A 144,179-nucleotide genomic window follows, 5' to 3' on the forward strand; every position below is an offset into this window, starting at 1 on the left:
CCCCGCACCTCCACCATTTTGGTGGAGGTGCGGGGAAGGCATGTCCGTGCAGCGCTCCCCTCCGAGGTCCCGCAGTGCAAGTCCAAACCCAAGCCCCCGAGGATCCAACGAAGACCAGACCGAGATCCAATCGAGTCGCCGCAAGAAAGCCTACCCCCGGAATTGGACCCTTGCCACCCAAGACAAAGCAGTCAAGGAGGACGACGATGGACAACCAGTCGTCGCGGACACGGCCGCCGCAGCCGTCGTATAACTTCCCGTCGCACACCGGGCTCCGACGCCTTTCCACGGGGAGGTCCACGAGGACATTGAAGAGCGGCTGTAATACTATGAACGTGTAGCCCGCCTCAACGGATGAACGACTGAGCAATGCCTCCACAATCTCTACTTCTCGCTTGAGGAACTGCGAGGCACTTGTTTGAAAACCACGAGGCGTCCTTCACTACGTGGGAGTCCTGCGCCGCCGAGTTGTAGCGAACCACCACCGTCGGCAGCGAGCGGAGGACCTTCTCCAAACAAGGGTGCAGGGCCCCAACAAAAGCGTGACCAGCTTCGTAGAGGATGTCATGCGCCTATGTGCCCGAGCCGATCCGGAGGCAGCCGAGGAGAAGACGCTTCGTGCCCTCATGCGTGGCGTGAAGGCTGAATTTTTCGGGGGCCTTGTCCGCAATCCCCCAACAACCGTCGACGGTTTTGTGGCTGAAGCCACTAACATCGAGCGCACGCTGTCGGCCCGAGCAAGCCATTACCATTGACTCGCCGGCGTGCCTGATCCTCCAACCGTCGCACCTTCCCGGCTGGACCCGAACACCTCCGGTGTCGACGGCCTTCGGGAAATCGTCCGCGGCATCGTCCGGGAAAAACTCTGTCAGGTGCTCCCCGCTGCGGATCGCCCATCCTCACTGTCGCTCGCCAAGGTTGTTCGAGAGAAGGTTCACCGAGCCTTCCAATCTGAAGTCCCGATCAACACGACGACGCCAGAGGAACGAACGTTGAGCTACACCGCCATTACCCGACGACCGCCGCAAGCTAAAAGCCAAGCCACGGCCCCACCCCGGCGAGACACTCCGATGCCGTTGCATCCTCGACGTCCGGAAGGAGAAATCGAGTACTTCCGCCCGGAACGACTCTCGCCCAGGAAAGCCGACGTGTGGAGGACGGCTCGTTGTGCCACCACTGCGGGGAAGCCGACCATATTTATCGCCGTCACCCTTATCGGCAAATAGGGCTGCGTGGTTTTCATCCGAACGACCCACGTCCACGCTACGGTGAACGACCGCGGGGAATCGAAGAATACCTCCGACGGCTTCAGTCTCCCCCGCCTGCTCCTCACCGCGTGTTCCGGTAGCCATCGCCACAACGTCCAGCTTCGCCGATGCACCGACCCCGACATGAAAGCCTGTCGACCCTCGCTCCCCGCCAGGGAAACTAGGCGCGGCAACCTCTGGTGGCGGAGTTGCCGAGGACGACCGACGCACTCAAACGCCACTAGAGACTGAACCGACGCTCTTGCAAAGGTAAAGAATAACCTAAACATCGTTATCGACGGCCACGACGCGCCGGCTCTTGTCGACACCAGGGCAGACTACTCCGTCCTGAGTGGGGGGCTCTCCCAACGCCTTCGGAAAGTGACGACGCCGTGAGATGGCCCACAGATACGGACCGCCGGCGGACATCTTATCACGCCAGTCGGAAGATGCACTGCTCGCTTCGAGATTCACGGCAAGACGTGTCAGGTAAAGTTTGTCGTTCTACAACAGTGTGCGAGAGACGTTATACTCGGAATGGGCTTCTTGTGTGAATACGGCGCCGTCATCGACCTGGAAGCCAACGAGTTGAGGCGGCGGAAACCTGTCGTAATGCTTGAGGATTACGAAACTACGGCAGCCACGTCAGCTACAGTGCGTGTACTCTCCGGCCACGTGAACTTGCCACCACGCTCGAGTGTACTTGTGCCTGTCGCGACCGACAAAGGCATCAACGGAGAAGCTTTGCTGGAAGGTAGCGTTCAACTGCTCCTAGGAAGAGGGATCGGCGTCGCAAGAGGCATCGTGGAGCTCCAAAACGGACGCACTGTCGCACTGTCGCACTCGTAACGAACTTCCGACAGGAGGCTCAGCACCTTACGAAAGGCACCGCCGTGGGTCACGCCGAACAACTCCCGGACTCAGCTGCAATCGCCGAAATTGACCTTTTCCACATACCGACGGCACCAGGAGGTGGCTGCACGAACTAAAAATCAAGGACTACCAATCCATAATGGGAGCAACGCTACCAGTTTCTTCGCTCTATGAGCTGCGGCGCGTGCCCAACACGACTTTAAACAGGGGCATCTGTGGCGTCCTCCTAAACGTCGTGTTTTTCTGTCCGTCCACTTTCTTTTATTGTGTAACACATATATATATATGCTGCAATTACGTGTTCTACTCGCTGATCCACAGCCTCCCTCCAAATTTCCTCGATATTTCATGCCGACTTCCACCGCTTGGCATTGGGCGCTCGCGCGTGCGCAGAACGCTTCACGGAAAAGTCCATATGAGAAGTCCTCTCTTCGTGGCCACACCAGCCAACGCCGCCTTCGCAGTTCGACATCGATCCAACGCTGCCTACCCCACAACGGCGACCACTCAGTGATCTTCTCGCCGAATTCAGTGAGTGCTTTTCCACGCCGTCAAAGGTACCCCAAAGGACGGTTGCGAAGCATCGAAATGTTACCGATGACGACGCGCTTCCTGTTCATCCGTCGCCGTACCGTGTCTCGGTAAAAGAGAGAGATATCATCCAGAAGCAAGTTGAAGAAATGCTCGACGACGGACATCGTCCAGCCCTCAAGCAGTCCCTGGGCTTCACCGGTAGTCCTGGTAAAAAAAAAAAAAAAAAAGACGGGACTCTTCGGTTCTGCGTGGAGAATCGTCTACTGAACGCCGTAACAAAAAAGGACGACTACCCGCTGCCACGTATCGACGACAGCCTGGACCGCCTGCGCTACGCCTGATATTTTTCGTCGATGAACCTAAAGAGTGGGTACTGGCAGATCGAGGTTGACGAACGACCTTCGTTACACCGGACGGACTGTACGAATTTAAAGTGATGCCGTTCGGACAGTACACAGCACCGGCGACATTCCAGCGCGTGGTGGATACCGTTATTTCAGGCTTGAAATGGCAAAACTGTCTCGTCTACCTCGACGACGTTGTGGTATTCGCAAGCGACTTCGTCGAGCACCTGAGACGTCTGCGAGTCGTGCTACAGGCTATCCAGAATGCTGGACTGACACTCAAGCCGTCAAAATGTCAGTTCGCTTACGGCGAGCTCAAATTCCTGGGCCATGTCGTGAGTGCTCAGGGTGTAAGCCCTGACCCTGCAAAGACATCCGCTGTCGCCGCATTTTCGAAGCCATCAGACAAGAAAGCCGTACGAAAATTTCTTGGGCTTTGCGCTTACTACAGACGTTTCATTCGCGATTTTTCAAAGATTTCTACACCGCTCACCAATCTGACGAAGGAAAACGGGAACTTCCAGTGGGGGGAGGAGCAAGAACAAGCGTTCAACGAACTGAAGGAGAGACTCCAGTCGCTCCCTATCCTCGGACACTTCGATTTATCAGTGGAAACAGACGTTCACAGGGACACCAGCAACACCAAACTGGGCGTCGGATCTCGTCCAAAGACAAGACGGAGCAGAGAGGGGGATCTCTTACGCAAGCCGGGCACTGACCAAGGTAGAGCAAAATTACTCAAGGACCAACAAGGAATGTCTTGGTGTTGTTTGGGCGTTAACCAAGTTTCGCCCGTACCTGCACGGGATACCATTCCTCGTTGTCACGGACCACCACGCTCTCTGTTGGGTCGCCGACGTCAAGGACCCGTCAGGACGCCTGGCTCGCTGGAGTCTTCGACTGCAATAATTCAACGTAACCATTGAGAGCAAGTCTGGCCGCAAGCGTAATGACACCGACTGTTCATCTAGGGCCCCAGTCGAATCTCCTCCCGACAGCGCCGACGACGACGATGACGCCCGTTTTCTCGGAGCAGTTACAGATACCGACATGGAAGCACTTCAACGAGACGACCCGGAAGTTCGCGCCGTGATCGACCACCTCGAAGTTCATGGAAGTTCCGTTCCGCGAGTCTTGGCCCGAGACTTTCCAGGCTTCGTTCTGCGGCGAGGCGTGCTCTTCAAGAATAACTTCGGAAACAGCAATCCTGCCTGGCTGTTGGTTGTTCCTGCCAGACTACATGAACAAATCTTTCAAACAGGCCCCGACGACCCCATGACTGGACACCATCGCTACAGCCGGACGCTCGCCCTGATTCGTGACAACTACTACTGCCGAGACTCCCGAAAACCGTCCATCTGTACACACGGTCGTGCCATGAGTGTCAACGACGTAAGATGCCTCCGACGAAGCCAGCAGCACTCTTGCAGCCGATATATGTCCCGACTACGCCCTTCCAGCAGGTCAGAATGAATTTATTTGGGCCGTTCCCAACATCAACGCATGGAAACCAGTGGATTATCGTCGTGACCAATTATCTTACACGATACGCCGAGGCGAAAGCCCTTCCATCGGGAACAGCGGTGGAAGTCGCCAAGTTTTTTTGTCGAGTTCATTCTCCTTCGACATGGCGCACCTGAAGTGCTGATCACAGATCGAGTGTCATCTTTCCTGGCACAGCTGACTCAAGAGGTTCTTCGGTTCAGTCGCACCAGCCATCTACGAACCACCGCTTATCATTCGCAGACCAACGGGCTAACGGAGCGGCGCAACGAGACGATCGCCGACATGATCTCCATGTACGTCGACGTAGAGCACAAGACCTGGGACGAGGTGCTACCGTACGTTACGTTTGCGTACATCACAGCGGTTCAAGAAACGACGGGAATGACGCCGTTCCAACTGGTTCACGGCCGGGCGGTTACCACGATGCTTGACGCCATGCTGCCTCACGTGCCAACCGACGATGGCAACGACGACGCTAAACTTATCTATGAACGCTTGGAGGAAGCTCGTCAACTAACGGGAATCAAGATTTAAGAGCAACAGAGAGCCGACGCACGCCGGTATAACCTTCGTCGCCGGGACGTCCACTTTCAACCCGAGACCGGAAATGGGTGTGGACACGGATACGGCGCCGAGGTCTCAGCGAGAAGCTTCTCAAGCGCTACTTTGGGCCCTACAAGTTTCTTCGCCGTCTCGGGGACTTAAACTACGAGGTGCTTCCCGACGGAACTAGACCATCAAGACGGCGCCAACTGCGATCCGAAGTAGTCCACGTCGTGCACCTATAGCCGTATTACGAACGGTTGAACTTTGGATTCTCGTCAAACTGTGAACTGTGATTCGCGAGTCTGCTGTCCTTTCGTTGTGAATTTGTGTTTTCGGTTTGTGCTGAATCGGGACGATGCGCTTTTAAAGGGGGGGGGGGGGGGGGGGGGGAGGATAATGCCGCGCGCAGGGACTAGAAAGCAACGCTCGGTCACGAACTAATAGAAAGTTCTCGTTTATTCTTGCTGCGGACGTAACTTCTATAATGTATTACTGCTTTCTTCTTCTAGAAAGTACGTATTTATTCTCGTACCGAGCTCGAGCCTTCTTTGCCGAATCTTCAAGATAATGACTCACACTAAATAAGGGGCCGCCGCGACCTTGTCAAGTTAGTTTCATCTCAGCGTTCGATCTTGCTGTTTCGACGCCTTCGACGTCCGCGAGGCTCTGCTGTTATCTTCTGTTTCCTTTTTATTTTTAAGCAGAAGTTTGCCCCATTAAACGTTTAGTTTCCTCAGTTATTCTTTGTTTCATTGCCTCTTCATTCGTGACAATATGCTGCACTAGCTTGTATTCCTAGAAAGGACAAAAGAAAAAGCTCCTCGGAGTGAGCGAGGGTCCAGTTCACCTAAGGCAATCTAACTCAAGAATCCGACAATGTCAGGGAATACAACCAACGACGCAAAAAGGCGAGAAGCGGAATCGCAGTAACCTACGAAAAAAGGGAGGCAGCACCATACAGTATCTCCAATCGCGCATTTCTTCACACGACAATCCTTTTACAGGAGTTTCGCACACTTCTCAGTCTTTCAGGATATGTCACATATGAGGCACATAAGGATCACAATCAGAGCCACCTTGTGTCCACTGAGTCAAACGCGATCCACTTTACTTCGGACAACAAGGCCGGTCCATGTGTTTTACTTGAACTCCTTCCCACCGCCCCACGCAAGCGCAACATCTAATCCCCCCACCTATTCAATGTCTATAGCCGGCCCCAAGATCACTATGCACAGTCCGACACGCTGTTTGAAACTGCACAGTGTAGGGTTGCACCACATTCATTACAAGCGATTTTAACGCTCCGCTTCACGCTACCCTCGCGACACACCCAAGGGCCGCAAGATTTACATTCCGAACCAACAAAAAAAAAAAATACAACTCTACTTACTGATCCATCGACACCCAGACGTCTTGGCACCGGCGTTGCACGCGACACGTGTCCAGACATCACCCCAAACCATGGCACAGACACCTACACCTGGCACAACCTTGAGGAACAGCTTAGCAGTGACTATTCCATTCTTGCCAGATATATCAACATTAAATACTTTACGGGGGAGGCACGCCCAATACATATCCCAAAGTGGCCTGCCTTCCGCGCATCTTCCTCTTCTACGTCACCCGACACTCTGACTGAAAAGAGTCAAAGTACAGGCTAGCTGGTGGAAGTCAACCATTTCGTCCTTTACCCTGAGACTGGGTTTTTTTTTTGAAGAGCAGAAGAAACAGAAAAAATTGAGACCTGTCTGTTTTTTCTGTTTCTTCTGCTCTTCAAAAAAAAACCCCAGTCTCAGGGTAAAGGACGAAATGGTTGACTCTGACTGCTTTGATGCAGACACTGAGAACACGGCTAGACCAGGAAAATGTGTGTGTGTGCGTAAAACGTCTAATGACAAAAAAGTGGTCGCACTTGCGCGTGACTTCTTACAAAAAAAAATAAAATCGGTGGCCAAGTTAAAAAAAAAAAAAAAAAAGATTCGTGGGTCGAGAGGGTTAGCACTCACCAGCTCAGAGCGCGTTGAGTGAAAGCTCGCGCTGCAGAACACAGAGATAACTAATTCAATCTCCACCCCTTCCCATTTCGATCTGGATGAACGTCGTACCAGCGTGCGGTCATGTATTGCTACTGCTTGATGCACGTTCAAGACCCCATGTCAGCAGTTCTACTGCACTGACTAAATATGTCATATGCAACTGAGACACCAGACGCACATTCAGGCTGACTAACTTCCGACTCTGTAAATATACACACCACATGAATTATTTTCAGAGCGACACACACGCACATCTACCACCATTCCGGATGCGCCAGAAGCAGACTACCACCTTTTCCAGGTATAGGAGGTGCACCGCAGCCCAACCAAACGGTGGCGACGTGAACGCTACAACCGAAAGCTCACAATTAACTCACTGCGGAGGCTGCCAACCCCACGGGTCAAAACTAACATGCGCTCTGCGACAGGATCAATGGCATGCAAGGTACCGCACGAACGTATTCCCTAACCCGTCATCTAATACAGGGATCTACAACCCACGGCCCGCGCCGAATCCGGCCCGCCAAGGCCTCCCGACCGGCCAGCGGCAGGCCTCGTGCTTGCAATGAGGTCCGGCCCGCTGTCCCCGGCTTTTCTACCCGCACAAAAACAAGCGCGCGTAGAGGAACGGCGTCGCAACACGCACCATCCTCGTACTGTAAAATACCACAAAAAAGGGAGTCAAAACTGCCTATCATAGACTATTTTCCCGTCACGTTATTCACTGGACATTGTCCTCACCAACATCACTATTCCTAGTCCCCTTTTTCATGCCAGTGCAACTTCGTATGTTAAAACTCTCGTGCTTTCCTATTTGCCTTGTTCTTAGTGTCCTGTATCGTATATATTGCATATTGGTAGAATCAGTTCTCTTACGTTACATATTCTTCTGCCCTAATGCAACACGCCAAAGTCTCTAGGCGCTTTGATTTATGCCTAGTGAGTTTTGCTGGGTCCCGATACCGTGTAATGGAATAGTTATACAGCACAGCCCTTAGGCGCCCGTTCCCGCAAATCGCGGCGCTGGGGTCGGCGTAACCGCTATCTGGGGGAAAGGGCGCCCTTGTTCCTTAATGGAACAATGCGCGCGTTGTGTTATGGGACGTCACAGACCCATAAACCAATTCAGTTCTATGGTCAACTTAGCGGAGAACCTGAAGTATTGTGTAGGTCTGCGCGTGTTGCAATATGGGACGTCGCAGACCTTCACTAATTCAACATCCCTGCTAAATTTAGCGGAATAGCTGAATTGGTGTGTAGGTAAGTCTGTGACGTCCCAAAATGCAACACTGCACGAGTTGCATTCTGGGACGTCCCAGGCCAGAGCTTCGTGAAATACGCCTTCGCGCCTTATGCCGCCCCTAATGCCACTAAATAAGCTACGCTTCAGAATAGCGACACTTGGCCATATTTTGGCTTAAAATCATGGCTGCCAGTTATCTGAAGCTTTACCTGAAATCACAAGGAAACGTTTTTCCGCCCTCCACAAATGTTTAAACAAGTCGCGACAGCCCAAAGCAATATTACATGATTTTCCTAACACCGAATCTAATGCTGAGGAAGTCGCACTTTTTAATCATGACGATCGGCAGTTGCGTCTGCTCTGCACACGATCCAAAATGGCGGCGCCCACAACATTGTCGGGGAACGAAGTGCCGATACTCTAAGCGCTGCTCATTTAGTGGCTCTAGCCGCCCCCAAACAGCGCCCCCACCGTACACTAATACTTCTCCTCTCTTTCCTACCCTCAAACAGAAAAAAAAAAATTAAGACAAATCTAAATATGAATACACTAGACAAATTCCTCTGTCAAACTCTTTACCACGGTATATTGGAAGGCTAAAAAAGGCATAAAACGATTTTTCTACTTTCGCTAAAAACTACTAAGAACCACTCCCGAACATTAATAACTCAATAAACTTGCTTTAGTTTCTCTTTCAGAGCAATGGCAGTCGGCAAACAAATTTATAATATATGAGCGAATACTTTACTAGGGGGAAAACATGATGAAAAATAACCTCAGATAAACAGGGACGAAGAACGGGTAAAGAATAAGAATACGACAAAATAACGGCTGACTCACAACTGAAGTTTATTGAAAGAAAAGTGAACCAAAGAAACTTGTCACCCGTTCTTCGTCTTTGTTTATCTGAGGCTGTTTTTCATCATGTTTAACTGTTATCAACTGGCCCAAATCACCACCCTACTTTACTAGGGGGAATACATCCTACTCCCCGATGATACAACGGCCTCGGCGCGGACAGGTTTGGCGCAGTTTGAATGGCTGGATGAGTAGCAACTTTGGGTTTTTCCGCATTGAATTGGGGCTAGTGGGAGGCAGAATGTATCCCCCCTAGTAAAGTATTTGATATGAACATCGTTCATTTCCTCAACTCGGAGCCAAAACAAGCGGCCACGTCGCCTGTTGCCTATCCGCCAATGTTCATCATAGCCGCAAGCTGCGGTCGGCAAAGTAGCAAATGTGTGCTGAGCTCCAGGCGCTAGCGAGTTTTAGAATAGGGCCCCCAACGTTTGGGTTCACCTAAGAAATTGGGAAACCCAAGCGCAACAAGGTTGGCGCCGAAGGCTTATAGAATAGGGGTTTCGCAACGGAGAGCATCGCGCTTGTGTTTCCCGCTTGCAGCGCGCATGCCGCAAACGAGCGTAATATTTAAAAAATAAAAATACTAAAAAAACAATGTAAAATATACGCGCTAAGCAGGTACTTTTTTCTAGAAAAATTAGTTAAGGTGAAACTGAATAAATCCGACTAAAACAAAATACAATCTATACTCAGTATAAATGTTGTTGGCTGTATTCAGCCAAAACAGTCCACTCCGTAGAACACTAATTTGGCGTTCGTTCTCGGATTGTTTTTGGCGTTTGTGTGGCGCATTGACCGTCTGCTGCCGAATATTTAAGCGTTGAACTATGCCGAAACTGAGACAAGCGCAAACGAGCGTACTCTGCAGCTCTATTTAGATCTGAGCTGGAGCGACTTTGAAGCCTTGCAAGACTAGTTTTAGAGTTACAAGTTTCCTGCTCCGAACGAAATTAATAGACCTATACGCCTCGCAAGTGGGCTCATTTTCGTCTTCTGCGCATGAGAAAGGAAGTAGCGGTGACGTCAGAACGCCGAGCCCTGATTGGCCGATCGCGACCCCCTATCTGAGCGTCGTCTGCTCGCAACATCGTCTGCGTCTGTCTTAGCTTTCCTGCGACTTTCGGAAGTGCAGGTCTTTACGAGCGAGCTCGACTTTCAGAGAAGGCAGACGAAATAACTCGAAAGGTACGTTGTTTGTGCCTAATAACTAGCAGACGCGCATCAAGGAGGAAAGTCAAAGGACTCACTGGCGAGGTGTCCCGAGGCGCCGAGGTTTGTTTGCTTAGAACCGAGAGTGAGCGTGTTAGTGTCCGCAAGTTCCCTCCCAAATACTTTTTCCCTCCATTCGTGTGCGGGAGCGTCGGCGGGTTGGCGCAGTTAACGTCATCTGCTTTACGTCTGCTAGTCAAAGCGATGGCTGCTTTACTTTTCCTGCGTCTGTCGGAGATTCACCGCTTTTTCACCGGCGAGAGTCACCGTAGCCTCGGGAAGCAAGGAGATAACAAGAGGAAGAAGTTTACCTATTAATCTAAAATTGAGGTCAGCGATCAAAGTATAATACGGGAAGGGTTCACAAGGGTCACGCGGGCATATTCCATTCAGCACGCCAGCCGGTCGTGGGCAGACGGTCGCCGAGTCGCGGAGTGCCTGCTAGGCCTAACTGCCCAGCTCGTTTGGTCGCGTTCGATGGAATCGTGGCCGTTGGAGCTTTTCCCGGGTGTTTGTGGATCCAGCGTTCTTGTTCGTCGTGGTCTGCTTCAAGTACTTCTTAATTTTTTCTTGCTGCTTGAAGTCGGGACGCGTCAGAAGCGTAGGTAGAAAAATAAACGTCCGTGGGTCGTCGCGACCGCGACGCTGTCGGCCATGCTGATTTGATCGTAAGAAGTGCGAAAGACAGCTTCGGAGCTGCCGTAGGATTTCGTCGTAACCTGCGCAAAACTTACGAAAATTTCGTTTCGTGAATACGAATTTGTTCTTAAGTTTTGTCTTACGCACATTTTTGGCGTAAGATCGTTTCGTGCATCTGGTCTCTGCGCTTCCGAAAGTCGCAGGAAAGGGACAGAAGCAGACGACGTTGCGAGCAGACGACGTTGCAGAGGAGCAGACGACGCTCAGATAGGGGGTCGCGATCAGTCAATCAGGGCTCGGCGTTCTGACGTCACCACTACCCCCTGCGCAAGAAGCAGACGAACTTGCCCTCCGCATTGCTATATTACACAAGCATCAAGAAGAATGCAGGGATTGGTGTTCCACTCGCCGCACGTGCTGCCCTCAGCAGTAGTAAACTTTCTAAAGCAAAAATCTAAAACAAATTGTACCTTGCACGCGCGTTCGTCAACGCTTTATTTTGGTTATTTACTTCAAATCATTTGTACGGGGAAGGCGTGCGCGTGTGGCTCGCAGCGTTCGATCCTGCTGTCTCGCCGACTTCGACGCCCGCGACGTTCTGTTATTATCTTCTTCCTTTTTGTTTTGGGCACAGGTTCGCCGCATTAAACGTTTAGTTTCCTCAGTTATTCTTTGTTTCATTAACTCCTCATTCGTGGCAATATTGCTGCGTCAAGTGGCATCTAGAGAGCCTAGGTGGTCAAAGAAAAGGGGAGCCTTGCCAGCTAAAGTAGCGTCAAATGGGAAAACTTCCAACTTCCAGAAAAACTTCCAGAAAAGGAAGACACCAGCTTTAATAACAGGCCGAAATAGAAAGTGCAGGAGTGCAGTGGATGATAAAAATATGCAATAAAGATAGGAATGCGGCAAAAACGTTTTGGGATCACATTGAAGCGCAGGGCAGAAATAGAGAGGGTTTCTAACACATCCTGACCACACAGGAGGGAAGAAGAGTAGACGGGGAAGAGGCACTGGAATATAATAGGCGGACAATTGAAGAGGCTTTCTCCTAGCTTGAGCATACGAAGACAGTGGATCGTACTGACATCAGCAGTGTAGAGGAGGAGCAGAATTGTGTACCAATGGAGACGACCACAAGAGAATGGGTTAAAACAGAAAGTAAGGTTCCAGCAGATACAGCGACAGGCCCAGACGACATACCCATGGAACTCATTAAGGCACTAGAAAAAGAAGCAAATTAAAGTTATGGCATATAATTAATCAAGTAATTATTAGATTAGAGGTATCCAATAGGGTTGGGAACTAAGTAATGTGTGGCTAATATATAAAGGCCGAGGAAACAAAGACAACATTAAAGCATATCGCCCAATAACGGTAACTTCAGTTACATACAGATTAGCTATGCAGATAGTAAAGCGGAGAACGGAGGAATGGACAATAGATATGCAAATACTGGGTGAGGTGCAGAACGGATTTCGAAGAGATAGAAGATTCGACGATAACCTATTCGTCGCCACACTCCCTCGCCGGGGAGAAGAGGCAGGGAGGAGGGGGGGGGGGGGAAGTTTTGTAGTTTTTTTGCCCGATCCCTTAAAGGTTGATAAGCCTGGTGACATCTCACACTACCTGATGATAGTTAGGGTGAGAAAATTAGCTTAGTAGGGCGGAAGGAACCATACGTTTCTCTTTTTAGACATAAGCTAGGTGGCGCAAGCTACCGCCCGTTAGCATTCATGGCTTTAAACCAACCCTTTGGCAATCACATGGCGAGCCAGAATAAGCCATAGAAACGCCAGAAAAGTAATATTCCATTAACGCTTTTGAGTAAAATCCTGATAGGCTGAAATTCGTCCCCTAGGATTTCCAAGCTTGTGCCGACGTAAGCGTTTCTCTGACGTGCTACTTGGGCTTCAGCCAGCAAGCTTCACACCAACACTCGAATCGAAGGGGGGGGGTTGACATCTAGTGCTCCTCATTTGATATTAAGTAGAAGCCCGTATAGTTTCCACAAAACGCTGGTGTCATTTGTGGAGAGCTTGATAAACTCGTTATTACCTTAGCCCAATACAGAGCGAAGACTGCACAGGAATGGCAGGGAACGATACCACTTCATTGCTCTTGGAGTCAAAGTTTCGACAGATTAGGTTTGTTTTGTGCCGCAGATACATTTAACCACAAGCTTGTTGGTTTAGGTAAGATAAAATATAAGGGGTGGCTCGTGCGGATGCGACGCTGTGAAACGAGCTGGAAAATGCGGGGCCTTAAAATAGAAAACTCGAACTTCAACAAAATGTGCCTCAACAGTTCAGTCGTACCGCCTTAAGTTTAGAGGCATAGTTTTCCTCCTGTAAAAAAAGAGAGAGCACCAAACTTATCCCAGATAGTGTCGGGCACGTTCGCAGATGACCAACTTAGCGAGGCTTGTAACCTGTGGCGCCATCTTTCGATTGGCGCAGCAAACAGATAGCGTTGTGCGTCTTGTGGTTGCTGCGCATCTCGTCAGGTTATTTTACAGCGTCATATTCACATGAGACACCCTATATATGGAGTGCTGGTGTTGATGTGCTAGGTTAAAATATTAGACGGAAAACATTTTGTAGAAGTCAAAAACGACTAATTGACAAGACAAAATCGATGCGGCGAGCGACGCAGAACTTTTATTGTCTCGTTGAAAAACAAGGGGGTAGACCACAATTCATCTAGCATTGAGGTCAACACACTGTCCTTTCAATCAAAGCCAATCAGAGCTCGGTGTTTTTCTGACGTGACCGCAACTATTGGACAGACTACTTGCTGTCCACATAACGAATCAAAGTGCTAGATTCTATTTAAACGACTATCGTCCACCTAAAACTGTTTCGAAACTGGCTACCCGATGAGTAAAACATCAGGTTAAAAGTATGTTTTAACCTTTTTGATGGCGAAACAATAATTGAGAAGAAGCGATACAAATGGCTTTGCAGTCTCCATCTCCGAGAGTAGATTACCAGCTTAAAATTGAAACTCTACCACACTAACTCATAATGTTTATGTGCACTGTAAGAGACTGGACCGGTTTCCATCCTCACTACTTTTTGTATTATATTCGCCATGTTCATTCTAAAACTTTTTTCTCTATTCCTTTCCTTGGTATGATGGCCCAAGGGGTGCAGTAAGATCAAGTGTAAGTAATTCGATAAATTGAAGATCAGTGCCAGGGCGGGTTTGCCATTGTGAATGGTAGTTAGCCAATTTATTTCTGATTATACGTGTGATTCATCTACCAATACGTCATTGTATAGGATGCATGCTCCATAATTTATAAATTGCTCCTTCTAACGAAATTGTCAAGATTGTATACATTTTTATCTATCTTAGGTTATATGCTTGGTGTCGTGACGTTCCCTTCGATAATAATCCGTCCCTCAATTGGTGTCTTGATTGGTGACATTTTACCAATGTATTCAACAAGAACATCGAGATCAATGGGACCTGTAAAGAATAATAGAAATATTCAGGATACAATAAGTGACTCTTTTACTGGGCAATTTCACAAAATGACTCAATGTAAAAGAAAGAAATAAAGAAATTCCGTTTGGCGGTTTCTTTGTATCTTTCAGGCTCTAACGAAATGTTGTTTAACTTATATTCTAGACTCTAGAAATATGTGCGCATCTACGTAACTTCCTCAAACACACTTTAATAAAAGTTCATTTGCATCTGCAGAAAAACATAAGTGATTCGCAAGAATGCAAAAAAAAAAAAAAGGAAGACACGATATATTTAACCCAAGACTTGGGCAGAAGAAGGAAACAAACTTTAACAATGTCAGTAAAAAAAATACAGGGAAGGAAAACGCCTTTAGAGATGTTTTGTCAGACTGAATCATAAAAAGAACGCTGTCGACATAAGGGAAGCCCAAAATGTTAATGTCCTGCAAGCGAAAACTATAAAGTGAACACCCGTTTCCTCTTAAAATGTACATTAAAGTTCACTAAAAATAAGATAAAATGCAAATGTCTCACCGGCTTCTCCATAGTTTTCAGCTTTGGCAAATCCATCACCACCCTTGGCTACGAAAGTATTGGTAACGATTGTATAGTTTTTGTCGTCAGCTACGTTCTGATAAACGGGTACAAGGCACTTGGTGCATAGTACTTTCAGGGATGTGACACGGTTACATGGCGACAGTGATAGGTTATACTTGACACGGGCGCCTGGAAGAATGAAAGATTTTATTTTAATCGTCATAAGTCGCGATCTGCAACTGAACTTATAAAGAGTAGACGAGAACTTTAATATATTGTAGCAATTTTTGCATTTCCGTATTGCGTGCATTGCTTTTAAAATGTGGCTTCTTACCAGAAATCTGAAGAAATTCTCCTTTCTTGTTTTCGTAGCTGAAGTTGGCTACGGAATGTTCGAACATAAGTCTTAATGCAAATCCACTGAGCGGCACTGTGACAATCGCTTGACCGAATGGTGCACTTGCAAGTATGTCCCCCATAGTTATATCTGGAAGGAAAACATATATTATTTTTTTTCATGACTCGCAACTCAGCCCATACTTTATAACTAGTGCCATTGAACACGCAAAATGCAGACAATCAAAAATATACAACGGCACAAATTATATAATTTTCGGCTGAATGCTGATATGACTATACCTTCACCGTGTGTAAAATTGAAAACAAAAGAAGAAACTTGTGAAGAATTTACAAGTATAAGCTAATTATAATCTTCACATATGGAAAGGGACACAGAGGTCACACTCACTTTAAATAAATTTTTAAAAAAGTAGTATTTCATGCTCTAACATTTTTTTTTTTAAACTAGGTTACAGCGGGGTGGTTCATTTCCTCTGTAAACTTATCAATGAAAAACCCTTCCTTTATCGTAGGTTACAAATAAAACCATACAATTTCTACTAACCAGCATGAATTGAACCAATGCTCGGGAAAAAGCGTTTTAGACCGTTGAGGTGTCTTAAACAATAAAAACAACACAAATATTAAGATGAACGGTTTTCTGCTTGCACTCGTTCCTTATTTTGTCCGAATTAATGCCACAAAAACCCCATAAGAATGACTTCTTAACTTCTGCTGTGAAACGTTAACCTGCATACTGAGCCATATTTATTTTTTAATTTATTTTCTGCTTTTGAATAAAGTGAATGTTTTATTTTAATATTTTCACTTTAACAAAACATTGCACCACGCTTTAGACATTTCTTCGTTGTAGCTTATAGGGAAGAAGAGCAACAAATCGTTTCTTGGTTCTTATTTATTTATTTAATTAATTAATTATTTATTGAACGCAGGTCAGTTTCATTTGACTCTCGTGGAAGTTGGATAAAAGTAATATGACGAGTTTTGTATTTTGGCATTCGTGACTTCAAGAAGTACTGCCCTTATTTTGCCGAGTTAGAGGCTTAAACCACGGACGAGGCTCCCAAAATTTAGTGGATGTTGATTAATTGACATGGACGCACCATATGCAGTTTAATGTTTGGTTTTACGGTGAAGACTCAGTGGCAGACGGAATTTTTTTATGATTAGCCCTCATCTGAAACATCGTTAGAGTGCTGTTTCTGTTGTGATCTGAAGGCACCTAACCTTGTCTTTTTCTTTGTGATTAGACACATGTAAGGGTGGTTAATTTCAATTTGAACATATATATTTAAGAAAGTGATGCTAGGTAGAGAAGTGAGGTCTATACAGGTGAGTTATACGGCCAGGGATTGGAGGACGGAAGCTTCTGGGGGCGACATGACCCCAACACAGGTGAATCCAGAAGTGTGGAGGAACAGGCCCCCAACGATCACCAAAACTAAGAAACGCTATTGGACGAAAAAGAGAGATTATCTTTTCAGCCGCGCGGAGCAAAACCATATTAGGCCAAGTTAGGCCCACTGTCAAGCTTGCTCCAAGCTAGCTCTTGATCTGGCGAGCTACCTGGACTACAATCAACCCATCCATTACACGAATCAGTATAGCCAGCCGGCAACGGCCAGGCGGCGCAAGCAGGGTGAGAGCGCACGGTTATACTCTGTCTCGCTGTTACCTGGCAAAGGGTGAACGATAAGCCCCACATTGCGTGCCGAAGGCTTCGAAATGCGGGGCGTATATGAGCGCAACGCACATATTGGAACATGACGCAGGGAAAAGACTGATACTTCTTCGGGGTTGAGGCGCGCTCCGTTGATACGCGGTCACGTTCCGATTGGCCCGCCAGGGCCGTAGCTTCCGCTGTACTGGCACGTTACGCGATCACGGCTTCCTGGGTTACCCAGTATTTCTTGCTTCAGACACTAGGCTAAGCGGCGCCACCAGAGTAAAAGCTCACGTTTGAACAATGCAGCCGCCACTCCCAGGGGTACCCAATATTTCTTGCTTCAGTCGCTAGATGGCGCCAAACAAAACAGCATTGCAGGTGGCCTATACGTCGCCGACTAAACTCTTAAAGGGTAACTCAGCTCAAAAATCGAACCATAGGAAAGGACTGATATCCACGCAGTGCAAAAAAAGTATCACGATCACAAAAAAAAAGAAGAAAAAAAAGAAAGGCCAATGGTCATGCCACCTTTCCTGATAAAACCGTTGTAAAAATACAATCACCAGCGTTTCAGAGAGCCGCAGTGAGTTATCTGTTCTGGAAACACCACTGAAAAATGCGTTGCATCGTGACTTGTCGGTCGCACAGCTATTTCATTTCGGTGCTTTTCGCATGGTCTTTCCGCAAACGACTAATGCTTCCTTTCGAATGTTCTGCTTTTTTGTTAAGTGTTTCTCAAAAATGCGACAAGACAGTTGCGTCATGGTGCGGCATCTAGCAGTTTCATTTTGGATAGGCATTGCGTGTACCAGTCGACATCATTTGTAAACGATGTCAGCTTGCCTGAGCACAGCGCTACACAAAACGTTCATGGCCAAAATCGGCGCAAACATTTTTACACCGGACCTTGAAATCGAAACCACGACCACTCCATGCGCTGGAGAAAACAGCCGCAATCATCTCAATTTCAGTGCGCCTATGAAATTCGCGACAGCGGGCGAAGGGCGATCTGATAGATAGAGGAGCGAAAGGTACTTCTTGTGTATAGAGTTTACCATTTAGTGGCAGGGGTGAGTTGCGTCTTTTATGAAGTTCCGGACCGTCAAACATAAACCAACGCATTGTAGAGGCACGCTCCACCTCAGACAAACAAAACAAAACAAAACAAAATAACAGATAGTGTCTCGCAGTCGTTGCCACTTGCAACTTTGGGGGGGGGGGGGGGGGGGGGGGGGGAGGAAAGGGGATAGGGAGACACGACTGAGTTCGAGCACCCAGCAACTCCTGCGTTCCGAATGACGTCAGAATACACGGGCTGGGCATGAATACGTTTTCCAATTCTAACGAGTCAAACCTTTAGTTCGGATCGAGATCAAAAGACGAGGCTGCAGAACCGCGCTGACGCGGCCAAGACACTGAGGTTCAAGGACTGAGCGGCCAGGCCATAGTCTTTTGTATACTGACAAAGCCTGGCAGGTCGTCAAGAGAAACGCCGCCGACATGGAAAAGGTGGAACGGCAGACAGTGGATGAGGGCAGAGCTACGTGACTGGCGCCCCTCTGCGGCGAGTCGCCGAAACACACTTCCCCCGAGTGAACAAGTGTGTTTCGAGTCCTCGCGGCTGCAAAAGCTGTGCGCTGACTCCCAGGTTCCCCGAGAAATGGCTCTTTGATTCTTTGTGCTACCAGATCTTTAGGCTCCAAATCTGTGACTGGGCACTCCATGGCTCTGGCGTCGAACTGCCAGGATTTCTGAGTATAGAGGTGGCTATGGTAACAAATATGGCAGACCATGTATTTTGAGCGCCCGGCTTCCAGCGCGCGCCCTCCCGAAGCCTTGTTCAACGTAAGAAGCTCGCGTTGAAGGCGGGACAAACGAAGCTCCTCCCCGCCCTTCTCACCTTGTCAGTGATTATTTGACGCTCCGGCAGCCTATAGGAGTCGCTGACCTCTATAAATATGGCTGCCGAGAACATGTCCGGCATGGCCATATGCTAGCTCAACGCACAAAGCTCGAGATTAGGCTGGCAAGGACGGGATACAAGATGGTTTGCCTCGATTTCTACGCGCTACGTTTCAGACCTGTGGCGGTTTATTGGCGTAAGTGAGCTTCGATATTCTCAGCGTTCTTCGCGGAAGCAGTAGAATGACTTCCAACTGTGCTTCTCCCCGCGCTGATGAACATTGATATAGAAGAATCTGGTTAATGCGGTTCTGTAGGCTCTTAACCCCGACCTAGGCAACATGCAGGCACGTTAGTAATGACAGAGCCGCCGGCGCAACAAGATTTGGCCCTACACAACATGATAATCAAAACGAGGCGCATTTCATTCTGAGGTCATTTTGAGGTCGCGGTTCCCCCTGCGGCGTGCCGTTGTTACCGTTTTAGTTGCTTTAGAGAAAACCAACAAAGCTTGCCATCGCGCCAGCTACAAGAAACAAAAAACAAAACAAAAAAACATGCGATCGTGGAATTCACGAAGGACGAGATGAAATCCCCAAAGAAGACGGAGCTTCTAGTCTCAGCTTAAAAGGCCTCTGACACGCCAAACATTTTTTTTTTCATGCTAGGCGTTGAAATGGCATATCAGGACATAACAAAAAAATTGTTTCACTATAGAGTTGCGTAGTTTTCTTATAAAAAATAGAAATACGAGGCAGGGTTCCAAGTTCCCGCCAGAGCACTGTAACGTAACAGTGTACCGCAAGGTGTCGGGGGAGTCAGAAAAAAGGCGTCGCCGGAATTCACGTGAGTTGTATCCTTTTTCGTGCTCCCCGCGAGCGCGTGTAATATTTTTTTAAATATTTTTGTTATTCTCCGCATTTCCACGAGCGATCCAAGCAGACAAGGTTTTTTTATTTGCTTTTCATCGCTTAATGTTGCTGTAAAGGTAGAAAAAGAGGAGTTAGTGAATTGACGTGATCAAATACAATGCCTAGAAGGTACTGTGTGAGGGACTGTCCAACACCACCTAGACAGAAGGCCTCCGCATGGTTTCCTCTTCCTCTATGAAACGTCATCACAGTCGGATCGCGCTCGGTCGGCTATTGGACCCGAGCCCGACCTTCGACGCGCTGATTGGCCACGAGCCGCAGCCGAACACTGACGCAGCACTCGTGCCCAATGTCTCGCCTCGGTCAATCTGACTATGATGACGCGTGTCGAGGCCTTCTGTCTAGGTGGTGTTGGACTGTCCCGGTATTTCAGCAACTGAAGAAGCGATCACACTGCATGCATTTCCGAGAGACATGCAAGAGATGGACCGGTGGCTGACTGTGTTCCCCGCAGGACAGCTATTAGTATCCGTCGGTAGGCGATGGATATGCTCGATGCACTTTAGTGATGAAGATTGCAACCCTAGGCGAAGTTTACTAAAACTCATAGATCTCGATGTGAGACCTCTACTGCAGGTCTGTAAGTTTCCTGCCCAACTCCCTGCAGCAGCGGCACTCAAGAGGCTTGAATTCAGGCATCACGACGCATCGGCTGCATGTGCACCTAGTAAGCAAGTTCTGCTCACCGTTCTAGACAAAACACGTACTTTATGCTTGGCGTTTACTTGGACTTGGTACACTCACCAGTTCGTAATCTTTAGACGGCAGGCATCTTCAGCCTGGAGAGTATTCGATGATTCAACGAGCTCGGTGTCTGAACCTTCAGCACTGCGATCGGGCGTGTCGTATGCTAGCAATCCTAACTTCTGCGAGCGTTCTAATTTTTTTTTTTTTTAAACTTGATAGCTTGTTTTGTGTTCAGTATAGCTCTGTATCATCGGACTGACGGCAGGCACTCGTACTCTGGCTTGTACTCGCAACGCTTTCATCATTGACCTCCATAATTTCGATCCACTGACTCTTCGACCTCAACTTTTACAGCACGCAAGCTAACCAACAGTGCAGCGATAAAGAGCTATACTCTGTTTCACCATAAGATGTACCGCAGGAAAGGCTACAAGCGCGAGCTCCTTGCTCTGGGGCACATCTCGGCGGCACAAGCTCTCGTGACTTAAGAGCGGCTGCCAACGCTATGAGCTCGCGCTTCTAGCCTTCGCTGCGGTACAACATAAGGTGAAACGAAGTATAGTGGAACTGAAACTTCGTTTTCTACGATCGCTCGTACGAAGAGCACAATAAACAATTTTTTTAAAAAGTCTTAGGCACGGTCGCGGAGAGCACGACGAGTGAAACTCACGTGACTTCCGGCGAACCCACTTTTAGTGACGTATGTCGATGCATCCCTTCTGACCGCCCCGACACCTTGCGGTACACTGTTACGTCACAGTGGACTGGCGAGAACTTTAAATTGGGCCTCGTATAAAAAAAGTTTTTTGGGAGTCGTAGAGTTTCTTAAAGGGTGAACGCTTTAAAGCGATGCACTCATTCTGACGCTTTAAGACCAGAGGTCGACATTTTAGGTCGCCCTCACTCACCCTCACCCTCACACCCTTACAAAAATGAACAATGAGTTTCAATTGAGCTTCTAATGTGTTTTTATAGAGTCAAATGAAACTCATAAGAAACTCATCATTAAATGAGTTTTATCATTACCCACTCCATATCTATTCTTTTGAATTTACTCATTACAAATTCAAGTGAGGTTTATCGTTACCCAATCAATATCAATTCTTTCGAGTTTACTCATTACAAATTCAAGTGAGGTTTATCGTTACCCAATCAATAGCAATTCTTTTGAGTTTACTCATTACACATTGAAATGAGTGTTATCAAAAAAAAATCAATAAATCTACTCCCTACTGCATTGCACCCGAAACAAATAGCGCGTCGGTGCTAGTTCTGATATACAGATTTATTTCCTGTGCTTAAAATAATAACTGTATTCACTCTCTTTTACTCCTAAAGGCTTATTCACACGATGTATCTCTTCAACGCGCCACAGTTTAGCGAAACCAAGATTTCGCGAAATCGGCCTGTTCACACGTGGAGTTTGACGCGCGAAACCTGTGGCGTATTGACTCACGAGAATTCCGCCAAACCTTGTCATCTGCACCGGGAATACCAAGCGTTTCGCATCAAAATGATATGAAGTACGCACAGTGTGAAGGGACAGCCTGTTTTATTAATGCCACTCAATGAATTTCGTCAGATTCGGCTCACTGGGTTTACGAGTCCTGCCAAACCCGGGAAAAACCGCGAGATGATCTCGAAGCATTTTAGGCATTTTTACACCGCTAATAAAAAACGTTATCCCCAGTCATCATGTTTATATACGGTGCTTGCACCCGCCGCGACTGTTGACGAATCTGCACCGCGCCCCCAATCCGTACTGTAGGCGCCGTCCACACACCTGTTGACGAATCTGCACCGCGCCCCCAATCCGTACTGTAGGCGCCGTCCACACACCTGCAACCCAGTAGGACCAAGACTCGTCGCCCGTACGCACCGCTTCTTCGCTTGTCGCATAGGGGGGCTCGTCGCTCGCCATGTTTGTTTGTTTTCTTTCGGCAAAGCTCGGATACGGGATCGGCCAAAAATCAGACTCCTCCAAAAGCTCGCTCCTCCTCGAAGGTCAGACGTCATAGCGAAGTCGAGCGGCCATTGGCAGCGTCCGCGTTTCTCCTTCGGGTGATTGACGGGCGTCGGTGAGGTTTCAGCGAAAAATTGCTGCAGAAGTGAGAAACACGCGCCACTTTTTTCGGAGGCGCGCCACTTTTTCGGTCGAGTTCAGACGGGGAATCTGTTTCCCGAAACCTAGTTTTGCGCCACAAGATTCGCCAACACGATGCATCATGTGAACAGACCTATTTACAGCGCCCCTCTACCGCGATTTGGTCAGTTTCGGTTTCAGTATTGTAACTTTTACTGGTTTCGGTTTCATATTTTAAGGATCGCGTCTTCGACGCCCCATCGGTAGCGACACCAGTTCTTTGTTTTTCTCTTTTTCCGCCATGGTTTCGCCAGTTTTGCGAGGTTTTGCTACCGTTGGGTGTGTCGCGGGATGGAAATGGCCTTTAGACATGGAAATGTGCTAATTTAATCAAGTTTATCTATCTGTGAAGTTTCTCTTGTGATGATTATGTTCAAGAAGAGCGCGGAAGACCGACGACGCGACAGAACGAGCAACTCAACGCAGTTGGTAAGCATACTTCTTTGTTTGCATTGTACGCGTTGAACGAGAAGTGAACATTATGGAGTTTTAGAGTAATCTCGTGGCTGCTGTGCATGCGGAGACCCAAAACAAGCTTCGGACTCGAGCTTTGGGGCCCGTTATTTCTCGATAATGGCGTGGGTACCGCAAAAGGCGGCGCCCACGACATCTCCGTTGATCGCGTCTTCGACGCCGTCGCCCGCTTGGGAACTGCGTGAGTCGCACTCGGCGCCCGCGGTCTGTATGGTCGAATCGTTTAAAAAACGCCACGGATCGCTGGATTCACAGCTCAGAGCTATCGAGGCGCGTGTACTTGCGATCGTGGCATACATCTAAGCATGCCTCGGTAGTGGATCGTCTGGGCTTCGTAAGTAGAACCAGAGTCCTTCAATGCTCTGGTACAACAGAGCAGCTTGGCAGTGACAAAAACAAAACATGTGGCATTAAGTATAAAACAACTATAAAAATGTTACTCTGGACAAAAAGCTTGTTTAATTTTCAAGATTAAACGTTCTAAATTCCAAATAAAAGCTGTCGCGACATCTTGGTGGCGTTTTAAGCGCGAGATGCTTGCGTTTTGGGGGGTCCCCGGCAGAGAAACGCTATTCTAAAACTCTTCGGCGCAATCCTCGCTATTTTACCGTCCGTAACGCGCGGTAAAGTAGCGCCCGATATTCTAAAACTCCCTATTTTCTCGGCACACGTTTTCTCGTTAAGCTAGAATTTTTTTTTCTTTTTTAACTAGTTGGGTTTGCTTTATTTGTCCTAATGTTTGGTTCTATGTGTAGCGTAATGAAAAGTTGCCACTCGTTCTGTGTATGGTCCAAGAAATTGTAGCTTATGTCAACAGAGCATGTATTGAATTCCTAATGCTACTTTCACTCCGTTGCTTTAGAAAATGTCTTATTGGTTTAGCATTGTACTGATGTCATTCAACTATAAATTGATTACATTGATAATACTTCATTACATTTCAGAAGTTAGACTTCCTTGGAATTCGCTTCATGCAGAGCCAATATTCCTTTTCAGTCAAAATGGTTGAAGAGGATATCCATCTTTTGTTTTGAAGTTATGGAAGTGGACTGGATTGTACTGTTAGGACAAACTTCGGTCCCCTAGTTTTCTAGAATTGAACTGGGTTTACATTTGTCGGTTAGATTGATAAAGGAATTGTTCCTTTTGCCTTTTTTTTCTTTTTTCTCTTTCATTTTGCAATTGTGATGTGATAAAGCCGAGGGCCGCAGTTATTCCCAAATGAAGCAGCAGCGGTGTGTTCCCAGCTTGCGTCACTTCGATTCATTTCAAGGCATGCCACGAAATGGATGCCTTTATTCATACACCGTTGGAACTGGGACTGACTTCAAAATGCAGTTTGACACAGTGTTTAAGTGGTATGGGACGTGTGTTGAATGACCTATGCGGTTGTCACAGGTTCGTGGTTGGTCAACCTGAAACGCTCCAAGTCCCACTTCCTTCTTCTTGTCTTCCTCTTCCCATTGGTTTGAAGTTCGGCCGGCATTATACTCTGTTTCATACTTAGCGTGCAACGCTGTCAAAGCTACTGGCGCGGGTGCGTGGCTTTATCTACGGTTTTGCTTGCGCTTGAAGGCGTGCAAATGATCAACGAGATCAGGCCCCACGCTCGCGCCAGTAGCTTTGACAGCGTTGCACCCTAAGTATGAAAGGGAGTATAGTCTCATCCGAGCTCATGCCTTTGGCGCTCAGGTAAACATGTGCGAGAATCGCAATTGACCCTCCCCCAAACCACCCTTAAACAGAATAAAATGACAAAAAATACAAAAAATTTGTGACAGCGGTGTTCGGAGAAACTGCAGACGTTTATTACCCTGCCTGAAACTTTGCAAACATTTCAGTGTGGTTGCAGGTGTGAGGGTGAGGTGGATCCAATATGAAAACTGGACCCTGAAGCGACGCCTTTAGGATGCCGAAAATAATTATGGTAAGTTAGAAATTATCCCACTAGTATACTTCCTAAATATTTGGGCCGGGTGTCGATTAAAAAATTTTAACCCAGTTAATTTGTCACAAATTTTCAGGCATAATATCTTGAAAAGAATGAAACTGCAGATGTTCCAAATTGGCTGAGGTGAAGCAGCCTTGCAGTGCACCAAGGTTTACACTGAACATACTTTTCTGTATTGTCCACGAGGTGTAGCTCGTGCATTGAAGTTTTATGAGTTAGTTTCTTCAATGTTTGAACTTTCACTGTGCCAGCTGGGTAGTGTGTAATTTTTTTTTTTTTTTTTTTTTATAGTGCAAGCAATATCTTAATCCTGGCGGCAAGAAGATTCGGCTAGCAGTTGACATGGTTGGACAACGGTGTGCATGCTTGCTTTCTCTGAAGCGGCCAATGAAGCGAAATAACAGCATGTGCGGATTGTCCATGCATTTAATTTTTTGTTTGTTGTTTGTTTCAGACTACATGTGCTCCCAGTACAAGGGGGTGGCCCTCCAGGCTCTGACGACCAGCATGTCGTCTCTGCTCTGCTGTCGAGGGAAATTTAAAGGGTAAATATTGCAGCTGCAGTTTTTTCTATTCTTTCCCTGCTACACTTCCTGCAAATTTCTGTGCATACTTGGTCTTTTTGTTTTCATGGTACTGTAAACTTTTGTTATAGTCCGTTGCAACTATAGAATAGCACAAGCCCCTCCCACAATTCCCTTTGCTCGCCATGATTGGCGGTGTCCTCTTGGCTTTCCTCCTCTCTAGTGTGTGCTTATTAAAAAGAGTGAAGGGCTTTGTGGGAGGGGCTGTGCTATTCTAGAGTGGCAAAAGAGTATAGCATGACCTCAGTTAATTTAATCATTTTGAAGAGGCCTTATCGGGCACCCATGCATTTTTATGGGAAGGACTCGGTGTCATATTTTGAACCGAGAAAATGACCCTACAAATGGGAAAGCACGGGCCTTCTGCTACAAAATTAACCGAACCAAACTTTGTTTTCAAGATCAGACCGGAAAAAGTCGACTCCTGTCTTATAAACGGCGAGTAACAGAAATCCTGTGCTAGTCTCGCCACGTTAGGAAGCTAATGCTATGACCCCCATCTTGATTTCTTTAATGCTTGTTATGGCTGTTTTCACATCTGGTATTTTCACTGTTCTTTGGCCAAAAGTGAGTGGCAGGTCACCATAGGTTTCCAGAAGAAAGCGGTCGCATATGCAGAAATTTCTAGCAAGTTCGTAGCGCAGTGGCGCTTCGTCGCAACCGAGGAAAAACTATGGTATTGTTGGTGCAAAACATTAAGCCTCACGACTAGCAGCAACTTAATCGTGGATATACTGCACCGTACGGCGTTTATTTGAGCTCTACTCCACACAAAATATTAGAGGGGCACTTAGGTATCCCTTTGTGGATTGAAAGCGAAAGCATTGCCATTCCTAACGACACTTCCTTCTTTTTCCCCTCTATTGTTAGGAATGGCAATGCTTTTGCATTCAATCCACGTAGGGATACCTAAGTGCCCCTCTAATATTTGTTTTACATTACATCATGCGGCGTCACACATCATGGTACGTCATGTCGTCACGTGGAGTGTGATGTCATCGAACCGAGGACATATTTTTATGACCATCTTTCGGGCACATCAACGCCGATGCCGTCAAACATGTTGAAAAAACAGCCTCGGATAAACAGGGACGAAGAGCGGGTAAAGACATGTCGTCTTTTGCTGTAATGGGACAAGCTTCTTTTTGAGGGGAGAGTAATGTCGTATTCCGAAGCGGCTGAGATAGCAGAGCAGCTGGCATGCCCGGCTCTCACACAGCAGCACTGGGTTCAAATCTCAGCCGTGGAAGCACATTTTATTCTTTCTTTTATTCCTCTGTTAACGTTTGGTACAACTCGGATTTTCCGCTCCGTGGACATATAATGCTTTCGCATTAAAAAGGCACATCCAGTCAGGAATGTGCCTTTTAGTGTGGTAGAGTCGCACAGCTGCTCACCACTTTGAAAATCACTACTGAAGTATGAGAGGGCGCTAGTGATCACCAAATCAGGTTCACGCCATTCATAGGTGAAGGATCCTTTTGGGTGCACTGAAGATTTGTGTGGCATTTTCTTTCGTTGATTCATTGGCGCATCTCGCCGTTGATCGCAGTCCTGCACCTCGTTAGCTCTAACGGGCAGGATGGACAGCTCGGCAGACTCGTCGGCTGAATCCTCCGTGTGTAGTTTAGCATTGTCCTTAGGCTGCTTCAAGTAGGGATGCATGTGAACAGTGCGCAAAACACATGCCTCTTGCCCACGCTTCTCTATTCATTGCTGGTCGCGGCGAAATAGCCAAGTGATGTGCGGCCGTGTTTGCCCTAAAAAGTTTGTGAGACACTTTTAATAATGTCGTAATATTCCGTTTTAAGTCACACAAAAGTTACGACAATCTTGTTTTGTTAATAAGGATTTCTTCTCGGGTTTTGTCATACCCAAGTTTTTATCGTAAGTTTGCTTTTTGAATTCGGCCTCTGATGTCTCGATCCTCCCAATAATTCAAACTTAGTGTGGCGGATCCAGACCTCCGTTTTTGGTGTGGGCGTAAAATTTTTAAGGATACTATTCTCCCATTCTTTCTTGTGCAAGGGGGGTCCACTCATATCAAATTGCCCTCCGAGAAGGGGGGAGCGAGGGGGGTCAACTTTGTATGGGGATGGGGGGCGGGCCCCCCCCCCCCCCCCCCCCCTTTGGATCCGCCACTGTTGTGAAAGCTGCAGTTGACGCTCACCCATTCGGAGCATGGCTTTATGATCCACATAGAACCCTATTACCCTTTCCTTCGTGTCCGTTGTGATTAAAAATACTTCTTCAAGATAGTATACAAACACAAAAAAGTAAATAAAAATACACAGGGACAACAATTGTGGGCATAAAACACCGGCGCTTGTCCAGGATCATGGTTCAATTGGCTTGAATTGCCATATTAATTCTGCGAGATGCTTATAAGTCTTAGCTTCTCTATGTTCGAATTTGGTAAACTTCATAAGCGGCAACATCTGCTGGCAAGTTTGGTAGACCTTTTCAAAAGCCGAAATAAAAAAGAGTGCAATGCGGCGGCAAAACAGTGAGCGATTGATTCTCGCAGACTCGGGGGCAAAATATACTTTTGCATTATGGTGCCCCTGACAGTGTTATTAGTGCCACTCATTAAACTATCAAGGTAGTGTGTAAATTAAGTGCCTGGGTGAGCAAAAATGTAGGAATTTTGAATGTGACTTTCTGCATTTAAGGCTGGTTCACACATACAGTGCAGCGCTAACTCAGTCCTGTTAAGGCAACGAGTCACTGCTACTTCCATGGCCTGTAGCGTGTGTTCTGAGGGTCCTCCTTTCATAAAGGACTGATGTCCCTGTTTGTAATACTGATTCAGCGCTGAGGTAGTGCTGCGCTGTGATCAGGATACCTTGCTCGGACATTGAAGTTTAGATAAGCAGATCAACGTGTAACTGTGCATCTTTTTTCTTTATGGGTTACCAGTACAAGGTCTCCCATGGACATGAAGGCAGTACAAGGTCTCCCATGGACACGAAGGCAGTACAAGGTCTCCCATGGACACGAAGGCAGTACAAGGTCTCCCGTGGACACGAAGGCAGTACAAGGTCCCCCATGAACACGAAGGCAGTGTACCGTATACTCGAATTTTGCATTTTTAATAAACCAGTTATTACTCCTTCCCACGGTTTTATGCAGGCATTTTCCGAACCTTGCATGCGTATATAGGCATACATATAAGTAAAACACTTGCACTCACTTTCCCCTTCCCTCAAAACAACGGTTAGATCCGGACCACATGTTATGCAACCTATTGCCGTCTTCTCCCTTAGAGCCGTCTATCTAGAAACCCATGCTAGGAGTATAATTTCTAATACATTTCATTTGAAAGTCTAGATACACTGCTTTGAGTCTCTGTTGAAAATCAAATGTTATTTTCTACAGCGTTGCAATTCAGGTTTTGATGGGCCATCTCATTTGGTATATTCCGACTCGTCGGAATATACCTAATGAGATGGCACGTCAAAACCTCAAGTACAACGTGGTAGAAAAAAACATTTGATTTTCAACAGAGACTCAAAGCAGTGTATCTAGACTTTCAAATGAGATCTATTAGAAATTCTTATGAGGTGGCACGGCAAAACCGTAATTGAAACGCGGTGGCCAATAGTTTTCGTAAACTCCTTAGGGACTCGTTACAAAAAATCAATTGTTTTTCAACACAGACTCGAAACGGTGTCAATAGACTTTCAAATTATATTCATATGAAATACATTGGAAACTTTATGCGGTAGCTTTGTCGAAACATCAATTGGAACGCGGTGGCCAATAGTTTTCGTAAACTCCTTACGGACTCGTTACAAAACTCGTTTGCATTTCTATTGAGACTCGAAAAGACGTAATGAGTAGACTCCATAAACTGTCAAATGAAATTCATTAAAATTTTTTGTAAGGGCAGCCACACTCACCTAAGACCCTCACTCACCCTCACCCTCACAGCTACACTCACCTTCATCCCCTCACTCACCCTCACCCTCACAGTCACACTCACCATCAGCCCTTCACTCACCCTCAATGAACCTCACGGCCCTCGTGCACTCACCGCCCTCACGGCCCTCACGCCCCTCACCGCCCTCACGGCCCTCACGCTATTCACCGCCCTCACGCCACTCACCGCCCTCACGGCCCTTAGCACCTCACCGCCCTCACGGCCCTCACCGCCCTCACCGCCCTCACGGCCCTCACCGCCCTTAAGGCCCTCACGGCCCTCACGCACTCATAGCCCTCACGCCACTCATGGCCCTCACGGCCCTCACCGCCTTCACGGCCCTCATGCCACTCACCGCCTTCACGCCACTCACCGCCCTCACGCCACTCACCGCCCTCACGCCACTCACCGCCCTCACGTGCCTCACCGCCTTTGCGGCCCTCACATCCCTCACGCCCCTCACGCACTGATGGCCCTCACGCCACTCAGGCCAGCTTCAGATGGGGCAATTTCGCCCAGAAACTTTACGTCGCAACACCAGCAACACGGGCCGCCCGCGATCACATGCAGCAACCAATTGCTGCAATTTGCCATCGCCATCATAAAATTTTATTTTTCTTGCACTATTTAGACAAAATTACGCGTTATAAACGTGTTTTTATGCATTTAAATCTCGTTAAGAATACTAATGCACCTTTCTGAAACAGTTTATTTCCAGAAAAACGATCGATTTCAAACCTGAACCAAGTCTTTCGGTGTCATCATCACCGGCACGAGGTATCACTTGAAAATTTTGCGTCCCTGATTGGATGCAGCCGCTTCAAACGCATTCGAATTGCTCCGAGTTGCTTGCTTATTTCGAGCCGGACCCGATCTTAGCAATTCGTGTCGATCTAGGGAAAGCTAGAGAACAACCCGCCATTAACACCAAAATTGCTGAGAAAGATGCTCGATCTGAAAGGGGCCTCACGCACTCACCACCCTCACGCACTCATGGCCCTCACACCACCACATGCACTCACCGCCCTCACGGCCCTCACACCTCTCGTGCCACTCACTGCCCTCACGCAATCATGGCCCTCACACCCCTCACGCACTCACCGCCCTCACACCACTCACGTCACCCATGGCCCTCACGCCACTCACCGCCCTCACGCCCCTCACACTTTTATGGCCCTCATAGCCCTCACCGCCCTCACCGCCCTCATGGCCCTCATGGCCCTCACGGCCCTCACGGCCCTCACCGCCCTCACGGCCCTCACCGCCCTCACAGCCCTCACGGCCCTCACCACCCTCACAGCCCTCACGGCCCTCACTCACCCTCACACTCATGAATTTTCCTGATTCAGAAACTCACTCACCCTCACCTCACCTGTGAAGATGAGGGTGAGTGAGGGTGAGTGAGGGCCCTCATGAGTGAGGTTTGCCGAGGTATGTTTAAGACACGGTCTTGGTGGCGCTGGCGTGCTTAAGGCGGCGTTTCGAGGATCCACTCTTGATGACGGTTGGGGGAGAAAGGTACGGGGCTTTACTTTCAGGTTGATGATTACGAGTTTATTGGCGCAGCAGCAACGAGGGCCATAATGCGCCAAATTTAACGTATTTCGAGCATAATATAACAAAAGTTTACTTTGAGGCTACATATTTACAAATGGTATAAATATCCTGTTTGTTTTAAATAGTCCAAGACACGGCTAAAAGGAACTAAAGGTTTATCACAAAGCAAAAACGAAGGATGAAATGGGAGATGATCCCTAAACAGTTCGAGAAAACATGATTGACGGAGTGGTTGATGGGACGAACATTGCCACAAAATGTGCAACACGGTCAGAAGCTCTCCACAATGTTCACATAATGCAACATCTTCACCACGAAGCAGATACTGATGTGTCACGCGGGTGTGACCTATTCTTAGACGGCACAGAAGAAACTCCACACGACGTTCCCTGTTATATGAGCTCTCCCAAACATCCAGAAGGGGCTTGATAATGTGAAGTTTATTGTTGCTCTCTGTATCCCATTCCAGCTGCCATTTGAGAAAAATAAATTTCCTCAGAAGTGGTTTCAAATCTTGGTAGGGTAAGCAATTGAATGTTATAGACGAGCCTCGGGCAGACACGGCCAATTTATCCGCCTCTTCATTGCCCAAAATCCCAACGTGGCTTGGCACCCAGCAGAACTTAATGTCCTGACCGCGTCGCAGGGCGCTATTGATCTTATAATGTAGATGTTGTGCAAGGCGGTTCTTTGTGGGCATCAGGGAGGACACAGCCAATAAGGCACTTTGTGAGTCGACAAAAATTACAGCTTTCATTATATTATTGTCGAGTATATGTTCGACCGCTAGTAAAATAGCATAAAGCTCTGCGGTGAAAATGCTTGCCCTACAGTCAACTTGTGTGGCTTTGCTGTAGGAGGCGGAATACAGAGCACACCCTACAAAAGACGACGATTTGGACCCATCTGTATAAAACTCCAGGTAGTCTGCATATTTTTGTTGCAAGGAGAGGAACTCCTGCCGGAGAATTTGTGGTGAAATGACCCTCTTACTGTATTTTGCGAGTGACCAGTCACAGAAAATCGGCAGAGCATCCCAAGGGGCAACCCTACGAGTGTTTTTAAGCAAGGGAATCTCATGAAGGGGGATATTAAGGGATTGACAAGTACTTTGCAAACGGAGGCTTAGTGGTCTAACAATGCTCGGCTTGTTTTCGAAAAGCTGTGAGCTTCTGCAAGTATGAAGGGCACTGTAGGAGGGATGTTTTGGATTTGAAAATACTTTGTAAGCATAAGAGACGCTGAGGTACTGCCTCCGCTTCTCGAGGGACATTTGATGCGTATCAACATACAAACTCTTCACAGGAGATGTGCGAAATGCACCTGTAGAAAGTCGTAGTCCAAGGTGGTGTATTGGGTCAAGCATCTTAAGAGCAGATGGCCGCGCTGACCCATATACTACTGCACCATAGTCGAGGCGGGATCGAACTAAGGAGTTATACAGTTGCAGGAGACAGCGCCTATCAGAACCCCACGACATATGCGACAGCACCTTTAGGATACTTGATGACATCAAGCATTTCCGTTTTAAAGTTTTCAGATGGGGCACAAAGCTAAGTTTCTTGTCAAAAATCACACCCAAAAATTTGTGTTCTTGCTGGACTGATATTTCAATGCTGTTAAGATGCAAGGAAGGATCAAGAGACAATCCCCGGCGTAATGAAAAAGGAACGCAGACTGTTTTTTCAGGAGAAAATTTGAAGCCATTTTCGTCTGCCCACTTACACATTCTATTGATTGTAAGTTGCAACTGTCGTTCACAACTGGAGAGGTTACAGGAAGACACAGAGATTTGCACATCATCCACATATAGAGAGTAATTTACTGATGATGGCATAACCTTAGCTAGACTGTTAATCTTTACAGCAAAGAGGGTAACGCTCAGCACTCCTCCTTGAGGAACACAATTTTCTTGAGAGAAAACATCTGACAGTGTGGAGCCCAATCGGACTTGAAAAGTTCTTTCACTGAGAAAACTCTGTATGCACTGAAGCATGCGGCCCCGCACACCACAGTCGTACAAGTCACGAAGTATTCCGTACCTCCATGTGGTATCATATGCTTTGTGCAAATCAAAAAACACTGAGACACAATGCTGCCGGTGTACAAATGCCTCATGTATAGCCGTCTCTAGACGAACCAAATGATCTGTGGTCGCTCGTCCCTCCCGAAAGCCGCACTGGTTTACATCAAAAAAATTCTCAGTCTCTAAGAAATGGACAAGACGACGATTCACAAGCCGCTCATAAGTCTTCCCTAAGCAACTTGTGAGTGCAATGGGGCGATAGCTTGTAGGAGTGGAAGGGTCTTTCCCTGGTTTCAAAAAAGGGATTATGTGGGCATGTTTCCAGCAACGAGGAAAGGCAGCAGCTTGCCATAGATGATTAAAAAAAGTTAACAGACCGTTCATAGATTCAGGGGACAGTTTCCTTAACATTTCATAGTGGAGTCTGTCTGGCCCTGGTGCAGACTGCTTTTTTGCACCAAGAGCAACCTTGAGTTCGCACATTGTGAATGGTCTATTGTAAAAATATGAACCACCCTCTGACATCGAGATGAGCTGCTTTTCAACAGTCGACTGAAACTTCTTAAATTTTTCGCTAAAATTTGAGGAGCTACTAATAAGCTGAAAATGCTCCCCAAGAACATTTGCATGATCTTGCAGCGATACAGAGGGGGAAGAAAACAGAGGAGTTCGGAAAGATTGGTAATCTCCTCGAACTTTCCGCAGGCGATCCCACACTTCTTTAGCTGGAACAAAGCTATTTAGAGAAGATATATATTTTTTCCATGATGTCCTCTTCGCCTGTTTCCGTGTCCAACGTGCCTTGACCCTATACTTTTTAAATTCAATCAGGTTAAAAGCAGTGGGATAACGGCGAAATATACCCCATGCCTGGTTCTGTTTCCTGCGAGTGACAGTGCAGTCCTCATTCCACCAGGGTTTGCATCTCCGGGGTAGGACACCGGATGTTTGAGGAATAGAAGATGCAGCAGCATTAATTAGACATTCAGTGACAAACATTGTCGCTTCCTCGGGGGACATACTGCGAAAGAGCGATGGATCCAGTACGGCATTTAAACCAAAAGGAGCCCAGTCAGCCTTCTCTAATTTCCACTTCGGAAGGCGGGTCGCAAGCGACGGAAGAGGTATTGAGCTTTCTAAAATTATGGGGAAATGATCGCTGCCAAATGGATTATCTAAAACCTTCCATGAAAAGCACGGAAGTAAAGCTGGTGATGATATGGAAAGGTCTATTGATGTAAAGGTGTTATGAGCAGCACTAAAAAACGTTGGCTCCTTATTATTCAGAAGACAGAGCCCGGAGGATAATAAAAGTCGTTCAATAACTCCACCACGGGAATCCTGACGAACACTGCCCCACAAAGGGTGGTGGGCGTTAAAATCACCTAAAATTAAAAAAGGCTTAGGCAGCTGATCTATGAGTCCTGGTAGCTCGTGGAGCTGCAATGGAACGTTGGGTGGCAGGTAGAGAGAGAAGAGGGTGATGAGTCGGTCAAGGAGAACGCGAACTGCTACTGCCTCGAGTGGTGTTTGTAGAGGAACCTGAGCACACACAACCCCGCTCTGCACTACTACTGCGACACCACCAGAAGGGTTAGAAGAAGGGCGGTCCTTCCTAAAAACCTGGTGACGGCGTAAGACCTGTGTGTGTTTGTCATTCAGATAGGTTTCCTGTAAACAGAGTGCCACAGGGTGAAGCTCATCAAGAAAAAAATTAACGTCGTCAATATTACGAAGAAGGCCGCGGCAGTTCCATTGCATGATACCCAATTGTTTACTCATAGCAGTGCTAAAATTAAAATAAACTTTAACTTATAAACTGCAAGAATGGGTAAAAATCGGTTACTAAGGTTTAAAATCAATTTTTATGCGAGGAGCATTTTTCTTTTTCGCGCAATCATTCTGCTTCCCACTAGAGGTAGTGGGAGCAGCGAGGGAGGACTCCGATCCCGAGAGGATAGCCTCGTCGTCGGATCTGAGCCCACACTCTTCCATGGGCTCTTCCGGTGGTGTCGTCAGCTGACCCTTAGGGGCCAACTGCTTCGACGTTTCACCGGGCTTCCTCGGGGCAGTGGTTCGGGGTGGTTGGCCCCGGCCCCGGGGGAACACAGAGGCAGGGGGGGCCATCCCCTGCTCGGGGGTGGATGCTGACGGGCCAGCACCCTCCCTGGGTTTGGAACGTGGTGCCGTTGGCACCGTGCCCATGGGTTTAGATGGGGACTCTGCCGGGACCCGCAGATCGTCTGGAGACGTCTGGGTTCCCAGCGATGCCATTACTGGCCGTGCAGGTCCCCTACGCACGACCTCGGCATATCCGCCTTTCGCCAAGAAAGAAAACCGTTTTTTTGCTTCATGGTAGGGAATATTTTCCTTTGCCTTCAGAGCAAGGACTTCTTTCTCTTGCTTCCACAATGGACAGGAGCGGGAGTATGCCGGGTGCGGACCGTCACAGTTGGCGCATTTTGGACTGTTCTCACAAGTGTCAGCAACATGCTCTCTGCTGGAGCACTTGGCGCAAGTGTCGGCTCCCCTACAGCTCCGTGACCCATGGCCGAACCGTTGGCACTTAAAGCACCTCTGAGGGTTCGGCACATAGGGCCGTACACGGCACCGTAGGTAGCCAGCCTTCAGAGTTTCTGGTAGTGTAGTCGAATCAAAGTTCAGAATGACGTGTTTGGTTTTCCGTTCAACGCCGTCTCGGCGGATGGTGATGCGGCGTGCAGCTACCACCCCTTGGCCAGAGAGGCCCTCAACGATCTCTGCCTCAGACGTTTCAAGTAAGTCATCCTCAGAGATGACTCCCTGTACGGTGTTCAGCTTGCGATGAGGTGTTACACTGACTTTGTAACCTGCGACGGAGTTCAAAGCTAGGAGAGCTTCACTTTGTTGTTTTGTATTAGTTTCGACAAGAAGGTCACCTGATGCCATCTTTTTGGCATTAAAATTTATTCCAATAATACCTTCAAGCACCTTTGATACGAGAAAGGGGGATAATTTTGCAAGTGGCTTTTCGTCCTCTGAGTGAAGTACTAGAAACTTTGGGAATTTTATAAATTCAATACGCTGTGCAGGATGGTCTTTTACTTCGGTGCGGACCCTTTTCAGGGCCCGATCAGTGTTTTTTTGTTTGGAACCCATAAAGATGGGAAGGGAAGTTCAGTGCCCGGGTGCACCGCCCACCACGGAGCCCAACAAGGGGGTAGGTAATGTGCCATAGCAAGAAAGGCTTGGCTGACACAATTACACTACCAGTGCTGCCCGGGCACTATACCCTAGTGTGGTTGCAGGGACAGGACCTGTTTCCACTCAAGGTTGGCCCTTGCCGCCTAAGAAGGAGAAGAAGGAAGGAAGAGAGTGTAGAAGAAAAGAGAAAGAGGTGGGAGGAAAAGTGAAAGAAGGAAAAAGAGGGTAGAGGAGGCGACTGACTGAATCATCCTGGTCGGGCCAAGCCAGGACACCCGTCTACGAGAAGCAGAGGTCGAAGCGGTGTATTGCCTCGCCCGGGGGGCCCCGAAGGGTCCAAACATACCCCGGGCTCAGCTCAACCACCAGGGTCCCCTTTTCCCCGGACACGGGTTAAGCCACGCACAGCCAGGCGTGGGTGGGTAAACCCACATGGCTCGGGGTTCGCGGTGGCGCCACTCACCAAGCACCTACCAAGGCAGGTGCCCCCTGCGTGCGGGTATGGTGGCCCGCGTGGCTGGGGTCCGTGGTGGCGCTACTCACCAAGCACCTAACACCGAAGGTGTAGGCGCCCCCTGCGGGGTTTACTTTCAGGTCTTATTGGTCGATGCCGCTCAGACGGAGGCTTGAACGAGCTGGTGATTTATGCTGTCATTATTTTCAGGGTGTTGCAACTTTTTAAAGCGTCGAATTCTTTTTATTGGAACCCCCTCTGATATTGAAGTCACGTGATATTGAAGTCACGTGACTAACGTCAGATTATGCATACACAAAGCGGAGAAATGAACGTCACGCGACCTACAAAGGTATTGGCTTCCCCACCAGATGCACCGGAAAAATTGGCTAAAACATAACCTAGGCCCTGCATTTATGAAAAAAACAAAAAAAAAACAGCTCAAAAATGGACGAGGAACGAGTAGATGCACACTGACCGAATTGTTTTTTTTTAAATTCGCGCCATGTTACCTAAAATTTGCGTCATGTTACGTAAAATTTAAATTAACATTCTGGTTAAGCATATCGGAAAACTTGACGTGACCTATAAACCAATTTCCCCCAAATATAGTAAACACTTGAGATCACTTCACCTAAGCACAAATCCAGTTTCAACGGTAAATTTACAGGGAAAAATTGACTTCACGTGACCTATAAAAAAATTATGTTTCTCTGCTGAATTGAGTGGCGAGAACATATACGTAACGTTACACACCAATTTTCTTTTCCCATCCATCTCCCCTTGTCTCTCTACCTACCTCCAATTCCTACCTGATCCTTCCTTCCACTCACTCACTCACCTACATCTTATTCCCTCCCTTTTTCTCTTTCCTCTTCCCTCTCTAGCTTTATCTAATATCCTACATCTCCCTCCTTAATCCTCCGTCTCCCCTCTCTCTCCATACAACTAGTTCCCTAACTCCCTTTCCATTCCCCTGACCTCCTTTCCACCCACCATAGCATCATTCCTCTCCCTCTCTCGTCTTCCACCAACTACCAATTCCAAACCTGCCGTTCCTTTCCCCTTTTTAATTCCACCTATTTGCCATTCCCCACTTCTCCATCCCCCTCTTTCTTCACCTACCTCCAATTCCCTAATGTTCCCTTTCTCCCTTTCTGTCTCCACCTACCTGCAATTCCATACCTCCCCAGTGGAGAGAGATGGGTTGAGGAGAAGGAAGGAACAGGTAAAAACACTGAAGGTAGGTGGAGAGGGTGCGAGCGGGAAGGAAAGGGATTGGGTGCGAACAAGAGGTAGGCAACTACCCCCTGATATTTACCTCTCCTTGTGCCTCCCTTTTTACCTTCATCCAATCTCCTTCCTCTCTCTCCTTATCCCCTCCCAATCCACCTACCTGCAATTCTCTACCCCTGTCCTTCCCTATCTCCACTCCACGGACCCGAATTCCCTACCTCTCCCCCTAACAGTTCCTTTAGTGGATAAGGAAGGGAAAGGAGGACGAGGGAGAACGATAGAGTCCCCTCTTCTACCTCTCCCCCCTTTCTGCCTACCTCATATTTCATCCCTCTCCCTCGCTCCTCCTTCTTTTTCTCTCCACTCCATCTCTAATTTCCTACTTCTCCCTTTTCTTCTTTCCCTCGCCACCTAGCTGCCGTGTACTACCTCGCTCTTCTTGTCCTTTCCTCTTCTACTACTTCCGATTCCCTCAATCTCCCATTCCCTCTCAATCCACCTTCTTTACTCTCCCTCCCTCTCCCTCCTTCCTCTCCGCCTACCTCAAACTCCATACCTTTTTTCCATCTCCCCACAACTTCTGACCCTCCCTCCCACCTCCATCTTTCCTCTCCCCAGCTCAATATTCTTACCTCTTCTCCTCCTGCACTCTCCTCTGTCCATCTCCGCTTTACTCGTTTTCCATTTCTCCCTCTCTTCTTGTCCCTCTTCACCTGCCCCGAATTTCCTAACACTCCCTCTCTCCCATCCCTCTGCCCCTACTTCCAGTTTCCCTCCTCTCTTCCCTTCTCTTCCATGTCCGCCTACATCCCATTTCCTACATCTCCCTCCCTCCTCCTCCCTCTCCACCCAACACAAATCTTCCTGCTTCCTCCTCCTTCTTTCTCTCTTTCTCTAATTGCAATTTCATACCTCTTCATCCTTCTGTCTTTTCTCCACCTACATCACATTCCCTACTCCTCCCTCGATCCTCCCCCTCTCCCTCTAATTCCAATTCCCTACCTCAACCTCCCTCTTCCTCGCTCTCCCCCTATTTCCAATTTCCTACCTCTCCCTTCTTCCCCCTCTGTCTCCACATATCTCCAAATTCCTACCTCTTCCTCCCTCGTTCTCCTCTACTCACTCTCCCGCTTCGCAAAAGCTTCCCCTCCCTCCATCCCCCTTTCCTTCCAACCACCTCCAGTTCCCTATCTCTCCCTGCTTCCTTCTACCTCTCTCCTTCCTTTCTACCTACATACAATTTCCTCTACTCCCTCCCTTTCCACCTAGCTCCACTTTCCTACCTCTCCCTTCCTCTCTCGCTCTCTCTCGACTAACTCCAATTTTCTACCTTTCCTCCTTTCCGCTTCATCTCTACAAACTTCTCACTCACTCCTCCTCCATCTCCCCTCCCTCTCTCCCTACTACAATTCCATACCTCCCCATCCCGTCCCCCTCTCTTCTCCACCAATATCCAATTCCGCACCCCTCTCAACCTCTCTACCTACCTCAAATTCCCAACCACCCCCTCCCACCCCCATCTCCCCCTCCGCCTACATCCAACTGCCTTCCTTTTCCTTCCCACTCCCTCCGCATCTACCTCCACCTTTGTTCTTCTCCTTTCATCCTCCTCCTCCCTATCCCCTACCTCTCCATTTTCTCATTCCCTAACACTCCAAGCCAACACCTCCTAGATAACAAAGCCGTAGTGCGGAATGAGATGGCGTCATCAGCGAACGCCAAAGGAAGGCAAAGATTGGACACTACGATTCCGTCAACTTTCGGCTGAAACTTGACTTGAAACTGAGCTCTGACGCAGCACTTGTGTCCAAACAGTGTCGAGCATTGACCTTTACTGGTGACGCAAAAGTGTCAGCACTACGGCTTTGTCATTTATGCGGTGTTGTTCAAGCATCCCCCTCCCTTTCCGACTTGGGGATGCCGTGTTTTCGGAGTTTATTTTTCGTCAAGTTCTGAGGGTGCATTCCGGACTTAATTTTTTTACAAAAATTCTTAGTTTATCAAAGGCTATTTTTGTTAGATTTCAAGTTCCCCGAAAATTCTTCGAAATTTAGTGTTTCCTAGTTTTCAAAAAAAAAAAAATAGTATCCGGGTGTAAACGTGTGCTTGATTCAAAAGAATGATCTTGTATCAATTGATTTTTATTCAGCTTAATTCAGCGTTGGCCCCAGTGCCACTGGCAGTGCAAATTTCTCCCCCGACAACAGTTGCAAGCAAGCGTTGATTCGAAAAACGTCGATAGCTTAAAATAAACAAACTCCTGGAGGTAGTCGCTGGGAAGCTGGTGTTGCATCCCCCCTATACATCAACCTACCCTGCGGAAGCGCGGCGTGGAGGGGTAAAGCAATTTCAACTGCCCATCCTCTCTTCCACCTTTTATGAAATCTATATGGTTCCTAACTTTCACTGGTAGAAAACACAACCCTTCCTTTCTCTAAGAATTAGAAATAGTACCGCCCAAACTGGAATCCTGTACAATGTTCTTCTCGTGACCCGCAAGTTAAACTGCCTGCTGTAGTGAATGAACGTTAACGAGATAAGCGGGAAAAAAATGATCCGAGATTTGAAAGAAAACTGGGGTGGCATTTTGTCAGAAACCTCGACAATATGCGTTGACCAGACTTAATTATAAAACACCGTCATTTTTATTTTTGTGTTGGTAAATTAAAATTTGGGGTTGATTAGATAAACTCGAAATGACGAAAATTCTTCCGCGGGTGTGCTTTCTGAAGTTTTCAGATTTATCCGAAAGTAAGGAACCCTAATTATTGGACTTTATAAAATTCAAAATTGCAAAAAAAAGATTTTTGCTTTTTTTTTGTTTTTACGGGTTGGCCTTTTTTTTTTTTTTTTTTTGCAAAGACGCGGAATTTTGGAATTTCAAGAGCGCCCATTGTTTATCTCTAAAAGCGAGACGTAGTGCTTTCTGCAGCTGGTTTCTACGCGAACAATGAGAGACTCAAGTGTTGTGTCACCGCTGTTGCCGTGCAGCCGCTCGAGCATACAAGAGAGTAGTTTTAACCTTTTAGTTTTTCATGTTGCACGGGGTTTTAATTTTTTTTTTTCAGTAAGTACGTTGATGCAGCCACAGCAACAACGCTACTCGCACTGTGCCAACAATAAAATTTTGTTTTTAATTCAGCGTGGTTGAGCTCGCTTTTCTGTTAAAGGTTTGGTTTCGCATGAATATTTATTATCCTGGCTTTCCTTCTTCAATATACTTGTCCAACTAAGCACGCCCTATGTTCCACGAGAGAAATGTTACGTCAGACGATCGCACCCGCTTCATGGCAACCAAGTACCAGTGCTGCCCTCGCTCTCAAGCGGGCTGTTTGGTTTCACTCTAAGCCCCGGAAAGAAAGCTGTGAAATTTTATACATATATAGTAACACACAATACACTGCAAAAAAATACCTTGGAATTAAGTGATGGTGACTTAATTAAAAACGGCCGTTACCGAAAACAAATTAAGTGGAGTGAAGTTTTTAGTCGTATAACTGGTAAAATGCTAACCCCTTTTTTGGTGTTCCGCATGAGTTAGGGGATGAGGAACTAGTAAAGCGACACGCTGTTTCTAAAGCATCACCTCCATGTGCATAATGTAAATGTTTCTAGCATTTCAGTTATTTATGTATTTATTGACTATCTTAACCCTACCACGGGGCTGTTACCGGAGTGGAAGATATATTAATAATTTTAAAAATTTACAATGAAAGCACATTCGCGTATTCACACCACGCAAAGGAAGGAAAAATAAAGCGGTACAGTCGGCTCATGTTTAAAAACCATGCCGGCATGCAGTGAATGAACACAGTAGTGTTTAATCCGAAAGAAAAAAAAGAAAACTCAAACCAAAAGCTCAGAAACAAGCAGTTCCCAACGTTTCGTGGTCGACCTGACTCCTTTTTCAGGGGTGACTAAAAATGGAATGGGACAGCGAGAGCTTCGACCATGTCTTCCTCTTCTATCGAGTTGAAGTTTTGTTAACGTGACGCAAGCCATGAAGGTAACTAGATGGTAAGGCCCCGAGAGACCTGTCTTTTTGACACTTGTCTTTTTACTATCATCTGACCTTCGTGAACACGCCTTACTGGCATGACCTTTCTCTTCGCTTCAATGACCTCTCTTGAAACCCACGGTCATTTTTTTAATTTCTTTTAAACATTTGAGAACAAATTAGGTGTCGAATACAAAGTTGCATAAAATCTGAAAAGTAGTCCCACAAGGCTTGAGTTCAATCTCATGCCCGATAAAGCATCATTCACAATTATCATTAGCTCATCCACGCTCTCCCGTGGTTCTCCCTTGATACCCTTAATTATCAGGCTATTCCTTCGTGAACGACTTTCTAGATCGTCCATAGATTATTCATATATACATTTCGTTCGCTGAACAAACTTTCCAACCTAGCAAATCTGTCTGGTTTCATCAATAAGCTCCAATCTCTTTTTCTTTTTTTTTTCAAATGCCAGAACCCTGCTTTGCACAATTAAGTTGCTAGCTTCAAAGAAGGTCTGTTTCTCTTGAATTTTTGTGATTTTTGTTACGGCACCAAGTTTCGACTATTATCGCCAGCAGCTCTTCTGCAAGTGGTCCAGGGTTTTCCGCGACATCTCCGGATAGTTTCAGAAACACGTTTGTAACTGACAGACAATAATGTGCACACTGCAAGACTACGCGTGGACACGGCAACACTAAGAAACAAACACTCACTAGGAAAACCGTATTTACGGTCACCGATTTACGTGATCTTTGGAAGCAAGTTAGGCACTGTCACGGCGTGGTTGCCGCGTCCACTCAGCTGGGTAGCCTCTGATGAAGTTCCTACATGCAGCTGCCGGGCGGTTTCTTGGTTGTCATATGACGTCCTCGTGCTCCATGCAGATGCACAGTAGAGCTTGTCCACGTGCAACGGCAGTGACGCGGCACCTTGATCGACCGGCAAATGACCGCCAATTCTTTGTAGTCGGTCAGTTGTCGTAGTCGTCGTCGCATCTGAGATGACGTAGAGGGAACCGCGTAATGCCTCGTTTACACCTGTGAACCGGCGGCTGGATCCGCGAGAATTTTGACGCCCGGTGACGAGAGCAGGCAGAATTTCCGGCGAAAAAAAAGATCCCTCTGATGGCTCGTTCACACTTGCGAAATATGCACTCGCCTCCGACTAGATTCGATCGCCGAAGAAAGATCGGGCCGTTCACATTTGTTGCCGCCTGCGGAGTACGCGGCGCGAGCGTCTCGCAATTTCCCAAACAGACGAGAGCTGACGAGAGCTCCCAAACCTCCTCCTTGCCCGCGCGCGTCTCGTCGCCATCACCGTCAGCTCGTCAGCGGGGATCTGAGGTCAGCGAGCGCCACTTTTCCCGTGCGTTCTGATTGGCTAGCGGCGAGAAAAAAAAACTTTTTCCGGCGTTCGAAATTGCTCCCAGAGCGATCTTGGTCTCCGCCGGAAATTCTGCCTGCTTTCGTCGCCGGGCGTCAGAATTCTCGCGGATCCGGCCGCCAGTTTTGCAAGTGTGAACGAGGCATAAAACCAATTTTGAACGCCGGAAAAAATTTTTCTCTCGCCGCAAGCCAATCAGAACACATGAGGGAAGTGGCGCTTGCTTACGTCAGATCCCCGCTGACGAGATGGCGACGATGGCGACGAAACGCGCGCGGGCAAGGAGGAGGAGGTTTGGGACCTCTCGTCAGCTCCCCCTCGTCTGTTCGGAAAACTGCGAGACGCTCCCGCCGCGCACTCCGCAGCCGGCAACAGATGTGAACGGCCCGATCTTTTTGCGGCGATCGAATTCAGTCGTCGGCGAATGCGTATTTCGCAAGTGTGAACGAGCCATAAGACCTGCGTGATAGTTGGAAGCATTCTAAGCATAGTCACGGTGTGGTTGCCGTGTCCACAGAACTGGGTAGCCTCAGATGTTGCTCTAATATGCAGCTGCCGGGTGGTATCTTGGTTGACATGTGACACCTCCGTGCTCTCAGCAGATGCGCAGTGGAACGTTTCCACGTGCAGCGGCACTGACATGGCACCTTTGTTGACCGGCAAATGATAGCCAATCCTCCGTAGTCGGCCAGTGGCCGTCGTCGCGAATGAGAGTATGTGGAAGCAGCCAAGTAAGACCGGCGTGGATGTTGGAAGCATGGTATACCTCGTTCCAGCTTAGGTCCGAGCGCGGCCGATGTTATGAGCCGAAGGGCCAATCAAACACCGAAAGAGGTACAACGTCATGCCGTGCTCTCCATAGTTGATAGCACCAGCAGATATTTGCTCTCTGTGCGTGCTCCTCCGCCGGCTAGTCCTATCAAGCGCAGAGATCACGCCATGACGCTGCGCTTTTTGCGCTGTTTGATTGGCCCTTCGGCTGATAGCATCGGCCGCGCTCGCACCTAAGGTGAAACGAAGTATAGGCATATTCACGGCGGGATTGCGGTGTCCATTGATTAGATATCAGATAGTAGACAATACTCTACGGAAGTGTTCAAGATGTTTCTCATCTTGATGCCCTGAGGCGTGGCCCAGAGCCCGTATTACTGAGGCGTGTTAAATGCAAAAATGCGCTAAACATTAAAAAAAAATTGTTACCAGAAAACGTGAACCCCTTTTAGAGGTTACTATATTCGAAGGTTGCTAACAAAGTAGTGCCCCACATCGTTTTCTCTCAAGGATACAGATAAGAATAAGCAAATTTACAAATTGCAGCACTGGTGTTTTCTACTCACATGTGTATATTATTACGGCCGTTCAACGAACGACGCGGTTGTAATAGATCGTGAACATACCATGTCTGACTTGCGTCACAAGCAATTCAGTTTCAAGCGGCGGAAATAAAAAAAAAAAACTGTGGGAAAACATCTTAACCGTTTGTGTGTAGTGCAGAAAGCTCATACAATCGAGAAGAGCACAGTTGGATACTCAGTTAAAATATGTAAAACTTCAAAAGCTGTAGAGATGGAGTTGCGTGGTCGGTCATACTCGAAGCATCCTGCCACCGCCGCCAAACCAGACACGTGACGGCGCACCGGTGCATTTATTCGTGCAAATTGACACACCACAATCCGGTAATTGGCCCTAGAGCTTCAGCATAGGAATTCGTGCATTGCCAATGAGCCACGTTATCGGCTTGTGTGGCATACGAGGAATCGATGAAAACTTTTTTTTCTCTCCAGCTTGACAATGCCCGACCCTCGCAACAGCATCAAACTCAGGTGTCAATTGCCGACTTTAATACGACCAGGGGCTCCGGAACCGGGAGGGGGGGGGGGGGGGGGGGGGCAGTGGGGGCAATTACCCCCACAGGTTCTAAACCGGGGGGGGGGGGAGGGAGGGGGGCGTGCCTTCCACTCAAATCTGTTCCTCCCCTTCCCTCCCACCACCCGTGATATATATAGATATATATATATAGAGAGAGAGAGAGAGAGCTGAACTACACGATGTGACATGAGCCCCGACGTCGCCCCCACGCATCAGATATACTTCCGGAACCTCTGCATTCGGCTGTCCTCCACCATTCACCTTATAAGCCTGATTTGGAACCTTGATATTTTCTTCTCTTCGGGCCACTAAAGTATGGACTGCGTGTTACGTCATGGTTAGTGGATAACGATGAGCGCACCGAACGCAGCGTGGCTGAGAACGCGCTCATTTCATTGGCCGTCGTGCAGGAACTCGACATCTGCAACCAATCAGTGTCTGTGTGCGCTGCGCTGCGCCGCGTTTGCTACACTTCGACGTCGGAAGATACCAAAGCGTTTAGCGTCACTGCGTGCTAGCGTCCCGCCTCTTGCGAGACGCTCAAAGAGGCTCTGGCGGAGATGCTGACGCGTTTCGGCGTTCGTCGGAGGGAGAACTGTGAGGTGCAAAAGCTCGTGACTACAACACAAATGGACCTTTTCCGAGAAGCGTTCTGCGCACGCGCGAGCGCCCGATGCCAAGCGGCGGAAGTCGGAACGAAAAATCGAGGAAATTCAAAAGGAGGCTGTATATCAGCGAGTAGAACACGTAACCGCAGCATATATATATAATTGTGTTACACAAAAAAAGAACGTCGACGGAAAGGAAAACACGACGTTAGGGTGGACGCCACGGATGCAGTCGCGTTGGGCAGGCGCCGCTGCTCAGAGAGCGAAGAAACTGCTAGCGTAGCTCCCATTATCGATAGGTAGCGCAGGTAGGTTACTTCCTCGATTTTTAGTTCGTGCAGCCACCGCCTGGTGCCGTCGGTATGTGGAAAAGGTCCATTGAGCCAACGACTTCGTCGCCATGTGTCCCAGCTATCCCTACGACTGTACATTGTGGATTAACACAGGACTGCTCAACTAGTAGGATAAGGTGTATGGCGAGAAAGTGGAACGTCAGTTTCGGTTTCGTAAATTTATTTTGGACAAAATAGTAAGCTTTATCGCTATGTATAAAAATATTGTGTCCATTGCTAGGTCTATGCAGGGACGATGAACACTGTTTAAAAGAAATATTAAAATCACTTTTTGACCCCTCTTCAAGAACTGAAGGGTGTTACTATATAATTTTGAATTATTTATCAATTTGAGTAGCCTCCTGTTTGGTGGTAACAGCGCAAAAAAAAGGCGTAGGACCGGGAGGAAGAAACACACAGACAGCGCCTGGTTTGTATGTTTCTTAGTCCTGGTCCTACGTATTTTTGGCACTGCTCCCACCAAACAGTATGTACCATTACTTAGCCCAACTACATGCCTTGTTGAGTAGCCTCCACATCCCAATAAATAATTAATAAAATCGCGACGGTTTATAGGTGAATGTATTCTAATTGGTGAGCAGCACTCAACGTTATCATCTAATTCGCACGCTCATACTGGTGTGATAAACTGTCCATTCGTAGTGTGTAGAGATTTATCTTTATAAAATCCGACTTTTTTTATCAATTGAGTAATTATCATCACTGCTAATGTATGGTACTGAGGCTCCAACTTACCGCCTTGGGGAAGTGGAGCTCTGATGGAGCCCCCGTTGAGTAAAGCGGCGTTTACGTTGGACCAATACTCTGAAGAAGACGTGTTCATATCCGCGTAGAAGGCGAAGTACGCGTCGGCTATGAGGTTTCCAAGGTTGCACTCCCGGAGACGGCATACTTCATTAGCTTGTTCCAGCACCACCTTGGAGTAACCGACGGGTTTCTTCATCACCTCACTGACGTTCTTTTTGTAAGGTTCAATGACATCAACCATTTTCTTATCTGCAACAAAAATTGATATGTATTGTATGTATAAACACCGTAATTATAGACCCCTTTAAAAACTTCGTCAGGCAACATTAGCGGTCGCCATTTTGCCGGCATGGAGCTTTTGATGGAAACAACGTCCAAGCCAAACGCCGAGGCCGCACTTGTTTACAATACAGGCGGAGCCAAGTTACCCCTGAACTCTGGCGTAATCCTCCTGTCCCATAGATGCTCGGAGTAAGTACCAAAACAATTGCGGACTCGGATAATTGACGCAGCAGCTACCAGAAGGTACGCACTGTTGAAAATGGTATCATTGACTCACACTAGTAGAGAGCCTGAAGCACACATCAATATGTCTTTGAATCAAGATAAGGTAATCGCTTATACAGACAGATTACTTTTTTATTTGTTTGTTTGTGGATACTGTCGTCCGACGAAGGAAATGCAAACCAAGGTATGAAAAGTAGAATTCAAAGTTTGTCGCAAGATAATTATCTCGCACGAATTACGCCGGAAAACAACCCACTCTAAGTGATGCGTAGGTTACAGTATATTGTTAGGCATTTAAAGTTCTAGGGTCCTCTGCTTCCGCGACACAAACATCACTGGCCGCTTTCTGAGAAATTGTGGCGAACCGCCTTTTTTCAGCTCCAGTAGCACTAGTTAATCATGGTGTCCGGTATTTTGAGTATTTAGTACCTCTGTTACGTTTTCATTGGTGACGGCGTGATGCCTTCCACTCGCCTAGATACGAAGTGCTTTTAACCAATTTCTTTTTAATAGGCTGCGTCGTCTTTCTTTTGTCACCAGGTAAGCAAGGGTAGCACGCAGTGCTTGGACTAGCATCGTACATGTACATTTCCCTTACCGACCACTTAAACTCCTCCACCTGGCCAGGTACATAACATCACATCGTCCGGGTTTAGCCTCGGAAAATCTTTTGGACGTATCTGGCGAAAGTAAGAATTGAAAACGACCGTGTTGGTGAATTGATACGTGTACATGTAAGGATAAAACATGTCGTCAGCGCTGTCGTCTGTTTATTCTTTTCTATGTCGTTGTCTTGTCGAGCTGTTTTAAACTGAGATAGAGGACGAGGACGGAAACAGCTTTAACTTAGCAGGAACTTTTGTTTCCGTCGCCGTCCTCTGTGTTTTATCCGTTTATGTATTCGTAGATGACGAAAGACATCTTCGATCTGGAGAATACAGGCTGCTCCCAAGTATATTTAAACTCAAACGCTTGATTAACAATATTGGTTGTGATTATGAACGCGGGTATACTTCTTAATGTTTGCAGTATAGATCGATTGATATCGTATAGATCTGAAGTTTTAAGGAGCCCGTCATCGAAATCAGATGGTCACAGTTCGTTATTGATATTTTATGAAGTACTCGGATCTTGCTTCTTTCCTGTTTTCTGATAAAATCGTTTTTTTTTTTTTATGATTACGTTTTGGTGCGGATTTTGTATCTGGAGTTGCATAAGCTGCAGTAGGTAGCAGTAACTTTTTCAGGCATCTATAACATCTTGATTCAAGTGTTCTTCACTCCGAATTCCCTCTCAGTCTAAATGCATGTCTTTCTTTTCCCAATATTGTATGCACCTGACTTCTCTCCTTTCGAATACTTTTGGTGCTGATCGGCTGTCTACGTTCGAAGTTCCGTGACTTGCGCCTTCCCAAGAGTTACGTTGACTTCCCTGAACCGCCATTGCTGTACGTGTTCGTCTCGCGGGCCGCAAAGAACATCAATCGCTTAAGATTACCTGCATAGATAGCAGCGTTGAGTTCAATTCTCGATCCTCTATAAGTTCTCGTGCCTCCAGAGCGGAACCGGGAGTGCTGAGACTAGCCGTAGCTGCTACCGGCAGTGCTGGCAGAAGTCCAAAATTGAAGCCTCCGGCCAGCTTTTTCAAAGCTGCGACGTAGTTTGATGTCGACTTCTCCGCCAGCTGTTTTCTTCGCTGTAATTTTGTACTGCTCAAGACTTCCCCTCCAATAGTCGCAGATCGAAGTGTTTCTTCGGTGTCGTCACGAGTTCGTCGAATGTCCTCTCTTGAAGCTCTCAGTGCCGCCAACGCTCCTACGACATCACTAGTCTTTGCTCCGCAAAGTGTCAGCTGTAACGCCCTCTCACGTGAATGTTTAGCTTGTCCGTTAGCTTAGAAGTAGGAACTGAGTTGCTCTGGACAGGATGTCCCAAGCTACTGATGGCAAACTCTTCAAGCTTGCCATGGGTGGCAATCCTTCAGTCGCCCGATGTTTTTCGTTGACGAACCTCGTGCCAAGAAGTGTTATGTATTGCCGGAAAGGACTCCTGTTAGAGACTGTTGTGTCTACTCCGGTATTTTATTAATGGCGCTTGGAATGGTTTGTTGTGTGGCCCCCAACAGCGTGCAGCTCCAACACGGGTGCACTATACCGACATCTGCAAGACCGTTTTCTCACGTTTTCTTAGGTTACATATAAGCAATCAAAAACATTCGTTTCTCGAATGTTGCGTGCCAGGCTATCCCATTGAACTGGTAGCCACGGTTAATATGATGCATAAATGTCCTCGCAATTTGTGCTTATGCTTTTCTAATGAAACGTAACCCAAGAAAATAGGTCTTTGTAAACCAGCCTCTAGAGTGTATAAAACCCTATCTCTAGGTACATTCTTAGGTTTTTACAACTATAAGGGCAAAGTAAGAAAGCTTGCACTTCGCAGCGACCTAGAATCCAGAAGGACGGTTATAAATATATTCATTCGGAATTCCGAATTTCTGTCATTTTCGGGGAATGGATTGAGTGCGCGATCATCAGTATAGACAGTTCACGTCATTAAAAAAATGACAGTAAAATTGGATATTTTACTTTTTTTATTTCGTCGTCCCAGCAACATCGCTAAATTTCTATCACGTAATTTCAGCTTCTGTTTTGAGTCTACAGTCGTGAAAATATTTAAGACTTCCTAAATTGTTCATGACGTACCTTCCGCAACTGATGCGTTGAGAAGAATTGGGTTTCCTGTACCAGCAATGACACTACCATTCTTGTCAAATGTAGCCTGTAAAAATCCTAAGAACTTTCCGTAGCAGTAAGCTTGAACTACGAGCCCTAGAGTGCCGTCCATTCTCTTCACAACTGTGGGATAGTTGCCTTCGGGAACATTTTCCGGTGGATGATTGCTACCTGAATTTCAAATAGAGTATTTTAGAGTATTTTTTCAGTATACAAAAAACTGGTGAAGCTTACCGGTATAAAGAAATGTATTTGTGTGTCCTCCAATAATCACGTCCACATCTAACACATGTTTAATAATTTCCAGGTCTCTTGGATAGCCGCAGTGCGTAATGGCTACGATGATGTTCACTCCCTGTTTCTTGAGAGTGGCAGCTTCTAATTTAAAGCTTTCAATTTCGTCCTGGAACACTACATTCTCCCCTGTCGGTGGTAAACGCATGCATAATACAACAAAAATTAGTAAAGTATAACCGATCACATTTGTTGTGATCAGGTATGGTTAATGCAGTGCCAAAAGCATTTTATTAATATCCAACATTACTTTTGAAACATTGACCAATTATCAGGCCCGGTCATAAATGTTCCTACGATCTTTGTGGAATAAAGTTGAAGAAAATCTGGTTGCTGTAAGTCGGTCAGATAGAATAAGTTCAGCAGAAATATGAAATAGCTTTGCAATTCTCGTGATTTAAAAGCAACACGCGAGGTGAGACCCGCCATATCTGCACGACAAATATATCTGCCGAATGTAACGTTTTTAAGTTCACTCGTATGTTTTCGGACGCTCAACAACCATTAAACTTTTCTTGGTCATTCTGATAAGCCCAGAAAGCACAGAATCTGACAAGCGTGCATTTTGCGTGCGTTGTGATTTGCTGTGCTTGGTTGCTGGAGCTTTGGGCGGTTTCCCACGCGATGCACACACAACACTCTCGCGATCTCCTGGTTCATCCGAATCAATAAGACCAGCTTAAGTTTATTCGGAACTAGAGTCTGTCACGAGCATGTTTTAAGTAAGAGTTTTCCATGGGTTTTTTTTCTTGGCAGGGTGCGTGTACGGTTCTGAAATCATAGTGATCTTCGATAAGGATACTCTTGTAACTGAAGGAATTGCGAAAAGAGGAGGTTTATCGCACCCTTTACTCTTTCAATTGCCTTTTCTTTGAAGTCCCGGTGTCAAAGGACCGCTGCACCATCAGTTGGAACAATATCATCACGCGATATCGTGAGCCCACGTGAGGAGCAATGCTTCGTCTTTAATTAGCTGCCCGCGCCGGCCGTCGCCTGATGACTAAGTGTGCTAGATTAAGTATCACTCGGCGCCGAGAGGCGCCTACAGTCTATAGACCAGCTCAACTCACTCACGTCGCGCCACTGCGGCGCCGGTGTGGTGGTGCTGCCAGAGCCGTTTATACTGAGAGAGTTTGGTCAATGGGGCGGAGCTTGTTGCCCGCTAGACCCAGCAGATCTAGCGATAACAAAAAATGGCGTTACTTCTTTGTCTTCCTTATTCCCAAAAAATCGCAAGGAGTTCCTTTGAATCAGAGCCCCGAAATGGCGGACGGAAGTAGACATCTGCCGGTTGTCAGACGACGCTGCTGTGGTTGCCAGGCTGTCTCATTCTCCTTAAGAAAGCCCAACTCTCCCAGTATAAACGGCTCTGGGTGCTGCTGTCGGTAGTGCGCATGCGCAAACGCTTCACTCCTCCCAAATTTGGTTTCTGCGCTCGCGCAATGCCCACATCTGGTGTCCGCAAAGCGGGCTTGTTTCTAAACACTGGCTTGGAGTATACTCTGTTTCACTTTAACTTCGACCGCACCCAACGCAACATGAGATGGAGTCAATCAAGGAGGGGTAAACGTGCATCGTCACTGCGCTGATCATCTGTGTACTTTTTATATAACCGACAAAACCAATCCCGCAGAATAGACGCGCAGTGCTCGTGATATTTCTTGGAGTGATTCATTTAACCCGTGATTGCAAAGTAAAAACAAAACGAGCGCCATGTTTAGGCACCTTTTGCACTGCTTCATGGCCTCCGTCGGATTGTAGCGTCGGCTGCGATGAGATTTAAATAAAATTATGCTCCACCAAGTATAACCCGCAGCTGACGGTCACCTGCGGACAAAGCATGCCGGAGTAAGCACATAACGCGCCTCCAACGGTTGCTCGCGGATTATGTACCCTGGACGAAGTATAAATCGCTGCCAACGGTAGTCCACGGACTAGATATATTGGATAAAACGTGACTTTCCACGGAGGGTCGCGTATCGACTAAGTAGTCTGGACTAAAATTGTGAATCGCCGCCGACATTCTCCTGTGGACAAAGTATTCTGGGCTAAGTACAAACCGCTAGCACCTGTAGCCTGCGAATTAGGTATGCTGCACTAACTATAGAAAAAAATATGCACGTATGCTGCACCATAAGATAGGAGGTGACGAAGTGAAGCTAGTTGGGTATCACCATCTGAGCGGCTTGAGGGAAGCAGCTGTTTGTCTGGACTGCGCTACACTCATCGTTCCATAGATCGGCCACACTAAAAACAATACAACCTCAGGCAGGTAACATTTTCAATACCGGACACTGGGCCATCTAATTTTGTCACGAATTTGTACAAATCCCAAATGCGATCCGCTTAGCCTAACCTGTAGGCCTAACTCCGGGTAGGAGTACGGCACCGCGAGACCTAAGACTGTCAATAAGCACGGTACCACTAAGCTATAACGCCGGCCAAGTGGAAGTGATGGCTACCCATGGAAAAACCTTGAACGACTCAAGGTGATATTCATCGCAGGAAATACAGAGAACACAAAAATTTCCAGAGACGCGACCGAGGTTGAATGCTGTGGAAGCGAGGGAAACGGACCACGGACATATAAAGGTAGCCCACCGGCGATAAGGGCGACACGAAAAAAGAACCCGAGCGCGGCTATCCATGATGACGTCAGTGAGGCCAGCAAGAGGTCGCGAACACTGAGTGAGAACTGCGAACACACGGCTATCACCGAAACCTTTCAAAATCCGACAGGCGTGACCATGAACGCCTCCGAAAATGGCCAGTATGAAGCCATTGACGGGGTCAAGGACACCGGTCACTCAGAAGGAGACTGGCAAGACTACAGAAGACGCAAGAAGAAGCCTGCCGAAGCAGCGACGGCAGCTCACTCTACCGCGTCACGGCATCTATTAACACCCAAGTCGATCTAGACAAAGGCCGCTACTTGATAATCTTCTGTTCCCAAGGGCGGTTTGCTCATCTTGCGGCCGCGGCCGCGGCTGTGGCCAAGAGGGATTTTCATGTCACGTGACCAGCTCCATGGGAACAGGAAGTACCTAGCGTCCCTGCCTAATGGCTGAGAAATCCGTGTCGCTTCGAGTACAAAAGTTTAATTTCTCTCGCAGATACTGACCGCAGAGGCTTTAAACTGAAGTCGAATTAACCGCCCCTTTATACTTTACGAGTGGTAGGAAAAGTTACGGACAGGAAAGGTAAATATGTGTCAAATCAAAAGGAAAAATCAGGCGGGATAAAAGAGGTGAATTATAGATACCTACGCCAGCGTCGTTGAGACTCGCCTTTTGCTGTAGTCGAGAAGTGGGAGCTGGAGGCCTCACCAAACCTATCCCCATCCACTCATCGGTTCGTCAGGGCTGCATTATGTCGCCGGTGTTGTTCTCATTCTATCTTGAACCATTGGGCCGGCGCATCATCAACGACAGTGCCATCAGAGGATTCAACTGGGCGCCAAGTCTGCTAAAGGTACTTGCATACGCAGACGACTTAACTCTGTTGTGCTCCTCACGCAGTGAGGTGTAACCAGCGCTGAAGCACGTTTCGGACTTCTGCAGTGTGTCGGGTGCTCGACTGAACGAAAAGAAATCGACCGGTGCGGTGGTTGGGAGCCAGGGACGCTCGCCCCGAGAGCTTTCTGGGCATCTCATGGAGTTGCGCAGTGCCAAACTATTTAGGCATAAGTTTGGCCCCCGAGTGCCTCAGGACTGGGGACTCAGGTATCCATATGAAAAGTTTGCAGGCCAAAGCACGGGACTGGTATGGGAGATATTTGTCTTTCTTTAACCGTAGTAGGGTCTGCAATTTGGTATTTTTTCCTACCGTGTGGTACGCGGCACAAGCGATGCCTTGTAAGAATATTGATGTTCATAAAGTGAACCGGTTCTGCGCGGTGTACATATGGGACTCTAAGTTCAAGCGCATGCGGCGCAGCAATTCGTTCCTGTGCCGGGAGAAAGGTGGTCTCGGTCTAGTGAATGTTGAATTGAAGCTCCAAGTGCAGAGATTTATTTTGTTCGCAGTCAGCGCAACGAGCATTTGCGGAAAGCCATTCAAAAGCATGGCGGAAAATGCACAGCTCAGTGGATGCCGGTACCTAATGAATGGTCCGAGGGAGCTTGCACGCTCCAATTCTAGAAAGAAATTGAGCGAGCATTGAAAACCTTTCACGCGATGTTTTCGGACGACTACCTGGCAAAGGTGAAACATCGGAGATTGTACTGGGATGCCCTGGAGCTCCTAACCCCCGTGCCCATGTACCGCGTGTACCTTCGCGACACATCGTCCAGTGTTTTTAAAAGGCTTTCGTTCTACCCTGTTAAGACCGGCACAAAGGACTTTTTCTTTAAGTTTCATAAGGAGGTTTCACCCGCCAAACCTGGCTGGACAAAAAGGGCTTCTTTGTGCCATGGTCAACGAATTGTGCGCTATGCCCCTACGAGGAAGACCTGAGACATGTTGTCTTTGAATGCACAAATGCTCAATTGTTCTGGGCCCAGCTAAGACAAACACTTCAGGTCCAGCTCTACCCAGAATGAGAAAGCTGTAAATTTTTGGAGTTTGGCAACGGCACAAACAGAAGCTGTCTCGAGACGCTAGCCCTCCTTGGTCTCCATGCTCTCTGGCGCTCAAGGACAGATCACCTCCTGGTGGCAGTAGGTGGGAAACCTGCTTGGCGCCGTTTTGTTATGGCTTTCAGTATGTTTCTTCAGTCCTCAGTGCGAGAGAGTGGGCAGGATATGACGACTGGAAGGCGTTCCAAAAGTGTTTGTCTTGGCCGAGTTTCTGAGACTTTTTATGGTGCCCACCGGAGTCGCTTCTGTATGTGGATCGATGTAACCGGTTCGTGGTCCCAATACTCTCCGAGGACAGATTGAATGTGAGGTGTGCTCTGCCTCTGCCACCTCACTTGTGGTTTTTAACATGTACATAGCATCACAAAGTTTTAAATAAAAATTTTAAAAAAAGTGGAGACGTAGGAGCGCCGGGACTTGTCGTCGCGGCGTAAAACTTCAGAGTTCAAATCACGCCAAAAACTTGTTTTATTTTTTTTATATTTTGCGCGTGTGTCTTATTTTTTAACTGTGATCATTTTTATAAATCGTCGAAGTCATCCATTTGCACTACTGCGCTTTACATGATTTTTACTATTTGTCCCACCTGTTGAATGGACACACCGGAAGAAAAAAAAAGTCAAGCCAAGTTAACGCGCTAATACAATCGTTTCATAATGTTTATTAAAAGAAAACCAAGATTACAGCATCGGAATGACTTCAACACAAACGGGACCAAAAAAAAAAACGTTTCTTCCCGCAGCAACTACATGCACTGTTATGTGTTTTCAAATATACAATGCTCTTGCTACGACCCTTTTCAATAAGAGGAGGCGTCTAATTTGTACTTATACACACTGTAGTTGCGTCAAATAAAAAAAAAATCCACAAAATTACCACAAGAAAAAATACAATTTTTTTTTTTTTCAGGCGATGTTTGAACCTGGAACTTTCACGCCGCGACGACAAGCACTGGAGCTCTGATCTCTCGACTGAAGCAGAAGGCTTAGGTCTGCAGCGCTGGCGCGGAGATATAAATATACTGCCACCGCGTTTATCGCGCGTAATTTTTCCTTTATTTTGGCTAATATTTACGTTTCCTGGCCATAACTTTACCTGCCACTCCTAAAGTATAAAGGGGCGGTTAATTGGACTGTAGTTAAAAGCATCGGCAGTCAGGTTCTGCGAGCGAAATTAGACTTTTGTACTCGAAGCGGCACGGATTTCTCTGCCATTCGGCAGGGACGCTAGGTACTTCCTTGTACCCATGGAGCTAGTCACGTTACATAAAAATCTCTCTTGGACGCAGCCGCGGCCCCGGTCGCAAGATGAGCAAACCGCCTTAGGAGAGGCATGACATTTCCAGCATCCCGCCGAACACCGTCTCGCGCAACTTCTACGCGACGCTTATGACCAACCCGCATGATCTTGAGAATGGAGAAACCACTACATTTCGACTTAACAAGATGACCAACACCTTCTCAGTGATGGTCATGGCCGCGAGCATGCCCAGGCTATAGTGGCGGTCAAGCAACTTAAGGCACTGGACAGGACCGTCACTGCAGTAGCCCACGAAGCCCCACCAGACAACACGCGCAGGGACGTGGTGCACGAAGTGAACCCCAGGAGAAACCGGCCGAATTAATGGCAGCAATGGAGAGCAGGACAAGCGAGATCCTTTTCGCCAGGACTCTTGGTTGCAGGGCCTTGCTCTTGCCACCTTCGAGGGAAAAAGACTCCCATGAAGGTTTTCTACTACAACTGCCTCTTCACAGCGACAGTATACAAACCGACCACCACGATCTGCCGTAGATGCCAAAGACTCGGCCATTAGGTGAGAGCCTGCACGAGGAAGCCTCGTTGTCTAGATTGCGTATGCATCGTACAAGAAGGCCATATGTGCGAAAGGAAGCATTGCGCCGGCTGCCACTCCTTGGGGAACCTGGCAACAAACCCGCGCTGCCCCGTCAAGATTTAGACCGATCAGATGCTGCAAGTGAAAAAGGCGGGAAACCGGAGCCAGCGCAGGAGATCCCGCTCGATCAATAGGCAATGAACGAACATCACATGAGAATCAACGAGTTCTCGCCACTAAGGGGTTTACAAATGAGGCGACCCATGGATCCAGAAGCAGGACTCCCGTCGGCGAGAAGCAACAAAGAAGCATGGCCCAACATGAAAAATTATGTTCGAGGGCCAGGACATCAAGCCGCAACCACGAATACGCGGACGAAATCAAGAAGCACCAGGACTACCACTCGAATGACGAATCTGAAATGAGTGAGTGGCTAAATGAGCTCAGAGCTTTAGGCAAGAAGCAGTGCGAAGACAGGAGCAACGCAATCAGAAGCCACATCAAGGCGTCAATGGACCAACGCAGGGTTAAGAAAGAGTGCGAAATCAGTGAGCGCCCACAGTCAAGGTCAAGTACCTCAAGGAGAGAGTCTCCCGCCAGAAATATTCCTTGCTAAGGATCTTCCCGCCAAAAAGTAACCGATGATTCAAAAGCTGGAGCCGTTGCAAATTTCAATACAGCAGATGCAAGGACATGCAGCTTCTCACGCCGCCGTTTGCCGCCCTGCAGCAAGCACTACTACTGAGCAACACCCGCCTAGCACAACATGCCCAGTAGACTACCGAAGAGCAGGAAGTTGTTGCAGAACCTCCAATGGAACGGTAACCGCCTCAACAAGCAGAAACACGAGCAACTACAGAAACTCAAGACCATGGAACTCGACGTCCTGATGCCGCAGGAGGCAAGATCGGACCTAGTAACTTAGTCCGGTTTTGTGCAGCACAGCGTCCCGGTGATAAAGCACGGAGACAAGTATACAAACCAACGAACCATTGAAGCCCAGGTGGTAATAATCGTACAAGGGAAGCTTCCCCACATCAAGATCGACATCACCAAATGTTGCACTCCAACCTAGGAGGTGGTTGCGTTCAGAATCGTTATACCCACGTATGACAGACAAGCAAAGGTGTATGGCTTTACGTGAATCCTTTACATAAGAAACAAATGCCCGGACGACTAAATAATCTTCGGGGGAGACCTCAACATGCATCTTGAAGACTGGGCCTCTGCGAGGGAAGCCACACGCTGGTCAGAGCTCGTGGAAATTATGAAACTCGCGGAAGTCCTGATGATCAATGAAACAAACAAGCCCGCGAGATGCATCGAATTGAGAAATCAGTAAGATTCTATAATCGACGTTACGCCGGTAACTACAAAGGTAGCAGACAGCTTCGAGTGGAGTATCCTGGACGACGCTTGGGCACCGACCACATTCCGGCAGTCATCGAATAGAAGGCGGAATCGAAGCCACCAACCGGAAAAATCAATCCCACTTCATCACATGGGTCAATTTCAGAGGACACCTTAAGGAGCAATGCAAAACCTAGGCCCGAAAACATCTCGACCATGCTGTCCATAGCGACCACAATGGCGACGGACCCCAGGCAGATCTCCGAAGACTACCCTCCGCCGAACAAACATCTGTTTTTGGCTGTGGGAAAAGCACCCCCCAAGCGTTGACAAAATGCAGACAAATCAAGAAAAAATGACAAATTAACCAGCTCAACCGCATCACGAACGAAGCCAAAACCTAAGGGAGCGAAATAGGCTTCGAAAAGCTGATGGAATACTGCGAGTGCTTCGATAAAAACACCAACAGGAGGGCAGTGCGGAGAACCTTCAACTCCATTTTTGGCAACAAAAAGTGGGTGAGTCCGCTCCCGGTGCCTGCTCTTTTGTCGAACAAGCAGACAGAAGATATCCTGGACAAGATCTCCGAGACACCTTCTTCCCGCAACACAAAGACAAACACACGAAAGACATCTACGGACAAAATACCTCCATAGACGCTACTTTCAATCCCGAAGACCAGCTTTTCACCGAGCGGGAGCTGAAGGTGGCGATCAAGCAGTGCCAAACCAAAAGTGTGCCGGGCGAAGACAGAGGAATTGTTCCCATGCTCCGAAATACACCGGACGCCAGTGAAGAGCAACATTAAAATGGTTCAATCAGATCTGGGAGTCGGGACAAATGCGATACGAATAGCGGATGGCTATTGTCACACCCATTCCCAAGCTCTGCAAATCAGCCACCGAACCTAAGAAGTTTAGACCCATTTCACTCACGGCCATCAGGGGGAAACTCATGGAAAAAATGGTGTTGGCAAGAATCTAACATAACGCAAACGCCAAGAATGTCATTTACCCAACGCAGACAGGCTTCAAAAGCAGCCTGGGCACTCACGACAGCCCGCTTAGGATCCACGTAGACCTGGTTGACAAGAAGTAAACAAAGAAGCAATTGAAGACCCTCGTGTCGATCGACATCAAGAAGGCGCTCGACTGCATACCGCACGAAACATCCGTCCGCAAGATAGAGGAGCACAGCCGGACGGGGAGAAAACTTAACTTCATCAAGACCTTTCTCAGAGGACGGAAGTACTAAATCGAGGCAGGCTACAAACATGACACCAAGGAGGGCCAGGAACGAGGAAACAATATCGGTACTCCTCAAGTTGCATTTCTATTATTACGATCTATAGATATGTTAGTCGGTACATCGTTGGACGGAGGCGCCGAACAAAGAGGGACGAAGAGGTAGACCTAGGCGGTGAATACCCCAATCGTTTTTCGGGGGAATTAGCGGATACCCTTGTTACTAAGCTTCAGCGGATTAGAAAGTAAAAATTAAAACCTCGTCGTGTACACGAACTCGCAGGCTGCGATCGAGGATCTGAAGAAACACAAGCCCATCGGAAGCCCGATCGTGAGCTCCATATAAGACATGGCGATGAGGCTCTACAACGAAAACAGAGCTATAGTCAACCTATGATGGGCACCGCGACACAAAGACATCCCTGGAAACTCAAAGGTACACGAAGCCGCACAGCAGGAGATGACAATCGTCACATCACTGTCCCCGCTGCGAAGGCTGTCGGCGCCCACGACATACTACAGAAAACGGACAACTCTTAAGACTCCGCAGAAAAGAACCATAGGGCTGCCAAAGAACGCAAAAACGCACTGCTGTTAGCCGCAAAAGAAGTAACCGGGGACGAAAACCCAATTTTCGATAAGATATTCAGCAGGAGGCAAACAGTGCAACTCCGCCGGATACGCACCGGCGGAGCGATAACATTGAGGTTTGAGTACACATTGGAATTAGAACAACCCAAAAGTGCCAACCCGTACGCCGTGCCACCAGACCCATGCTGCCAGTGATGTAGGACGAAGAATCGGTGCTCAGACTGCAACGTTCTTTTCTGGGAGTGCCGGGCTCTAAAAGCACAGAGAGAAGAGGCCTGAGCTGTGCTTCGAGATATCAAAAACCAGAAAGCCTCAAAGAAGGGACACACCCGCCCGGCGACACCAACCCAGGACAAACATCCTCAAGTTCCACTTGGCCTACGTTGCTGAAGGGGGCCTAGGAGGATCCCCATATGAGGACCCCACACACTTCATCTCCGCATCACATCACCACGCAAGAATGAAGATGCCAAGCCATTGTCCTCCTTATCGTAAGGAGACGCACTCTTGAAGTTTGAATCTTTGCAATTTTTGTCAATAGACGTTCCTTCAACCTCAACCTCAACTAAGTAGGACTCAGCGCCGACTGTGGACTGTAGACTTGCTAACTAAGTATAACTCGGCTCTAGTAGTGGCACATAGGCCCCTACTGGAGCCGAGTTACACATAGTTTGCACGTCTAGCATAGTTTCCCTATATATGGGCAACCTATGCTGGACGAACAATCTACGAAGAGTCAAGCAATGCCTCAGTAAACTGTCGACATAAAGTCCTACTTTTAGTTTCTTGCGCTCTTGGACTAACGCTACTTGTGGCTTCGAGCAAAGATGTTGAACAGTGGATCTCATAGTCTGGGGCTCTATTCCTGCTGAATTTATTGGTGAATTTCTCTGGTTTTGACTGCGTTTCTAGTTATAATCATATTTGAATTATTATGACTAAGTAGCCTTCTGTATGCATTGGATTTTTAAACATAGCCTACTAACGGGATATGCATTCCTTATGCTGCCTTAGTTTGTGTACCACTCATTCGTGAAACTCGAGCGTTGCACTTTTCGATGAAGTTTAGCCCATAAACACGTTCTTTGATAGAACATTTAAGTGTAATTTTATAAAGAACGAATCGGTTTCTCTATCTCTCGTGCTTGCTTGCCAATATTAGGAATTGTTTCAAGGCACGTTTATAGCGAACAGGAAACAATGATTTAAAAGTAGGTTAACTGCTGTGGCAATGATTTAAGTTTTGTAATAGAGGACTATGCTCCTGCCCATTTAGACTGCATCATATGACTATGTTTTACTGCTTTGGAGGAAGGGTGTTTATATCGATATATAAGCCTCCTGTGACTTATTTCGGAAAGTCAGAGACACAATGCATAGTTACCACGAATCTCGCAGTTACAGTGCTGTAATAATGAATTGACGCCCTTGCCGTTTTCGTCAACACACTACTGCCATGATTCATAAGCCGATTTTCGTTAAAGTCTGCAACGTTTTATTGTCAAGAAAAATCGAGATCGAAAAGCATTACGTTCGTAACAAACCATATGAAAGGCTCGAATAAAATGTGTATGACAGGATTTAAATATATCACTTTGGTATCATGAGACAGGATCTTTACCGACTAGATTATCTAAGGACAACGTTTACTTCTGCACGTTAAGTCCAGCACCTTCGCGCGGGCGCGGTCGCGCGATCTTGAAAACGTGGGAAAATAAGGACGGTTACTCCCACTTCTGTGATACTGTCACGGGTGGTGACCAGAATAACAATAAATAAACAGGAAGAACTAAACGTTTAATGTGGCGAACTTGTGTCAAAACAAAAAGAGAATAGAAAATAATAACAAAGCGTCGCGAGCGTCGAGGTCGGCGAGACAGCAGAGTCGAGCGCTGGGGCGAAACCGACTCGACAAGGTCGCGGGCGGCCTCTTATCTAGAGTGAGCCACTATCTCGAAGATTTGGGGGAGAAGGTTCGAGCGTAGCGCGCTCGGGGCGAGAATGAACAAGCCCTTTCTAGAACAACAAAAGCAGGGATAAACGATAGTTATGTCCGCAGCAGGAATAAACGAGAACTTTCTACAAGTCTGTGACCCTGTGCGCGGCATTATCCCCCCCTTTTAAATAAGTGCATCGTCCCGATGCAGCACAAAACGAAAAAACAACAAACAAAAACAAATCCAAAACAAAAAGGCAGCAGAATCGCGAGCCGCAGTTCACCGTTCACAGTTCACCCGTCGACGAGAGTGGAAAGTTCTATCGTTCGTAATACGGCTTCAGCCGGACGACGCGCACCACCTCGGGTCGCGGCTGACGTCTTGCAGATGGGCGCGTTCCGTCGGGAAGGACTTCGTAGTTAAGATCGCCGAGGCGTCGGATGATCCTGTAGGGTCCGAAGTAGCGTTTCAGAAGTTTCTCGCTGAGACCGCGGCGCCGTATTGGTTTCCAAACCCATACCCGGTCTCCGGGTTGAAAGTGGACGTCCCGGCGACGAAGGTTATACCGGCGTGCGTCGACTCGCTGTTGGTCTTGAATCTTGACTCTTGCCAGTTGACGAGCTTCCTCCGCGCGCTTGGAGATCAGTTGAGCGTCGTCGTTGACATCACCGGTTGGCACGTGAGGCAGTATGGCATCGAGCGTCGTGGTAACCGTCCGGCCGTGTACCAGTTGGAACGGTGTCATTCCCGTGTTTTCTTGAACCGCTGTGTTGTACGCAAACGTGACGTACGGCAGCCCCTCGTCCCATGTCTTGTGCTCTACGTCGACGTACATGGAAATCATGTCGGCGATGGTTTTGTTGAGTCTCTCCGTCAGCCCGTTGGTCTGCGGGTGGCACGCCGTGGTGCGACGATGGCTGGTGTGGCTGAGACGAAGGACTTCTTGCGTCAGCTGGGCCATGAAGGATGACCCGTGATCTGTAATCAGTACTTCAGGTGCGCCATGTCGAAGAAGAATGGACTCGACGAAAAATTTGGCGACTTCCACGGCTGTTCCCGATGGCTGGGCTTTCGTCTCGGCGTATCGTGTAAGATAATCGGTCGCGACGATAATCCACCGATTTCCTTGCGTCGATGTTGGGAACGGCCCAAGCAAATCCATTCCGACTTGCTGGAAAGGCCTAGTCGGGGCAGGTATCGGCTGCAGGAGTCCTGCTGGCTTCGTCGGAGGCCTCTTACGTCGTTGGCACTCATGGCACGACCTTGTGTACAGATGGACTGTTTTCGGGAGTCTCGGCCAGTACTACTTGTCACGAATCCGGGCGAGCGTCCGGCTGTAGCCAAGGTGTCCAGCCGTCGGGTCGTCGTGGCATGCTTGAAAGATTTCTTCTCGCAGGCTGGCCGGAACAACCAGCAGCCAAGCAGGGTTGCTCGTTCCGAAGTTCTTCTTGAAGAGCACACCTCGCCGCAGAACGAAGCTTGACAAGTCTCGGGCCAAGACTCGCGGAACTGAACTTCCTTGGCCTTCGAGGTGTTCGATCTCGGCGCGAAGTTCCGGGTCGACTCGTTGAAGTGCTCCCATGTCGGCATCTGTCACTGCACCGAGAAAACGGGCGTCGTCGTCGTCGTCAGTGCTTTCGGGAGGAGATTCGACTGGGGCCCTAGACAAACAGTCGGCGTCGTTATGCTTGCGGTCAGACTTTGCACAATGGCCACGTCGAATTCTTCCAGTCGCAGACTCCAGCGAGCGAGGCGTCCTGACGGGTCCTTGAGGTTGGCGAGCCAACAGAGAGCGTGGTGGTCCGTGACAATGCGAAACGGGATCCCGTACAGGTACGGGCGGAACTTGGTTAACGCCCAGATGACAGCGAGACATTCCTTGTCGGTCGTCGAGTAATTTTTCTCTGCCTTGGACAGTGCCCGGCTTGCGTAAGCGATCACCCTCTCTGCTCCGTCTTGTCTTTGGACGAGTACCGCGCCGAGTCCGGCGTTGCTGGCGTCCGTGTGAACTTCCGTTTCCGCTGATGGATCGAAGTGTCCGAGGATAGGGGGCGACTGGAGTCTTTCCCTCAGTTCGTTGAACGCTTGTTCTTGCTCCTCCCCCCACTCGAAGTTCACGTCGTCCTTGGTCAGGTGCGTGAGTGGTGCAGAAATGTTGGCAAAATCGCGAACAAAACGCCTGTAGTAAGCGCACAGTCCAAGAAATTTTCTTACGGCTTTCTTGTCTGATGGCTTGGGAAATTCTGCAACAGCAGATGTCTTGGAAGGATCAGGGCTTACACCCTGAGCACTCACGACATGGCCCAGGAATTTGAGCTCGCCGTAAGCGAACCGACATTTTGACGGCTTTAGTGTCAGTCCAGCATTCTGGATAGCCTGTAGCACGGCTCCCAAACGTCTCAGGTGCTCGTCGAAGTCGCTTGCGAATACCACGGCGTCGTCGAGATAGACGAGGCAGCTTTGCCATTTCAAGCCGGAAAGAACGGTGTCCATTACGCGCTGGAACGTCGCCGGTGCTGTGCACAGTCCGAACGGCATCACTTTAAATTCGTACAGTCCGTCCGGCGTGACGAAGGCAGTCTTCTCACGATCCCGTTCGTCGACCTCGATCTGCCAGTACCCACTCTTCAGGTCCATCGACGAAAAGTATCGGGCATGGCGCAGCCGGTCCAGAGTGTCGTCGATGCGTGGCAGTGGGTAGACGTCCTTTTTCGTTACGGCGTTTAGTCGGCGATAGTCCTCGCAGAACCGAAGAGTCCCGTCTTTCTTTTTCACCAGGACTACCGGTGAAGCCCACGGGCTGCTTGAGGGCTGGACAATGTCGTCATCGAGCATTTCTTGGACCTGCTTCTGGATGACTTCTCTCTCTTTCACGGAAACACGGTACGGCGACCGATGCACAGGAAGCGCGTTGTCTTCAGTGACAATTCGATGTTTCGCAACGGTCGTTTGGCACACCTTTGACGACGTGGAGAAGCACTCATTGAACTCGGCGAGAAAGTCACTGAGTTGTCGTCGTTGTGGGGTAGGCAGGGTTGGGTCGATGTCAAACTGCGAAGGCGCTGTTGTCTTAGGTGGCCACGAAGAGAGGTCTTCTGATATTCCGGCGATTGCGGCTGCGTCCGGGAGTTCCTCGGCGTGGCCCACGGCGGTGCCTCTCGTAAGGTGCTGGGCCTCCTGTCGGAAGTTCGTTACGAGTGCGACAGTGCGTCCGTCTTGGAGCTCCGTGACGCCTCTTGCGATGCCGATCCCTCTTCCTAGAAGCAACTGGAGGCTGGCTTCCTTCGAGCAAAACGTCGCCGCAGAAAGTCTCATCGACCCCGACGGGTACGAAAACACTTGACTGCGGCGGTAGGTTCACGTGGTTTGCGAGGACTCGTACCGCGGATGACGTCACTTTGGAGTCCTCCTGTGGTGGAGCAGGTTTTCGAAGCGTCAGCCGGTTTTCTCCGAGGTCGATGACGGCGCCATACTCGCAGAGAAAGTCCATTCCGAGGATAACGTCCCTCGAACAGTCTGGCAGAACGACGAACTTGACAGGGCACGTCTCACCGTGGATCTCCTTGCCTATCTGCCTATCTGCCTATCTGCCTTGCCTTGCCTATCTGCCTTGCCTGGCACGCCGCCGTGTGCGCACCAATTTAAGTGCAAATAAATCACTCACTCACTCACTCACTCGACGCGAGCATTGCATCTCCCGACCGGTGTGATGAGGTGCCCTCCGGCGGTTCGTATCTGAGGTCCATCCCACGGCGTCGTGACTTTCCGAAGGCGGCGGGAGAGCCTCCCACTCAAGACTGAGTAGTCTGCTCCAGTGTCCACGAGCGCAGATGCGTCGTGGCCGTCGATGACGACGTTTAGGTTATTGGACACCGTTGCAGGGGCGTGGTTTCGATCTCTGGTAGCGTTCGAGTGGGGGCCCTCCGACGTTCGTGGAGGATCTTGGCGTCGGTCGTCTTCGGCAACTCGACCTCCAGGGGTTGCCGCGCCTAGTTTCCCCGGCGAGGAGCGAGGGGCGACAGGCTTTCACGTCGGGGTCGGTGCATCGGCGAAGCTGGACGTCGTGGCGACGGCGACCGGAGCTCTCGGCGGCACGTAGGCTCGGGGGACTGAGGTCGTCGCAGGTACTCGTCGATCTCCCGAGGGCGTTCACCATAACGGGGTCGCGGGTCGTTCGGGTGGAACCCGCGAAGCCCGAGTCGTCGGTATGGGCATCGGCGGTAGGTGTGGTCCGCTTCCCCGCAATGGAAGCACAGAGGGCGTCGGTCGGGCGTTCGCCACACGTCGGTCTTGCGGGGTGCGCGAGGCTCCGGACAGGCGTACTGGACCTGGTCGTCGTGGTGTCGGTCGTGCTGCGGCGCAGGAGACTGACGTCGGGGCGGCGCGACATAGGTGTGACGAGGAGGAGGCGGTGGCCGTCGAGCCACTGCGGCGTAAGTCAATGTGGGCTCCTCGGGGGCTGCCACGACGACGAGAGCCTCTTTCTGGAAGGTTCTCTGGACTTCTTCCCGCACAACCTCGGCGATGGAGAGTGAGGCCGGGCGTACTGCAGCGGGCCGGAGCTTCTTGAGTTCCTCCTGGACGACTTCACGGATAATTTCACGGATGCCGGGGAGGGTGGTGCCAAGGTCGGATCCGGATGTCGCCAGAGTGGTTACGCCGGGGTGTGGCTGGTAGTGCCTGGCGCGTGCTTGTAGGGCCCGTTCCATATTCGTCGCCTCCATGACAAACCCGTCGACGCTTGTCGGGGGATTGCGAATGAGGCCGCCGAATATCTCACTTTTCACACCTCTCATCAAGTGGTGCAGCTTCTTCTCCTCGGTAGCCTGAGGATCGGCGCGGGCGCTCAGGCGGAGAACATCCTCAACGAAGCTGGTGACGCTCTCATGTAGGTCTTGGGTCCTTGTTCGCAGGAGATCTTCGGCCCTCTCACGTCGGTGTTGGCAGGCAAACGTCTTCTTCAATTCTTGCTTGCACACCTCCCACGACGTCAAAGAAGCCTCGTGGTTTTCCAACCAGTGCCTCGCAGTTCCTTCCATCGAAAAGTAAAGGTTCTGCAAGCAGTGCTCGGCTGACCACCCGTTATGGCGGGCCGCCCGTTCATAGTGTTGCAGCCAGTCCTCGATGTCCTCGTGTGCGTCTCCATGGAACGGCGTCGGAGTTTTGGGTGCGACCGGCAGGTATACGACGGCAGGAGCAGCCGGGGCCTGCGCCTGGTCGGCCATCGTCGTCTTCTTCGGCTTGGGCTTGTCCAGTAGCAAACCGTATTCAGGATCCTCTCCCTTGATGCGCCGGCTGGTCCGAGTTTCGGGTTCCGCGGGGAGTGGTCTTCTCACTGGGCTTGGTACCGGACTTGCACTGCGGGATCTTGGAGGGGAACGCTGCACAGGCATGCGGTACCCCGCACCTCCACCAAAATGTCATGGGTGGTGACCAGAATAACAATAAATAAACAGGAAGAACTAAACGTTTAATGTGGCGAACTTGTGCCAAAACAAAAAGAGAATAGAAAATAATAACAAAGCGTCGCGAGCGTCGAGGTCGGCGAGACAGCAGAGTCGAGCGCTGGGGCGAAACTGACTCGACAAGGTCGCGGGCGGCCTCTTATCTAGAGTGAGTCACTATCTCGAAGATTCGGCGGAGAAGGTTCGAGCGTAGCGCGCTCGGGGCGAGAATGAACAAGCACTTTCTAGAACAACAAAAGCAGGGATAAACGATAGTTATGTCCGCAGCAAGAATAAACGAGAACTTTCTACAAGTCTGTGACCCTGCGCGCGGCAATACTGCACCATCTCACGGCGTTTGCAAGATATGGGAGCGAATCTTCGGCACACTTCCTTTGTATTGAGGCGGCGCAATTTAGACACCTCTCATTTTTTTGCTGGCGGATTGGGAAGGTCTCTACAAAGCAGACTGCCGCAGAACATATACGAGCTAATTCTTAACGTCAGAAACGGCAGATATAGCAGGAAGTACCTTCACTAAACGCCCCACAGACCAAAGCGGAAATGTGTAAGGGCTATAACACATTCCATGGTTGCCAGCCTTTGTCACCATGATCAATCCTATATAATTTAGTTTACATCTACAGTTAATATTAACTCGTCAGTAAACGCATGTTCTCTGTTTGGTACTATTATGTAGGACATTGAGTAAGTTGATCAGAGATCTCTGATATATGGTTAACACTACAGCGCACAAAAGGACAAAGACAGAGAAAAGACAGAGAATGAGAGAACGTGCTAAACAATCGTTTAGCACGTTCTCTCCTTCTTTCTTTTGAGTAATAAATTCAGTTGCGAGTAAGCGCTTGTGTGTCGTGGATGTTTTTGTTCCTCTCTCTTTACCTTTTTTGCGCTGTACATTCAGCACGTCATCAGATAAACTCGCCCAGCTTACCACACTTCTCCGGTTTATCTAGATGTTTTTACTATATTAAACTAATGAGTTTTGAAGATTCCTTTGATAAACGGCAAGAAGTTTGCAAATAAAAAGACAAAAACTTTTTTTCAGACATTTGAAAGTAGTAAGTTGAACGTTGGGAGTGACGATTCACATGTATATTATGATCCTTGGTTTCAATTCAGATATTAATTTTGGGGGCGAGCGAGTATCTTCATCCTCATCCGTTGAAAGAATTTAAGGTGAAGAAACCAAAGACCTAAACAAGCTTTGGGTTTTAGGCAGCACAAAACAGTGAGCCAAATGATTGCATTTGGCGTGGAATTAAGAGCCGCAATAGCCCGAAGATGCCAAGCTCGAGTCTTGCTTGTCCTCATTTGGTCAGAGTTTGGAAACCTTGACCATATTTTGCCAAACAAGTGCCTACGATAAGCTTCATTCATGGTGGTTTGCATGTCTGACCGAAATCACCAAACAAGTGCCACAGTTAGGCATAACGGCTTGTTGTTTACATCACACGGGGTGGTTTGGTCTCAAATCTGGTTGTTTGGCAGTTCTGTTGCGAGCCCCCCAAAAAATCCATACAACCTCAGAAAAAACAAAAAACTAACTAACGCGTTGGACCAATACCGTATTAGGCCAGAGTAAGGCCCCTAGAATCGAAAAAGACCTCTGCCAAGTTAGATACTTTTCGACCGCGTATTTTGAGTCATAACATTCCAAGCATTATTACCTGACAGGATGCTGATACTATTATGACATTAATGTTTTTTCGGCAAAGAGTAAGGTCCCACCTGGACGTGAGAGGTATCTTGTTTGTGGGAGGACAGCGCCGATGATTCCGATCGTTCTTCCCTTCACACTTACTTTAACACTTTTCTTGATCGGTTTGTCTTCAAGAGCAGGCTCCTTGCTAAAATCAGTATTCGTGCCGACAACACTTATTTTTGCTTGTTTCATTCTAACCAGGAAAGGCGCGAGACCTCCAGGTCCGTCATCAAATTCGTGATTTCCAAGGCACTGAAAGAAAAGCGTTCGCCCATAAAACAAAAATGAATGTTTTCGTATATATGTTTAATCGAGTTTATTTACTCTCAGGGCCCAAAACCACTGCGGAGGTTAGCTAATAAACATGGTTAGCTAACACGTTAGCTAATAAAAAAATACAAGAATACAACTCTGAAATGCACAAACATGCATTAATGCCAATGATCAAGGCAAGAAATGCATCAATACAATAATAAAGAAAGCGAAGAAAATACATCATTTTAAGGATGAACTACGAGAAAGAAAATAAATTGACAAGACAAAAGAGCAAGAACACTGCTAAAAAACATTAATAAAAAATTTAATTCCAGTTTTTGTACCAGCGGCGACAGTTATTGATACTATTGGTGCAGGAGCGCGATTCCAATCAATGAATGGGAAAAAATAACTATTGAAAATTGAGGAGCTACAATGGGTGATGTCTACTTTTAGCTGGTGATATCTGCGCGGCCATATGGGAAAATAATGTTCCACGAAGTTCCGGGTTCTCGTGATTACTGTTTGACTCAAGGTTCAGTCTGTGTCATCCCTTCATTGCTGGCAAGGGGTTCATATTGTTTTCTTTTCTTTTTTTTTTTGGTGGAGTGCGCATTGTTTTTCTTGCTGATCTAAGTTAAAATAAAATAGGTACTGATTATTTTGTTAAATTTTGGGGGAGATTGTAGAGTTATTTTTGTGAGTCGGCCTCGAGGGCGTCCATAGTCTACTTTCTTTATTGGAGGGTTTGGCGTTTGGACTATTTAGAGATTGCCCCTTTGTGTTGGGGGTAGCTGATTGTAAGCTATATAAAGAAGCGGACTAAACAAACATGGTCACTCAGTTTAAGACGTCGTCCTGTCCATTTTAGTTTGTTTGGCTTATATGCGCATTTCTCGCCGGACTCAGATTTATTCAATATGGTTAACATTCACCAGCTCGCCAGCTACCTTACTGTATGAACTTTTTAAAACTAAGCATTCTGAATTTATCAACCTTTTTGATTAGGACCTTATTTCACTGCACGACCCTTTGCTCTGTCTTGGATGCCTAAAAATCGAAATTGCAGAAATAATAAATGTAAAGCGAACCTGAATTTTTTATCTTAAAGCAAATTTTATGGCGAACCCATTGTTTGTTTTGGAGCGTCCGGGGATAGATTTTCTAGGGTGCTCCTATTTTACTGGGCGATCGGGATCGAAATGGCCGTGTTCCACGCGTCGTTTTGTATCAGCTCCCACTCCAGATCTTGACTCGGATCCGAGAGAAGTCGCTCCACCGATTTCGGCGGATTCGAACGGGAGCAAGCCTGGCCAGTCCTCCGCGCACACGTGTGACTTCTTTTCTTGCCGGTCATGTCGCCTCAGAAAAATTCGTATTGGCCACTCGCGACGTGCTGCCAGCTTTGCTGCTGCTGCTGCTGCTGCTGCTGCTTGATGACAGTTCGCCGTCAAGTTCCTCCAACAGCAGCAGAGATGGCAGAGAAGGCATTACTGTAATGCAATTACAGTAATTAAGTGTTCTCTTTGTGGTAATGAGTAATCTAATGAATTTCTTTCAGGCAATAATTTCGAAAAATACTTTTTACTTTTGGAGTTACCTTTCCCCAAACTATAAAGTTCGTTTTCGAGCTTTTAAAAGAAATAAGAGTAAAAAACATTTTCCATGATGAAATGTTTTGAAATAGACATCAGGGCAAGTTAAAGGGACGCTGACAGGGTATTTATGCACGCCGAGGTTTTTGGTTGCGTAGTTAATCCCAAATACCTTGTCAAGGCACCAGAACATTTCGTGCGTATCCTTGGCCTTGTTAAGTAAATGTGCTCTTTGTAGTCGCAAAATACGGGAAGCGAGGAAAGCAGGAAAAATGTGAGCATATATCGCCACCCATTTGTTGGGAAAGTACGCATTTTAGGAAGCTCGCGCCATCTCTTTTCTCAAATGGCTAAGCTTCTGCCTAGAAGACATTCAGCCCCCTTGAGTTACAACGCGCAATGACCTGGGCTTTTCGGGTGTTTGCAAACAATACTCCTTGCGAGGAATGACCGGGATTTCGTTTGCAAACAATACTTCTTGCGAGGAATGACCGGGATTTTGTCATCTAGTGAGTGCTCTGAGGAAAATAGGAATAGATTGAGTGCGAGGCGGAATGGAGGTTTCATGTGGCGACTCCTTGGAGGAACGAGCTCCCATGACCCTAATTAACATACTGACAGAAAATATAACTTATTGCAAATCAGAAAGACGGAAACATGACACTTTTTAACTAAGAACCTTCACTATTGAATAAAGAGCGAACCCTGTAAGTCGACTGTCTTTGAGTCACATCTAAAAAAGAACCTATTCATCGCGTTTACCTGTTACGTTGTGCGCGAGCAAAACGACTGTTCAGTATGGTTCACTTTGAGGCGCATAAGGCTGTTGCGATGTAAACAGGAAGACCTAAGGTATGGTACATATACTGCAAATAAAATTAACGCGAATCAGTGCCTCAAGGTATTAAGAAGTAATGACAAAATAATTTCATTAGTTTTGGAAAGCAATGGTAATATAATGTGTTCACTTTTTGTCTGCGGTAAATTGCAATGTAAATTATTCGCATTTTTGCAATTTTTATAAAAAAAGTAATTAGTAATGTTTATTATGAAACTTCTGAAAGTAATTTTGCCATTTCTGTCCAGCAGCAGCGGCTCAAGTAGCAGCGATCCCGAGGATTGCTTGTGTGTCGCGCATGGATTCGACTGCCTCTTCGGACTTCCCGCAGAAGAGGCCAAAAACCTAGACGTACCTGGACACCGTTCACGGGTATTCCGATGAAGAGCCAAGTGAACTACGCGACTGCACTGACGCAGATCGCTTATCGACATACATCTTTCTCATCACGACTAACTTATCTCGTTCGTTTGGACACGGGCTGTTAGCGCCTCAATTGCGAAAACATGTGCTTCGAGATCCGGGACCGCGGAAAGGGGATCCCGGGAAGGGAAATGGTACGAAGGCATCCGCCGATCAGGGAGGTTGTGGTCAAGTCCCACTAGGGATCCGGATGCGGAGCGACTTCGTTCGAATCGCGTGCTCTATCTCGGATCTGGTAAACTGATCCCGGTGCGCTCCAAAACGACCAGGGGAATTCGCCATTAAATTTTTTATGTTTCGCCTGAATCAAAAATATTTAACATTTGTGGACTTTTCAAAATAAGGTGTAGGATAAAGGTAGCTAATATTCAGAACTTTCAAGGCTTCCACAAATCAGCCCTTACGACTTTAAAACATCTCCAAAAAGCGATACTATTTTTCAGCTTTATTTTTCGATTAATAGTAGAGACGGGAGGATAAATTCACTTATAAGCGCACGTTTCAGTTTGTTACAAATCTGGCAATTTTCATTAAAGTGGCATGTACCGAAATATGATGTTTTTATTATACTGGGTGCTTTAGAATTATCTTACAAAAACAACAAGAATGGGGTTTGTGCAGGCGAGTTATACGGTCAGAAAGATATAGTATCCCAGGTGAGAAAGAGCTTCGGGCAGAAAGTTGGCAATTTTCTGGGAGTTTCAGACCTTGCAAAGCCTAAATAAGCCGAAGTAGAGCCAAATGCGACCTTCCTTGGCAAAATCATGGGTATTATGACCCTAATTCGCCAAAGAAGTGCCAGTGTTAGGCTTCACTCCCTGGTAGTTCGGCTGCCATCTGGAATCTTTGGGACCAAATAGCCAAACAAGCGGCAAAGTTCGGCTTCCCCTTCTAACAGTTCGGCTACCATCTGGCAGCTGTGGTCCAAAGTCGCCAAGCAAGTGCCAGAGTTAGGCTTACTGCACAGGAGTTCGGCTATCATCTGGCATCTTTGGGCCCAAATCGCCAAATTACCAAACTTAGGCTTCATTTCCCGATAGTTCAGCTGTCTTGTGGAATCTCTGGGTTTAAATCACCCAACAAGTGGCACAGGTAGGCTTCCGGTGTGAACGGTTCGGTGGCCGTTTGGCACCTTCTGTCCCAAATCACCAACCAAGTGTCAGAGCATAGCGTCCTCTATACTGACAAAGCCTGGCAGATCGCCACGAGACGCGGCCGCCGAAAGTGAAATGGTAGAGCGGCAGACGAGAGGCATGTGACGGGCGCCCCGCTGCGGCGAGACTCCGAAACACATTTGTCCAGAAACAATGGAATGTCCGCTCGTGCTTCTCGCGTTCATCGGGCTACCGCTTCTTCTCTCATTGGGTTTGAAAACCATGTTTCGGGTCCTCGCCGCTGCAAAAGCTGTGCGCTGAATACCGGACTCCCCGAGAAATGCTTTGTACTACCAGGCCCTCGCTCTTCAAATCTGCGACTGGGCACTTTATGGCTCCGTCACCCTAACTGTCAGGATTTGTGATCATAGAGGAGGCTATGGTAAGAGTTAGACTTTACTGTCTAGTAGTGCGGTTAAGGCTTTGTTTTACTCCGACGTTGAGGGCAGGGAACGAAACGTAGCACCTTGAGTGCGCCTTTGATTGGCCAGCGAGCAGGAACTCGACATCTGCGACCATTCAGTATATCTGTGCGCTGCTCTGCACTGCGCTGCACTGCGCTGCACTGCGCTGCGCTGCGCTGCGCTGCGTTTGCTACGGTCGGCGTTAGAGAGTAACCAAGCCTTTAGCATCTGTCATTTTGGGACCTGGATTCTTTAACAAAGGCCAGAATTAAGTAATCGGGGCAGGTCCCGTTGGCGATGGTTTATTTGTGTTTTGAGGTAGGTGACCAAGGAGGTATTGCTGGTACGCGGGTAGTATGCAACTGAATTAAGCAAACATGACATTTAATTCTGCTCCCTACTCTGCATTTTACTTTGGGTGCATTTCGACGTCTCAAGTACAAATATAGGCCGAATGTTTTGCCGCAGCTGGAGCAGACAACGGTAATTTCGCAAACGCGGGTTGCGGCAGTTTATTATACTCGCGCGTAGGTACACACACCGATATCCGGACGCGCCGTGAGACTGGTTTGGCATTACCGCAGTTGCTGCCATTGAGGGAGCGTTGCGCGAGACTGATGTGCGCACGCCTCCTCAACACTTGCCATTAGTTGGCGAAGCGTTGAAACAGGGAAGTGGAGATCTGGGCGTGTCTTGCATAGAGATTGATAACTGGGTGATTTCAGATAAGATCGACCAAAGGGTGGCTGGTCGACATTTTTAAATCAACTGATGTTTTTATATTACATTGTCTAGTGTCTGGTATAAACGAATCCACACTTAGTTTTGACCAGAAAAAAAATTTGGAGACAAGAAAAATCGTAAGGCAGGGAGAGGTGGACAGTTGCAATAACGCGCACTGATGGAGGGGGCAAGTTTGAAAGTGAATAATTAAAACAATAAAATTAGGCGAATTTTAAAACTTTTTACAAACAAACTATGGGTACAACTTGCTTGTATTATAAAGTAATAATATTTATTAAAAATTTATTTAGTTTTCTAAAAATTGCCAAACATTCCTGCTCGAACGACAAATGGCAAACTTTGGAAATCTGTATCTCATGAAATAATTTAATCATTATTACATAACTTGCAGACATTATTTTACTAATATATGGCTATTATTGAAAAAATAAATAAGATATCTCAGTGACACAATAGTTACAATATATTTAGGCAAACATGGGAAAAAAATCAAACAAAGAAAAATTCCAATGCGAATAAAAAAAACACCACCTTCGATTTTTTTTAAATTTGGGTACCCTGTTATACTCTATTTCGGAATTTATTTCTATTAAAAACATGTTGCATCATTGCACTGTGAAAGAAGAAACAACTCCCCAAAGTAGGGTCCTTTTTCAAAGCCTACACTTAGCGGTGTCCTATACAAGAAGTGACTCTGAGTTCCAGTTTCATGAAACTTGCACAAATCTTTTATATACATTTATTCAGATGAGGTCATTGATAAAAAGAGCGATCGGTCACACAGTAAAAGGGAGGAGAAACTATATACAGCATTTTACATAAGCGTACAAAGTGGTATCATATTAGAGACTAATGATTTGAGAAAAGATGATGCAGTGTGAAGTTGTACCTTCCGGTATATTTTACATCTAGAGTAAAATAAATAACTTTACTTCCACACACAAAAACAAAGATATAATAGTAAGATATTTAGGTTGGCTGTGTATTTACGATTACAAACAATTTCAGGTGACGGATGCCATAGTGCCTAACTGGAGCAGCTTCGATGCTCTCGGTGTATGAATGAATCGTGGCAAGCCGATATATTTTATCCTGCTCGAGGATAACATTTTGGGATTTTTTTTATAGTGAACAGATAAAAATTATTCGTAACCACCAACAAAAACAGTAGGTTAAATACCCCGTGAAGAAAAATGTGATAAATAAGATGTCCCTGCATTCAAAATGAGCAGTCCTTGGGAAATCAAATTCGGCACTTTACGCTAAGGTTTTTCTCGCTGTACCCATTTAATAAAGTTGCTTCCAAGCAGATCCGACTGTCCGTGCTACATATACGTCACAGGTCCCTTCTGTTGATGACTTGCTGAGCCGCCGCGCGTGCCAAGACTGAATGCCAGGGAAGGCGCGCACCGTCAGCCACTCTTCTTTTTTTTGTTCACGATACCGAACAACCTCATTTTCGTCCAGATATACAAGATGCACGCCTTTCAGTTTCTTTGATAGAACGCTCACCATTGTCCTGGCCGTCTGAATTGCGCTTACTGAACGTTCTCTCAGGTTGTTCAGCGTGGCCTGGTGCTTCACGAGTCCGCCAACTCCGTCACATGCATTTTTCCCATGTCCAGATGCAGAAAATAACCACTGGGCTTGTGGGCAATCGCCCTTTGCAAATTGGTGAAGCTGGTAGCGATTCTTGAAATGACTGGCGGCGCCGTCACTTACGTACGTCACGTACGAGTATACCGCAACGTTGTCTTCAACCCACTCCTTCACTTTTTCTAGAGCCAAGCAAGCGTGAGCGGCGTCGTGACACAGGTCCTCACTGATGATGGCAAAGCTGATTGTAGATTTTCTTGTCGTCACTACACATGTAAATATCGAAACTTTTTTTTTTCCAGTGATATGCTTGCACTTCGTCAGGAAGCACGATGGTCCAGTTTTCAGCAAGGTCAAAATGAAAGACAATGCCCCCGCGTTGCATGCACTGTTTTTCATCGTAGATCGCTTTACCTTGCGTTTGCCGGATATGGTTGTGAAGTACCCAACTTCCAACCGTCACTTGGATGACTTTTAGGAAAGTCTCAGGTTCCAAAGTGTTTTTCACAAGGTCGCCGGACTCCCATGTTGCAAGCACAATCTCTTCATCCTCCGGGATATCAAGTTCCTGGAGTGTAAGAAACTGGCCTTTTGGGCAGTGATCACAGTCTCCTTGAAGGCACAGTTCTGTTGCTGGGTCGCACAGAAATGCCGAGTTCATTTCACCAGTGTTGAATGTTGAGCCTGTAACGTTCTCTAGAGCGGCAATACAAAGATAATATTTGGCGCAGCGCACACAAACGCACACTTCCTGGTGTGGAATACATTGGACCCATCTAGGGCGCAACGAATAAAATTTCGTTAGCCCAACGCCGGAATCGGGATGCTTGTCTTTGTATATACGGAAGGCCTCTCGTATTGAGCGTGTCATGAAGCGCTTTGGCACGAACGTTTTCTCTCCGTTGAGCATGACAGAGATGACGTCCTTCTGGTTGGGACTTTGGCGCGAACATTGTAGCTCGTCTTTCGTGAAGTACTCTAGGGCAGCAGACAGGTTCTCAGGGCTCACCTTGCACCTCGTGTAAGGATCCGGCTCATACCACACGCCATGCTTTTCCTTGAGTTTTCGGGATTTACTGATGAGGTACATTGAGGCCTGTGGAATCATCTTTTGAACCTCATTCTTCGTCAGTGTTGACGGCAGGAGTGTAAGCAGTTGACAACGTTCCCGGAGAGAGGTGGCGGTTTCAAAGGCCTGCCGAAAGTTGTCCACCCACTCAGTGCATGTGGAGCATGTTGGTTCAGACGACCCCGATGGTGCGTCCCTGTCGTACGCAATACGTAGCCTTGAGCGTATATTCTTGACAGCAACCTGCTCCAGTTCTGTCTGCTTTCTCTTGACATAGGCAGGCCTGTCCCGACTTCTTACGACGCTTGGTTGTCTCAGCGGCGACACATCTGTAGGTAGTATGCTGCGATTTAGATCTTCAATTGCTTCTTCAGCTGGCACAAATATGTCAGGGCACTGCTCTGAGCTTCGCATCGAGATCTCCTTAGTGATGTGCATGAAGCAATGGTAGCACAGGTAGTCCGTCGCACTCACTTTGGAGGAACAGTCAGGCGGAAGAATTTGCTTCAACGAGTTTAGGTCCAACTCGCCAACACTTCGAAAATTCGGCTGCTTTGGTATAGTCTTTTTGTGTTTGCAAAAGTAATCTGCACAAAACACTCGTTCGGAGCTCCAGGACGTCTTCATAATGTATACATAAATAATAGAAATTAAACCCCAACTGATGGCATATAATTGCCAAGTGAAAGAACTACTGGGTGCACAAGTGACAAGTCCGAGGCTGAGGAGCTCACTCACTGCAAACGTACATTTGAAAAGAGAGGTCACAACTGAGGCTGTCGGCAAAGCTTGATCCACGTCAAAGGAAGAAAGAGGGAAAGTCTCCAGTCAAAAAATTGTGGTCAGCGGCCTTCGAAAAAGACTTTCCGGAATCGCACTGTCGTCCCTCCACGAGCTGATATGAAAGCACCCGAGCTTCTACCACGTGGTTCATGACACAGCCTGAGCCATGTCGGCGACCGGTTCGCGAGGGGTTGGCGGTGGGGTTACGTTGATGGTCACTCGGATTAGCCCTTGCTGTACTGAGCTACCGCCTGCAGTGCCTTATCGCCGGCTGGTGTCAACAACGAGAACACAAACACCCTGTCTACACCAAAACTACAAGCGTTCACCGCACACGCGTCGCCGCCGCTTTTAAGCTTTTGTGAAATTGCTTTCTTCTGCCGCGGAGAACCCCCTTATCTTAACTACGCGCCTCAAATCCTTCCAGGCGGGCGTACACAATATCAAGCGTTTCGAGAAATGCCCGTGGAGTAGAACTATGGGAAAATTCGGAGCCCGCGATGTCGATATCGTCGCCGTTGTGTTCGTACGCCGTCGCGTACTGCAGTCCCCCGTTGGGGGAGGGGGGGGGGGGGCGGTCTTACTACGATAACATGGCGACAGCGTTTACACTCTATGTATTTACGCGAGGCTCGAGTATTTGGGGATAATGCTGCCGGTTGGTGTGCCCCTTTGTGCCTGATATTATCGCCCGTGACGCCAGCGAGTGAGATGGCGACAGGCATGACTGCTCAGTAAACAGGCGTCGGCGGCCATGTTTTGCTGGTTGAAGCGAACCCCCTTGTCCTTGACAGCGAGCGGGGAAATGCGAAAAAGAGATTGTATCGGCCGTTTTGCCAGAACTAGCGACGAGTGTCGTCTGCGGTTTCCGGCAACTATTTTGCCATAATCGTGAGCTTAGCGAGGAAATGATTTTTGCTAGCCACAGAACACTACCACGCAGAAAGGGAATGCTTGAACATGTTTTTGTTCTGGATATATATCAGGGATATATATGAGAGAGAGAGAGAGAGAGAGATGAAGGTAGAGCGGAAGAGGGAATAGCATATAGTGTCGCAGGAGAATAAAGTAAACAAAGTTCCTAGTGGCCGATGGCTGCATGATCTTTTCTCGGATCACTAGTCCGTAATATGATACCTCTTTGTACACAGTAGTTTCTCCTTAATTTAAGTGTGTGAACGATTACTTTAGTTATCATTGGCCTCATCTGAATAAAAATATATAAAAGATGTGTGTTGGTTTCATGAAACTGGAACTCAGAGTCAGTTCTTGTATAAAACACTGCTAAGTGTAGGCTTTGAAAAAGGACCCTACTTTGGGGAGTTGTATCTTCTTTCTCAATAAAATGATGCAACATGTTTTTAATGGAAATGAAAGCCGAAACAGAGTATAACAGGTTACCTAAATTTAAAAAAAAATCGAGGGTGGTGTTTTTTTTTTTTTTTTTATTTGCATCGGAATTTTTCTTTGTTTGATTTTTTTTCCATGTTTGACTAAATATATCCTAACTATTGTATCACACAGATACCTTAGTTATTTTTTAAATATTAGCTATATATTAGTAGAATAATATCTGCAAATTATATCATAATGATTAAATTATTTCATGAGATACAGACCTCCAAAGTTTGCCATTTCTCGTTCGAGCAGGCATGTTTGTCAATTTTTAGAAAAATAAATAAATTTTAAATAAATATGATTACTTTGTATTACAAGCAAGCTATACCCATAGTTTGCGCCTAAAACGTATTAGAGTTCTCCTGATGTTATCGCTTTAGTTATTCACTCTCAAACGTGCCCCCTCCATCAGTGCGCGTTAATGCAACTGTCCACCACCTCATGCATTACGATTTTTCCTGTCCCCAAGTATTTTTTCTAGTCAAAACTAAGTTTGGATTCGTTCATACCAGACACTAGACAATAACATATAAAAACATCAGTTGATTTGAAAATGTCGACTAGCCATCCTTTGGTCGATCTTATCTGAAATCACCCAACTGTCAAAGCCTGACGATAGCAAGAGCAGAAGCGGCCGTAGCTTTGCAGTACCGCGCCCGCTTCACACTAGGGGGTACATTTCAGCGCACAGCTGTTTTAGGTAAAATCCTGGTGGAGAGTCGAGACTGTGTCTTTTAGTGCTCACTTGAAGCATTTGACAACACCAGCCCGGCACTTCTTGCTCTCACAATCTTTCACGCCCTCCCCCCCCCCCCCCCCCCCCCCCCCAAACTACAACTCCCTACGACCTCGCCTTTTGTTAAGACTCCCCACCTGATTGTGCTCCTCCATGTGGTTATGAATGAGCGTGACGACCGCTTTAAACAATCAGAAGGTTGGAGGGAAACGCATGACTTCTCTCCGTAGGACGCGTAGGGAAAAACGCTTGGACGAACATTTGTCATGGGACTCGCTCTGACGCGCTGATATGATCACTGGGGCCCCAGTCTTCGCCGCCTGCGAAGTTATGGAGATAGCAAAGGGGCCACGTAGGTTCGGTTTCCGAAATGGACAACTCAGTGTTCTGCAGCTTTTTTTGCGGTCGCGGTCGCCGTTTTTCGTCGTAAACAGCCGAAATACGTTCGTGCCAACTTTTCGGTAATGGCCGCTTTCTTCGTTGCAGTCCATTGAAGCGTGCTGTGTTTGTTAGACTTGGTTCCATAAAAAGACTGCTCTTCGGCGACAGCTAGACTTTCGCTAAATATGGGAGACCTCCTTCTTTCTCGATCTTTTGTTTGTGTTGCTCTGCGCTGCCTGAGCCAGATTATCCATCCATTAGAAATTACATGGTATTATATTGCTCTTTTATTAGTAAGTACACTTCAAGCATGCTTCTGATAGTAGTCCTGCTTTATCATAATCCCCTTAGTTAATCTTGTTTGATTTACGAATTTCGCTTGGCATGAAAGCCTTGTCGATTATTTTTAATAATTTTCTTTTCGTTTTGCAGAGAAGTTCGACTTTTGAAAATGTGTCGAGAATAAGCTGTGTGGAATTATAGTGGTTTAATCAACTTCTGGGAGCGATCAAAGACAATTTTGTTTGTTCATGTGTTATTCGCACGATACTGCGCCAATACTAGGCCGGTGGCGGAACGACGGCGCGAAAATACTGGCACGACACTGCCATGTATGGCCGTATTGCCTGGAAACGGAGATGATGACATCTGACCGTCGTGTTTCAAATGATTATTTAATTTAATTTCATTCTCGAGCGCGTGGAAGGGCAGTTTTGTAGCACACCAGAAAAATGCCAAACTTCGGTAAGCCTCTCGGCTTTCTTAGTCACTTTTGGCACATTTTCGGCACTCCAGTAGCTAGACAGAGAAAAGCCAAATTTCGGCACGCCCCGAATTCCTAAATTAATATTTACTTTGGCAGTTATGACTGAATTATGACACTTACTTAGGCACTCCTGTGGCAGGCCAGAGGAAAGTGAAATGTTGGCATGTACGAAATCTCAAAATTAGGTCTTACTTTCACAGTTATGGCTCACTTATGGCACTTACTTTGGCACTCCCGTGGCGGACCCGAGAAAAGCCAAACTTTGGCATGCCCTGGTATTGCCCAACTAGGGCTACACTTCAGAAATATACTTTGGCACTGATAAGCGCCATAGAACAAAGCATATCTGGGACCAAGTTAGGCCCTCAGATTTGCCACACGTTTGCCCCAGTTGGGTGTTTCTCTGGCGTGCTACCTGATGTAGGGTTCGGATCGTCGGCATGTCTGATAATTACCCGCAATATGTTAAATAACTTTCTAGACATTGAAAATAAATATGATTTCATTTAAAATTATGCTTAGCATCATTGAAAAAAACAAAATCTTAATAGGTGAAATATAAACAATGTGGAACACGTGAGAAACGCGGTGGTTTCAAAAGTTAGCAGTTGTGAAACAAGCACAAGCATTGCACCTGCTGCACCGGTGACAACGTAAGAGAACCGCCATGCTTCTCCACGAGCTTTATCAAAATCTTTCTGAAAATATTTGACTCAGTGCTTTTTAATGACGTCCAGCAAGTTTCTATCCTCTTGGTTGGTACGTTACGTTTAGTTTCATTTACACACTTAACTAACAAAGTTGCTTTACTTATTCCTATGGTGACGATTAGCCCCCGATATCATGCGTCATTTTCTGTATAACTCACCTTAACAGATAGCATTTGTATAGCTTTGACGGCTTTGTAAAAACAAGCTACAAAACTTACACATTCCTATTGTGCGATTGTATTTTTATAACCTCATCAAAAAATAAAATGCATAAAGCAGATGCGGTTTTCGAGTGTTGTCTTACTGATTTCATACATTCCTTAATGTTTAGATAATGCATAGCTATATCACCACACTTTATTGTGAGACCAAACGTGGGACATATTCTAAAATATTGTATTTATTATTCTAAATGCAAACATAGTTCTGCATAACAAAGATAAAGCACGAATAAATGTATTGCTAAAGTGTGAAGACGTTAATACCCAACATTGTAATCGTTTTACGCTCATATATAAATAAACGTTCAAAAATATGAATGAATAGGCGAGCACTGCATCGTCTAATGTTTAAAAAAGTTGAGAAATGCATTAATGTCAAAGGAGAGAAAAGATAATATCTAGCTGCTTTTTTCGACTGATATCGTTCATATAATATGCGTCAAGAAGGGGATAGAAAACCGATAGGCCGGAGTACGAAACCAAAGAATACGTACAAAAATATTCATTATGGTCCAAAGAAATACTTATTGTACTGTCTTAATTTCTATTTAAGGTCCAAAGTTTGCGTGATACTTAAGCATCGATTGTGGAGTAAACGCACAAATAGGCATGCTGCGGGCAATTAAGACAATTAATCTAGTAATGCCATCATAATTGCTGTGATATATTCCTCTCAACTCTTAACAATTCATGCCTGAGTCAAGACAGACCCACTACATACAGTATTGCGTTGCGCTGCACGAGGTAATATCATGCTTGCGGCTTTTAATCTCCTAATTGAGAAAAACAAACAAATTTAATTTTTAATATATATATATATATATATATTACTGTAAGCGAACGCAAAAAACGGCTGACACACAATCTTTTGCAAGGCTAATTTGAGATGTGCAAGAATTAAAATGTATTTTTTTTTATTTCTTAACGCGATCCTTTTTGGCTCTTGAATGAAAATATACTTGCTACACTCATCTTTACTTACCACGTAACTGTAGTTCATGGCCGCCATTATTGTAGAAACCATTTCGTTCTTCAGAATTGTATAGTAGGCAGTGCCCTGGTAGAAATCTCCTGAGTTCATGAACAAGGCACCGGGGTGTTTCTCCTTGAGTTGTTTTACCTGTAGACAGATTAACAAAATGCTCCAGATTAACCCAGCTACAGTGATAAACTATGGCGATGAGAAGACTTTTTTTTTATTTGTTGTATACCGGGTTTTTCAGCGAAGATTGTCAAAACTCGTTCAAAATAATCCGTTAAGTAAAACAAACACACTTTACGTGAAACAATGCCATCAACGGCGATTGGTTTGATAGAATAAACAAATGTTTAAAAAATAAAAAAAAATTCAAAAACGATGGTTTCAAAATTAAATTTTTTTATTTGCTTCATTTTAATCCCAATTTTTTCAATAAACTTCTCAAGCTGTGCACTCCGGCCCAGTGGCCTGCTAGAGAGTATTACGTAAGAATAGAACTGTCAAAATGAACGCCCCCTTGAGATCATGCACGAGGGAGAAGCAGCGCTCAGTAATCCAATTTGCGGGTACAGAGAGCGAAAAACCTACGGATATCCATCGCAAAATATAGAAGCACTGTAGTTACGCCCTTACGCCACTTCGACAGGTGCGCGACTAGCGCAAGAAACTCCCAACCTACTGGCACGTCTCGCTCCGGCAGGGCTAACACTTCGATGACGGCTCATTCAGTACCATACGTTCGATTACTTTTGCATGACAAGTGGCTTGTCACCATCAATAAAATTACAAAAAAATCAAACATCAGAAGTGATAGGTGCATGTCATCATTCTCGATATTCTGCAGTGCCATAAAGTATCCGCCAGGTGCGTGCCAAGCAACATTACGCCAAAGATTAGGGAGCGCCATGTGGATGAGTGCGAGACGCTGCTCCAACGCTATGAAGCTGAGGGAGATCTGTTTTCACGCATTGTTACAGGGGACGACTCTTGAATCAGCTATGCACCGCCAGATATAAAGCCCGCATGAAAAGAGCGGCTGCATACTTCGTCACCAAGATTTCAATAAAGTTCCGAATGGTTCCGTCGTACGGCAAGTTTATGTTCACCGCCTTCTGCGATCATAAGTACTAATGGTCATACATTTGATTTGAAAGGTGTTCAACGTCAGCAGAACATTGCATTGTGGACTGCACGAGAACCGCTTCAACTTCGTGGTGGACTCACAACTTAAGTTGTGAGTACGCCACTTCTTTGTCTATTTCTTTGTCCCATTTTTCTTCGGCACTTCCGTCCAACGATGTATGAACTAGCCCATCTTTCAATCTGAATACATTTTATTCCTTCTGCAACGGGTTCTTTTGCGTGTACTAAGAATAATCCATATCAGGGGACTCGGATGTCACTCTTACTGCGACCTCAGATTGCCGGGATCGGCACCACTCCCATGGCATCCGTCGGGGAAACTATCATCCGAATGTCTTTAGAGGCTTCTTGCCTTACCCGGACATGCAAAACGGATTTGGAAATTTTTAGATCGAAAGTGTAGAAGCAAGTGGAAAGGAACCGAGACTGTATCAGTATTTGGGATCCCAAACAAGTCTTTTTGCAAGAGAAGCTGGGAAGGCGTACAAGGAAGATCTGCGACTGGCTTGCCAAACCCTGGAGTTCATGTGGGCACAACTAAGAGTTTCTTTGCCAAAGAAGAAAAAGCAAGTGTACCGTCTCCCAAAAAGGTTCTCGTCTTGGGAAGAGTGCAGGCCCCCAGGAAAATTACCGATGTCCTCGAACTTGGACCGAAGTTCAGCCTCCAGCCCACTTCAATACCCATCGCGAAGCTCTGCCTGGCGAGAACCCTCGCGGTCAAAACAACATCAACTCAAGCTCCTCACGGCTGATAAGAGGAAGGGATTCGTAGTCCTTCCAGAGGGGCTCCTTTGTGAAAGGTCCCACACTGCCATCATCAAAAACTCCAAACAAATGCACAAGATCTCTCTCAGCGAAGTCAAGGCGTCGGCCAAGGCCGAATGTGATAGCCTGCAGCTCAGCCAGCTTGTGAAGATACAAGCTGCCAAAAAACTCACCATAGGTGTGTTTTGTTGTGCCAAGACCCACAAAGAAAACTGCCCGTTTAGGACAACAGTAACAGAAAGATACGTGGTAGAAAAAAGGGAGGAGTTCCTAAGGGGGGATTTCCTAAGTAGGAAGTTTTCGGGTCTTGATTTGCACGACCCATTTTTCGAGGAATTCAGAGGCATTCATTGATCGTCTGGTGACGAGCAACAGGACTTCGGCAGAGGCTTTTTTTATGGACGTGGAGGACCTTTTTTCATTCCACTCAGCATGATAAGCTTTACCCAGCGGTGAGAAAGTTCATTGAATAAAATGATAATATCAGCTTAGAAATTCAAGCGCTGTAGGTGAGGAATTCTTCATCGAGCTGCTTGAGTGCTATCTCAAATCTACCTTCGTGTATTTTAGGGATAGTTTTTACGCTCAAAGGTGAGGGATTTGTATCGGCTAATCTAAGGCGCCTGTAAACTACGATATTTTTTTAGCTCAGTATTATAAGGCAATAAGCAATGGACATTGTACGGATGGGGAACTTCACAATTTGTTGTTATGTAGAAGATAACTTGGTGCTCGATGCGAAGTCTGTTAAAGTTGACATAGTAATAAACAAAGATGTACAAACTGTACCCCCTCTAATTCACATGGCGTTCACTCATAAAACCATGACAACGGCAAGGCTGCAGCTTTTAAATTTAAGCCTTTACCTCAGAAGTGACAATGTGGGCTGGAATTTTCAACCGCGAACAAAGAAAGGGGTCCAGCTGTTCACTTCTGCTCATTCTAAACTTGTAAAAAGGGGCAGAGTGTCGTGCCTAATGAGTGCCTCGCTGGCAGAGTCTTGCCACCATGTCGCGGAAGAGAGCTTTTGGGGGGAGGTGAACTGTCTTAAGCGAGGAGGATACGCCGATCAGTTTTTTTAGGCGAGGTAGCGGATACCCTTGTTTCTAAGCTGAAAAAAGAGAGGACACAATGGCTCTAGCTAGGAAAAAACGAGACCGGCGATAATCCCGTACATTCATAATCTCGAATGACGAAAGTAATCCCTGCAGAAGGGGAACAAGGGGGACAAAAGACAAACATAAATCTCCAAACACAGCTAGGTGACTGGTGAGCGACCGAAAAAATCCGCCTGGTCCGGGTATCGAACCCGGGACCTCTCCATTACAAGTGGAGCGCTCTACCAACTGAGCTAACCAGGGGTCAGACGTCAGTAGAGCAAACGGGTTTTATCCGCTGCCACCAGTCGAACACCAACAGGGTGGAGCTTGCAATTTTAAGGTTATAATTATAATGCAATTAAATGCAAAGGTGCAAGCGAGCTGGACAAGAATGACTTTCGTCATTCTTGTCCCGCTCGCTTGTACCTTTGCATTTAATTGCATTATAATTCATAATCTGTTCCACAATTGAAAAAAGATATGGCATCATACTTTGAGGTGCTGCTATTCCTTTCTGCAACAAATAATCGGTTTAGTATAAGTTCAAATATAAATAAACAATATGTGCCAAGCTGTGCCACAAGGAGGACACAAGCGGTTCGTAGACTTTGCCGTATCTGTGGTGTACGACATTCCCATGAGTTGTGGAAAATCATATGTCGGGCACACGGGTATATGTATTAAAGAGAGGGCAAGAGAACAGGCATGGTCATTAAGACAGCCCCCATCGGGCACTATGGCAGTGCACTGCGATAGGTGCCTATTCAACCCTGAACTAAGAAGAACAATTCTCGACAGTTACGAAGACAAAACCGCCCGATAAGTTTCTAAGGCATTGTGCATTAGGCAGCAAGGATAGGGCACGTGTGTTAGTTCCCTGTCAACACACCGGAGAGATAAAGAGCGTCTCTTTCTATGCGAGCAGCGAAATAGGCAATATTAAATGTATGTGTGTGTGTGTGTTTTTTTAAAATAAACCTTTAGTTGGGAGTATGCCACATCTTTGTCTTCGTATTCGTCCCTGTTTCTTTGGCGCTTTCGTCCTACAACTTCAAGTTTGCTATGAGGTCAAAACGCAGTGATTTGTTGACCTCTGGTGTGTTGCCGCAGAACCACAATGCGCGATCTCATACCGCACCCGCCATGATTGAAAAACGTCGTCTGTACGTTTTGTGGGTGTTCGGATCCGCCATTTTCAAAGGACCTAGCACCGAGTGACTTTCGTTTGTTCAGGCTCCTCAAAGCATTTATCGGCGGTATGTTGTTTTGTACAGAGGAGGAGCAAAAACCGGCGTGCATCGTGTCTTCGGTGTCACGAGTAAAGATTTCATATTCAATAAAATTTCAGAACAAACTAAGTACCATTACATGATACTTTATCAAAATGCAATAAAAAGACGGGACACGTTTCTAGAAAGAAGTAACTACGTCGTTACTTTGTTAAAGAACAAAAATACTAGATCAGAGTAACCCGCGCCTGAAAAGAGTGACGTACATGGCTGGATAGAGCCATACCTTTGCCACAATCCTTGCGACTCCACCAACACATTTTGATTCATTCTTTTGCTTCTCCGAGCATTGTCCCCCATGCTTGTTGGTCTCTTCAATGTGCGAGTGAACGTCGTTTGTGTGCAGAATCGTAAGTTCAAATGGCTCGTTGTCCGAACCTAACGTCACGCTCACATTCCACGCCAGGAGAATTGCGAACAACCGCCATTTCTTTAGAACGGCAAGCTTCTCAGCAGCCTCCTGCATAGAGAAAACAAGGGAAAGAGTTTGTGATATCCTACAAAGCAACTCTTAAAAAAATGATCTATTTCGCAGTATATTGGAGGAGGTGGTTATATCAAGAAGCCGGGCACTTGCAATTACATATGATCAGTAAGTATAGCTCCAGTATCTGCATCCTCTTGCTCAATTATATAAGGAAGCGAACGGACAAAGGACACGTTTACATTAATTTATTTACGGTGCCTTCAAAACATCTCCGACTTGTCTTTTTAGCGTCCTATTCCGACCTTGCATCTAAAAGTAGTCCCGAAGTGGCAATAAATGACGCCACGGAAGCCGGAACGGCTTACTGTCGTATGTTGCAATTATTAATGCCCAAAGACTGAAACACCCTAAAACATTATTTCCCAAAAACCGAAAGACCCTAAGAATATATTTTTAATAAATCTTTTGGAAAAAAACTAATTGGAGTATGGTACAATTCAGCAAATTTATTGGCTTACCACGACCTTAAAAAATTACTTTGAAAGCGACAGCATGTTACAACTTTAATCATAAAAGAACGTACACCTTGACAAAAGAACGATACCTCTTTGGGTATATGCAAAAATATCATGATCTACACTGCCTCCAAAGCAGTAGGTTAGTCTTAGCTGGTTTCGCTAGACAGTTAAATGACATTTAACTAGCTCAAAGTTTTCTTCAGGTTGAGGTTCCAGTGCACGTTCACAAATTTGCGCACACGTTCACACGTGAGCTGGTACGCTCAGTTTATTACGTACGTCTTCAAATCGAGACTAGCTCCATTCACAAGTGGCAGACGACGGGGGAATGTGCAAAAGCTGACACGCCAGGGATGCGAATGGTTGATTAGTACAGGGTCATTGCCACCAGGTGGACGGTTACAGATGCATACTCTCAGAGTGCATCATTGGACCAAAAATTAGAGATGTCCTATATTCTGCGCCATTTGAGAGCAATTTTCCTAAGTTAAGCGAAAGGTTTTCCCCTTGCTGGGAGATCAAGTCAAATCTCTCCGCAATATCAGCTTAATCCAAATGCTTATATTTGTGTTTTGGGCATATCAAGTTTGTATTCACATAGATGGATCGCAAAAAAAACTTCGCTCCTGCTGATAATATCGGTTACTCGAACCTCTTCTTCGCGTGTCAAAGCGCTTGCCGACAACCTCCTGATCACTTTTATTTTTGTGGAATGCAGAATTTCAGGGACGTCCAACGGCGAGGCTTGGTCAGAGTCCGTGCCATTTATTTGCATATTTATTTATTTGATCACTACTAAAGAACCCGCAGAAGGAATACATAGATGGGGGTATCATATGAAGCATGTAAACAATATAACGCATACAATCAGTGTACAACAAAAATAACATAAACATTTCAATTATGTAATGATGCATATGGCAAAGTAAATGGGCGTCACAGGCTCCAAACAGCTTCGCAAAGCTTTCCAGAATTTATCTTCAAAAACAGCATGCGAAACTGATTCGTGCACCTTCCCATTATCCAGGACAACGGTCTCCGGCAGTCTTCTATTCCAGAGCAAGCTGGGAAGCAAGAGGGAAACACCACTCTATCTTGTTGTGCTGAATAACTTAAAAGTCATGAAAGACCGAAACAAAACAAGACTACTTCCTATTATTTGAAACCCTCAGATCTCTAGACGCTGTTTTAGCGTTGGGGCTGATAAGTTAAAGAAAAAAACCAGAGAACGCGAGTGTCGGTGTTGGCGCGGCTTCTCAACTCCTGGCTGACGGAGATCCCCTGGACTGTCGACTGGAGAGCGAGCTGCAGCCGAAGAGGCAGTGGCGTACCAACTTGTCTGAGTGGGGGGCAAACCACATCCCACACCCTCCCCCCCAAGGTTGGGGGGTGGTGCCCGTGGTAACTCTTGGGCGCCGACGGACAGTGCTTGCCTTGCCCAGTGCGGCTGTTTCAGGGGGGGGGGGGGGGGGCAAAACACATGCCTCGCCCCCCCATTCTGAGAACTGGAGGGGGGGGGGGCAAGCGCCCCCCTTGCCCCCCCCCCCCTGCCGTTTGGTGCGCCCATGCGAAGAGGCATTTGCCTCATTAACCCCCGCTTCTGTGACACCGTCAGAATCACGGCCGGCGACGCCATCACACTTGTATGACGACATCAGGTGAAAATCGACGGAGCACTTCTTTGGGCGCGGTAAACACACGAGTCGAAGACACCTTCCAAGCACAGTAGTTGTGATGGCGGCTTCTGAAATATTGTTCGTGAGACCTCAATCCTGTGTATCAATTATGAAAACGGACGAGAAAAATATTGATCACAAATTTCTACCACACCACCCTATTTTCGGTGCCCACGAGATTTGCACTGTACAGTTAAAATTGTCAGCGGGCAATGACTTCCTTTGGCCTTTTCTGAGTGCTAAAAACTGCCTCCCCCATGAACTTCGATTTTCAAATAATTTTAGTCAAACTCTAAAACACTACACTTTGCTTTCTTAAATCACTTTTACCCTCATTACCATCATTCTTGTTTCGTAAAATTAGCATGTTATATAATCATATTTTGTACATTCATTTTTTGTAGTATCTCCGCATTCTTTCTTTTCTACCTAAGTTGCTTTGGCATAAAGCAATGCAAAGCGAAATTCTTGCATTGCGTAATGCCACAGCGCATACTTAATTTTGAGGTCTAAACAGATGTTCTGCATCATCATTCACTGAGCTGGTTTCGTAGATCGCAGAGAATGTCTCTTCTTGTGTTGTGTGGGTAAGTAGGCACGCAGGCATTTCTTAGAGAGTAGATTTCATTTTTGTTGTAAATACTGGGCGCAGTGTCCGCAAATTTCTATACGTTATATAGGGTATATTTTCCTAATAAGTTATAGATAAGTTTAAGTACTGAACTACGAATACGGTCCTGAATGTGATGCATACTAAAACTTTTTTTTCTGCAAAGCAGCTTGATGCGAATATTTCCCAAGATATTTGCCAATCTACATTCCTAGATATCTGAAGTTATCTACTAATTTTAATGTCGTTCTTATAGAGACAATGACAGGGTGTTTATGCTCGCCGAAGGCATCACCTATAAGAGCCCAACTACACGGAACATAATTTGCGACTCCAATCCCGCTTTTGTTTCGCCCGAAAACAGCCGGTCCAGAATTGGTCGGTTTCAGTCGCTCTCACTCTTTTTTTCATGGCCACGTAGCGTTCAAACTATGTCTACCAAATATACTCAAAGTCGTCGGTCATCTAAACCAAGCATTCAATTTTAAAAATAGAAAATATTACGATCCCCCCTAGTGTGGCCTCCAAAAACTGCAAATATGTTGATTGAAAAAAGAAAAATGTTGCACAGTTCAGAGGATGTTTGTGTCCACGTCACTCTCAATATGGCCACGTACCGCGGTCTGGACGACACGATGACGGCGCAAAACGGAGCAACATTGCGACGAACGAGGGGCCTCTACCTCTCGGAACTGTCGTTTTAGGTACAGACCAGTCGATCTTCAAGTCCAGAACATCCAGCGGAACAAGCGCACTTTAAACGGTGCACGCGATTTGTCGCCTGCGGCACTCGGCGGAGAAGAGGAGAAAAAAGGCGCGGTTTCGTGCAGCCACGTTACTTCCAGCCTTGAGCATCCGTGCTCATGTTTCGTTTTCACGCAGTTTTTTTTTTTTTTTTTTTTTTTTTTTTTTTTATTAAAGATATACGTGATTACAGTAGAATATTGTTTGGGTTGTGCACTGCCAGCGCATTAAATCGACAATCAAAACAAAAATATTTTTTCGGGGGGTGTCAGTGTCTCTTTAAGCAATTGTAGCAATCTCTTTTGTGCGTTTTGAGGTTGTTCGACAAGTAATATTTTTCTTAGAAATCTAAATTATTATTTTGGGGTTTCTGGGACGTATACACTTATTTCAACATTTCAGTACCAATTTAAACGTTTGCAAGTATCTTGGTGTACTGCGGTTATGACCACTTGATAATTGCTCTATACATATACAATTACTGTATCATCTGCAACTTGTTTCCTTTATAGTTTTAATTGGATAACTTTAACTACATTTAAAATAAAGAGTAGTAGACCAAGTACTGTATCTTATTATAATCCTGGTTTAAATTCAATTACCTTGCTCTATTTACAGCTCAATCTTATCACTTGAATTTCGCCTGTTAGGTAATTTTGAAACAGGTCCTATCCCTCCCTAAGAATTCCAATTAAGTCATATCCCTTCCGACGAAAACCGGTACACTACCCTGGTAGCTTCGCCAGGGGAACGCTTAACTTGGCGCAGGCTTGGCGGTCCTAGGGACTTAAATTGGGCCTAATAAAATTTAGGTATAAAGCACTATTGCCGAAATAGTTTTTCTTGGCGTTTCAGTGCGTTTTCTCTGGCTCGCCATATAATTGCCACAGTGCCAGATTCAAGCCAAATTTCCCACGTACAAACCAAAAATCAACAGCGAAGTATAAATTAGTAACGTCTTAGACAGTTTATGCACAAAGTTTCCCTCATGAAAACCTAACAACCAGAAGGAAAGCCTGACTAGAGCACTTGTTACGCAATTTAGGCCCAATGGTGCTAGCTGACAGCCAATCTACCAGCATCATGTCCCTAATTAACCCAACACTTGTTTGGTAAATTAGAGACATGATACTGAGATTCCTCGCGGCAACCAGGACAAGCTGTCCGAGTGAGAAGTCAGGCCTGGGCACGAAAGGCTGAGATGACTGGAACTACCACTCCCAGAGCTTACAAAGTGACAAAAAAGAAAGGAAGAATACTACGGGGGAATTGCCAGTATCTTCTAGCAACATTAAAGGCCTTCAACGAAGAGTCACCTGCCGAAAGTGAAGTCGATGTCTACATAAACGGCGGGAGAAGTGACGTCAGTGATGACCGGAACGCCGAAATGTCTCCAGGCACCGCCAGCGCAACGCCTCAGGCGCCAAGAAGATCCACTCGAGCGAAGGCGGTTCACCGGCGTCTGGGCCACGGAACTAACTTTGAACAAAATATTTAGCAATGTACTTGAGCGTCATCTGTGGCTTATATGTTAATATTATATGTTAATTAAATTTCCGTTGATCTAAAGAAAGCGGAAAATATTGTGCTGAATCATGATGGTCATAGCTGCCGTGTTGTTATCTATACATACCGCTTCCAATTGTTTCTTCACAACTTCAGCGGCCTTGCAGGCTTCCTCTGCTGTTTGTAGAGTCAAGCGTTTCACTGTCAGCAATTTTTCTCGTAATATTCTGTTGTGGGTTTCGTATACGACTTGGTCAAGAATCATCGAGCCGGTGAGTTTTGACAAGTTGCAGTACCTCGCTTTTTGTCTTGGGTCGCGGGTGAACTGTTCAACCGGCTCAGCATCCGCATGCGCCCGAGTTCGAAAGATGTACTGTTCGTACACGCCGTTCGGCTCTTCCACGCAGTCATCTTCGAACTTTCTGACCATAGTCTGGTAGTCCTCCTTGTCTTCATTTTCGGTAAACGTGAAGTTCTTTAAAACCTTGATGGCTTTCTCGCCGGCGATGGTCAGTAGCGTAGCGGCTTATGCAGCTTCTGTTCTTGGCTTCACGGGCTGCGTAGCTTGCAGGAACAACTCGAACTCTTTTTTAATAAAAAAGAGTCCAGTTCTTCTGAACATTTCCGAACAGAAGGAAAGTGTAGGGTGGCTTTAGTGGTTCCATCACTGCTTCTCCATGACATTTTCACGAGTTTTGCTCCGACTTCTGACACCATATTGCCACAGTTAACAAACACCTCGATTGTTCGCGCATGACAGCGCGCCTCGGCCTTTTTGGTTCTGCATGGGGTTCGCACCTAGCGCTCTCTCGTGCCCCGCGCAATTTCGAAGAACTGCAAAGCAGGATCAAAGAAAAGGGCGAAGGGCCGGTCCGGTCGATCTGCTTGGAAGTGTGACGAAGGCGACGATGCCTTTCTATTTCATTGAGTGGACGCGTCATTGTCATTTGCTGCCGGCCGCACATCTTCGCAACATTTGGTGGGGGTGCGGGGTACATCATCCTTCGTTCTTCGTCATTATCACTCCGGACGTTGGATGCAGCAGTCCTCCATCCCAGCCGACTGAGCGCCGGACCATAGCCCCGCCGCACAGCCCCCGCCCCGTGAACTGCCTGAAATGACGAAGTGACTGCGAGACAGTTTTGAAGAATATGAGCTACGATAATTTTTATGAAGAGTGCCATGAACAAGATGAACTATGGGCAAAATCAAGAGACGAACGCGAGATTATGATCCCTTGCCTTGTCCCCGGCCCCGTTTGTGTTGGTAGTGGTAAGATGAATTCTCTAGCCCGGATCGTGACGTTGCGGGGTTGTGGCTGGCACAGAGGTCGGTAATGCTGTGGAGAGAGGCTGCAGGTTCATGAATATTTTATTCTCCACGGCCGGGAGCAATCATTCATCTATTCATGTGTCTTCTACCTTGTCGTCTATGTCTATGTGTGCGTGTGTGTTTTTTTTTCAGTTTTCTCTCGTGGTTTCTTCATTCATCGGTCGGGTCGTCCTCTTTAAAGGAGGGGGAAGTGCGACGAAGGCGACGACGCCGGGGCAGTAGCGTACCCGACCATCACGCGCCAAGCTCCGCGAGCACGACCCGGCTTCCTTAAAATCCTTTTTATCTCATTGAGTGGACGCGTCGTTGTCATCTGCTGCCGGCCGCACATCTTCGTAACAATATATTCGTCGGCAAACGGCTGATAAGATAGTGAGACTGGTGCTATTGACTCCACGAAAAAAAACTGTGAAGGGTTTATTTCCATCACAATATATACCCAAGCACAGCGGCGTCACAGACTGCGTCACACAAGAAGCGGCATGTACACATAACAAGACGGCAGCTACGACCACCGTAATTCAGCACGACACAGACTTATAGTAAGATATTAGTTTTTCTCGCTTTTCGCGTATTGCCAGAACAAGTAATATTTTAAGCATTTTTGGTGCTAAATTAGCTCAGACTATACGACAGTGAAAACTGATTTTAATATCGGACTGTAGCATTCAATGTGTCGAGCTTTTACCTGACTCAAACCCATTGTTTTTTTTTCTATTATTCGGATGGCACACAATTTCAATCATATCGTTCGAACTCGTTCTGATAGGACGTAACGGGTAATCACTGCCGAAGTAACTTGCGTGAGCGCATGAAATTTTTTTGCACGACATCGCGTGTAAGTGAGAATCAAGGCGAAGGCATGCGCTCTCGCAGCAGTAAGGGAACGCATTACTGTCGAAGCTGCCCTAACCTTGAAGACGTAGTGTAAAACATTGTCACGAATGAAAGTGACGAGAGGACGAACAGTGAACTGAAAATAAAGGTTTAATCGGCGAACATGTGCCAAACAAAATAAAGGACGAGCGTCGAGACAGCAGGAAAGGCGTGCGGCGATTTAGCGGCATAACAGCAAGCGAGAGCGAGACTGACTGGACAAGGCCCCGCGCAGCTCCTTATCGAGTGTGCGTGACTATCTCGAAAATTCGGCAAAGAAGCTTTGAGTGTCGCGCGCTCAGGGCTGGAAGGAACAGGCACTTTCGAGAAAAAGAAACTCGGACGAGATGATAAATGTTACGCCCCGACTAAGAATAAACGCGAGTCTTTTAGAATTCAGTGACCGAGCGTTGCTTGTTCGTCCGTGCGCACGGCAATGTCACGCAGCTGAGCGCGAGTAGGATTCTGGCAAACGAAACCTACGGTAGCACGCGATCATCAGTGTGCCAAGCTGGCTCTCAAATGACAAAGCATAGCCTCTCGCGTGATCTCAAGACGTCACGTGTCATGAGTAAATTGAGAAGTGTCCAATTAATATCGATAAACACGCGGAGTGCATGACTGCGTTGAGCCTGTAACGCAGCTGGAACCTCCCCAGGCTTCTATAATCAAACAATAAATCATTACTGAAGCACAATGCACGAACAAAATTATCTAGTTTCCTTGATTATTACAACGAAAAAGACAATTTTCAAATGCTACGGCTTACAATAAGCAAATATTGGAAACTCTCAACTTACCTTCATAATTCTCACAAAACCAATTGACGCAGAATGCATCCTCCGTTCGTGCCGACCGGCTTTCAACTGTTCCTGTCAACTGAATATTTTTCGCTTGATTGGCACCTTTGGCTTATCTTGCGTTGTGTTAGGAAGGCCTATGCGAACATATGTGCCATTTAACGTCCGACGCCTTTATGTGAATTCTCGATGTACGTTTGACCGATCTTCCTCAAGCCGCCACAGCTTTTCTTAAAGAATACATGCAAATGAAAAACAAAAAAAAACATTATATTTAAACAGCCGGGAAGCAAAAGTAGGTCATGACACAAATTTACCACAAACAACAAAAAGTGTACAGCTATATTAACGGCGCGAAATAAATTTGTAGTTGGCCCCCACGGGCTTCCGCAGAAAATTGGCGACTATTTATTGCGAGACTGGCCGCTATTTATCATGCGGTGCTTGCACCCTTTCGGCTCCTTCGCACCATGGCGTTTAATGCTCGAATCCGTCAGTTTGACCTTGGCAGTTCTTCTTTTTGGGAAGAATACGTACAGGGTGATTCAAGGAGACGCCAGGCTCTTTAAATCGACCGCAAAATTCGGTTTCTTAACCTATCGCGCTACGACTTTATGCAGCGTTGCCCACAGATGGAGCATTTTTTTTTTTTTGGTAAAATTTGCAAAGAGCTAATTTACCTGAGGAAAAATTAAAGAAAGAAGAAGGCTTAGCTTCTATGGAAACGCAGCGACGCCACCGCTCTTCAAACAACACGGCGCCGTTTCCCACGGGAGACAAGAGATGGCGCAACGAACGCCGCCAACGCACGAGCATACGGCGCCGAGAGCCGGCGTCTATAGCAGACGATCTTTTCGACTCAAAAGCGGCGCTCGTTCCGCCGGCGGCGACAGTCGCAGAAACAAAAACAGGTGCGGCAACAACAGGGAACTGCAGTTCCTTGTCTGCTAAAGACGCCGACTCTCGGCGTCGTATGCTCGTTCGTTGGCGGCAGTTGGCGTCGCGACCGCTTGCGCCATCTCTTGTCTCCCATGCGAAACAGTAACGTGTTGTTTAAAGACCGGTGGCGTCGCTGCGTTTCCATAGGAGCTCAACCTTTTCTTTCTTTACTTTTTCCTCAGGTAAGTTCGCTCTTTGCAATTTTTACAAAAAAAAATGCACCATCTGTGGGCAACGCTGCACAAAGTCGTAGCGCGATAGGTTAAGAAACCGAATTTTGTGGTCGATTTAAAGAGCCTGGCGTCTCCTTGAATCACCCTGTAGAATGAGATGGATTACTTTGTTCAGCAAACAAACCGATATCTGGCGTCGACAAAAAAGCATCATTGCTGAGCTGCGGTGGCCAAGAGACCTACCATTGATTTCAACCCTCGTCAAGCCGCTTGGGCTGCCGAATGTGAACTAGAAGACCATCGTCGATGCCGTCAAGAACCGCGTGAACCTTAGGGCATCAGAACTGCATGCAAGCTGCGTCTATTCCAAGCGGCATTAATACAATTACGAAAGAGATAGCAGCTACGTTACGGAACTTTGTGAATTGGCTAATTATTTCGGGTTCTGAGATAATCAGTTTCCGGTTAGGTTGCACTGCGACATCTCTGCTGCTCCAGGATTTTTCAGAGAACCATGAGCACTGTGCTGGCTGGTCTCCCGCGGGTTGCAGTCTGCGTAGATCACATCTTGATTGCCAGCGGTACTACAGAAAGACATGCGAAGTCCTGATGCGGTTATGCAAGGCAGGACTCCGTGCATACACCTCCAAGTGCTGGTTTTACTGTACAGTTTAGGGTTTTCTGTCACCAGGGTGACACCTACGGCATCTACACCAACCTGGCAAAAGTACAAACCATTCTCCAAGCGCCTACGCTTGCAAAGAAGAAAAAATTACATGCAGGTCTGGGTATGTTAGATTTTTATCATCGGTTTCTAAATCGACAATCGAACGCAGCGGAAGTTTTTCATAGTTTGTTAGATAACGGGTCAACATGAGGCAGGCCTCGGTGACTTCGAGATAAAAGTACCGCCTTACGGGTCCCCAAGTAACGAGTTCGAAAAGCGGCCTAGGTCATAGCAGCGTTCGTGGTGAAAGACCAAAAGGAATCTGTTTTCTGGTGTTTGAATATGCCCAGCAGGCATTTCTCATCCATTACAATAGAAAACGTTTTTTGACAAAGGCATAGATGACAATGTCGAACATCAGACAGTATGGCAGGTATTCATTGGACGCCATACTGGAGAGCAATGTTTAGAGCTTATGCTCAGAGCTCATATTGACAGCCTGCTAAGAACTGCAATATTGATAGTGCGGAGTGCCCGTTGCAAAAGAACTTCGCAGCTCGCCGACAGCACGAGCTCAGCAGCAGCGCAAGCAGATGTGGCCGTTAGCGAATAAATAATTCAAATATTCGCCTTCTGGGCGCTCCCATCTTTGTCTGCTGGGCTATGGAACGCCTTTTCAGCGAAATATAAGAGGCCGCGCATGCGTCCACAGCCTTATGACCCAGCCTCCTCTGCCTGGTAGATTAACCTGGAAAGTTCTATACTTCCCATACCCCTTTGCAAATATCGCCTTCTGGGCGCTGCCAACTTTATCTGCTGGGCTGTGGAACGCCCTCTGAGCATGCGCTGTTGTTCGGTAATGCGGCATATCAGACGCTGCGAATGCGTACACAGCTCCGTGACTCAGCATCTTTCGCCCGGGTGAACAGCGATGCAAATGTCGATAGACCTTTCCAGCACTTAATCAAAGGGCGAAAAAATCTTAAGTCGCTGAGCTATAGACGTGCTCACGGCGTGTGATATATCGCATTGAAGAGCAACAGGCTATACCCAGAAGGCGTTCCACAGCCCAGCAGATAAAGATGGCAGCGCCCAGAAGGCAATTTATGAAGAGGTCAATAGATAGCGTTTCTTAAGATCAAGGTGAGCATATGGTTCTTTCGGTTTTGTTTAGTGTCCATGGGACTTAAGCCATAAGTATCTCGCGATCCTGATTACCTCGATGTGATAGCACTTCTATTCCCACTGGTGATGCAGCCCATGAAAATAGTGAAAAGTGAAACCTCCCTCTTAAAAGGAGTCAGCAAATATAATGAAGTCACTGTCACAATCTCCACCTAGCTAATAGGGCTGCCAGATCCCCTAGCGGTAGCAATTCGCTACCGCGATCACCATCATGAGACATTAAAATACTTCTTCTTCAGGCCCAGAAGCCAAAGGAAGGTTGTCCTGTTTCTGTCCAGCCGGCCACGTCCTGCTGGCATTACGGTCTATCTACGCTTGTAACAGTTGGCGACGAGAGAAAAATAAATCTTTTTCTCTAGTATAGTATTAGCAGTGTAGGGCAAATGCATGACTTCCGTAGTCTCCACTCATTTTCTTTTCTTCTTGTATCCTTAAAAAGTTCTTGATCAGTATTCTATCATTAAAACCTAAACCTGCTACGTTAAGCACGCGTACTACTGATGCCCGGTTTCATCCGAAATTTCGTACAAAATATAAATTACAATCATTATAACACAATCTGCCATTTCTGATTAATCGACACTAAAATATACTAGGGCTGGTCAATTGATCAATTTAACTATCGATTAATCGATTAATGATTTAATAGCGATTATTGTTTTAACCGGTTAATCGGTAAAATTTTGATGAACCAAAATAAAATACAAATAAAGGCTTTCACCACGCTGAAATGGACGAGTACACCTATATGAAGGGCAAACTTTAGGTGAACTTTGAACTTAAAGCAAACTTTAAGGGCGATATTTCTAACTGCAGACAAGTGCAGAAGGCTACACGTGTCCCGACCGCTTCGACGCGGTGCGAGTGACCGTTTAGCGCAACACAGACTAGTGTGAACAATCAAAGGAGGCCGCGATGTAGGAGAATATGGACGAACACCTTTTCCTCGTGAAGTTTCTTTGAACTGTTCTCAACTACGCATCGAAGTTGATTCGCAATAGAGATAGAATTTTGCGCCATAAATCAGATATTCTGCAAAGGCAAAATAAAAAATCGTAAGATGACATTAGGTTGATTTAATAGGGTGAATATGAGGATGTAGCAAAGCTGACCTGGCGAGATCAGCAAAGCCCCACTTCGTCTTCCGACCTAAGAGTTACCTCCCCCGGCAGAGCAAGGGCCGGTTCACCGGCAGACGTTGTAAGGGGTGACGGCGATCGGCGGCGGTGTGGTTTGAGTCGATGTCGGTTGACTTGTACCGCCGGTCACGAGGCAGGGCGACAAGGCAACCTCGTATAGTTCGTGGACGAAAGGCGTCGCAAGATCTTGTAGGGGCCCATAAATTGTTTCTGAAGTTTCTGGCATTTCCCGGCGAAGCGTCTGGGTGTCCAAAAGAGTACTTCGTCGCCAACTTTGTAGAAAACATTAGTACGAGACTCCGCATAATGAATGAAGCCTTTGGTGTTGCTGCGACTGAAGCGTATTGATTCTGGAAAGTAACCGTGTTTTGTTTGTTTGTTTGTTTTGCACGGAAGAGGACATCATCGCTATAATCATCGAGTAAAGTGTCGTCAACGTGGAGCAAAATGGTATCTAACTAGTAAGCGGTTTTCGTTCGTACAGGAGGTAGTACGGGGAGTATCCTGTCGTTTCTAGGCGGCTGGTGTTGTAACCATCTGTTATACACCGTAAGCAAAAACGTGCCCTTTTTTATGGATAAAATTTCTGGCACCTATGTTGCCGGAATGATTATCCGTAATCTTACTAACGCAATTTTCCTTTTAAACACGTACCCAGTCCGCAAATAAGATGACGTTCCGCTAAGCAGATTGCGGAAAGTGCTTACTTACGGTAATGATATTTAAGAGCTATTCGTTAGGCAACGGACAGGAATATGCATTACGTAAAAACCTATTACGAAAAGCGTTCTAGTATCCCTAAGGGTCTGTCCACGAAAGGGCAGACCAGGCTCTCTGTAAATTATATCACGGAAAGCACACTCGAGCATCTGTAATCTTATAGGGCAGCGTCAATATAAAGGCTGGCTGTAAAATGAGCTAGAAGAAATTATGCTTTCATTTAGCAAGTTCAACTTATTATGGAAAGTTCGTGTTACACAAACTACCGTAAATCTTTTTGAGGTGCAATTATATTCTGTGAAAAAAGATAAATTATTAAATTGTTTTGACAATAGGCACCAATGTATACAATTGAGCCGTGTTAAGTGCTATTTTTTGAGGTGTCGCAACCTGCTGTGGAAAGCAGACAATAGAGCTCAGCGACGCATGGGTGGCAAGTTTCCTCAATGTCAGTTGCTTTTTCTCCTGTTAGTTCTCGCATTCAGATCAACATGCAGGATTAATTGTAGAAGGTAGTGGGGTTACAAAACAGTATCTGCAGTCTCATCGACTACTGCAGTCATTGCATTTTCCAACTGTGGTATGTATCACCTCGCCAACACCAAACGTGAATCTCGGTCATCTGCGTCCGCACTCGTCCCTGAAAATTTACAGAATTCTGTTTTCTCATTCCACAGAGACGAATCTATGCCTTCACATATCACAATAGTGTGCACTGCTAAACTAGACTTTCGGCGAGAATCTGAGCTCAATGCTTGTAGGAGCCGATTTCTCCAGTTTATTTTACACCCAGCTCCTTAGTGATACTGCCATATACATAAAGTAATGTTCATTATGAAGCTGATACAACAAGGTTTTCTTTTAAACAAAAAAGGTTACATAATTTTGAATTGAAAAGGGATATTTTTAAAAGAATATCCCGAGTCTTCCTTCCTATGTCGCTTGCAGCAATTGTGCAATTTCATCTGAACAAGCGATCGGAAAATAAGAAAAGTGCCCTGGAACACTTTATTTTTGGTCCTTGAAAAGCCAGAGTGGAGCCCCATGCTGTTATGCCCTTGTTTTCAGATGCTGCATGCAAAACGAATTTAAAAAAATATACATATATATCTGTATCACATCAATACCCTGTGCAAAATGAGTATTGTGCAAAGGATACGACCCCCCTCAGCCCATGTAAGTTGTAGCGCGTACAGTGTTGAGGGAATAAGAGATGTTGCGACCGCCTCCGAACTTAGGTGAAAACGTTCTCTTCCGTCTTCAACATCGAACGCGCTAAAAATTGGTGACCCATTGTAACCAATTGTGAATGTCTCAGCTCCCTTTAAGAGAACCTTGTGCGGCACAGAGTATGGTTTGTGGAGTAATCTTTTGGAGCCGTCCTTGCGTGGCTGCCGTTTTCAAGTTCGTTCGAGCCGTAGACCACAGCTAGAGTTTGCCTGGTGAGCAGTGTGGGTCTGAAGTTTCGCACTGTCCAGCGCAGCTGATTGGTATATGTCGTAGGATCGGCAGCTGGCTCTTCCAAACCAGACGTGAAAAAAAATCTCCGGGAAGGCGTAGGGTAGTCATGCATCAGTTCGGCTGGACTGTAGCCAAGGTCTTGCTTCAAAGCTGTTCGAAATCCGAGAAGAAGGATCGGCGAGCTCGTGTTCCCCGTACTTTGAGTGGATTGTACCATAAGTGCCGCTTTGAGTGAACGATGAAAGCGTTCAACGAGACCATTTGAGATAGGGTAATATGCGGTGGTTAGTATAAGTGTGGTCTCTAAGAATGACGTAAGCTGTTGGAAGAGCACGGATTCGAACTGACGTCCCTGGTCGGTAGGGAGAGCAGATGGGACGCCGAATCGAGAAACCCAGCCTTGAACGAAGGTGCGTGCCACGGTACATGCTCGAATATCTTAAATAAAAAACGCCTCCGGACAACAAGTGAATCGGTCGACGCAGCTGAATAGGTAGCGATACCCCTCAGAAGGCCAGAGGCGGGAACAGATCAACCACCTAATACGCGTGAACAGATCAACCGCCTGACAGCGCAGGAGGCCCCATTCGTGGCCGCCGACCATCACAGCCTTTAGTACAACCAAACCCTACAAGAACCCAACAGAACCCACTCTGCTCATCACGAAAACGGTCGAAATTTCTCCACTCAGTTTGCATCTAAGCATCAAAACTCTAGGATGCCCTCGGAGATTGCCGGTGTGCATGGCTCTTCGATCCCTGCGATGACCACAACTCACCGCAAGCTAACAGATGGCAGCAATTCCCTTCCAACTCAACTTCCCCAAGTCTCACGGAGTTTATTACCGTCATATTTTAATGCAAACAATATGTAAATCTCGGTCCCGTTAAAGGAAGCACAGGAGGGAGGAAAACTGGATCAAAAGAGGATGAGCGGGAGGCGTGAGCTCACGCGAGAATATAAAACGAAAGAAGCAAGGCCGACGATCCCGGCAGGTTCGTGGACATTCCGTTTAATCGGTAAGTTTAATCACTGTAAATAGGGTAAATAAATAGGTAGGACCTAATCGTGGTCACTACAAAGTATTACCCATCTTATACAAAAGTCAAATGGATATTGCCCCTAATTGTTCATCTTGTAACCAGATATCTGAAACCAAAGTTCGACTTGAGAGATTTGTTGTCCTGTTTCTTAGTCAAAACTTCAAGCTTAAATTCATTCAAAACTGTGGGAAAAAATGTAATGCCGGAATCGCTATGTGATTTGCTTTATAATGTGAAACAATTCTTGAGACCTCATGAACGAACCGGAATCCTCGATTCGGTTTGAGTATGATGCTTTATTGATAACGTTCGTGGGATGTTGCAGAACAGTCAATGTAAAACTGACTAAGCTCATATCCCATACTTTTATAAGTTCGGGCAGCAACTTAAAATCTCCCATTAGAACGAAGTGCTAGTTGCACTTTTTCTCGTTGTCGAAAAAGGTGGTAAGCCTCGAATGCTTTGAGAGTGCGAACATTACAAACTTTATCTTCTCTTTATATATCCAAGGAGTGAGGTTTACACAGAGCTGAAGGGGTAAAAGGGTGCATTTCTACTAAAACGGCTGTCAGAAGCTATGGACTAAGCAGTTGAACTTACATTTTGGGAGCTCCGTCATACCCACGTTGGACCACACCTGCGCGCTCGCTTTTGAGTTGAACGAGAGGCAAGCATTTAGAAAGGGTTTTTACATGGCACGCAAGTTTGTTTGCTACTTACACATTTTGTTCGCCTGATTACCCCCCAAATGCGATTAAGCTATTTTGTTTACCTCAGGTATCTACCGCTCATGGTATGCACTTGGCTACCTCGTCAGCGCATTTTGGCTGCGTGTTTTTTATTGTCCATTGAAAGGCGGGCCCTTCTTTATAATGTTCTCAAGGAGTTTGAACAGATGTGTGCGAATGACGCATTTTGGTGTACCTGCACTCCATATACTCCACTTCACAGGTTGGCTTCGGTGCTGACAAAAGCTTGGGGACAGACGCATGATTTTAGAAGGCGTTCTCAGTGCGTGACCGCTCATACAAACAAAGCTGTCCTCATGTGCCTGTGCCGTTGCCTCTGCTAGAGCTAAATCGGTCACACGAACCATCCAACAGACAAACCGACCAACAAAATCTGGTAGAAGGTTCGCCCACAAATGCTTTCGCATTCAAAATCAAAACAGGACAAGCTGGGACAAATAACCCATTAAAAAAAGTACCATGCACCTTTCATTACATCAGTTCTTTGGTATCCACAAGAAATAAATAAGAAAAGCAAACCACTTAAAATTATATTATAGAGACCATAATTGGGTCTGCAAAGATCAAGAAAAAAAATGAAGGACGTTTACAACTCCCTGTTACACTGAATTAGAGCACAGCTCTTGAGGAGGAGGATGGGAGGGTACGGAGAGGACGGTATGCCCCTCCTCCTCATTCGTACCCTCTCCTCCTCCCTCCTCATCTACTACTTCCGTGCTCCTCGCCTCTTCTCTTCTTCTCCTCCTTATCCCTCCTCCTCCTCCCTCCCCTCCACTCTACTTCTCCCTCCTCCTCCAGCCTCCTCCCTCCTCCCCCTCCTTCTCCCCCTGTTCCTCACCCCTTCCCTTCCTTCCTCCCGCGCGGTGCATTATGGCACGTTTCCCACAATGCACCGCGCGGTTCCGCCGACGCGTCACCCGATGCGTTACGCCGACGCGTTACGGTTACGCAACGTCGACGCGTTACGGTTACGCCGACGCGTCACGTCAATAAGGTACGCCGACGCGTTATTGTTAAGGCGACGCCGACGCCTCACGCCGATGCGTTATGGTTGCGGCGACGCCGACGCGTCGCGCCGATGCGTTACACCGACGTGTTACGGTTACGTCGACGACCACGCCGACGCCACTCAAGCCGGAAACGGGCGCCTAAAAGCTTCGCTCTAAAAGCAAATCATGTGGAAGTCTTTGTTATTAACTGTGGCCTTTGACATAGCGTAGCGATACAAGTTAGGATAAAATGAGCGTTAGATGCAGAGTTTTCTACACAAATTCTGGACAAGTCGGCATCTGATGACGACTGGGGAGTGGGATGGGAGGGAAGGCGGACACAGGCGGTAGCTGCAGCTTTCTTCTGCGCGAACCGCGATCGACTCGCATTCATTTGAATTGTGGGGACCTGTAGCACCATGTCTTGGCACTGAAATCCACTGAGCACGGCAATTCGAAACATTACACCTTTGTAAGATCAATGTCCATTGTCCAGTCGCGGCAATATGTAGAGGTGGACGGGACACCAAGACATGGCTAGCGTGGCTAGTGGCCGGCGAAACCACAGCCGCCCACTGTGAGGAGAACCCTGGTTAGATGTGACCGATATTGTCCAAACAGTTTTCAGAAGGGTGCTGTCAGCCACATAAGGTGTGCCTTCCTCTCAGAGACAGGCCAGATTTTAAAAATTTAACTATTTCTTTGCCAGCAAACAACTTGTGCAACCATCTCCGCAAACTGACTATTTTAAAGTGTTCTGCCAAAAGTTGTTCGACGTTTTACAAATCCGATTGTAGGTCCTGAAAAAAAAAAAATAACACGAATGTCAATCAAAACAAGTGAGAGCTGCTTAAATTGTAGCTTGCTATAGGTATACAAGGTAATCTTGCAGTACAATAGTCGCAGGTGACTGCCAGAAATCAGCTGACTTGTGACTTGGGCTCTAAGAAATTCTTACAAGCAAGACTTAAGGACCATTCAGTCCCCTTTAGTTAAGCGTTACCTTATGATGTGCTAGAATATATAAGAAAACAAATTTTAAACCTTCTTAGAGCTAGACCTGGTTGACATCGACTTAAACTAAGCTAAAAAAGATGCCTTTAAAAAGCCCTAGTAATATGTGTCACCTTGGGCAAGATACTTTAGATTAAAAAACTACCTCATTAAGTTACAGTTCAAAAAGTAGCCAATAACAGTTACTCCTAAAATGTAATGACATCACTTTACCTACATTTTTATTAGAGTAATAAACAAGGACAATGTATGAACCGGCTATCTCCGGTCTATTGCATCAAGTGCCGGTATCCGTTTTTATTCCAACTTATACGAAAGCAGCAGTTGCTTTTCGAAATTTTCGTCCGAACGTTTTACTTTACTGAAGGCAAGCACATCGCTACCATTGCTGAACAAGCTTTCAACTGGCACACTCGATGGAATGGCTCGACAACACAAGTATTTGTTCCTCGTATAGACTTTAACGATACACAAAGCCGTTGTTTTTAAAATTACCTTTCTCTAACACTGTGCCTCACCCGCAGGCACAACGTTTGGTGAGAGTTGAAAAAAATATTGTCGTTGTCTTTATCTGTTGTCAATGTTCTCTCTGCACTACTGCATCTACGCTTTCGTATTGGCACACGTCATCCATAAATCGCAATGGGTAATTTTTTTCGTCTTTGTCTATCCACGACAATCTACATTTAAGTTATGCATCAGATTGTGCACCTCAATGTAACTGTAACTCGCAAGATTAGAAAATTGACGTTTAAAGAACTTCGTTACTTTCCACATTAATCACAATATAAAAATATGCTACAGAAGTTACTTCCCCACAAACTTTGTGTGTGGCAGTTAAACGTTACTAATAAAATAATTAAGTTACATTAATACGTTATTCCAACGTGATACTACTTCATACTGACTGCGATTGAAACGTGACAAGTTCATCAGCAACGAAAAGCCTTCAGCAGGTTACCTAGTAAATTTCAATTTTTCTATAGTAGCTAGATTCAAATGAATTTATCATATTAGGTTTGAATCTAGCTATAGTGTATAGTAACACGAGCTAGGGTCAAAACAATGTTACATGTAACGGACACTGCAAAACATTTTCGGAAAAGTGACATCAGCTAGACCGGCGTTGACTTCTTCTCAGAGACTTGCTCGATCTGTAATAACTCTGACTTTTGATTTACCATAAAAAACACAACACGGTTGACTGAGTAACTCGACTTGTTCAAATGGTTAAATCATCAAACGTTACTCGACGTTTTGAGATGCAAATTCTATTTTCTGAAAAAGAAGACATACACAAGATTGTCAAAATGCTAATTTAAGCAAGTGAGAGTAGCATAAATTACATTTGACTGTGAACATGTGAAGTAGCCACGCAGTGCAAGCATGGCTGCAGGAGGCTGCCAGACAGGCCGACTTGTGCTTTAAAAACCTCTTGAAACAAAAAGAAGAACCATGAGGTTCCACCTACTTCAAAGCCTAATAATTACTATTGAATAATAATACATTTCAATATCAAACGAATAGTTGTTTTGTGCGAGGGGATTTTTTGTAAAATGGCACGATGCCGGTTGCTGTAATTAAACAGATGCAGACTCCTGATAACATTGGATATGAATAATATATCATGTCGACCACATCTGCCTTGATGCTGTAGCACTCACATTGCGTGCATGCACCAACCTTCACTGGTTCACAGCAGCGTATACGCTGCTGTGAACCAGTGAAGCAAATCATTTATTGGCTCTGGGTGCTCAAACATTTCACTGATTATAGGATGACTCTCAGTTTTAAATGAATCCGTTGAAACAAAAGTTATATTTGCATACAGTTTCATGATTTCTGTGAAGGTTTTCGTGAGTCGTTTCTGTAGCTTCATTATACTGCTGTGTCCTGCAGCATTCTCGGTGATTGAAAATCTGCAAAACTGCCGAATAGTCCTATTCGATCCAAGGATAAACAAATCATGACATCATTTGCTTCGACGTTCAAAAGTTTCGAATATTCGCAAAGCCCTTCCTTAAACTTTTCAAAAGGTTGGCATCAGCCATATATAGAGCTGTCTTCCTCTTAGAAACATGCTAGACGTGTAGCAACTCAAATTTGCACTTACCATAAAAAAACACATGGATTCAAAGGATTTTTCTGGAGACTTATTAGAGTCCTTCTGCGAATCTAAAATCTTCCAATAAACCTTCGTCCGCTTCGCTGCTTCCGCTCTCTTCAACCCCTTTCTCTTTGTTGATTTGGAAGATTTGTCTGGGAGGATATATTGCATGATCTTAACATGAATGCCGTGCCTGCTCCAGGCATACTCAGCCTGGTGAAGGTGAAGCCATTTTTTTTCTGCTATCAGGTCAGAATACGGCACAGTTTTGAACATTTTAAACCTGAAAGACGGCTGATCAAGCACACATTCTATACAAGATAACCATGTTCCCTGTCTTGAAAGTTCTAAACTGATGACAACCAGTGTTCACACGTTATAAATTTGTTATAAAAATGCATCAGTATAATTCTTTGTAATCTTAATACAGCTCAAATGCTTGCGCGAGTTCTGATGAAGGATATTACCCCACGATAAATGAAAGAGGGATGTGGAGTTTGCCATTCTAGACATATTCCGTGGACTTGAGTCATTTCAAGACTTCCCCACCACTAAATAAAGTCGAGCGTGGCGGAGGCTTTCTTTGGATGGGTAAATTCAATACAGAAAAAGCTCCAAGCTGGAGGCATACCGCCTCCAAGAACCGCATAGGGTCCTCAAGCATTTGCTGATACCCAGTGACAAGGAAGCAATTGTCGTTGAAGACGCTTCCTGAAAAAAAAAAATGCACTTGCATCTCAGACACTATGGAGTTTCAGGGAACCCTGTTTGCACATCCGATAGGGTACGAACAGCACTCCGGTACAAACTGCGCATGTGCGAGTTTTCTCCGGCAGCGCATGCGCAGTGCGTACCGGAGGGCCCATCGTACAGTATCAGAAGTGCAAAAAAGTTCACTAATATTCCCTCATGTGTGTCGGCAGGATTGCTGGCTGTGCTCCTTACAAACAGACTGACTGGGGAGAAAGATTAACGCATACAGCTTTACAGTCCGCGGGTCGGCTGTATTACGTGCCCTCCTGAGTGGCGCCGTGTGAGTATTAAGCGGAGGTATGTTGCTTTAATACACACATAGAATAATAGGAGCATAAAAATTAATATCAATACGGTGCTCTCAGACCATGTGGTTGGGGGAGACAGTCAGCTACGGCGATACTGGAGCATTCTGTAAATGAGAAATTCATCGGCTGCATTACGACTGCTAACCAGTCAACGTGCATCACGCAATGGTGATACACGACAGCGCACCTGTGCGATAGTCATCCAGATAGCGAAGGAACGAACACACCATTTCTGCACGGCTCTGTGAAATGAGAAGGCTACAAGCCTTACGAGCAACGATGCGAAACTCGTGAAGCGCACTCGGACATTGCGTTGTCACGTGCTTTACTAGAACACACTTGCCAGCCAACACGCGACAATAGCCTCCCAAACACTTACGAACGACGAACCGCGCGTATCAGCCTTTAGCCCCAATCTTAGTTCTTTCAATGTTTAGGAATATCTCGATAACTTGCTGGAAAGGAATGTTGCTCTTCAGGAGCAGTCGTTCTCGATTATTAATGGACAGAACTCCAGCCGTGAACTTCTCTCTGATGTTTTTGTCCTGTTGAGGACCAAAGTTTTTCGGAACTGCCAAGTCCAGTAGGGCAGCCAAATGATCTGAAATGATTCTTCGGGCTGTTGATAACGCTGGCGGAACCGGTGACGCTTCAGGTCGGTGTTGCACGACTTTTTTAAGTGCGTGCTGTGGGTATCGGCAGCCTCCAATTGGTAGACGTCTCTCGTCCGAGTTCTAGAAGCGGCTGCCGCTGACGTCGTTGCTGGCGACGGCACGGCGAACGCGCGGGAGGAAGGCAACGTGTCAAAGACTTGTTGATCCTCCACTCCCAGGAAGTGGAGGAGCAGGTATCAACGACATTCCGAGGGCAGTGCGTGAGCACCAGATGCCCCCATAAAACATTCGAAGAGCAAAATCCATCGCCCCCAGGGAATTTCCGACTTCCCTAGTTTACTCAAGGAGTCTTGAGGAGGATTGATGCCAAATCCGCCGTTCATCCCGTCGTCAAAAGAATATTTAGTCTTCGGTGGACCCAGCGGGTCGGGAAGAAACGTCCAGTCACCTGTGCTGCCCTCATGAGACTCTTTATTCAAATATGATAATGATGAGGTAAGTGAGTGAACAGATAGCACTGAAGACGACGTGTACTGTGTGTACCCAACGGGTACACATGGTACACGTGGCAAATGACGGTTTAAAAAACGCGGGGCATGACTCGTTATTTTCCTGTTTCGTGATTGGTTCTCCGGCGTTCGTGTCGGCTAATGTCGCATTCTCATTGGCGGCGAAGGGATGGCGAGACGCTCAAGACTCGCGCCATGCCCCGCGTTTCTTGAGCTCAAGATCAAGACACATTAGTGATTTTTTTTTGTAGATTTGTAGACTTTTTGATTTATTGTACACTTTTTTGTAGACTAAACTTGGACCAACAGCTTTCACCTATTTTAGTAGTTACATATGTGATTTTCCAAACCGGTGCCATTTGCAACCCAAGTGGTACCAATTGAAGCTCATGTGGCACCACTTGAAACCCAAGTGGTACCACTTGAGGCCCAAACGGTACCACTTGAAGCCCAAGCGGTACCACTTGGCTTGCAAGTGGCACCACTTGATTTGCAAGTAGTACCACTTTACTTGCAAGTGGTACCACTTGAAAGGAAGTGGTACCACTTGAAATACACCTTCCTATTTTCGCCTGTAATTTCCTCGTTGATTCAAAGAATAATGTCCTTGAAATCGTAAAAAATATGCGGGTATTGCAGTCAACTAAGTCGTTATTTTGTAGGTGGCGCACTTTCGCCTTGCTCGAGAAAACCCGGCTTGAAAGTAGAAGGATATTAGTTCCATGGTCCGTGAACTGCAGGTTTTGCTATAAACCAGAAACTATAGAACGGTGCTTTATTGACTGTAATGATGCATTCCTTTTCTGAGACGGGCTGCAACTCACGCTAAAAAATACCTCCACATCACTGACCAAAATATTCACTTCCTTCTATTTGTAAAATATCAGACTGTTCCATTAAAGAAATTATAGCAAAGATGCAGGCGAGCTGGTGACGAATCATAGTACAAAAACCCAAAGACAAGGAGCTAAAAAGACAAAAAACACCGTCTCAGAACCAGCACAGCAATGATTTATTTTAACACAGTCTTCCTTCTCATCACATCCCTTGGTCATCAGCAGGCGCCACATTTGAAGGTATCAAGCAAAAAGCCACGTTCACGACTGCAGTCTTAAGCATCCGGTGAATACATCACCACTAGACCAACAAAAACGGCCGTGTCTCATCGTCCAAAACAAGCCATTAGGTACCAAACAACAGTTTGGTCCGTTTCGTGATAAGCAAAAATAAATTAGAAAAGAAAAAAGAAAGTTAGAAGAAATCAACACTCTGGACAAAAAACGCGTGCACGACTGCAGTCTTAAGCGATCGGTGAATACATCAACAATACACCAACGAAAACGGCGGTGTCTCATCATTCAAAACAAATCGTTAGCTGCAAAACAACGGTTTGGTAGGATTTCGTGATAACCAAAAATAAAGAAGAGAATATTCACTTCTTTATTTTCCAGTCGCTATTCCTTACTCTAATTTCTTTGTCCAGTAGGATAATTTCTTATAATATTATTAGAAATCATCCCGCTGGACAGAGAAAATAGACTGGAGAGACAAGAACGTCTGTGTCTTTCCATCCAAAGTCAAAGAGAGCCTACTAATACAGTTTCCGGCGCTGTTAATCCTAAGTGTTTCCCTTATAACCCTCTTAGGTTGATCTTTTTCTTTGCTAACCACAGTCGTCTCAGCCCAGTCTGCGTAACAATTATTGCACTCACTAAGATGGTTTACAATTTCAGAATTGACCGAAGAGGAGTTAACCGCTTTTTTGTGTTCTAGAAGCCGGTCGTTAAGGCAACGGCCAGTTTGACCTACATACGAAAACCCACATGCCAAAGTAATTTCATACACTACTGCCATCTCACAATTACTTACCGGATCTTTTTGATTTTTTTTGGCAACCATGCTTGTCCCCCGAAAAAGGAGTGAAATTAACTTCAAATAATTTTTGATAACAACGTTTACACCATAGCTCTCTGCCAAGGCCTTGAGCTTGTGAGAAAAGAGGTGGCAAAATGGCAAGCACACACACTTCTTTTTTTGCGGAAAACCGGTATGGAACCGAAGTTAAAGAGAATGTTCCTCGACACACACAACAAGAGAGACGAGCTATGCTATAACCTGAAGCAACCAGTATTGAAATTTGAAAAGTAACACTCTCATGAACATAATGAAAACAAGACTTGCCCAAAGCATTTTTACGACAGAGGATACTACTGCTCTTTTTACTGCTTTCGGGTGGCAACTTCGAAATGGCAGGACCTGTTTCTTGGCATCTTTGCCATAGCTGCAGCACAATCCTTGGGATCGAAAATTTTTAAATATATAAGCTAAATACCTAAAAGTGCCAATTTAAATGGTGAAGATGAGTTTCGGAGGTTGATCCTTTATAAAGTAAATCCAACCGAACACACCCGGTCCCTCAAACACGCGGATGAAAAAATCGTCAACATACCACTTGATCACTACACTATTTGGCACCACTAACTGAACTTTTGAAACCATCACCTGTTCTAAGACAACTAAACTTTCAGAAAGCAGCGGCGCCAAGGAGGACCAGCAAACAAATGAAGCATCCAACATCAATGCCAGAAGCAGCTTGGAAACTAACCAGGTTATCATCTAACAACTGACGCACCCGAATGAGGAGTGCGGACCTGTCCGAAACATAATAAAGAACTTTAATATCTTTATATAATAAAGTATATTGTGCAAGTAGCATGAACTGGGGATTGGTTCATGCTACATGGACTGCACACTTTGTGGAAATGCAGAATGATCGATAGGAATGCTGGACCGACCAGCACAACAAAATCCATCTATGCAGAGCAAATGGCTCAACTTCGCAACGTGTACGCAACCAAACCTGTACAACCAACTGGTTTGTATTGTCAGACATATGCGTAGGCCTGCCTGGGTTTTGAGTTTTACAGCGAAGCTGTTTATGGCTAGGGTTCCGTGGATTTTTCGTGTGGAGTCCCTATTGAAAAATACCAATATGAACAGCGTATTATGGATATTGGTAAACAATACATTTTTATTGTATTATAATAAGATATGCACAGTGTATTGGAAAACATTACATTTATTTATCGTATTACAGTAAGGGTTTGTTAAGGGATTCCAATATGTATTACAATAAGGGGTTCCAATATCCATAATACGCTAAAAACATTGGTATCCCATACTGTATAAACCCTTATTGGATCCCCATGTGTCGTATGAGGATCCAAAAGCGCTTATGATTCTAGTGTATTTACCGTATTATGGATATTGGAATCCAATATATAATATCGGCTACAAATAAAACTATATACGAGTTGGAATATAACGTTTAGCACGACATTTCTTTGCAACGCAAAGTCTTCTTGTGTCTATTTCTGATTAATGAAAAAATGTCGCTGTTGTCAAATTGTTAATAAAGAAGCAAAACACTAGGCTTATCCATACTTATTATATTTAACATATTCCTAAACTACAGGATCCGGCATTTACTGGAAAAAAATTAAATTGTTTAGAACCCTCATTAAAAAACATAACGTTTGAAAACGGAATGTGAAGTCCTCACCTTTTAATGAAAAGAGCACCTGCTAGCTGCAGCCAGATAGAAACGGCAAGATAAAAATGTGTGATTAGTTCGCGACAAGTAGCAATTCCTCACTAAGCCGGATAGATTCAAAATTATGTCCGCGTTTATTGCGGGAAAATAAGCTTCAATGCAACTGCCCCGAGTCATTTTGAGCTCGATCCAATAAATATACGTATCCCCTCGTGTGGCTTCAGTATTCTTGCTTCGAAACTAGAGTGTCTGGAATGCTCACCTTTGAAGAAAAATGAACTGGTGCCTGCTGGCTTGTAGGCCATGGAAACTGGTAGAGAGATTTGCGATTAGTCGCGTCCAATTAGCAATTGCTTTAAATAGCCACGGGAAGTACACTAAGTCGGAAAGATTCAAAATTACATGCTCGGGACAGAGGTATTCTCTTGCGACGTAACTGGGCACACGTAAATGTCGCCCGCGTGTATTACAGAAAAATAAGCTTCCATGCTGGATCCCCCGCTGTTCTGAGCTCCGTCAATTAAAAATGCTGTACCGGTCGTCTGGCTTCAGTATTCCTGCTTCGGACCAAACTAGAGAATCTGGTATACTGACCTTCGAAGAAGAACAAACTGGCAACTGCTGCATTGTGGGCCATGGAAACTGCAAGAAAGATTGGCGATTATTTGCGTCCAGGTAGCAATTTCTTTGAGTAGCCACCTACATACAGTACACTAAGCCGGATAAATTCAAAATTACAAGCGCGTGACATAATATGCCTCTTGCAACAAAACTGGGCACACGTTGACAAATGTGTTGTCCACGTGCATTGCCGCAAACAAGATTCAATGATAGCGTCCCCAGTCGTTCTAAACTTCGTCAATTAAATATGCCGGACCGCTTGCCTGCCTTAAGTGTTGCTGCTTAGAGCAAACTAGAAAACCAGGGGCCGCTTGCTAGAAAGTTTTGACTCAAGTCTTGGCTCAAGTCTTGACTCAGGCGCCTGGCGGTCTCGCCTGAGACCGTGACTGAGACCAAGACGGATCCAGCACGGTCTCCGGCGCGGTCTTGACTCAAGTCCGGACTTGAGTCTGGCACCCAGACCGCCAAGAACGGAGTGAGATGTACCTAGAGAGGGAATCTAGGGAAAACTGAAGAAATACCGGAAGGAACAGTGGGTGCGTTCCAAATCTACTCGGATGGATCCGAGTTACCCTGGCAGATCATGTCACGTGACAACAAAAATCGAGTAATGCCGGACGCGGGTAGGTCTTTGATCGCAAAGGTACAAAACCTTTACCCTAGAGTGAGACCGAGTAAATTTTGGAACACGGCCGAAGATTCCGGACGTGGAAGTGACGAGTTGTGACCTCCTGTCCAATAAGAAAGCGCCGGCGACGCGAGGCGGCAAGCGAGAGATCGTCTGCTTCTGCTACGCTGCGATCGGTTTGGGAAAAGAGAAACGACGATAGTCGCAAAACTGCGGCACATGTCTCGTACATATCGTGGTTCTGTGCAAAATAGAAGAAAGAAAAAAAAGTCAGCGATGCGCGGTTTTGGGTAGAGTTTAGTGCGCACCAATGCTGTCATATTGCTTCGTATCGCGATCGTCTGTCACCACCGTCGTCGACGTCCAGTGCGTACGCCGAATAAAGTTGTCTACAGAAATGCCTGCGTGTCCTTAAACGCCCAATTTTTTAAGAAAAATAAAATGCGCTGGACGTGTTTTCTCGGAAGCATTTGCAATAAAAGTTGATAATTATGTTTCGATCATTAAGTTAGCAGACGACCGTCTGAGTTTGCTGCACGCAGACATGGATGTCGCCGGTCCATCACGGATGCCTCCCAAGGTAAAGAAATCAAATTGGTCCGAAGATAATAAGCTTCAATTGGTTTACGAAATCGAGAAACGAAAACGTATAATTAAGAACAAATTTAACAACAGTATTACAAAAGCTGCTAAAAGAAAAGCGTGGCAGGAGATCGCATCCGTGATGAATTCGCGGCATCCATCGACGCTGCGCACTGTGCCGCAACTCAAAAAGCAGTGGCAAAACCTCAAATCTTGCAGCCGCGCTGAACTGACCCTCTCGAAGAGAGCACACTCCACGACCGGTGGAGTGTGCTCTATACTATACATGTTTTTACTACATATAAAAATGAAGCACACATTCTGTGTGCTAAAGAAGTTCTTTTTCCACTTTCTCATTTTCTTGGCTAAATTATAGAAGCAATTATCAAGCTATTAATACAATCAAATCAAAACAATGAATGTGCTTGCTGCAATCAGACAAAATTTAATGCTCAAACTAAATATAAAGAGAACCTTGTCTTCCACAGACGCAGGGCGCAACGACCACACGCTGACACCGCTGGCTGAGGCTGTGCTGGCGGTCATCGGTTCCACAAGCCCCAACCTTCTGGGTATCGAAGGAGGCATAGACACCGACGAGTGAGCTGTCATGTTACTGCTATTTGTACGAAGTATAGCCTTTCGAGATTCACATGATTGGGGGTTCCACTAGCAAAGCTAATATTGTATTCATAGTCATATCTGAAGTTCGCAAGTACTAAATACTGGGCCACTCAAAGAAATGTTCTGGTGTGTTCTCTCCAGAGCAAGAAAGAATCGTGCACATCCAAGAACTCTAAACCTTTGAGCCATGTTACTTGAATTTAAAGTCGAGCTAGGCATGTCAATGAAAGACCACTGCGCTCATCAATGATGATAATAAAAATAATATAAACAATAATAATAATAATAGTAATTATTGGACTAGGAGAGCCATGGCACTGCAGAAAGGCAGCAGCCCGTGCAAGGTACGCCCGCAATGCCACATCTTGTGATGGTGATTATGTGATGATGTAAGATCACGACCTAATCTTGTGACATGCAAGATTAAAATGATGGTGATTATGAGCCGACATGTACATGGGGAGGACGACGCAGTCTTCTGAACATTGCAAGCGCCGTTGGCCGAGTCTTGAAAGTTTGGGAAAGAAAAATGACAGCAGACTTAGGCTGGTACACTGCTGAAATGGTAAAAGGTATATCTTAAAAAGGTATCATGCAATGCGAACAAGACAAAGGGGATTGTGTTTCTACTACACTACCATTACAAAATACATTATACTCTCATGATTTCAAACTCCAGGAAGCCATGAATTTTGTTTGATTTATCAGAAATTTATCTAAATAATGATGCAAGATAAAAATATGATTCGCCTTATGAGTGGCTTCACATACACAGAAGATATTTCATGCTTTCCTTTACATAGGCTTTCTGATCATAACCAGGTATGCTACACATGAAACATTCGTGAAATGTAAGACAAAAGTTTATTTATCCCTCAAAAATGTTCATTGTTGTGGGCTGTTCAAACAGCACATGACAACTCAAAACAAAATTCAGTTTGTTCATCGGGTCAAGAAGTTGTCTAGTGTGAACTATTAAACGGGGGACACGTGAACAATAAAAGCGGGCACTGCGCCACAGTTTTCATAGCAACTTGTGAGGACGTTGTGACTTGCCCATGCTATGCCACTTAAATGCAATGCCATTGTCCTGTAATTCATATTTTTTGTTCTTTCAGCCCTTTTCTTTAGTACACTTCTTTCCGAGCATCGGTGCACTGCAGAGGGAACACCCATGGATCTGTTGCTTCTCCGCAATGTGCCAGTGCTCGGTGTATGCCATGCTACCAGATCACAGCGTCTGCGCAAGTTGCTGTAGAAATTTCCGCATGAGCCCCGTTGAGTGCGCTTATCACCGAGCGCCGGTGCATTGCAAAGAAGCAACAGCTCCATGGGTGTTCCCTCAGCAGTGTACCGGTGCTCGGAAAGAAGCACACTCAACAAAAGGGCTGCAAGAACAAAAAACATGAATTACAGGAAAACAGCATTCGGTTTAAGTGCCATATGGATACACTAAGAACATAGCGAGACAACCAAACTTAGGAAATTTGTTTGAATTAACCAGAAGTATAATATCCGAGTTTGAATTATCGCAAGACTACCGTATACAGACTAGACTTTTATGAAGTCAAGCCGAACTAAGACAAACTGCAAAACAAATATATTGTTTTATGTTGAAAACTCTACTACTACGTAGACCCAAAGGTCACAAACAAAAAGCTTGGACCTCATTTGCTTCAGGTCCGTTGTATTGAGATGGCAAGTCAAATGAATGAAGGCACAAAGCTGTGACAGTCTGTTACATAAACATATTTGTGCGAGATTAGTGCTCTGAAATCTCGCTCATTTTGTAGGTAGCATTCACTGTCACAGCTGAGTTCGCTGCTGCTGAGCATATGCTGACGTCAAGCTTTTGCAACACTTCCAACATGCACATTGCATACCATGAGGAGTGTCCTTTCTGGAATAAAACCACCCTGAAAGGGTGAACAGTATTTATAAATAAAGGAAATCAGAAGTAATCCTCAGCAGTCAGTTCAAATATGGTGTACAGTGAGTACAATTTATTAAGCACCGACCAGTAGACACTACCACTAAATTTGGAATCACCCTGAGCACCTCTGCTGCTCAACATGGTAGTCTTTTTGACATAAAACAGAATTGTAGGGACAAGCAACCAGAAATATGTGGCCGGCATCAACACTGCACACTGGATCTGCATGAAGCCAGCTGCTTTCACAACTAATAGCCGCAACAGCCAAGATCGGGCATGACCTGCACACTGTAGGCTGGCTTTACTAAAGCCCACATACTTTCACAACTAATAGCAGCAATGACCGAGAGCTGAGGAGTCGAGCTTGATCCACATGCACACAAAAAGCAAGAATGAAATACAAATAAGAGTGTTCTCAAATTATGTACAAGGGTGACAAGACTAACATTCTTGTGTATTTTCCTTAGGGCCAGCACAGCACCAGTCAGCGTGCAGCCAACCACTAACGATGTGGTTGGAGAGGACCGAGTCCTCAGGTACGAAGTTGAAGTGGACCCCGGGGTCGCATTCCTCGAGGTGCCGGAATCCGAAGAAACCCTGGACTACGAGCCTCCGGACTGGCCGCTGGACGAGGATGAGGCACCCGTGGAGCCTGGTGCAGCAGCTGCGCTGCTACGTCGGGAGGGGCCTCCTCCTGTGGCAGGGGGACCGCCTGAGGCAGCAGCTGCTGCTGAAGGGCAACCGGCACCACTGGGCCGGCGGGGACCAGCTCGTTCACGACCGGTCTGGAGGCCCGGCGCACCACCCGCAGACTCGGCAGCCAGCACACGGGCTGCAGACAAACAGTTTTATAGGGACATCTTGGAGCAACAACACGAGAACGTAAAGTTAGAGCGGCAGTGCCTCCTTGCCAAACTGAAGGCGACGGAAAAGCAGGCAAGGGGATCGGAAGGGCAGGCAAGGGCAGCAAGGGCAGCCTGCGAGGCAGCCGAAATGATGAAAAAGGCAGCTAACTTCTATATTGAAAAGGGAGAAAAAATTTCACGTTACATGGGAAGGCCCTACAACAAGGCCCTTAAAGGGGAGGAGGGGCCTTCAGTTTGGCAAAGAGGCATTGCCGTTTTAGCTTTACTTTGTAAATACAATAAACAGTTTTTTTTTGTTAGTTCTCTTCAATGTCTTTTTGGTTCCAAGTATGCAAAAAAATTCCACTGCATTATGTATTTCATTTAGCAACATGCAAAACTAAAGAAATGATGGCATCATAAAAAAATACAACGACTTTTACAGACTCAGCTAAGTAAAAGTGAAAGTCATTAGTGTAATAAACACGCGTAAGGACCGCACCCACAAAAAAAAAATGTTTGCCTTGCGCACCATTGCATTTGTACAGGCCTGAGCGATGTCACCGCCGACGTGGCATGCAGTCAGCATCAAAGCTTTTTTTTCCTTTGCAATCCTTTAAATCATCTCCCTTCTTGTTGCCTTTTGTCGAAGTTGTTTAAGGCACATTCAGCCAAGACACCTAACTATTCATCTCCTTTTTTATGTTTGAGCAACCTTCATCTATGATCCACTGACGTCAAAGCCGAGTGGGAACGACAACGAAAGAAAGTACAAACTGCAGGTCCAAAATGGAAGCCCAGCGGCGCAAAGGCCCATACACACAGTTTCGTTTCAGTGCGTTTGACTGCACTATATCGAAAAGTAGCCACAACTCCTTGGGCTGCCTGTGGTTCATATAAAACAAAGCAACTAACTTGCTTATCAGACGGCAAACGAACGGGGGCCCCGCACCATGCTGGTGATTGACTTCCCACCACATGGAAGCACTTACCAAGGCATAGGATGCCACAAATTGCCCGGACATGCACTGATGTGCACCATATTTTCTACAAAAGTACCTGGTTTTTGGCATGTGAACTTGAAAAACTGTGCCAAACTTACGATGACGACATTCAACCAGCACGTACGGGATAATTCGGCGTTGGTAAAGTGTGCTACGAGCAGAAAGTTCCAATATGCCACCGACAAAGTTCTGATGCGAAAGGCTACTGTGTCGGAAGAACAAATTTAAATATGCGGTTGAAGGCGTAACTGGAATCCCGCAATTATTTGACCAGCGGCTCTAGACGCCACTCATAGTAAAGTTATGAGTTAGTGAAGTACTGGTAAACAATGCAAGGATCCATATGTCATGGACCACAAAGGCCGATGTCTCGGTGGCAGCGTTTCAGCGAGCATGCATTTGGGGGCCACTGCCGACTGATCATTGCCTTGCCGAGCTCGCGGCGAGGCATGCTTCCCGTACTCGGCGAGGAGGCCCCGAAGGTGCGCTCAAAACATGGAAACTACATCATGAAGATAAAGGCAAAGGGCATCGTTATCGTTATCACGAACAGGCAAGGCTGATGCAAAGAGTGTGTGAACATAAATGTTAAAAAGCGTTGTCAATGCACCGCCACGAAGAGTCCTGCCAACTGTGCAGCCGCAGCCCTCCTCTGCCACTCGGACTTTCTTTTCTTTGACGGTTACTCTGTTGCGGGGCGACTCAATGAAACTATCGCCGCGATACATAGCAAGTGCTACAGCTTAATCAGGCGCATTTTATCATAGCTCTCGCTGCAAATGGCCGTCGCCTCACCACCAGTATACAGTCGACTACAGACACGATGGTTGTAATCACATTCTGCTTGTACAGTGGCGTCGAAAAGAAATAGAGGGGCGGGGGGAGGGGAGACTGCCCCCCCCCCCCCCGACAGGTCAGAACTTTAATGGAAAAGATATGGGGGAGGGGGGCAAACTTGCCCTTCCCCCTCCCCCCCCCACCACTGTCGCCCCCCCCCCCCCCCCCAATCTGCTGAATGGTTCTCACGTCTCTGTGCTTGTAATCACCCATTTTTTCTGACAAAAACTTTTACTTCAGTGTCCTATTCGAAAGTTTCTGGCAATAGCCACAGTTTCAATAGATTGTTCATGGTGACTGTTGTGTGTAGAGTGGTGGCACCATCTGGGACACGAATCGCAATCCTAGAAGATTACGCCACACCGCAGAAAAAATGCGAAGCACGCAGCCAACGGCCAACGCCAGCCACTGAACCTATCATGCCTTCATTACGTAGCCTTTGTATCTTCTGTCAATAAATAGTTCATGTTATTCGGTCATCATCTACTGGCCAGGATCTATCATGTGGTGATGAGGATAAGATTGCATAGAGACTGCCGCACTCTACGGCCCCACATCGGAACGTACAGGTAAGGCACAAGGTTTGTGAACATCGCCCTTTGTTCGGGTACCCCCCTTGTACCCTCGACAAGAAATGGCGACCCTGGGACAGATAGGAGAATTCAACCCTGCGTTTCCGGAGAAGTGGGACGCCTACGAGGCAAGATTGAACTCCCACCTCGAAGCAAACGATATCACCAACCCAACCAGAAAATGTGCTGTTTTCTTTTTAGCGTTTGCAAAGCTGCCACTTTTGACTTAGTACAGTCACTACTCGCGTTGGCAACTCCCAAAACGAAGACCTTCAGCCAACCGTCGGAGATTGTACGCCAGAATGCCTTTACCGGCGGAATCAGGGTCCCGAGAAGTCTGTGACCTTATTCATTGTGGAACTACGGCGGTTGTCACAAAACTGCAACTTTCCAAATCTCACGGAAACACTGTGAGATCGACTCGTGTGTGACCTGAGGGATGAAACTCTTGAAGCTCGACTTTTCGCAAAAAGAAAACTCTCGTTCAAGATCGCTCAGGAAGAAGTGCTGGCAGCTGAAGCGGCGGCTCAAAACACCCACGATGTGAGGGGAGGAGAACCAGCTGTGGCAACCAACGTTGCCATACGTCAGGACTAAGAGGAAGGAGAGAACACGCTTAGGCAACCGACAAGGAAACAGTATACCACGGGAAAACAAAGCCTTGCAATGGGTGCAGAGGAGCTCACGCACGGGAGTATTGTCAATTTAAGGATGCCCAGAGTCACTTATGCAGAAAAATCAGCCGCATCGACTGTGTGTGTCGCATGAAACAATGAGCGCAGAGCGGGCCATGGGAACAAGAGGATCCAAAACCATGGCGAACGTTCTGAACTTGAACACACAATCTGATGATGTGTACGATACTAACCAACTGGCCCCGCCACAGGCATCGCAGACACGTAAGCACCGGACGTCGGCAATGATGGAAGTTGACTCGGGGTCAGAGTTATCGATCATCCCAGAACAAACAAATGAGGTCATGAAGAAGATGCTGTACCGGGTGAGCCATTTGAATCGCAAGTCAGATTTCCATTGCAATACGGTGCAGATCAAGGGGGTTATAAGGTCCATGTCAAGCACGGCAGTTTCAAAGGAGACCTGAAACTGCTAGTAGCACAGGGACAGTGGAAAACCCTCCTTGGCATGGACTGGTTTAAACCATTGGGAATCAGGCTGCTAGGGGTAAAAAAGGTCACAGGGCTGTCTATTGAAGGTGTGCTTGCAAAGTATGATGGCGTTTTTGGGTAAAAGATTGGGAAGTTTGAGGGACCCCCAGTATCGCTGCACCTTGACCTTACAATGATGCCAATCCGCATGAAACCCTGGCAAATGCACTTTGCGCTCACGCTTAAAATTGACGCTGAACTTGATTGCCTTATTGAACAAGGCATTTTGGAGCCGGTCACGCAACCAAAGTGGGAGACCCCGATTGTGACGCCCATGAAGGCAACTGGAGACATCAGAATATGCGGCGCCTACAAGTGCACTTTCATCAAGGCACTGGCTCAACACCCGTACCCGATCCCCATGGTACAGCACCTCCTGGCATCACTCTCGGGGGGGAGGCTGTTTGCAAAACTGGATTTGGCAGAAGCTTACCAGCAGCTGGTGGTTGATGAAGAAGCGGCGGAGGCACAAACGATCACAACCCATCGAGGAGCATTTCGAGTAAAGCGGCTACGGTTTGGAGTAAATGTTGCTCTTGGGATCTTTCAGAGCTTCATGGACGACCTCCTGAAGGGGATCACCGGGGTTGTGACATAATTCGATAATGTTCTAATTGCTGCAAGCACCAAAGAAGAGTTGGCAGGCCACCTTGAGGAAGTCCTGCACCGTCTTGCTGATGCTGGACTCAGGGTAAAAAGTGAAAAGTGCCATTTTGAAGTGTCGCAGTTCGAGTTCCTGGGATTTCTTATTGACGAGACGGGTGTGCACCCAACAAAAGAAAAGGTGAAGGCGATTCATGAGGCACCAGTACCAACAAGCAAACAGGAGCTACAGGCTGCTACGAAAAAGGCAGCAGTGGCCGAGCCACTACGTCAGCTACTTGACAAAGAGGCACGGTGGGAGTGGACGCCTCTTCAGGAACAAGTTTTCAACGAACGCAAGCAGCTGCTGTCCTCAGCAAGTGTGCTGCACCATTATGATGAAACAAAGCCCTTTGTGCTCACTTGTGATGCCTCGCCATAAGACATACATTAAAGTTGAACTTGGCCGTCGACCGGAAGATGACAAAGAGGTCCCCGTCGCATTTTACTCCCGCACATTGACATCTACCAAGGCAAACTATGCTCAAATCAACAAAGAAGCCTTTGCAGTGCTGGCAAGCGTAAAGAAGTTCCATGACTATGCGTATCGCCTTCGAGATCATAACACCACAAACCACCTTTGGGACTGTTCACACCAGCAAAGCAAATGCCATACATCTTGTCTCCACGAATGTTGCGTTAGACAATCCTACAGAATGCTTATAACTACAGTTTGGATCATTGACCTCGGAAAGACATACAACATGCCGATGCATTTAGTCGCCTCTCACTTACCATTCCAGAGTTTGTGGTGCCACCTCCTCTAGAAGTTTTGTTTCTGGAGAACACATCCAATCCACCGCTCCACGCCAAGGACGTCGCACAAATGACAGCAGAGAACGCCGTTTGAAGGGTTCTCAACTGGGCTCTGAAGGGTTAGCTGCCAGGCGGCCTTGAGGCAAATTTCCAGCCATTCAAGATTCGACAACATGAGCTGCCGGTTCACAAAGGATGTATACTTTGGGGGAACAGGGTCGTAATTCCCCCAGAAGGCAGGAAGGTGTTGCTGGAGGCCCTCTATGTCGGACATCCTGGCATCGTCCAAATGAAGGCTCTGGCTCGCAGCTATGTGTGGTGGCCCAAGGTGGACAGAAGCATAGAAGAGCATGTGATCAAGCGCATGGCATGCCAAGAATAACGACCTGCACCTCCTCGTGCCTCAGTAGACGCATGGAATGCAACTCCAGCACCGTGGTCTCGGATGACGGGGCTCAGTTCACCTCCGAAGAATTCCGCACATTCTTGAAAGCCGGTCTCACCAGACACATAACGTCAGCACCCATCCACCCGTCAACTAACGGACAAGCAGAGCGCATGGTGCACACAACGAAAGATTCGCTACAGCGTATTGTAAAAAGGAACACGAGGGCAGCATCTGGCCAGTTTTCTGCTACAGCAGCATGTAACACCATGCATGATGACAGGCAAGAGCCCAGTGGATATGCTGATGAACAGGAGGTTGAAGACGATACTTGACCGACTGCACCCAGACCTGACTGAGAGCATGAGGAAGGGAGCTTATGAGAATTCCAGCGAAGGAGCCCAACCGAAGTCCCGAATGTTTCCACCAGAAGACCCAGTATTCATATGCAGCTACAGCAGTGGCCCTTCATGGATACTGGCGACAGTGGTTGAAATGACGGGTCCAGTTTCCTACAAAACCCGCACCCAGGAGGGCATTATCATGCGACGTTCTGTCGACGAAGTGTGTAGGAGCGGTTCATTGAGAGTTGCAACAGACAGCATCAGCCACGGAGAGCGGCAAGCTGCTCGTCCTGAACCACCTGGGCACCCGGATACAGGCAGCGCAGTGCAAACGTCGGTGACGGGCCCAGTGCAAGATGTGGATGTGGCCAGACAGAAGAGATCAGACGGTGCTCGAGCTCTTCGAGAAAGAGTTCACTTAGGGGGAAGGAGTGTTGTGTATTGAGTGGTGGTACCATCTGGAAACAGATGCCAAACCTAGAAGACCATGCCACACCGCGCGAACATTGCAAAGCATGCAGTCAACGGCCTACACCAGCCAAAAAACCTGTCACGTCGTCATGTAGCCTTTGTATCTTGAGTTAATAAATAGTTAATGTTATCTTGTCGTCATCTACTGGCCAGGATCTAACAGTGACTATACTTGAAGTGTACTGAAAAAAGTTTGTTAGTTACGGCCTCGTTATTTCAAGCACAATATTATCAGACCGTTTAAAAAAGTTGGCCCCGAAATATTCGTAGACAGCATGATTAGTACTTGTACCTAACTAATTCAAAAACAACCCTTACTTTTTTTCCAGTTCTTTGTGCACCTGGTTGTATGCGCACTCCGCTGGCGTGTCTACCCAGCGGTAGGGCACGATCAATCACGGCCATCGTAGCCGATCGCCATCCGCGATGACGAGCCCGTTTGAAGTTCCCCCTCCGAAGTTGTCTCTGAAACAGCTCTGCGATAGCATGTGGAGGTCATGGGTGCTTCCTTGCCACTTGGCGACCACCTCACGATCAGTGAGCTTATGCCGACCACCAAGAGGACTACCTACTTGTCCGGCGTTGGTTCCGAGGAGCTCCGCTGCTGGTGACCACCTGAAGTGGAGAAATATGTCTGAGATTTGTTCACGACAGACAATAAAAATTCTAGCGCAGTTTCGATTCAAATATATATAGCCACGCCATAACAATTCCTAGTGAAGGTTCATAAACACTGCTACAACGTATCAAGCTACTTGCTATCTTCCAAAATGTTTTAAAACATGACGTCCGTCGGGAGTTGACGCTGACATTTCGAGAAACTGTTTGCTTTTCCGACTGTTTTTAAACACGAAACACATCATTTTACAAAGAAAGGATTGCCTCAGAACTGTACCTCGGCAAACTCCGTTTTCCTCGGGTTGAAAATCGTCTGAACAATAAGACTACGTAGTACGTCTTGCTTTCCGTTCATTCTTGAATGGACGGCGCTGCATTTGTGTCAGGAACCGAACCGCAAAAATAAGTTATAATTATGCCAAACTTATTCACATTTGCCTTTACGAAACAGCACAACTAAACAGTGGTGTTATTGATATTATTTCTTACCTGAGCACTTGCACCAGGACGTGGGTGACCAGTCAAGCTCACAGGAAAACAAGCGATTGCGAAACCACCAAACCGAAAACGAAACAGTCGTGGCAGGCTTTTCTGTCGAAGACGTCGATGGCGTAGAAGCAGTCTAAACTCGCTTTAACGAAAGCATTCACCCGGTAAAAATGACTTGTAGCCGGTGCGTAGTGGCTGGTGGTAGCCACGTCCGACATTTTGTTTTCTCGTGTGGTCTCATCTTGGGTCTCAGCTGAGACCCAGCGTAAGACGCCGGTTGAGCCGCTTGCTCGAAACGAAATCGGAACCGTCTCAGCCAAGTCAGGACTTGAGTCCGGTACCTACAACGGAGTGAGCGGTGCCTCGACAGGGAATCTAGGGAAAACGAAGAATCCGGACGCGGGTGTGACACGGGGTCGTCTGCTTCTGCTACGCCGCGGTCGTTTTGGGCAGCGACAACGACGACAGTCTCATAACTGCGTCGTGTTTTTCGTGCAAACCGTGGTTACACGTGAAAAGCGACAGCAAGCCGCGGTTCTGGACGTATCTGTCACCGCCATCGTCGACGTTGAGAGCGTACGCCGAGTAAAGGTGTCCACAGAAATGTCCGTTCGTGCCGATGCATTTTCAAAGAAAAAGGAACAGCACTGTACGTCCCTTCAAAGGTAAAGGCGAATGTAATTTGGTGCAAAGATAAAAAGTATCAACTGGTGTACGAAATGCAGAAACGAAAACGCGTAATTCGAGAGAAAATTTTACAAGATTACAAAAGTTGCTAAAAAGAAAGCACGGCATTCGTTCCATAGAGATCATTCATACTATACGTTCTGAACTCGCGGCACCAACTGATGCTACGCACAAGACAAAAAAAAAAAAAAAGTTGAACGTAAACTTTTTTAGCTGCAGAGTTGACGCTTTCCACAAGGGCGAGTTTATTATACATTTGTCTTTACTGCACATCAAAATGAAGCACACGTTCTATGTGCTCACTCAATTTTTTTCACTTCTTATTTTCCTGGCTGAATTATAGTAGTAGTCAAGAGCTCTGGATTTGAACATTTTAATACAATGAAGAACACCTTTTATGAGCTCAAGGAATTTTGTTCACTTCTAATTTTCCTGGCTAAATTATAGAAGTTGCCAAGAGTTCTGCATTGAAAACTTTTATTACAAACAAATCAAAGCAATGAATGCACTTGCTGCAATCAGACAAAATCTAATGACCCGAGAAAATGTAAAGAGCCGTCTTCCACAGGCATAGGACCAGTGAGTTGTCATGTTACTGCTGTTTCTGCAAATATCTAGAATGCAGTATGAGCCATTTGATGCAGACAAGTCTAGCCTTTTGAGGTTGACATGATTCGGGGATCTACTAACAAAGCTAACATTGATTTCATAACTGTATCTTGGGTATGCAAATACTAAATACTGGGCCCACTCTAGGAAACATTCCAGCAAGTTCTCTCCAAAACAAGAAGGATTTGTGCACATTCAAGAACACTGAAACTTTGAGCCATGTCATTTCAGTTAAAAGTTAAGGTCGGTATTCCAATGAAAGGACACTGCACTTATCGATAGCAGAATTAATCTTGTACACTGCTCAAATGCTAGAAGGTACATTTTAAAAAAGAGTTAGGCAGTGCAAACAATACAAAGGTTATTGTATTTCCATTGCACCATCACCACAAAATACACAGGCTAGAAGCTTATGAGGTAAAGCCAAAACATGGCAAGCATTAACATGAATTTGATGTTTTATGCCGAAAAATCTACATCTCCGTAGGTCCAAAGGCAACGAACACAACACTTGAACCTCATTTCCTTTGGGACCCATTTTCTTTGGGTCCACTATACTGAGATGCCAAGTCAAACGAATGCACACACAAAGCTGAGAGTCTTTTACATAAATATGTATGTGCAGGTGCTTTTACATCTAGCTCATTTTACAGGTAGTATTCACTAGCGGCCATAGCTGAGCTCGCAGCTGCGGAGCACATGTACTGCGGCAAGCTTCCACAACACCTGCAAGATGCACATTGCCCACATGAAGAATTTTTTTTAGAGTGCAGCTCTTAGGCGCCCGTCTCCGGAGTGAGCGGCGTCGGTGTTGGCGTAACTGTGTGTTACGTTGGGGCGTTTCCCATAATGACATCACATGTGACGTCACTAGGGTCACGGGTGACGTCACAAAGGTCACTCGTGAAGGTCACAAGGGAGGAGGGAGGGAAGGGGTGGAGGGAGGATGGAGGGGAGGGTACAGAGGAGGAGAAGGGGCATACCTTTTGGTAGTGTAATGGACCGTTATCAGATGGCGCCACGACTCCAGCGCTAAGGTCGTGCAGCCGTTACCCTATTGTTTGTATTTTTCCCCCTCTCTTCCCGCTTGATAAACAAGATGGCAGCTTGACAGCTGTATGTCGTTTCTTCATCCCCAAATCCACTCGATCCGCGTCCAAGAAATGTGGTATAAACAAACAATACCCTCCTCTCCGTACCCTCCTAAGAGCTGCATTCTTATTCGGCATTACAGGGAATCGTAAACGTCTCATCTTTTTGGAACACAATTAATAAGAAGTTATCCTGTGCTTGCACATATTGAGCAGTAAGCTAGTACCACCTATTAAGCACCGACCGGCATACACTCGCTAAATTTGGTATCACCCTAGCACACCTGCTACTTAGCATGGTATTCTTTTAATCACTGGAAAGCACAGGGACAAGCAACCAGAAAATCGGGTGGCCTGCATCAACACTGCACACTGGCCCAAATCGAAGCAAGCTATTTTCACAAAAATTAGATGCAACAGCTAAGATTGCGCTTGACGTGCACACCGTAGACTGGCTCTACTCGAGCCCAGCTACTTTCACAACTAATAGCCGCAACAGCTATGATCGGGCTTGACATGCACACTGCAGACTGGCTCTACACGAACCCAGCTACTTTAAGAAATAATAGTTGCAACAGCTACAACTGAGTTCAATTTTTACACCGTAGACTGGTTCCGCTCAAGCCTAGCTACTTTCAAAACTAATAGCCACAACGATTGAGAGCTGAGGGATCGAGCTTGATCCACATGCACAAAAAACGATTTCCTGAGAAACAAATAAGAGTGCACTCGAACTATGTACAGGGGTGACATTAAAAACATTCTTCAAACCCTGAAAAACATTCAGGGTTAGCAAAGCACCAGTCAATGTGCAGCCAGCAACTAACATGGTTGGCCCGGAAGGTTGGGTCATCGGTCAAAAGGTCTTTGTGGCCCCCGGGGTCATTTTCCTCAAGATGCCGAAGTCCGGGGAACGAAAGATTACCAGCCTTTGGACTGGCAGTTGGACGAGGATGAGGCGCCCCTTCAGCCTGAGGCAGCACTGCTGCCGTTGGAAGGGCGACCACCACCACCAGGCCTACGCTGACCGGGACCGTGTTGTCCACAATCAGTTTGGAGGCCCAGCATTCCACCTGCAGGCTGCAGACAGGCAGTATTATAAATACCTGTTTGCGCAACAAGCGGAAAACATGCCACTTAAATGAAAATGTGTCCTTCCGTGGCTAAATACAGGCTTCGAGGAGCTCAGAACGGCACCAGCGCAGTGCACAAAGCAACAAGGGAGACGCAGATTGTGGCTATTTTTTATAGAGAACAGTGTAAAATAGTCTTTGCCCTGCGTGGGCGGGTTGCTCAACAAGAAGGCCCATAAAAAAAGAAGGGGAAGGGGGAGGGGGGGAATTGTAAACATATTAAAAAAAATTGTTTCTGTTTAGTCTTCTTTAATGTCCCCACCTTTAGTTTCTAGCATGCACAAACCTCCACTTCATTATTTTGTTTGGCAGCATGCAAAACTAAAGAAATTATGGCTTCATAGAAAGGTTGCCACAACTTTTAGACACTCAGCCAATTAAAAGCGAACGTCAAAACCATAAAAACGCCTGCCACGGCCGCACCTCAAGAAAACGGTTTGCCTTCCGCACCACCGCATTTGTACAGGCTTTTTGAGACTTCACCGCCGAGTGGCATGCAGGCAGCGTCAATGCGTTTAGTATTTGTGTCGTGCCGTGAATGCCGTGAAGTTCAACGCCGTTAAGTTCACCGGCACTGCAGTTTTGAGGTTATTGATATAACTCTTCTGGTGCTGGAAAATCATAGCGTCTGCGCAATACACCAAAATAGAAGCACGCACAAGCTACAGCACAAAGCGAAATCCTATTTGGATCGCATTCAATTACTGTTAGCTCTAGGTAGAGTCAGTGGCGTACCACAGCTCGGAAATTGTATAGCAAAAACTCGCAATGCAGAACCCAGGGACCCTCGGCTCAAAGCTTGTAGCTCAATCCACACCCCCCCCCCCTTATTGCACAAGAGAAAGACGCCATGTTTGTTCAACAGGAAACTAAACTCTGTCTCACCGTCACTTGGCAAAGAGCAAGTGCTACGGTCCCCTCCATTCAATCAGTGACAGAGGCAAAGCGTAACCCAAGCAGTTGAAGAAGTGGGAAAGGAGGAACTTGGAAGTTGCTTTCTCTCCCCTGAAACTTAACCTGCAACTCAAAATTTTCACAAAAGCGGCATTCTTCTTTTTTTCGCCCATGTCTTTGACAGCACTGCACGCACCTAGGGAGTCAAGTGTCTTCCCAACCTGCTGATTGGTTTGCTTAGACTGTAGCCTTCGCCGTTTCCCAACCCAGTTATGATGTAATGGAGTACAGAAACCCTGCGGCAAACAAACGAAGGAAACCCAAGGGAGTTAAAAAAGAAAAACCATGTTTAACACATTCTGACTAATATCATAGCAATGTTGCGGAAACAAGGCTAAAAAGAACAATAAGAGTTTTTTAAAGTGGTGAAGTTATACCCAGCAAATTGTTTTGTTTGAACTATATTTAGCTACGCGGCGAAATTGCATGCTTTGGCTCTGTATCTGTATTTCCGCAGAAAGTTGACCCCTCATTGGCATCAGAAAAATTAACCTGCCTCATTATCGTGTCTGACAGCGTAAGAAACGCAGAGTGTATTTTAATATGGCCACGCTTCTAGGTTTGCAATTATTTCTTACTGGAAAAAGTCGAAAGCTCATTGGCGGAGGCGCGAAATTAAGATACTCAGAACGTACCGCACCCTTTACAACAGAAAACTGCGTGATGTACCCAAAAGCCATAAATCTAGCGAACTGAGGTAATAGGGCCGGTGATGATCATGGACACAGAGAAGTCAGGATCGGGTGTTTCAGCTCATTGTCTGTGCGGTTACAACAACAAACAGAACTGAGTCTGGACTCCACTTATTGTGATGATCGATACAACTGTACTCAGCAGTTCTTTTGCCAGGCCCCATGATACTGCTGCTGTTTGCCATTCGGTGCAGCCTGGCTACAATCAAATTTTATCTACAACCTGGCCTGGTGGCTATCGTAGGATACGCTGTGCACATAAACCAGTTTGTTCATAGCCTGGCTATTCAATGCGCAGTGTGCCCTTTGCGCTTTAGAAAAAGGTAGCTCCGAGACATCTCACAGGCACACTGTTTCTCTGAAAGCAGCTCTCCGTAACACCTACCTTTCGATTACAAACCGTGTTGTTCCGTAAGCCTGGTTGTACGTACTAGTACACTCCACTGGTGCGGTGGGCGATCGGAAAGGCGCTATCACCCACGCTCTGCACGGGTAGCTGCAACGGCCTAGGAGGAGGCCGCCGTACGCGCCCGTCGCGACGTTCTCCCCGTCACTGCTCTGCGACAGCACGTAGGAATCGTGGATGCTTCCGGGTCACATGGCACCACATTCAGGTTCCTCGAGCGCGCGTCCACAATCAGCTGCACGTTGATGGAGTGACCGTAGTGCTTGTTCACGAACAGTTCCTCGTGCACGGCGGCCCTTGGATCCGAACGTGGGTGCCGTCGACCCGAACGTGGGTGCAGCAGAAGTTTTACGCCCATGGCGTAAAACTTCTGCTGCAGTTCGGGGAGTTCCGCTGCTGTTGACCACCCGAAGGAGGAAACGTGGTTTACACAGTCAGTTGAATACTATAGCAGCTTTCATTGCCAACATAGTCCTCAAAAGAACGAAGCTTGCCGCGAGATATGATCAATACATGTCATTTGCTACCGTTTTGAAGAGTCTGCTCCTTTTCAGAACTCACTCAAGTATCCATTAGTTGTTTCCACTGACAAGTAGTGAAACTCGTTATTTCAAAACTGTTTTCGTAATGAGAAACTCACCGTGATACGATAGACCCGTGCCACACCAAAGACAATAAAAAATAGAGAGAGCTTGGGGAAGGACCACTACGCAACGTTTTGAGGACGCAATGACGGCGCTGCATGTTGATCAGAAGAGCTGAACTGACGAACTGACGAAAACAGAACTGACGAAAACAAAAGTTTCGATTGCTCCAAAATTACTTCGCAGCTGGCCGCTTAATAAATGTAACATATAGTTGAAGAGGAACGTTAGAAATAAGACTGTTTTTTTACCTCCAAGACTTCGGTGATGCGCATGTTGCCATCGCGGCGAAACCGAAACCTCGTCAGAAACGTCGAAGGGGCGAAATCGGGCCTGGAAAACACGGTCCGACCGGTCCGACGGTGCTTCGGAGTGCATTCATGCAGCAAAGATTGTTTGGAGCCGGTGTCTTGTGGCCACGTTCGACATTTTGTTTACTCTGAGACCGCCAGTGAGCCTTCTCCGTGGCTGTCTCACGATCTGAGACTAGAGTTGAGTCAGAGACTCGGTTTTGGTCTCAAGTCCAGACTAAGTTTCGTTTCGAGCAAGTGGCTAACCTCTGAGACTGTCTCAGTTTGGGTCTCCGTTTGGGTCTCAGTTCGGGTCCTAAATCAGCCGCCAGCTAATTTGCTACCGGGCTGTCTCACGGCTTGAGACACAAGTTGAGTCAGAGACTCGGTTTCAGTCTCAAGTCCAGACTTAGTTTCGTTTCGAGCAAGTGGCTCCTGGAATCCTCACCTTTGAACGAGAATGAACTGACGCCTGCTGGCTTGTGGGCCGTAGAAACTGCAAGAGAGATTTATGATTAGTTATGCCCAAGTAATATTTTTTTTTTTTTTTTTTTGAGTAGCCGTTTACAGCAGATTTAATATTTCATGCACGGGATATATGCCTCATGCGGCGGAACCCCCTTCATCCTTGTTTTCTGTTAATTAAGCTTACTTTCGCCACATGCCTCCAATTTCAGTGCTACTTCTTTAATCTCGATTCCCTGGATCCCAAAGGCCATACAATGGCTTGCGCCAGGTATTGATCTGTCAGCTCTGCCACCGGCGCTATTGTGGCAAGGACGCACCGGCAACTGGGCGTTTGGTGCGTTCTTTTAATATTTTGAGCCTGGCTCAAAACAGGTGGATGGGTGTCTGGTAAGCGCATTGCTGATTTGCTGATCGTTCCGCAAACAAGGGTAGGCGCTTCTGTGATCTGGGCGCATACTTGGTATTTTACAATAGTTGAAATTGAACTCTGCAGGAATCTTGAAATATAGCAAATAGAATGTGCCTGCCAAAAGGCATAGCAAATGAAACGCCCCCCATTTATCTATTTTCGTTTCTTGTCCGCAAGAAGTTGGCATATATGTAGCCTCCCTCGCTTACGCCGCTCCTTTCTAGAGTCCCGATTGGGTCTCGTCCTGATGAATCGTCGGCGGAGACCTGAGGTGTGGTCAACATCAGATTAGACCTATTGAGACATAATCAATATACTTGCCCAGAGGAAGTACACCCAAACAAATCTCAGGCATGCCATTTATAGTGCGTTTTAAATTGAAAGGTCTGGTTTAAAATGAGACGTCAATACGGACGTATCCCTGTTGCAAACCTAAAAGTTTGAAAGGAGTATTTTAAAAGTAAATTATACTCCGAAATCTTGGGCAGCACCTGGGTTTATATCACCATAAAAAATGTAAAAATGAGGTCCAACTTTGATAACAGAGTCTGCCTTTTTAGGGACTGGCACCACATCATTGAAAGCAGATGACGACTGTGTTGTGTATTATAAAGTAACCAATCGCTCTGACTGTGCGCAGCTTCAAGCTGATCTATGTGCCATTGAATCTTGGTGTGAAAGGTGGCAGATGCAAATCAATGTAAATAAAACCAAACAAATGACCTTTACTACGAAACATAACACAACAAACTTTCAATACTCCCTTTCCGGTAATAAGATAGAAAATGTACCAACTTAGAAGTACCTCGGTGTTAACTTAACAAGCAAACTCTCATGGGAAAATCATATAACCCATATTATTAACAAAGCTAACCAGACTCTCGGCTTTCTGCGACGCAATCTCTCCCTTGCTTCCAAGGAAACTAAATTATTAGCATACACCTCACTTGTCCGTCCCCAGCTAGAGTACGCCTCATCTGTCTGGAATCCCCATCAGTTATATTTAAAAGATATGTTAGAAGCAGTCCAAAACCGCGCAGCACGGTTTATTCATCGAAATTATACCTTCCCTACTAGTATCACCACTCTTAAAGCTCAACTTGGTCTTCCCTCTCTCAAAACGCGTAGGACTGTATCCGCCTTAACTATTCTTCATAAATTTTACTACCATCTTCCTTTCCAGAAAACTTTGTACTGTATACCCGCTCCTCATATCTCCCGTCGCTTAGATAATTCCTGCAAACTATTTTTATCCACTCCCAAGACCAATACCTTTAAATTCTCCCCTGCAGCTTTCCGTTACCAATTGGAATAAACTACCAGATTCAATAGTAACCATATCGGACTCTTCAAAATTTAGAGAAGCACTTGCCACCTTTTACGGCTCGTAACTGACGTTTTTGCTATCTTTTGTTAGTTTTTCTTGTTTGTACCGTGTACTTAAATCTTAGAAATACTGCCCGCCCCCCTTATGTAAAGCCCCACGTGGGCATTTAAGGGATAAATAAATGAAATAAATGAAATGAAGATAATAGACCCCGGAACGATGTGTTTGCTGCTTGTTGGAGTAATCACATTTGCTTTTGTTTATTTTCATTATATCATTAACTCTAACATAGATAAAAGTTTGGAGAAGATTACAGAGTTATGATCTTCAACCCAATCAACCCCCACTGTCATTGACATTTCTAATCATGACATGTTGCATCACCAAAAACAAACTATTTTCGACGTCACTAGGTTGTCTCCATTGCTCAAATGCTTCAGAATGTTTTTGACAGTGTTTAGAACATAGACTGAGATCAAAGCATTTTGAAACTGTAATTTCTATACTTTAAGTTAACAATACTTCATGGCAACGGGCATATAACAAGAAACTGATAAAAGTCTTTAAATTTTGCACAATTCAGCACTGTAAATTTTGCACCGCAAAAAGCACCTTAAAAAGACACTTATATACAGCACGTCTGCCACATACGTGCTGTAAGATGTAACTTCTCTCAAATGGTCTGCACACTCAGCAAAAGGTTTGTCCCTACTGTCTGAGACAGATGCTTACCACTAGCAGTACCGGTGCGTCTATTCGAGCGGTATCGTTTATTCGTCTAATGCAGCCCCTGGCACTCTTTCGCGACACTAATAGCACACACTCTGAATTGCACGCCCATGCTGCTTCTGTCCCCGTGTGGTTTGTTGAGAGGTAAGTGAATGCAAGTAACATCTTTCTTATTTTTATTCTAAAACTGTCTGCAGTCAGTGATGCCCAATAAGCTCACTTAGTCGTTTTGACGTTGTTGGGTTTGCCGGTTTCTCTCACACCGTTCTGGAGTGGTTTCTTTCGCATGATTTTTACGCTTCCGCAGTTTGCGTGTTTCCGAGACCCTATAGTCAGCTAACTGACACATGCATGGTTCTTGTTTTCGTTATTTATTCCCACCTCATTTTAGTAGTTTTCACCCTTGTAAACCGTGTACGAAGTGTTCGAGAACTGTTCGATTCGCTTTTGTCACTATTGGATTTTTATTCAATATGGTCCTATGACTATTCAATTCATATTCGATTCGGTTAGAAAAATCACTATTCGCACAGACCTATTCTGCACCCAAAATGTTCGAAAATATCCTGCACACCAGATAATTAACTAATAGGCCTAAGTCAGACCTTGGCACCATTGCGCAAAAAACTATTTCCATGGAAGCATCGCCATCAGTACGCTTTGTGAGACCATCTGAATCATATCAATGTGATTGTTGTTCAAATTGCAGCCAAAAAAAAATACATGCCTTGCGCGTATGTCCTCGAAATTGCATTCTGTAATAGCAGGCGCCAAGGCTCCGCACCCAAACCAAAACCAACATACCGATCGTAGCCGGCCGAGTACGGCCAGCGTCCTCCCACGATTCTGCCTTGCCTCTCTGCCGGTGGAAATAACACGAGAAGAGGACCTTCGCGATCGCGACACCTTTAGCAACGCGAGGTTTTTCCGGCAGCCAAAGGTGGTTACGCGCCCGTGTCAGCAAACGTTTGAGCAGTCGAAAAAGCGAAGAAGCGTGAGGATCACGAGGACCAGCAGAGCCCACGTGAATGCAAACGGCAACTCACAGGTGTGTAGCTTCCACTTCATCAAATATAAGAATGTTTTCTATTGTGTCTTACTGTTGAGAAGTGCCGGTAACCTGGATGACGGCGTAAGATCGCAATGTAGACAAGAGGAGCATTCGCTGCGCCGACTTCCGCGGCATGAACGCGTCAACGACCGCCGTTTTTATCATTTTTATAGGCGCTCCTTCGCGCCGGTACACATTTCACCCCACCACTTGTGAAATAGTTGGGAGATACAAGCGATTTTAATGCTTTCATCACTTGAAGAATCACGTACCTGACGAAAAATATCAGGTAGTTCACGATGTCTTCATGCAATATGTTGTGAAAAACAGGGGCGTTGTTCGTCACGTCTAGATGGATGCAAAGCTCGTATACAAATTTTCACCGTAACAAATTGTTGGGGAAAATGTCCCAATTGATGATTGAAGGCATCAAGTTCTAACTCTTTCGCATATCTGGCTATTGTGGGACTAATGAGCACATCGACATAGCCACCGCAAAGCGGCCAATTCACTTTAGCGACGACGGCATCTTTCGCCCGAGGGCGCCGCGTAGATACACCAGACTCGTTTATCGACCGCGTGACTTTAGACAATACATAAAGTAAAAAACAAAACAGATAAATTAAACGTGTCGCTGTCAAACGACGTAAAACTTTGACGGCTGAATGAAATTGGCCATACTGAAATCTTGGGAAACGCTCGCGCAGTACTGGGTAATGGCGGTGGGGGGCGGAGCATCTTACCGTCAAGTGCCAGAAACGCCACAGTCACCCGAATATGTCATGTTCAATTGGCGTTGCGTACAAAATCCCAGTAACGCGTGGTAGAAGCAATGTGGGACAAACTGCCCGGTGCCTGAATGATCGCCTTCTCGAGCAGGATCGTTCACGGTGATCTTCCAGTACATTGCACTTTCTGCTCGTGTTCTCCCTAAAGGCACTAAAATATTTGGACATTATAGACAAGACGACTCGCAAAATCTTGGAAGCACATTGTATTAATAGCTTGGGAGACCGCTGCATTGTACCCAATTTACACGGCAGCGTAAAGGCCCGTTCAAACTCTTGCGACTGCTTGCGACCTCTTAAACCTGGGTTCCTTAAAACTTCTTAAACCAGAGAACACACTGGCGCCATCTATTGGGAAGCAGTGTAAACTCGGCGGTCCGGCATATTTTTTTTTATTTCTCGAGCAATATCCTTTCTTTTTTGGCTCGAAAAACTTTTGTCAATGTTATAGTAAACGAGCCTTTCTATGGGTATTACGCACATTTGACCTCGGAAATCCCGCAAAACCTTCGCTTTTGTGAAATGCAGTTCTAGGGTCACCGCATAGATGGCGCCACAATGTCAGTGTGTTCCCTCATTCTAGAAACATTTAACAAGTTGTAAGAGATCTCGTCTCCTCGGTCGCAAGAGTGTGAACGGGCCTTAAAGGTACCATTGGCACAGCTACCTGTAGTGACGGGAGCTGTAGATCGTAATCACACGGCGCATAAAAGTCCCTTTCGCTAAGGGAGGTCCTGTGTTAAATGGAGCTCGCCAAGCTCCCTTTTGCATCTACACGGAGTAGCCTCGGACCCACGAACTCAAAATAAAAATCATAGATATATAAATATATCTTGTTTAATTAATTATAACAAATTGAATATATATAAGTAGGAAATTATGAAGTGATTGTGAGCACAAATGTGATGGAATATTACATTAACGAGGAACGCATACTCCAGCTAGCAGGTGGCAGCGCCGGCACGCGGAAAACAGTGTGTGCTGCGAACCAGAACTCCTCGAGTATGTCCGCTTCTGCTTCCATTTATTGGACTGGCTCCTCCATCTGGGTAAGCTGGATCCGCTGATGTTAAAGGGACCACGCCATACCCAGGAGCTTGTCGTCCTCCATCCCTTTCGATGGCGTGACAGGCGTAACCGTGAGACTCCGACGTGGTTCGTTTTCGTTTTTGCCGGGCACTGTTTAGTTACTTCAGTGAGAACTTTGCGGCAAATGGAGCTCCAAAACAGAAAAAGATCGCCCACCTCGCAATGGAATCTTTTAAACGCAGATGGTTTAGGGCCATTGTGTCCAGGCGGGTCGGACTTTTTTAAAGCAAGACTCATTTAGGTGCGCCCTTAGATTTAGAGAAAAAAAAAGTGCCGGAATATTTAGGTTTTAAAGGTGATTTTTCACACACAATAATAAAAAACAGCGCGTCAAACCGATTTCGAAGAAAATTTGTTTATCACGTTCACCTCTCGCGGTTTGGCAGGAATGCAATCGACGTCAACTCGAAGTGCTCCGTTCATTTATTGTGTGATTCAGAACGCCGGTTACTACAGGTACCTGCAGCTAAAGGTACGCTTATACTCCAACGTAACGTCGACGGGCGCGGCGCAGCGCAGCGCACACAGGTACTGATTGGTCGCAAATATCGAGTTCTTGGTTGCCGGCCAATGAAAGGCGCGCGTTTTGCGCTACGCTGCGTTCACTGCGCTCAACGCCAGAGTATCAACAGCCCTTTAGGAACCTAAGCTAAAGTATTAGCCACTCACTAGTAACAATGCTTCAAAAACAAACTTTTGTAAAGAACGAACTAGGGTGCCTCAATGTCCGTCTGTTAAAGGGATACTGAACCGAAATGTGGATTTCGCAAAGTAAGGCTGCAGAAGTGTTGAACGGGACGCTGCGAACCCCAAAACATCACTCGTACTTCGATATCTCAAACGGATGGCCGTACTTTTGGAAAAGAAGGGCGCGATCAAGCGAGTTCTTTGACGTAACTGTCCTCCGGGAGAATTTGAGAATGAGGAAGACGCGGCTTCGCTTCTCTCCTCCTCGCTTCGGTTCACCAGCTTGACCGGACGTAGCGAGGAGGAGAGGGAATGGGAATCCTGACGTGCCTCGTCTCGTCGGCCTCGTCGGCCGGGTTCAATCGCGCACTTCTTTTCCAAAAAAATACGGCGATCCATTAGATATATAGCCGTATGAGCGATACTTTTTGGTTTTGCAGCTTCCCGCCTATCCGCCCGGCCTTGTTTAGTGAACTCGAAATTTCGGTTCAGTATCCCTTTAAGGGTGTGCCACCCTTTGTAGTGCCCGATGCCGACAGCACGCGCTCACGGGAAAATAAAAAAAAAAATCGACAAAAACAAAATGTCGCCATAGTACAGTCAGCGCCACAAACGCGTGCAGGGACACGCTCTTTCACGCGCTTCTGAACAAAAAATACGAATAAACATGTGGGACGAAATGGCGAGATGCCACCACCCCACCACCCTAAGCAAAGCGCACTTGAAGGCACCCTAGAACGAACTATGGGGCAAACACATTATAGTTAAATGGTATTGTATTGCGTGTGCCACGCACTGCGTGACTTTCACCACGTCCTCTTCTTTCTTTTGAGTATAAATTCGATTGTGAGTCAGGGCCGGTGTGCTGTGCATGTTCGTTCTCTCTGTTATTGTCTTTTTGTGCGCTGTTCTGTTCACTATGTCGCCCTAATGGTCATCGCTCTATGGTAGTACTCTCAACGCGCACACCGGTTTTTGTTTGTTTTATTCTTCATTATTGAGAAAGATGCCAATCTAGTAGGCCACTGCAATTTTTGTTATAAAATATTCCTCCTTCTCTGAAGCTTTGAACTGGCTCTGAACTAACTGTGGCGTCCTCATTTCGGGTAGTACAAGCTCACTTGAGTAGTCCTCGCACTACTTACGGCATCTTTATCGAACTTTTATCTTTCTGAAAAAAAGACCTTTCGACGTCCAAAATCGGTTAGACTCAACGCCGCAAGACAATCGAAAGTGCCAGACAGGGATGGGTAGTATTTCAAATACAAGAATTTGAAATACGTATTTCAAATACAAGAATTTGAAATACGTATTTCAAATACTTTGTGTATTTTGCATTTGTATTTAATTACAAATTGGGTAATGTCTTTGACGTGTTTATTTAAATACTAAAACGTGGGTATTTCAAATGCAATTGTAATTAAATACAATTTTGTGGGCGAAAATACATCCCTCAAATTTATTGTCACTGTCCAGAGCAGGAAGAAAACTACGTTCTGCACCGAATGCAGTGTCTCTCAATCAAGCACAAGCGTTTAGTGACTTTGTGATTACGGTGCTACTCCAGGGCAAGAATAGTGACGAAATCGACGTTCACAGTGCAGACTGGCTAAATAAGTGCCTGTGACAACTTGTGATGCTTTCCAGCCTGATTTCCCTCTATATGTTTGCCTGGAACATTCTAAATGCGCGGGTCGTCCAGATTTTCGTAACTGGTGCGAGTTGCAACAATAAAAAATTCTCTAGCTAGTGCTGCGCGTCTTGGTCGTCTTGGTTCTTTGTTGGTCTATACCAAAATGTAATCGACAAAAAAAAGCTGCTTGAAGCTGTGTACTTTTTTCACCTATTACGTCCAAGCTGATTAGATTTTTTTGTGATTATATTTCTATTACGTTACTAGAGCCTCGCACACTAACTCCCGAGTGTGCAATGCAAAATTAAAATGAGATACCCAGAAACCCGTTGCAGGTGTTTTGAAGTCGCTGACGCAAATTTTGAGGAATGTATTTGTAAAAGTGTTTGGAGGAGACCATATACATTCGGTTGTATTTGTATCTTATGTTTAAATACTTTTTTGGAAATGTAATTAGATTTGTAATTAAATACATTTTCACAAAGTATTTTGTATTTGTATTTCGATACATGTTTTCATGTATTTTGCCTATCCCTGGTGCCAGATATATGCCACCATGGCATGGCGTCAAAACGTCTAACGTCCAGACGTGTTTTTTTGTTTTGTTTTTTTTGGAACGCGTGATACGGTGTTTTTTGGTTGACGCGCTTAGCGTCTAGCTCTGGCCGGTGCTTCAACGGCGTTCGAAGTTTTGTTGTTTCTTTTTTTTTTTGTATTTTCCTCACAATATCGCGCTCAGCACAAACGCAGGCAAGCTTCTGCGTGTGTGACACTAACAAGTACCTTTTCGAAGCTCCCCCTGGGTAACGCAGGATGCCGATATGCCGGTCATGAGAGAAAATGGAACTCGGCATGTTGACCCTTTTAAATGAACTATGCGAAGCGGAAAGCTAGAACTCCGTGTATATTTCACACCAACGGGGTGTGAAAGTTTCGGAACATGACGTTACTCGGTTGAAAGATTAAAAAAAAGAAAAAAAAAAACCAAAATGTCTTTGTGAAGCGACGTGCACTATAGGGGTTATTCACTGAACGCCATATTTGAGAGCGATATTCAAAGCGCATGCTCAGAACAAACTCACATTTCTAGGCTGCCCAGACCTGTAATCTTAATTGAGCGGAATGCACTTCGCAAAACAACTGCGGAAACTTGCTGCAAAACGCACTCAGCAGTCGCGCACACATGTAAGGCTGCCAGTGAATATTCTTTTATGGACGCTTTCAGGCACCTGTGCATGCGCGCCGCCATAACCGACCTTCAGTTTTTGTTTCCTCCTACGATCGTTCGCTTCGCTTCATCATTGCCAAAACAGGACAGTTTATTACCACTTTATGTGATACAGTGTCCTTCTCATCAGCAGAAGCCTTTGCGGAGGACCGTCAACGCCCGCTTGAGTGGCTCGATATCTCGGAATAACCACAACCGTATATTGAGAGAGTTTCGCCATTCATTGGGAAGTACAGGAGGCAAACGAGGATGCACGTTTGGCCGAGAGCGGGCTGGGTGAGTTCCAGGGCGTCTTCACAAATTTGAATGTGCCCAGCCGGAAGGCGCGAATAATGCCCTGGAGGTGGTAGCGAGAAACAAAATTATGAGGTGCGCCAGGGTAACTTTCGGAGACTGAAAATATGGCGCACGCGATTTTTCGATCACGGTCATGCGAAATCAAATTCTAGGGGAACGAGCGGCGCAATCCGTACGCCAGGCGGCCCAGAGCCCGGAAAATTGCCGTCTGAGAGGTAAGACTCCGACCGATCAAAAGAGTATTCGAGCGGCACATTCCGCTCTTACATATTTTTGCATGATCACTCAATTACTCAATTTCTAAGTGAGAGATAAAAAAAGGAAATAAACTGTTCCTCTCGACCTGCACCACCTGACGGTATAACAGGTTTTATCCAATATAATATAAAAAATGAGGGCCGTAATTGACCAGACGTTTCTTTAGTCCTTAAAGCCAATTAAAAAGAAAAACAGGGAGACAGCTGAACATTGGCATTGGAACGAACTTGGAGAATCTTGCGAGCAATTATGAGTATTTGTGTTTCGTTTTTTTCCTTTGGTATTAAGTTATTAATTGTTGTTCCGCTTGGTCCTGCCTCTTGTCTTCTGCGTTCTTGACGACGAGGAAGTTGTCTTCTTTAAAATTTTCGTACTGGAATATATAAGAAAATGGATTGGAAACAATGTTAAAATTTTATTCTCTTTTAATGATTTTATTTTAAAATTAGTTATGTATTTCTACGTATCTTGGCGTTCTCATGTATGTTTTCATTTTATTTCTTATTTGTCTGTCGCCTTAATTATTGTTTGAGGGGGGGGGGGGGGGAGGGAGCAGAGAGCATTGTAATTTTTTGTTGTTTTTGATTTTTTTAATGATTATATTTTACAGCAAGAGATTATTATTATAGCTATACATACCCTAGTATTTACTATTTACATATTTACATTTTCCCCCGAAGGAGAAGGATCACACTTATAAAACTTCATGTTTGCATCCTCTATTCTTATCATGTGTTGCTATTAATCTTTTTTTCTTTTTTTTTTGAGATTGGAAGGAATGAGGATATGTCTTGAAACAGACACTAAATATTTAGTCGTTTTCGTCAGTATTACTTTTCTTTTCGTACGTTGTTTGTTGTTGGTGGTCGGTCTTGAGGGGTGCAATAAGAGATCAACCTCTTTTCTTTTTCACTGTCTGTCTTGGTTGTCCGTTCTTGAACACTGTTGCTCTGAGAGTAGATGACTTTTCGTTCCAGTTTTATTGTAGATACTCTCGTTACTCTTGCTGAGAAGCCCAGAACCTGGAACTGGTCTTAGGTCCTCGTAACCTGTTGTTTGGGGTCTTCTCTGTGGATGGCTGTTTGTCGCGGGTGGTTAGTGGAATCCCAGG

At 46.3% G+C, this 144,179-nt stretch overlaps 2 protein-coding genes across 2 annotated transcripts; one reads left to right on the forward strand and one right to left on the reverse strand.

Annotated features, from left to right (window-relative positions):
* Positions 1 to 14,396: 14,396 nt before the first annotated feature.
* Positions 14,397 to 88,135, reverse strand: LOC8041590 (5'-nucleotidase-like). The gene is made up of 9 exons (XM_029983167.2): positions 87,896 to 88,135; positions 83,376 to 83,513; positions 69,347 to 69,572; positions 50,558 to 50,746; positions 50,294 to 50,494; positions 47,071 to 47,331; positions 15,380 to 15,532; positions 15,043 to 15,234; positions 14,397 to 14,509 (listed from the first exon to the last, which is right to left on the reverse strand). The coding sequence occupies exons 1-9, from the start codon at positions 88,133 to 88,135 to the stop codon at positions 14,397 to 14,399; spliced, it is 1,713 nt and encodes a 570-aa protein (XP_029839027.2).
* A 27,739-nt stretch (positions 88,136 to 115,874) lies between these two features.
* Positions 115,875 to 122,324, forward strand: LOC115322807. Its single transcript, XM_040206854.1, has 4 exons — positions 115,875 to 116,004; positions 116,401 to 116,512; positions 118,937 to 119,356; positions 122,201 to 122,324. The coding sequence occupies exons 1-4, from the start codon at positions 115,875 to 115,877 to the stop codon at positions 122,322 to 122,324; spliced, it is 786 nt and encodes a 261-aa protein (XP_040062788.1).
* Positions 122,325 to 144,179: the final 21,855 nt, after the last annotated feature.

Source organism: Ixodes scapularis, unplaced genomic scaffold (assembly GCF_016920785.2).
Source record: "Ixodes scapularis isolate PalLabHiFi unplaced genomic scaffold, ASM1692078v2 PGA_scaffold11__112_contigs__length_91849675, whole genome shotgun sequence".
Lineage (NCBI taxonomy): Eukaryota > Metazoa > Arthropoda > Arachnida > Ixodida > Ixodidae > Ixodes > Ixodes scapularis.

Coding starts and splice junctions, on each gene's coding strand:
- LOC115322807 (XM_040206854.1), top strand. CDS start 115,875: ATGGATGTCGCCGGTCCATCACGGATGCCTCCCAAGGTAAAGAAATCA. Junction 116,005..116,400: donor TAAGAACAAATTTAACAACA/GTATTACAAAAG, acceptor TGTCTTCCACAG/ACGCAGGGCGCAACGACCAC. Junction 116,513..118,936: donor GGAGGCATAGACACCGACGA/GTGAGCTGTCAT, acceptor TATTTTCCTTAG/GGCCAGCACAGCACCAGTCA.
- LOC8041590 (XM_029983167.2), bottom strand. CDS start 88,135: ATGCAGGAGGCTGCTGAGAAGCTTGCCGTTCTAAAGAAATGGCGGTTG. Junction 83,514..87,895: donor TCGCAAGGATTGTGGCAAAG/GTATGGCTCTAT, acceptor ATCTGTCTACAG/GTAAAACAACTCAAGGAGAA. Junction 50,495..50,557: donor AAATACATTTCTTTATACCG/GTAAGCTTCACC, acceptor TTTGAAATTCAG/GTAGCAATCATCCACCGGAA.